The 144,179-nt window shown below is 45.5% G+C and overlaps 3 protein-coding genes and 1 non-coding gene across 4 annotated transcripts; all 4 read right to left on the bottom strand.

The window, feature by feature from the left end:
- Positions 1-22,832: 22,832 nt before the first annotated feature.
- Positions 22,833-29,292, bottom strand: cfap418 (cilia and flagella associated protein 418). The gene is made up of 6 exons (XM_056286335.1): positions 29,153-29,292; positions 28,727-28,829; positions 28,037-28,092; positions 27,415-27,480; positions 26,494-26,589; positions 22,833-23,850 (listed from the first exon to the last, which is right to left on the bottom strand). The coding sequence occupies exons 1-6, from the start codon at positions 29,290-29,292 to the stop codon at positions 23,694-23,696; spliced, it is 618 nt and encodes a 205-aa protein (XP_056142310.1). The 3' UTR covers positions 22,833-23,693.
- A 258-nt stretch (positions 29,293-29,550) lies between these two features.
- On the bottom strand, positions 29,551-29,636 carry trnas-aga (transfer RNA serine (anticodon AGA)). The gene has a single exon. It is a non-coding gene; the product is annotated as a tRNA-Ser (tRNA).
- Positions 29,637-33,796: 4,160 nt separating this feature from the next.
- On the bottom strand, positions 33,797-42,645 carry cd83 (CD83 molecule). Its single transcript, XM_056286333.1, has 5 exons — positions 42,524-42,645; positions 42,295-42,425; positions 35,851-36,079; positions 35,085-35,173; positions 33,797-34,650 (listed from the first exon to the last, which is right to left on the bottom strand). Exons 1-5 carry the CDS (start codon positions 42,564-42,566, stop codon positions 34,489-34,491), a joined length of 654 nt encoding a protein of 217 aa, XP_056142308.1. The 5' UTR covers positions 42,567-42,645; the 3' UTR covers positions 33,797-34,488.
- A 38,264-nt stretch (positions 42,646-80,909) lies between these two features.
- zgc:113232 (uncharacterized protein LOC541546 homolog) lies at positions 80,910-141,648 on the bottom strand. The gene is made up of 26 exons (XM_056286941.1): positions 141,628-141,648; positions 124,067-124,148; positions 123,046-123,111; positions 113,364-113,539; positions 112,740-112,859; positions 112,233-112,286; positions 111,848-111,901; positions 111,599-111,652; positions 111,020-111,073; positions 110,300-110,353; positions 103,364-103,417; positions 102,854-102,907; positions 101,827-101,880; positions 99,848-99,892; positions 96,136-96,189; positions 95,934-95,987; positions 95,195-95,248; positions 94,321-94,392; positions 94,043-94,078; positions 93,698-93,742; positions 93,525-93,557; positions 85,375-85,521; positions 84,689-84,865; positions 82,780-82,870; positions 82,282-82,359; positions 80,910-81,115 (listed from the first exon to the last, which is right to left on the bottom strand). The coding sequence occupies exons 1-26, from the start codon at positions 141,646-141,648 to the stop codon at positions 80,910-80,912; spliced, it is 1,989 nt and encodes a 662-aa protein (XP_056142916.1).
- Between the last annotated feature and the right edge of the window lie 2,531 nt (positions 141,649-144,179).

Here is a 144,179-nt window from a genome sequence, read left to right as displayed (position 1 = left end):
ACATTGCATCTTGTAATGCAGGAAATGAATAACCTTTAGTTTTCAAAACGAAACATGTGACCCCATTACAAAACACCCTTCTTTAAATAGCAGGAAAACCACAAAGGGATACAATCTAATTCTTTCTAAAATGTGACAGTTCTTAAAATTGTTATCAAATTAGAACTCAGTATTTCTGAAGCAAGTATTAAGTAACAAAATGTATAATTGTTGAATATGATAATAAAAAGTCAACATAAAAATATGGAATAAATGTTTTATTCAAAATGGGGGTGGCAACATGGACAAAATTAAAATGAATACTAATCACTTCACATTCATACAATTGTGTTTTCTCTCACGTTTTCCTATATTTCTCTACTATGTGTTACAGGAGCAGCATAGCAACAGTGTAGTTCCATTAAGATACAAAAACACCAGCTCCATTAGGAGCCACAGCAATTAAACACTCGCATGTGTGGTGGTGTTTATAATTCGAATACAGATTTCCCTGTTGCTTGAAATGCTGAGGCATTTGAATGAAGAATTCAGTGCAATCTACAGAACACCTGACATTTTAAAAATTACGCATCGATTTGGGCAAAAAAAATTTCAGATGAGCTCGACTGGGGAACATGCGATCACGTAAGTCAAAGTGATGGTACAAAAACTTCAACCAAGTTGTGAATATTCTCTGAACACTGCACTGTGACATTTTGAAAAAATAACCCATGGAGATCATGCAATATCCACGCTTCAGTCGCACTAAACACATGAACAGGCAGTCAACGGGTTTGGTGCCACAGGGCACAGCTGTCACCATCAGATTCAGTGTCCACTGTCTTACCCCACCATGAGCTTATTAACAGCAGGCCCAAGAAAACTGAACAGAGCCAAGAAGTGTAGGTATGTGAGACCTGTGAAATGTCTCATCAGTGTGTCGTTGTCTTTGACAGCACTCAAGCTCAAGAGAGGTGAATCTTTTCCTGGACCATTAGAAGAGTCCAGTTTGGCTTTTGCGAGTTGGTTCTTCTTGATAATGATACCAATTTTGTCACTCAATTCACAGTGTGTATACACAGTCTGAGTGCCATTGTTCTTAACTTCATTATCGGTTTGTGTGCCCTTGTCAACAAAACGAGGCTGATGGGAATAGGAGTGTTCAGCCCAAATTGCCTCCCCTCGTACACTGATGTTTTCATTAACAGTCTCTCCATTGTCACCATCATAGCAAACTCCATAATCCATGTCTCCAGGTTCTCCAGCTTTGACCGAGGAGTTGCCGCCTAGATCTGCATTCATCAACGAAACAGCATCATTGTCTTCAGATCTTTTGGACTGCGAGAAAGGATTGTCACGCCATGCTTGGGATTTTCTCTTCCTTGAAAATTTGCACACCTGAAAAAAAGTATATAAGCAAGTTGGAGAGTATTGCATTAACCAGACATGGCCACAAGCACTATAACAATACTACCCCAGGAATGCAAAAGGCAGTAACACAGTGTGTAACCGGGGTTCAAAAATGTTGCAATGTCATTATTATTATTTTACCATGGGTGAATCCTACTTTTGAGCACATTCCAATACATGAATACATGATAGGTAATTAGATTAACATTGTAATTAACATTGAAGCGGTTCGATCCATAATGAGGCCTGGAGACACGATGTCAGGTCAATCGGTGAGTTTTATTGCCCCTTTTTTATTACACCCACGACTCGCACTAGCTGCTCGCCGCGCAGACCAAAACATCAAAACGCCCACTTCCTCTCGACTCCCACTCAAAAACCACCCCCATTCGTTGCTAGGTTACCAAATCCTTATATGCTACATTGCCTCCCGTTAAAGAAAGCATTCGTCCCAGAATGTGACAGTTCTATGTAACAGCAACTTGAACTGATGGCCCTGGATCTTGAACACACCTGGCCCTTGGAACCTAGAAAGAGAGAAGGGGGGGGGGCAGGCACTCTTTTTTGTTCTGGAATTCTCTCTTTTCAGGAGCTCTTTTTTTTCTTTTCCTTTTTCAGTCTGTTTCGTCATTAGCTATGCTTGCACAACAGTAGCACTGAGCTGGGTGCTGCTGTCGCTTTGATCTTCTCAACTCAAAAGTCTTCTCCTTTTCCTCCTCCCAACTGGCCCCTGCTGACACTTCGTCCTCTTCATCCATTTCTGTCCACATAGGCTGTCTCCTCTCCATCTGAAGCTGCTGTCGCCCCTGCTTCGAAGTCTGGTTGGCTGTCGTCTGCCTTAGTATAGTGTCCTGAAGGTGTAGCACCTGGCTCAACTTCTCTCCCTCCTCTGTATGGAGTTAGACGGTCTTGGTGCACCACCACTTTCTCCCGCCAGCCATTTTTCTGTATCCAGTACACTACATCGGACAGAGCTTCCAGTATAGTGCAGGGTCCCTCCCACTGACTCACCAGTTTGGGGCATCTTCCTCTCTGGCGTGGGGGGCAGTATAGCCACACATGGTCACCTGGCTGGTACAGCTTCCCATGAGCACGGAGGGGGGGGGGGGGGTATCACACTGTTTCTTCTGTCTTTTGGATTCTCCTTGGATGTGGTGTCGAGCAAACTCGTGAACTCTCTCCATCCACTCCTGGATGCGCTGGACATACACGGGCCCTGCTTCACCCAGTTCTCCCGGAGGGTGCCCAAAAAGGAGCTCTGTTGGAGTGCGCAGTTCTTGGCCGAACATGATTGAAGCTGGAGTGCAACCGGTGCCTTGGTGCACTGCACTCTGATAAGCCATCATCAACAACTGTAAGTAGTCATCCCAGTCACGCTGGTGCTTTTGGACGAAGCGTGACAGTTGCACCAGGAGGGTGCGGTTGTACCGCTCAACCATCCCATCGCTTTGGGGGTGTAACGCCATTGTGCGTGTCTTCTTGATGTGTAGTAGGCGATACAACTCTTTGAAGACTTGACTCTCGAAATTTCGACCCTGGTCTCTGTGGATTTCGTCAGGCATACCAAACCTTGTGAAGAACCCGTCAACCAGGACTTCAGCCACTGTGGTTGCCTCTTAGTTTGGGATGGCATTGCTCTCCGGCCACTCGGAGAAGTAGTCCATGGCAACCAAGATATACCAGTTCCCCTTTTCTGAGAGAGGCAGGGGGCCGAGAATGTCGATGGCCACTCTTTCCAACTGGTCCCCCACGTGATATTGCTGCATCTCGGCCTGGGATGCCGCGGTGGGCCCTTCCTGGCGGCACAAGCATCACATCTCCGGCACCAGCTCTCTACATCACTGCGCAGCCTAACCCAGAAGAACATCTGTCTTACGTGGGCTGGGGTTTTGTTGACTCCAAAGTGTCCTGCAGTGGGTAGGTCGTGAGCTAGCCTGAGGGTCTTATGTCTGAGGACTTTTGGTGCTATCAGTTGCCACACCACCCTACCTCCACTGGAGGACTCCCATTTGCGGTACAGGACTCTTTCTTTCAGCTCCAGGCAGTCCCACATGGCCCACAAACTCTTCACCAGCTGGCTCCGTGCAACCACTTCACACCCGGCTGGTCGTCGTCCGTTGAGTTTCTACTCCAACATAGGTGCAATTTCGCTGTCAACAGCCTGCATCTGACCCAGGTCTTCCGACATTAACCTCTCCAACCCCTCTGGAAGTTCCTCCACAGTGCACAGTAAGTGGTGCTCTTCCTGTATCTCTTCCTGCAGGTCTTCCTGTTTCTTTTCCCATCACTCACAGTGTAGGCAGTGGGTCTCCAGACATGGGCAGCGGGAAAGGGCATCCGCATTTCCATGAAGCCTCCCCACTTTGTGCTGGATCTGGAAGTCGTATTGACTGAGCTGTTCCAGACACCTAGCGAGCTGGCTCTCCAGGCGTTTGAAGTTGGTCAACCACTGTAGGGAGGCATGGTCTGTCCTGATGGTGAATGCCTGGCCATACAGGTAAGGATGGAAATGCTCCGTAGCCTTCACCACTGGTAACAGCTCACGTCTCGTCACGCAGTAATTTCAATCTGGCTGGCTAAGGGTTTGGCTGTAGAATGCCACCACCCGCTCCTCTCCCCCTGTCACCTGTGAGAGTACTGCCCCCACCCTTTTGTCGCTGGCATCTGTATCCAGTATGAAGGGGCAGTCTGGTAAGGGGTAGGCTAGGACTGGGGAGGTGACCAGGGTCTACTTCAGAGCCACGAATGCCCGACTGCACTCTTCTGTCCACTGGAACGGTTTCACCGTATTTGCCTGGTGTAGGGGCTGGCAATGTCTGCATAACTCCTTACAAAATGTCTGTAATAGTTTGCCAAGGCCAAAATGCTCTTTAGCTGGGGGACATTCTCTGGCTGAGGCCACTCTGCCACAGCCTTGACTTTCTCTGGGTTGGTGGCTATTCCAGCGCCACTGACAATGTGACCTAGCAACAGTGTTTGGCGTTGGAAAAGCTGACACTTCTGGGGGTGGAGTTTCAGGTTTGCCTGCCACAGTCTTCCCAGAACATCTCTCAAGTTTGCAAGTTCCTGTTCAAAGGCGGAGGCATGGATCAGCAAATCATCCAAGTAGACCAGGCAGGCAGACTTAGGCAGGCCCTTGAGTATCGTCCCCATCAGCCTCTCAAAGGCCATTACTGTAAATTCCCAGAGCCCCTGTCCCAATGAGAAGGCTGTTTTCTGCCTTGATTCTTTGTCCAACTGTACCTGCCAGCACCCACTTCTCGGGTCAAGCGTAGAGAACCAACACGACCCTGCCAGGCTGTCCAGGGCATCATCTACGCGGGGTATGGGGTGTGCGTCCTTTATGGTGACCTCGTTGAGTCTGCGAAGGTCCACGCAGAACCGTGTCAATCCATCTTTCTTTGGGACAAGGATAGCTGGTGATGCCCATGGGCTCTTGGATGGGATAGCGATGCCAGCCTCTCTCATCCTCGGCAGCTCTTTTTCCGCTGCTGCTTTTCTGTGGATGGGCAGACGATATGGGGGTGGTGGATGGGCTGGGCTTTCCCCGTGTCGATGTGGTGCTGCACGACTGAAGTGCAGCCAATGTCATCGGGGCCTGTGGAGAAAAGATCCTTGAACTCCACCACTAACTGTTGCACAATTTCTCCCTGCGACATCGTAAGATGCTCCCCAGCACGTGTACACATTGCCTCTAGGACCTCTGGAATGGGGGTTTCGGTGTCCTCCACTGGGGGATCCAGCACTCCTATCTGGGGTGCCTGACCAGCATGAGAAGATCAGCTTCTAGATCCAGATGACTTTTTGTGGCCCGAAGGAAGTCCAGCCCCAGTATCAGGTCATCCTGAATGGGGGCTACTAGGCCCGCTGTTCTAACGCCATATCTCCTATCTGGAGTTTCAAAGTGAACATCTCCTGACAGTCAGCGACCTCTCCAGTAGCTGTGCGTAACACTCCAGGACTGGGCTTCACCTGGGTGCGTCAGGTCTCTCCCCCTTTGTCCAGCACACTTCCCCTAACAACAGTGACAGAAGCTCCTGTGTCAGTCAGCCCTCTACAGACTATGTCATTCACCTGGCAGTCTGTGTAGATGTGGCTAGTGCCTAGGGCCCCCGGCTCTCCATTCCTGTATTTGTATTCTTTTTCACCATGCTTATTCCTTGGTCATTGTCTCCACTCTCTTCTCTCATATTGTGATATTCAGCGCATATGTTCTCCATTTGTGTTGTTTGTCTGCCCCCATAGGGTGTTAGGCAGACTGGTTCTAGCTTGAGGTTGGTGGTATTGTCTTTGATGTTCTTCTGTGGGGTCTCCACTATTTCAGTTTGGACTAAGCACTGCCCCTTGTGCTTGGCCCTTAGTATTCCCCCTGGTCCTTTGTCGTGAAGTCTGCCCGTTCCTGAGATCTAGGTCCCTTCCTCTCATCACAGTTCCTGGTCAGATGTTCAGTGCTCCCACACACCCAGCAAACAAGTCTCTGTCTGCTCCTCCTAGTTCCCCCCGCCCCTTGTAGCTAGGACGTTTCCCACAGCGCGGACCAGGGCATAGAAGTCTTCCTCTTCGGCATGCATGGTTGGGGGTGTGGCTACCCCCCTCCCTGGGAGCAGTAACTGTGGCCCGTCATCACAGTACTGGGCGGCAGCGGCTCTGTTTCTCTGCATCACTGGTGTGGGGTTGTATTGAGGGGGTGTCATCATTTTCTGGTTCCATGTGAAATTTTCCCCCACTGACCGTTCACTGGTATTCTTATAGGATCCACAGAACCAGCTTGGCTGACTGGTTGGGTAACACTGGCCGTTTTCTATGTCAATTTCTCTTACTGTAGCTCTCTCGTGCATTTTTGGACGATTTGACCTTTCCAAAATTATTCGGACGCCAGGGTATGACGTCACTCCCTGTTGCGACGGTGCTCTGAAGCGAGTGGGCGAAGGGAGCGATAGCACAGCTGGAGCGATTGACGGAGCTAGCATTTCCCGATTCAGCCCAGTACACAGTTTCCACCTCCATAGCTGTTGTGAGTGCTTCTCTCATTGTCACAGGGCGTCTGAGTTTAACCTGAACTGTGCAGCGTGCGCCCGGGCCTGTACCTTAGCTTGTTGAAAAAACATCACAAAGAACAGTGCGTGCTTCAACGTCAAACTCACCTGCTCTTGACAATAACGTGCTGGAATTGGATCAGGGTAATCATCCGTCGGTCCCTTTCCTCCAACAAAATGCTTGGTACGGATGAACGTCATTTTATGCACTTTGTTAACGTTGAATTGCTCGTGTGGAGGGCCGCAAGCTCTGATCCAACGTAAACACTCCTCCAGCTGCTGCGTGGGTTTCGGAAAATTGAGAAACCGTACACCCACCGTATGCGGACTATCCGCGTATCTGGAGTCACTATTGCATTCCTCGTAGCAGCAATGTTTTATGTACACCATGGCACACTAGAAAGAAATAGGTGAAAACGGCAAAAAATTACGCAAAAAACGAGGAAAATCACAACAAAATAGCTCATGGACGCTGCCCCATTCAAACCAACCGTGTTAAAAATGTGCTCAGAGACAACGGGAAAGTATCTCTTTAAATTTGTTTCATGCCATAAGTGGGTTTTTCCCCCGTTTCGTTTCTTTATGTTAATTTAGAAACAAGTTTAGAACATTTAGAACAGAGTTTGTAAATAAACGTAATTATTTTCTTAAGTGGCGAGTGGCAAAGTTTTTTTTTTGTTTTTTGGAAGTGAGTCAAAGCCGACCCCGTGTTCACAGCCCGCGGCTTTCATCACGGAAAAGCCGACACAACTTCTGACCCTACAGATGGGACGGTGCGCGAGCTGCGTTATTTTTATTCCCACCCGCATTCCGAGAAGACCCGCCCATACTCTGCCCCTGATTGGCTAACCCTATCCCTAACCCTAACCTCAACCATCTTAGCCAACAGAGGCAACGAGTACTAGCCAATCAGAGGCAGAGTTAGCAGAATCCGGGTGGGAAAAAAAACGCTGCGCGCGAGCTCGTTTCTTGTTCGGCGCAGAACCAGTGACATCAGTACGCGATGATCACATGACTGAGAAGGCGACCTATTTAAAACGAATGACACTTATTGCACCATCACACAAGTTACGGCTCGCGCTACAATCCTACATAAGAGTCCCGGTCTACAGTACAGCTCCAAATCCCACCTTTTCTCCCCCGCTGTGGGTTGAGGCTGAGAAATGAATAATGCAAGTCTTTCAACGCGGATTTTTCTACACTGTGCATTGGCGTTGCTGGCGTCCGGACTTGGAGAGAATGCGGTTCTGAAAGGTAAGACAGTACCCGCTATTCATTAATGGCTAATTTCGTCCCGCGCGTTTTGGCCGTAATTGCGTAGCGACGGTCTGACTAACTAAAAAATGTATTTGAATGATTTTAGACATAGTAGTCCGGTAACCGCGGCCGCCGCAACCGGAACGCGAACCCGAGTCTCCCGCACCACGGGCGACTACGTTAACCAGTCGACTGTAGTAGTACTGCCCAGCCCTGCTCTTGGGGAGCTACGATCCTGCCGTTTTTCACTCCAACCCTACTTTAACATATTTGATTCTACTATTTACTTACTGACCAAGACCTTCCTTATTTGAATCAGATGTGTTAAATCAGGGTTGGAGTGAAAACCGGCAGGAAGGTAGCTCTCCAGGAGCAGGGTTGGGCAACACTGGACTAAAGGATCCGGCCCGTTAACCACGCCTAGCGAGTCTATTTATCCGTGCACGTTACTACACACACACACACACACACACACACACACAAGGTCAAAGTTATTAGCTCCCAAGGAACTATGGAACCGCTAAAATTCTGCCCAATGTTTGCATCATTCATACAACTTTGCGAAGTAAAACATTCATCAATGTTAAGGCCCCTATTTAGTACATTTTGGAATGTAAAATAACTCCTCAGGTTTGCTTTATACCAAATGTAGCGAAAATTGAGGTGGTCAAAATTATTAGCCCCTCCATGTGATTTTTTTTTCACTTTCAAACCACACCTTAGCAATCAATCAGCATTGAATTTTACTTAAGAGACTCCAATGAACAGAGCTAGTAGCACTTGAACACTTGATTGAGAGGGACTACTCTTAAATCCTTGGTAAGAAGTAATTTCATCATGCCAAAAAGGAAAGAAATCAGTCTGGAACTCAGAAAGAAGATAGTGGATGCTCATCTTAAGCGGGAAGTCTATACTGCCATTTCCAAGCATTTCGCAGTGTCTAGAACAGCTGTGCGTTGCATCGTTGCAAAGCACAAGGAGACCAATCTGTTAAAACAAACCCGGGCGAGGTCAAAAGTGCAAGACTTCAAAAACTAGGGGAGGAAATTAGTCATGTAGGGGACCTTAGTCAGAGATGTCAACAACAATCCCAGCATCTCTGCCAAGGTGATTGTTGCTGAACTGGCCTCTTCTGGACTTGATGTTTCAAAGAAGACTGTTGTGAGGGCTCTTCATCGTGATGGGCTTCAAGGTCACCCTCCAAGAAAAACTCCATTGCTCACACAGCAGCACATCAGAGCCAGACTGCAGTGTGCCCGTGAACATTTGAAACATGGGCATGAGTTTTGGAAGTCTGTCCTTTGGTCTGATGAGACTAAACTTGAGCTGTTTGGGCACATGGATATTGCTTTTGTTTGGCGAAGGAAGGGAGAGGCCTTCAACCCTAAAAACACAGTTGCCACAGTTAAACATGGTGGTGGGAGCATAATGCTGTGGGGCTGTTTTGCTGCTTCAGGCACAGGGAACCTTGTTCAGGTACATGGGATCATGAAGAAAGAAGATTATGTTGACATGTTGAAGGATAATGTAAAGAAATCTGCTGCCAGTCCAGCTTTAGGTCACTGCTGGGTCTTCCAGCAAGACAATGACCCGAAGCATACATCCAAGTTGGTCCAAAACTTTTTGAAGGACACCAACATCAAGGTCCTGGAGTGGCCCTCTCAAAGCCCAGATCTCAATCCTATTGAGAATCTGTGGCAGGAGCTCAAGGTTAATGTCCATGCTGGAAAACCAAACAATTTGGATGAGCTGGAACAATTCGCCATGGAGGAATGGGCTAAGATCCCTCAAGAGACATGTGCCAACCTAGTTAGGAACCACCATAAGAGGTTGTTGTCAGTTGGGAGTCAGAAAGGTTACACTATTGACTATTAATTGTCAGAGGGCTAACAATTTTGGCCTTGTCATTTTTGTTTTTTCTTGTTTCAATTCAGCGCATCAGTAAACTATCTTAATCAAGCTTAGTGGAGATTTTGTCTTTGTACTTTTGGAAGCAATTAAACTATAAACACTTTTGGTTTTGGTCGTTTCCATGGAAATGTTAAGGGTTTTGTTTAATTTCCTTAAGGGGGCTAATAATTTTTATCTTAACTGTATATATATATATATATATATATATATATGTGTGTGTGTGTGTATGTGTGTGTGTATGTATATATATATATATATATATATATATATACACTACCGTTCAAAAGTTTGGGATCACATTGAAATGTCCATATTTTTGAAGGAAAAGCACTGTACTTTTCAATGAAGATAACTTTAAACTAGTCTTAACTTTAAAGAAATACACTCTATACATTGCTAATGTGGTAAATGACTATTCTAGCTGCAAATGTCTGGTTTTTGGTGCAATATCTACATAGGTGTATAGAGGCCCATTTCAAGCAACTATCACTCCAGTGTTCTAATGGTACAATGTGTTTGCTCATTGGCTCAGAAGGCTAATTGATGATTAGAAAACCCTTGTGCAATCATGTTCACACATCTGAAAACAGTTTAGCTCGTTACAGAAGCTACAAAACTGACCTTCCTTTGAGCAGATTGAGTTTCTGGAGCATCACATTTGTGGGGTCAATTAAACGCTCAAAATGGCCAGAAAAAGAGAACTTTCATCTGAAACTCGACAGTCTATTCTTGTTCTTAGAAATGAAGGCTATTCCATGCGAGAAATTGCTAAGAAATTGAAGATTTCCTACACCGGTGTGTACTACTCCCTTCAGAGGACAGCACAAACAGGCTCTAACCAGAGTAGAAAAAGAAGTGGGAGGCCGCGTTGCACAACTGAGCAAGAAGATAAGTACATTAGAGTCTCTAGTTTGAGAAACAGACGCCTCACAGGTCCCCAACTGGCATCTTCATTAAATAGTACCCGCAAAACACCAGTGTCAACATCTACAGTGAAGAGGCGGCTGCGGGATTCTGGGCTTCAGGGCAGAGTGGCAAAGAAAAAGCCATATCTGAGACTGACCAATAAAAGAAAAAGATTAAGATGGGCAAAAGAACACAGACATTGGACAGAGGAAGACTGGAAAAAAGTGTTGTGGACGGATGAATCCAAGTTTGAGGTGTTTGGATCACAAAGAAGAACGTTTGTGAGACGCAGAACAAATGAAAAGATGCTGGAAGAATGCCTGACGCCATCTGTTAAGCATGGTGGAGGTAATGTGATGGTCTGGGGTTGCTTTGGTGCTGGTAAGGTGGGAGATTTGTACAGGGTAAAAGGGATTCTGAATAAGGAAGGCTATCACTCCATTTTGCAACGCCATGCCATACCCAGTGGACAGCGCTTGATTGGAGCCAATTTCATCCTACAACAGGACAATGACCCTAAACACACCTCCAAATTGTGCAAGAACTATTTAGAGCAGAAGCAGGCAGCTGGTATTCTATCGGTAATGGAGTGGCCAGCGCAGTCACCAGATCTGAACCCCATTGAGCTGTTGTGGGAGCAGCTTGACCGTATGGTACGCAAGAAGTGCCCATCCAACCAATCCAACTTGTGGGAGCTGCTTCTGGAAGCGTGGGGTGCAATTTCTCCAGATTACCTCAACAAATTAACAGCTAGAATGCCAAAGGTCTGCAATGCTGTAATTGCTGCAAATGGAGGATTCTTCGACGAAAGCAAAGTTTGATGTAAAGAAAATCTTATTTCAAATACAAATCATTATTTCTAACCTTGTCAATGTCTTGACTCTATTTTCTATTCATTTCACAACATATGGTGGTGAATAAGTGTGACTTTTCATGGAAAACACAAAATTGTTTGGGTGATCCCAAACTTTTGAACGGTAGTGTATATATATATATATATACACTACCGTTCAAAAGTTTGGGATCACCCAAACAATTTTGTGTTTTCCATGAAAAGTCACACTTATTCACCACCATATGTTGTGAAATGAATAGAAAATAGAGTCAAGACATTGACAAGGTTAGAAATAATGATTTGTATTTGAAATAAGATTTTCTTTACATCAAACTTTGCTTTCGTCGAAGAATCCTCCATTTGCAGCAATTACAGCATTGCAGACCTTTGGCATTCTAGCTGTTAATTTGTTGAGGTAATCTGGAGAAATTGCACCCCACGCTTCCAGAAGCAGCTCCCACAAGTTGGATTGGTTGGATGGGCACTTCTTGCGTACCATACGGTCAAGCTGCTCCCACAACAGCTCAATGGGGTTCAGATCTGGTGACTGCGCTGGCCACTCCATTACCGATAGAATACCAGCTGCCTGCTTCTGCTCTAAATAGTTCTTGCACAATTTGGAGGTGTGTTTAGGGTCATTGTCCTGTTGTAGGATGAAATTGGCTCCAATCAAGCGCTGTCCACTGGGTATGGCATGGCGTTGCAAAATGGAGTGATAGCCTTCCTTATTCAGAATCCCTTTTACCCTGTACAAATCTCCCACCTTACCAGCACCAAAGCAACCCCAGACCATCACATTACCTCCACCATGCTTAACAGATGGCGTCAGGCATTCTTCCAGCATCTTTTCATTTGTTCTGCGTCTCACAAACGTTCTTCTTTGTGATCCAAACACCTCAAACTTGGATTCATCCGTCCACAACACTTTTTTCCAGTCTTCCTCTGTCCAATGTCTGTGTTCTTTTGCCCATCTTAATCTTTTTCTTTTATTGGTCAGTCTCAGATATGGCTTTTTCTTTGCCACTCTGCCCTGAAGCCCAGAATCCCGCAGCCGCCTCTTCACTGTAGATGTTGACACTGGTGTTTTGCGGGTACTATTTAATGAAGATGCCAGTTGGGGACCTGTGAGGCGTCTGTTTCTCAAACTAGAGACTCTAATGTACTTATCTTCTTGCTCAGTTGTGCAACGCGGCCTCCCACTTCTTTTTCTACTCTGGTTAGAGCCTGTTTGTGCTGTCCTCTGAAGGGAGTAGTACACACCGGTGTAGGAAATCTTCAATTTCTTAGCAATTTCTCGCATGGAATAGCCTTCATTTCTAAGAACAAGAATAGACTGTCGAGTTTCAGGTGAAAGTTCTCTTTTTCTGGCCATTTTGAGCGTTTAATTGACCCCACAAATGTGATGCTCCAGAAACTCAATCTGCTCAAAGGAAGGTCAGTTTTGTAGCTTCTGTAACGAGCTAAACTGTTTTCAGATGTGTGAACATGATTGCACAAGGGTTTTCTAATCATCAATTAGCCTTCTGAGCCAATGAGCAAACACATTGTACCATTAGAACACTGGAGTGATAGTTGCTTGAAATGGGCCTCTATACACCTATGTAGATATTGCACCAAAAACCAGACATTTGCAGCTAGAATAGTCATTTACCACATTAGCAATGTATAGAGTGTATTTCTTTAAAGTTAAGACTAGTTTAAAGTTATCTTCATTGAAAAGTGCAGTGCTTTTCCTTCAAAAATATGGACATTTCAATGTGATCCCAAACTTTTGAACGGTAGTGTGTATATATATATATATATATATATATATATATATATATATATATATATATATATATATCGGAAATGTATAGGTCGGCCCTGTGATGGCCTGGTGGCCTGTCCAGGGTGTCTCCTCGCCTGCCGCCCAATGACTGCTGGGATAGGCTCCAGCATCCCCGCGGGCCTGAGAGCAGGATAAGCGGTTTGGATAATGGATGGATGGATGGCTGGATGGATGTGTAGCCTACATGTGTGTGCCGTGTATGTGTCGGATGGGTAAGTGCCCCCCCACTCCTCCTTACGCTGAATGGTTCCTGATTCACGCGGCATAAAGTGCTCAGCGGCGTGTTTTATGGTGTTAATTGGTTTGAATGGCGTCTCAGATGCGAGCTGATGTGGATTAGGGGACGGAGTAGCGTGGCTGGATTTCGGACCGATTACGTGTCCTTGCGGAGGAGCCGGACAGCAGGCACGCACGGGACGAGTGCCAATGAATGGAGATGGACAGCGCCGCGTTGAACAGAGTTCCGCTGAATCCGCGTTTTGCCGCACACCGCCGTTTAGGACCGCCGGCAGATGCCACCTAACGAATTCATCTTTTTAAGTTATTAATGAGATACAGTTGGGTTATCTCAATTCTTCTGGTCTCCAGGCTCTGGCATCCGGTTTACGCCGATCAGGTGTAATTAACCTTGCTGGAGAGCAGAACGGTGGATGGATACCAGGTTCTGCCCGGGTCCACGTGATCCCTTTTTAATCACGGATATTTATCATGAATATTAACGTTAACTGATTTAAAAACACACACACACACACACATATAGTATATGTATAGCGCTTTGAGTGGCTGTTGCAGCAAGAAAAGCGCTATATAAAATGCAACTTGATTGATTGAAAGTCACTTAAGGGGCTTAATGGAGAAATGGATACCCGCCCTTTTCTGATACTGTATATCTGTGTAGGTCTCTCGTCATTATGTACATTTTCAGTATCTTCACTTGTGTCTTTTAGGATAAACAGAGGCCCTAACGGGAGCAGCTGAAAGTAGTAGTAGTAGTAGTAGTAGTAGTAGAGGATAAACAGAGGCTCCTTAGTGTTTCCCTTACTTGATGACAGATATTAGCTAGTGAGCCTGACTGGTCAGAGAAGTCCAGTGTTTCTTCTGTGAATAGTGTGTGTGTGTGTGTATAAACTTCATAAATGTTAAAACATTCATATTGTATGTAAATATTTCTGCTCTGGATTTAATTGTGTACTTGATTAAGACATTGATGGCTGACGGGTGTGTCTATATAATCTCTTGAGTCAATAGGAATGCTATTTAAGATAACATTTTGTTTTGTGTACAGTTTCTTTAGACCTAGAAAGAGCCGGTGGGCTTGTATAATGCAATATATTATTGAATTAGGGGAGTCCCGGGGTGTGGGAATTGTTTTTCAGCCTCATTTTGCCTTTTTTTCTGTTCCTCACCTCACATGCACACCTCTATTTTACACTTCTTCAGACTACCTGCCATGATTTATGACAGGCTGGAGAGCAAATGATGAGCAGAGTACCTTCACCATCATCAAACTCTGCTGTCATCTCCATTATTCTTCCTCCATTATGTCCAAAGGTTCTCAGAAAAATTCATATGGTAGCCACTCAACCACAGCCAGACATGAAATTACACAGACGGGGGGACGAGAAAGACAGTCCAAGATCAAGAGAGTGAAAAGAGGGAGACAGGGGGGTCTGGGGGAATAAAGGAGATCAGAGAGGAGTGAATGAGAGAGAAACTGATGTTGATGGAGAAAAAGACGAGAGAGAGGATTGAGAGGAAAATCGAGCGAGAAAGAGAAATTGAGTTTGGTAGAGAGAGAGAGAGGCTGATTGCTTTGACATTTTCTGATGAAGAGCAAATTAAATGTTGATTTTTTTTAATAGATAAGGTTATAATAATGTTTTTCTCCATCTATTGCGAACCACACAGCCTAGGGGAAGTGTTGGTGCCATGCTCTATCCAGTGAAGGGAAGCACTCACCACGTCACAAGTGCCATGCTCCTCCATGAAGCTACACAGTCACAACTCCTAACCTTAGATATTTCAGCAGCATGCTTTACTCTTTGAGCTCATCATAATCTAGCACATAATACACACTGATCAGCCAAAACATTAAAACTACTGACAGGTAAATGTATAACATTGATTATCTCATTACAATGGCACCTGTCAATGGGTGGGATATATTAGGCAGCAAGTGAAGAGTCAGATCTTGAAGTTGATGTGTTGGAAGCAGGAAAAAATGGGCAAGTGTAAGGATTTGAGTGACTCTGACAAGGGCCAAATTGCAATTGCTAGATGACTGGGTGACTGCATCTCCAAAACGGCAGGTCTTGTGGGGTGGTCAGTACCTACCAAAAGTGGTCCAAGGAAGGACAACCGGTGAACCGGCGACAGGGTCATGAGCACCCAAGGCTCAATGATGCGTGTGGGGAGCAAAGGCTAGCCTGTCTTTTCCAGTCCCACAGAAGAGCTACTGTAGCTGAAATTTCTGAATAAGGTAATGTTGGCTATGATGGACAAGTGTCAGAACATACAATGCATCACAGCTTGTTGCATATGGGGCTGCATAGCCGCAGACCGGTCATAGTGCCCATAATGACAGCGCCACCACCGAAACCGCCTACAATGGGCACGTGAGCGTCAGAACTGGACCATGGAGCAATAGAAGGAGGTGGCCTTGTCCAATGAGTCACATTTTCTTTTACATCATGTGGATGGCTGGGTGTGTGTGCATTGTTTACCTGGGGAAGCAATGGCACCAGGATGCACTGTGGGAAGAAGGCAAGCCAGCAGAGGCAGTGTGATGCTCTGGGCAATGTTCTGCTGGGAAACCTTGGGTCCTGGCATTCATGTGGATGTTACTTAGACATGTACCTGCTACCTAAACATTTTTGCAGACCAAGTGCAATCCTTCATGGCAACGGTTTTCCCTGATGGCAGGGGTCTCTTTCAGCAGGATAATGTGCCCGGCCACACTGCAAAAAATTGTTCAGGAATGGTTTGAAGAACACGACAAAGACTTCAAGGTGTCAAGTCAATTTTATTTGTATAGCCCCAATATTACAAATTTGCTTCAGTGAGCGGCCTGTCCAGGGTCTCCCCGCCTGCCACCCAGTGACTGCTGGGATAGGCTTCAGCATCCTCGCGATCCTGAGAGCATGATAAGCGGTTGAGATAATGTAATGGAATGGAGCTTTGGTGTTGCCTTGGCCTCCAAATTCCCCATATCTCAATCTGATTGAGCATCTGTGGGATGTGCTGGAAAAACGAGTCCGATCCATGAAGGCCCCACCTCACAATTTACAGGATTTAAGAGCGTTGCTGCTAATGTTTTCGTGCCAGATACCACAGGACACCTTCAGAGGTCTTGCAGAGCCCATGTCTTGACGGTTCAGAGCTGGTTTTAATCAGGGATGTAACGAATCAGCACCAGGCCCTAATGCAAGATGGTCAAAGCGGGCCCTATAGTAATAGGTCGGATCACCATAACGCGCACCATCTCCTGTGATGTCCGATGGTGTGCTGTCGTTGATGCTACTGCAGCAGCAGGTGCAGTTTGCTCTTGCTCAGCTGAATTAGGCCTGCTTTCTACCTCCTCGTCTTTCTTTAAAAAAAGAAAAGAAAAAAAAAGACTATTTTTGGGAGCTTAGCCTTTTCCTTCTCTGCTGCTTCTTTTAATTTTCTTTTTTGAAACCCGCTTTTGTGTTTGTACTCCATGCTGCTTGCTGTAAGTTTAGTTAACGTTACTGGTCTAATTTAAACTAGCTGAAGGCTATCGTATAGTCTCGTCACATGATCGAATTGAGACTTGACATTGGGCAACAACAACATGCATGCAGTATTACCCAGCAATCATTGCATATTATGTGTAAAATTATAACAAGTATACCAAAATAAGAAGCACTCATTCATTTAATTTAATAGTTTTAGTTTATTTATCATGTTTTATAGTTTATAGATTGCTGCAGACTGGTTTTCATACCACTTCCTCAAACTTAATAGTGATAAAACTGAGGTCCTCCTAGTTGGCGTTAAATCTACTTTGGCCAAACCTGATAGTTGTTCTCTTACTATTGACAATTCTATAGTTCCCCCATCGCCTCAGGTTAAGAGTCTGGGTGTCATCCTGGACAACACATTATCTTTTGAAGCCCACATCAACAATGTTACTCGGTCTGCATACTTCCACCTAAGCAATATTAATCGCCTTCGGCCGTCACTTACACCTAAAAGCACAGCCATACTCACTCACACCCTGGTTACATCCCGTATTGACTACTGCAATTCTATCCTCTTTTGTTTTCCCCTCAAGTGTCTTCATAAGCTTCAATTGGTCCAGAATTCAGCTGCCCGTATCATTACCAGAACTCCTTCCATAGATAATATCACTCCTGTTCTTCAGCAACTCCATTGGCTCCCTGTTAAATATCGTATTGACTTCAAGAGCCTGCTCCTCACCTTTTAAGGCCCTTACTAACTTAGCTCCTTCATATCTTTCTGAACTCCTTCATATCCACACACCCTTCCGCACTCTCAGATCCTCTTCTGCTCTCCAACTCACTACACCATTGGCCCGCTTGACTACCATGGGGACTAGAGCCTTCTGTCATTCTGCCCCCCGCCTATGGAACTCTCTCCCACAAGGCATTTGCAACATTGACTCTCTTTCAACCTTCAAATCCCATCTCAAAACGTACCTTTTCAAACTGGCGTATTCAGTCTGATCCACGCTTCATTGAGTTTTGTGCAGATGTTGATTTTATACTTATCTGTTGTATTAACTTTTTATTGTCTACCCTGCTTTGTTTTGATTTTATGCTGTCTGATACAGTGCTGCTTGTTTTTTTACTGTGTTCTGTAAGGTGTCCTTGGCGCCCACAAATAAAATGTATTATTATTATTTATGTAAAAACCATAATGGAGAATGCCTTTTTGTGGGTGCATATGGCTCACTCCATGGGCCCAGTGTAGCTGCGCTGCCTGCCTTGGCCATATTTGGCCATGCAGGGCAGGCCTCAAATCATCGTGGGCCCCTATGCAGCTGCATATACCCTGCATATATGATAGTTACGCCCCTGGTTTTAATGTTTTGGCTGATCCGTGTATATGTGGACACGGTGGCTTAGGTGGGAGCACTGTCTCTTGGTGTAAATCCTCATCTGCTGTGTTTGGTGGTTTTCTCACAGTCTAAAGACATGCATGTTAGTCGATTTGGAGCAGGGGTGGGTAATCTTATCCAGAAAGGGCCGGTGTGAGTGAAGGTTTTTGTTCCAACCAAGCAATTACACACCTGATTCCACTAATCAACCAGTAGAGTCTTTGCTGAGGAACTTGATTAGGCGACACAGGTATGCAGTTGCTTGGTTGGAACAAAAACCTGCACCCACACCGGCCCTTTCTGGATAAGATTGCCCACCCCTGTGATCGACTGCTGACATTTCCATGGTGTCTCCACGCCTTTCACCCAATGCATGCTGGGATAGAGTTTTGCCACTCCAACCCCAAATTGGATTAAGCAGATGTAGAGAATGAATTAATATTAGACAGGAATTTCCTTATTTTGTTAGAGCTTAATCTCAGCAACAGTTTGAGTGCTCGTGGTGGGCCTTCAGTAGAACGCAGCACCACAAAAGTGTAACCACCTTGTTAAAGTTTCCACTCTTACAGTTTCTTGAGTATTTTCTCTTCCTCTGGACCGAACAGAATGATGCTGGCAGCCTGCAGCCAGGCTGTGTGAATCTGCTTCTTCATTTCTCCTCCTCATCAGCAGGCTTCTTTTCCATCATAGGGTCTTTCTGCTGTTTGAAAATTAGTCACTCCTAAGGCTCTCTCTCTCTCTCTCTCTCTCTCTCTCTCTCTCTCTCTCTCTCTCTCTCTCTCTCTCTCTCTCTCTCTCTCTCTCTCTCTCTCTCTCTCTCTCTCTCTCTCCACTGTTATCTGTCACTCTTTCTCTGTCTTTCAGTCAGTTTTTCCAGAGGACTCAGCATTCTGTTGGAGTCACAAAGTAGCTATATGAAAGTCATTTGCATCTCGACACGCATGCATGAAGAAACAAACATACCAGTGGCGAGCGGTGACCTTTGAAGCCGGGTATGCTACCTCGTCCCCACCCCGAGCACGCACGCACGAACGACCGCCCGCCCACTGCAACCCCCTCCCACCACTGCAAATGACACACACACACACACACACACACACACACAAATACCTCCAGACTGTGGAAAGCTGGGCGAAGTCTGACACATCGGTGGTTTCATCAATTAGCACCGCTACAAAGCTTGCGTCTTTGATTTCAGATTTTATTTGATTCAGCAGCACATTCCCCGCAGATTCCATCAGATCATTTTGGATGTGGCTTGACACGCCAGAAAAGAAACTGCATGTCTCCAAATGATGGGCTAGCCTCTCATCATATTCCCGGAGTAGGTTGACGAGCTCAGTATAATTACCACGATTGTCCGATCCTTCCCCCTCTGAGTGTCCCCGGAATGCCTGCTCCTGTGTTCCGAGGCACACAACGATGTCCACGAGTCTTTAACACGTCCCTGTTTCTTTTTTTTCCTTTTTTTTAACGCGCTCGTTATGTTGCTCTGTGGCCAATTCGCACGCCCTCATTCAACTGATGATCGATTCGTGTGTTGCCAAATGTCTGAAGTTTTACTAGACAATGCATGTGTGCTGGTGTTTTGTCATTGCTGTATGGAGATCGTCTAAATCGCCATAACCTGCCGTGGTCCAGACTGTGCGTTCTGTAGAAAAAAGGAGACATGGCCTACAGAATAGTTTGCTAACCTTTGGGCAGCCAGCTAGCCTTTTTCATATGTGGTAGCTTGAAAGTGACGGACGAAATTCTTCGTTGATTTTGTGATGTCAAGTTCGGGAGTTGGACGTCCTCCTGCATTAGTATTTTTCTCTTCAAAAGTCCTCTGAGAAAACAGGACAGAACGTAACGATTCTACAATATGCGAATTGTCGCTCATATTGACAAGTACTGAAACATATGGCGGTGAGCTAACTGAGCAAGACATCCGTCAATCCATTATCCGAACCGCTTACCGTGCTCTCAGGGTCGCGGGGATGCTGGAGCCTATCCCAGCAGTCACTGGGGAGACACCCTGGACAGGCCGCCAGGCCATCACAGGGCCCCGACAAATGCCAGTTCACAGTATTAGCTCGCTAGACAGCAGTGTTGCACGTGTCCTGATAAACTGGTTCACAGCCAGCGTTTCTGCCCACCAAACTCCCGCGCTCAGAGAGCGCATGCGCAGAGTAAACCGAACGCTTGGCAGTTTTGCCGTGGGCAGGACGGATGGGGCAGACTGCGGTAATGCGAGTCGGAAAACCAGACCGCAGTTGCCGTTTGAAAAGAAAACAATCGAAGAAACATTTAAATGACACGTTGTAATGCAACCGGTTATTTTCTTGCCCGGTGCGGGATTCGAAACGAGGTGTACTGCACCACAAGGCGACGTAACTAACCGCTCGGCTAAAGGGTCAGACCCGTTAGCTAGGGCTAACGTGTCTTATTACTAATTTGCACAAATAACGCTCATGTTACTTATTAAACATGTTCAATTCATTATTATACTGCTGAATGTAAATTCTCTCATCATTTTCAAATGCCTTGGGCATGCACCCCATTTATAGCTTAATATGACCACTCGCCACTGAAACACACATGTGTACACAAATACTTTCTCCTTTTTCCTCTCTTCACACACACACACGCACACACGCACACACACACGCACACACACACACACACACACACACACACACACACACACACACACACACACACACACACACACACACACACACAGGGAAACAAGTAAGCACTGTCTTAAACCTTCTTAAATGCTTCAGACCTCCTCGTTTTCACTAGAAAACTAGAAATTACAACGACAAACCAATACAGAACACAACCGCAGAGCCACTGTCACAGTTGGGTGTATTCTATAAAAGACATCCAACTGTTGCTTTTGTATCCACGAACAAATAAAATTATTTTCACCAATATGACAATTATGGACATGTCTGGTAGCCACGGGTGGATCCTGTTAGGAAATATCCCCCTTTTGAAAACTAAACTGAAGAATCAACCCATACTTATTTAGACATGCTACGCTGTGCAATGGTAAGTCTGAAGCTGTGGGCATGTCAGACCTGAGGATGGCTGTATGTGTATATTGTGTGTTATGGGTTAGTGGTGTATGTGCACAGAGAGGACTTAGGTATGACAGATATTTCTGTTTTTTTTTTTTTTTTACTGTTTTTCCTTATGCCTAAACTTAAGAAAGAGGTAATTGCCAGGGTTTTTCATCGAACTAATTTTTGATTAGTTATTTCCCTCTACTACTACTACTGCTACTTTTGGCCGCTCCCGTTAGAGGTCGCCACAGTGGATCATCCGTTTCCATTTCTTCCTGTCTTCTGCAACTTCCTCTGTCACACCAGCCACCTGCATGTCCTCCCTCACCGCATCCATAAACCTCCTCTTTGGCCTTCCTCTTTTCCTCTTCCCTGGCAGCTCCATATTCAGCAGCCGTCTCCCAATATACCCAGCATCTCTCCTCCACACATGTCCAAGCCATCTCAATCTTGCCTCTCTTGCTTTGTCTCCAAACCGTCCAATTTGAGCGGTCCCTCTAATATAATCGTTCGTAATCCTGTCCTTCTTCGTCACTCCCAGTGAAAATCTTAGCATCTTCAGCTCTGCCACCTCCAGCTGTGATGCAACTGGTCTCTTTTTCCTCAGTGTCGTGCAACTGCTGCCATGGGCCATGTGTTGCACATCGTGGTCTCTCACTTACTCATTCACTCATGGACGACCTGAGAGAGACGCCCAAAATGCCTCGGAATAATAATAATCTAACTAAAATGGATGGAGTCCATCTGTGTCCTTCAATTTTCTCGAAAACCGTTCCTCTGATTGGTTTCACACTTGGCGGGTGTGCCTGGACGGTTTCTTGCTTGTTATCAGGTTGACTTGCATGATGTAGCCTATAATATAGGCGATGTATGGCATGTGTGCTATGCACCTGCAATCCTATATCTTGTGGGGTATTGATTGTCATCTTATTTAGGCCTGTGGTGTTTCAATTCTGTTTTTGCAAGGTGTTGAACAAAAGTGTGATTTGTATGGTATTATGGTGTATTATCATAGTGATGTTGCCTCCAAGGATGTTCTGCTATACAGTGGGCGTTTGCGTCTGCGGGAAAAAAACATTAAAGACTGGACATTTAAGTACTTATGGTACTATGATTGCTGTATATTGAACATTGCATATTGTGCATGTAATTGTGTAGACTATAGAAGGCAGAGCAAACAAAGGCAGACGGTACAGAGGGGAAAGAAAAGGCATTGTGAGGCAGCCCTTTAACAGTGTAACATATGCCACCACTATAGCCCGGGATTACAAGTGGAGCTATTTTCAGATTTATCATAAACTGATTTTCTGTCGACAAGTGTTTTGAGTTTGTATTCAGTACAAAGGCAATTATTTCCTAAACCCCTCCACACCCTTCCCGTATCATCTTTTCAGATGCTCCTTCGATATGCTCTCAAGCCTCCTTCCTTCTGAATGTTGCATCCCGTCCTGTCTTTTTTTATGATCATCCAACCAATTGAAATTCCTTGTACGAGCAAACTTACTTGCCAAAAAATTAGACTTAACAAATATTCAGATTTTTAAACAAGACACTGCCTTTATTTCTCCTTGATACATAAATAAATAGACAGACAGACAGATAAATAGGTAAATAAGTGAATCAAGCATCCGCTGCTCATCATCTGTTCATTATTACATTTCCATTTTAGGCATGTCATCAACAAAGACTAATAATGCTGAAGTAGAACAGACAGAATTAGAGATGCACCGATTGATCGGACAGTGACCGGAACTGGCTGATTTTCAGCTTGATCAGCCATGACCGGTGACTGGCTGGTCAGTCTCAGATATATCCGATTCTGTGCCTGTCAAATTTACAAACGTGTCGCACGATGGTTCACATCGTGCACACAGCTGCACAGACAGTTAACACCACAGCCATACATACACACATACATACACACACACACACACACACATGCTAAAATCGTCATTTACTTTGGGAAAGTAAAACATGTTCGATAAAGCTGGATATACTGAAATTCATTTTCAGTTGGATTTTATTTGTACAAACAAGCTCTTTCCAGTGACCTGGAGCACTTTTTTATTTTGAGATTTGTTTGAGTGAGACTTAGAGAAGGTCCTGTAACCTGGTGCAGTTTTGGGGAAAATGTAAAAGTTATTTAATAGTCAATGTTTTATCATGAACATACAAGTGAAATTTCCATTAAATAAAAGTTACAAAAAATATTGTGTATGCTGTCAATTATAGTTGTTAGGAAATAAAAATCGGAATCGGCGGGTCAGAGTTAAAAAAAAAAAATCAAAATCGGAATGGGTCAAGAAAATTGAAATCGGTGCATTTCCAGACAGAACAAAACAGCATGATATGCATCAGCTCCAGGATCACCGACAATATAAGCGACTGTTGTGTGCCATCACTGGTGTTTACCACAGACCCATCTGAGCTGCAGCTGGTCCCTGAGGTCGACCAGTTCTCTAGCTGAGAACCAGCTGCACTGGCAGGCGTACGCCCGCGCCCCCTGCCTCCTCTTCAGCTTCGACCCCAGCTTCTGGCTGTCTGGCACATTGTTCCTGCAGAGAGTTAATAGTGAAAATGGAGCGAAAGAGAAAAAAACAGAGGGAGATGAGAGAGAGAGAGAGAACGAGAGAGAACTTGAGATGAAATGAGGTGATTATTGAGAAGGGTCTCACATGGACATGGAATGACTGTGTAAGCACCAAACACAAAGAGGGAATACAGGGAAGATACCAAACATTAATGGAGCTGTGCCTAATATGTGGAAAGGAGGCTCCAATACCACCAATAACACTGAACAGTTAACACATCTGAGAATATTATTTGGATACTGACACTGTTGTTTACACCCACTCCCATCCCCAACTTCTGCCTGCCCTGACTCTCCTCTAGGCAGATAGATATTCATCCTCAAGCAGGCAGGGTTAGATACTTTGACAGGTATTGCAGTATGGGAATCAAACCTGAGCCACCTATTAGACCAATGATCTCATTAACTATTAGTTTTATTTAGAATGGGTGTAGCTGTTTTAGTGTTTCACTAGCAAACACAAAGGCTTGTGAACTATGAAATATACAGTATGACAATCTGCAGTTATTTCATAATGTTTGTACCTCCCTGAATGATTCCTGTATCTGAGACAGCCGAAGACAGTGCAAACTAACAAATTGTAATTTGAACATTACATACAGAGGTTAATAAACAGACCAGAGGTAATCAATTACATAACAGGGGCTGAGTCCATTATCTCTGCCTTTCTGCAAATGCAGGTGACTGACATAGTGCTGATGTCAGTTGCTAACTGGGGTGCCGTCGATATATTTGAAGAATACATCACTATCACTGTCAATAGACTCTTATCGCTTAATTTATGTCCCACTGACATGGTGTGATCCCATTTCTGATGCTTCCAGCACACTGGAATGCACTGTTATTGAGATACCCCAGGCCTAATGCAACAAAACCCAGGCCTAATGCAACAAAACATCAGTGAGGAAAGTGCCCACTTGAAAAACCAAATGACAGACCAGCATGCACACATATGCATAGTGCATCTGCAAAGAGCATCCTGACTGGTGGTGCAGGGCTCAGTGTACCATATTGTCCAGGAAACGTGTGGTTTTTCACTAGAAAAAATATAAAGTTAGCACAAAAAGTAAGGACATTTGTGTTTGGTAGATTATTTCTTTGTTGTAACAATGCTTCTCAGCAATAAATCTTATATCAGGCACCCGATTGTCAGCACCTGGGGTACCAGAAGCTCAAAACAAGAGTGATTAGCAATAGCAAAATAAGCTGTTTGGCATTGGCAGAGAAGATTTGGCAGATTTTTTTCATGGGCACAACCAACATACTCAGCTCTGCTGCTCATCCCACAAATGCATGCTCCTTACAAATGTGGTCCCATTTAAAAGGGAAATAAACAGGCTTTCCAACGGTATAAGATTTATTGCCAAGAAGCATTGTTACAACAAAGAAATAATCTACCAAACACAAATTTCCTTACTTTTTGTGCTAAGTATATTTGAACTGACACAACAGAGTGTCAAATGTTTAGAAGGGCCCAGTCGCTACAAAACTCACTCAAAGCACATTTCTAAGTTTTGGATTCAGGGATAAAAAAAAACTGTTTGTTTTTCATTTCACTCTGGGAGAAGTTGATTTTTTAGGGGTAAAGCTATTTATTGTATTAGTCTAAGGAAAAACTGCGTGTTTCGGCAGATACTATTTGAGGGCACAATGAGGATGAAACGTGTGTGAAAGCTGTTTCATGGCTCCACACTGCCATCTTCTGGACGGCTTGATGGACGTACTTCGTAATCACAACTAAATGGTTTTTGGTTTTGTTGAGTGAATTTTATGTCCTACAAAAAAAAAAAAAAAAAACAGACATAAAGCTACTACCCCATAATTTCCTACTTCCCCTCCTAGGGGCAAGAATGCAGCCTGGGGTCCTTTGCTTTTTTCTTTTTTGTTTTGATGATGGTAGATGTTGTTTGTTTTTTCTACTTTGAAACATTTTTTTCTTGTATTTTTGTCTTTATGTGCAGCATTCCAGCAAGACAGATTATTTGCAAATTTGCTTGGCTGTTCATCAGCTTGAATTTGAGCACTTCTTAGTTCACAGTTTAAAACACTGGTCTTAAACAGTAGGCCAGACGAGTCATACTGTGAATTCGATGCTTGTTGCTTTCTAGCCAGGAACGACTGGGGCCTTTATGCCTACTGTTCGCCTGTAATCACTTTAAGGTGGCTGTATCTTATCACTCAGGAAGAGGTTTGTCTGGCTCACTCAGCAAACTGTCTTCCACCTCACATTTGGGGGTAAAGTAATCTAAACTTTACATTTAACTGCAGATATAATGAAGAGTGAGGCACAGTTCAAGGTAAGAGGTGTGACACTATAATGCTATAAATCTGTGATAACTCCACTGTATACTTCTGTACCTGTTCTTTTAGGTAAGAATGAATCTAGGCAAAGATGACACAGATAACAAAACTCAATATAATGCATGTCCTACTGGTACAAGGGTCCATGACAGGCTGTCCAGCACTGGTCAGGTAAAGACTGATGGGTGTGGTAGAAATGAATATCTACTTTCTTTAACGCCTCAAGCCCAGTTAACCACTTATTTACACACATATGTGCCCTTTGGCTCTATGCATCCTGGACATTCAACAGCTTCCAGTGGCTTACCGCAAAAACAGGTAATCACAGGATGAGTCCCACACGTAGTCATTGAACATCAACACACGGAAGTCACATGATGTACACCTCAGTTGGTCACATGACCTGCCAGCACAGATTTAGTGGGTTGATCATTATCAAGGTGTCTGTTCGTTCCATTGAATATAGATCAAGATATTTTAAAATAAGTTAAACTTATTGCCAGTTAGAAGAAGGCACTGACGGCTATTCAGTGATGTGTATAACAACGCATCAAAATAAACAAGATAAGCAAATTCAAATAGAAAGTTGGAATCTTAGCATGTCTGCAGACATCTACCAATTTCCAACACCCTCAGTAGATATCAGCTTGCTGTGACTCCTGCGTAATTTGTTCGTATCACTACCACTTAAAAACCTCTGCTCATATTTACTAGTGGTATTATGCTTCAGGAAAGCCAAAATATAACATGTTGCCCCATGAAACAGGTGAAATAAATGCAAAAGGAAAATGAATTTAAATCTTCTAGAATATACAACAGTATGTTTGAACTAAATTCTCAAATAAATAACACAAAAAAAGTGAAATATTTAAAACTTCTGAAATTGAATTAAAGGATTATCATATTTCATCTATATTTCTGAACTTGCATAATTTAAGACATTTAAATCTTACTTTTAGGACCAGTGGAGAACATGATTATTAATTCCTGTGTGCTTCTGTGTATGTGTTGTCTGTGTGCATGAAGAGAGTGATAGAAAAACAATGAGAGAGAGTGAGAACTGAACATACATGACCTAGGAGGCAAAATTCTGAAGGTTGTGGCTCCACAAAACAGTTGTCGCAAAATGTAGCGGACTGACGCTCACACCCAAGCTACTTTTGCTATTCTCAGTGAATGCAGAGACCTTACTAAGTGAGTCGGTTTAAAAAAAGAATAGTAGTCAAACCTCTGTGACATGGTTGTACCAATACCATTTGTGATGGAGGTTCCGCCAAGATAAACAGGACAGCATCTGTATGCCAAAAATAAACATTTAAACATAATTAGATATTAAAGTTCATTTCTGAACTTGAAATGTCAAATTTCCATATCTGTAATTATTGAAGAGAGCTTTTCCCAAATAATTGGTACTAACAATACCAAAATATGACACAAAGAAAGCTGAGTTTTTTCAAACATTGCTATGTAAAGATGAATGCAAGGCTTTCCTTATGCAAGTACTAAGCAGATTTCTGGAGTCAAAAAAAAACATTTATGTAAATAACTTCCATTAAGAAGTTTCAAGACAAAGGTTTTTTTATTTTTTAATTTGGACCACTCAAAAGCAGTGCAGCTGGTGCAATGAAATGCTTTACTTGCGTTTGTTCTTGAAAGTAAATGTAAAAAAAAGAATTCAAGAAAGGGAAAAAAAAATTTTAAAAACAAATTTCATATCTTATGTCAAACTGTAAAAATACTGAAACAAAATCTTGCATTTTATACTTTTTTTCAGCTTAACAAACATGAAAAAAGAGGTTTGAAATGGCAGAGCAGTGTGCGTTTTTGTCACTCAACTTGGACTGACTTACTTTCTCCCTCCTGACTGAGATAAAGGCTTTGTCTCTGCATTCGGTCCTCTAGGAGGCTGCACAGTACGCAAAGTAATGCAAAGGAAAATAGAGAGCAGGTTGTCACAATGTGGTAGAAAGAAATTCGATTCAACAGTGCAATACTCACTAGGCGAATACTTTATAACGGAGACCCACTACATGCTTATTTTCTATTAGCCTTTCTTTTTTGCACTCTGTGCAAAGATTATCATTTCCAAATATTTTTTTACTGTTTGCCAGACATGATCACACTAAACTGAAAGCCTTAACACCAGAGATGCATTTTGATGTGGGTTTTACCAACAATTAACACTAGGTTACTACAAATATTTTCTCTTGACTCTTCTTCTTTCGGTTTGTTCCCTCTTTTTCAGGGGTCGCCACAGCGGATTTTATAGTTTCCGTCAGTACCCTGTGAGGGCACAGCAAATATTTTCTCTTGACTATATAGCTCATTTCCCAGCGTATCATCAACAATGATTTTGTTCTTTAGGACTATCTTAAGTGCAGTTATCAAACCTGCAAACAAATTGCAGTTTACACCCGTGCAGGTCCACTTTATGTTTGAATGATGACATGTAGTTTGTGGCAGTGATGCATCTTCAGAGTGCTCCATCTGGTAATACTGTGTTGTGAGTCTGTAGCAGGTGGGGCGGTAGAAGCGTTTACCTTTGACTGAGTACAATCACTGTAGTCTTCATTCAACAACTCCTCGATGAGGGCGTCCATATCATCAGTGTCTCCTTCTGAGTGATGGACAGGTTTCGTGGCACTGAGTTAAACATAAAAACAGAAAAGACACAAAAGTCTTATCGTGTCTGTAGCCGGTTATTATTTTGGAATGAATCGCAAGATTATCATAATAGTTTAGCAGTCTCTGTCGCCTTGCACAGCAGCATTTCCCTCCACAACACAAGGGTGAGAGAGGGCCGAGAAGAAAAAAAGGTTGTCGTTTAGCAACGATTAGTAATAAAAATGACATTTTATGGGAGAGACAACATAAAGCCACCGTAGTAGCAAGCTGGCGTAACAAGCTATCCACCTCCCATCTGTCCTGCTAGCTAGCTAACTAGATAAGGTAGCGTTACTTAATACCTGTGTTGCTTCTCCCTATCATCTCCATTCCAACTACTTGCAGCCTTACTCAACTCCATCGAAACAAGAGGTCTGACGGAAACGTTGCGACAAAACTTTTCCTCAACTTCATCGAGCAGTTCGTCCAGGTCCTCGTCCATACTGTACTTATTCTCAACCGTCTTTGTTAGCGTTAGCTAGCGATGTTACTTTGCCCCCCAAACTAAGCGTGTTCGTTGCTAAGAAACAAGGGTGACTGGCAGCTTGTGTAATACGCTATTTTACAACGCCAACTAGTGGCGAAGGAAAGGAGCATGTAAGGATGTGAGCGAGCTGAGACGCTAAGTCATGAACATAAATATCTGTACTTTATTTTCTTAACCGCGAAGTTAAAAAGAAAACACATAAAGAGAAGCTACCGTTGTCGGCAGGATTCGAACCTGCGCGGGAGACCCCAATGGATTTCTAATCCATCGCCTTAACCACTCGGTACGGCCACGACAACTGCTGCCGTATATACATAGTTAGAGATTCCGTTTAAACGTATAACGTAAGGTTCTTGTTATCGAGGGTTAAAATAACCGTATTTATTGAATTTCAGTTTCCTGACGCCACGTTAGGCGGGCTCAAAACCATAAACAGCAGACGACGCTTTTTTGGGACTCGGTGAATGATTCTGTTGTTTTTGTTTTTCAAATGATTGTCAACGAACTTCTCACGAGATAGGGCTAGTATGGGAACCTATGCAAAATATCAATCGGATACGAGTTTTCTGGGGCTGTCCCATGGGCTTCTATTTAAATTCCATACATATTTGGACTTTTTCTTTTTTACCGTCATAGCCATATATCAGACTTTCGTTTCGGCTTTTGCGGTGAAAGCATAGCGACGAAGGGATTTCTTCAAACTTTCCACAGAACAGCAGCCGGCTCTGGGTAATATATGCAGTATTCACACCCGCTGATTTAGACAAATAGCCTCCAGCCTTCTATTTTTGTTTGTTATTCATACAAGTCAATCTTTCCCATTTCCTCTAATGTCCATATAAGAATTGTGATGACCTATTACGACAAATTATTGCAGTTTTTTTTACAATTACTACAAACCTCATTCTTAGCCTGTGTCCACTCACTCACATTTTAAAAAAAAGAAGATGTCGCCTCCCTTCATTGGCTCCCCGTTTATACTAGATCTAACTTTAAAGTGTGTTGTGTAGTTGGTTCAGTGTCAGACGTCAACACACGAAGCAGAGGAACGGGGGAGCGTGTACTTTACTTAGCACTTTTTTTTTTCATGGACACGTTTTACTTCTTCTTCCCCTTTACACATGCGTAACTCACAGTACCTGGAACATGGTAGTCCCACCTAGCGGTCTCCAAGGTAAATGACATTAACAGAACACAATGCATCACTATGTATTATATATGGACGCAACAAAGTGCTACTGTTAACCTATAAAATACTTAATGGGGGCTTGCCCCTCATATTTGTCAGATCTTATACAGCCTTAAGTACCTTCTCCTGCCCTGCGGTCTCAAAAGGCAGTCCTCCTTCTGTGTCTCTGGAGTTAAACAGGAGTCTGCTGCAGAGCCTTCTCTTACTCTCTTTGGAAGAGTCCCCCAGCCACCATCAGAGAATCTGACTCTGTAGACTCTTTCGAATCTAAACTGAGAACCCATCTGTTCTCACTAGCTTTCTACTAGTTGTCTTATTTCTTTGGTAGTTTGATTTCCTTCTGAGTTTTGTCAGAACTATCCTCTTTTGGGAGGGTCTCAGTCTCAATATATTTATAACTGTAGGTCTTGTAGGTCTTTACAATTTCATTACCCAGCACATTTGACACCTATTGCATGTTTGTCCGTCCTCTGTTGATCTTCCTGAGGTTTCTCCCTTATTCTTTTTTTTTTCCTTACAAGGTTTTTCTTGTGGGGTTTTTCCTCATTCAGGTCCAGGGTCCAAGGATAGAGGGTGTTGTATGTTGTTGTATATTGTACCAATTGTGAAGCCCCTCGGGACTACCTATTGATTTTGGCCTGTACAAATAAACTTGACTTGACCTGACATGTAGGTGAAGGGGACAGTGATGGAGGTGTGGGTTAGACTGAAGCTAGCAGGGTAGCAATACAACACCTCACCTCACCTCAGCCTCTCACATTTTATTGATTTCACTCTCAAATGGGATTACTTTTTTCTGTCCTGTGTTTTCTTGATCACAGCAGATAAGTTTGATTTTGACATATTTTGTGGTTTTCGTTTCCCTAGCCTCCTCATTTCAGCCAAAGCAAAGGGACAATTCAACAGAACAATACAATACAAACAACTTTAGCAATCCCGTCAGGGGAAATTTGTTTGGAGCAGCTTGTTGTACACAAAACACAGTAACATGCAAACAAAAAAATAAACAACAACTAATAACACTCCAGTGAGCTAAATGTGGAATAAAATATATAAGATCTATAAGTAATTAATAGTACTGATAGGCTAGATCAACTTGGTAAACACAACGAGCAAAGCGCTTTCTCGTTAAGACATTATTCTACTCCTTTTGTCTTTTCCTTTAGGTCTTACGTATTTATTGTCTTGTGATTGTAAGTGGTATTTTATAGGCCTACATTGTGGTCGTCGATCCACTAAAAAGTCTGCCCAGCTTTAGCTATCTAGTTGTTTATGGATTATTGATTTCCATCTTTTTTATTTTATCACACCGTATAGTTTTTCACGTACTTGCCATAAGGATTCATGACATCCTCCACACAATGCATTTGACCACAAAAATTAATAGTTATCCCTTCTATTAATTTTTTTTCATTTCTGTTTCATAGCATGTGAGACTTGACTCTGAAGGGTAGAATTGTGCTCAAATTCAGGTATTTAGTTTCGAAACAACACTTAGATTAAATCCAACCAGCAGATGATCACATGCACACACACACACACGCACACGCACACACACACACACACACACACACACACACACACACACACACACAGAGTTGTAAATCAATTGCTGAAGATCTTGCAGTCTGTCTCTGGCCCTTTCCCAAATGGCACCCTTAGCCTTGTGGTTCTCAAAGTCTGCACTTTGGTGTGATGTCGACCAGGTGTTGGATGAGTTCTACACTAGTCCTTCACAGTACACGGGTACAAAATCTAGAACTGGGGCACCCTCACAAGTCCACATAGGACCAGCACTCCATTTAATTAAAAGAAAAGAAAAAATGCTGTCTTTACTCATTTTTATTTACAATGTTACAACTTCATTTAGCAGACGCTTTTACCCAACGTGACATACATCTGTGAGTTAATACAACACAAGCAAGGATCTAGTCAGGAGGTGACAATGCAAGTAAGTGCCAAAAAACTAGGTTCAAGACTGATAGGACATAGGTGTCAACAGGCAGTGCACAAAGGTAATGCATAGGGTGCATAGAAGCGACCCCCCCCCCCTATTATTATTATTAATACCATCAGGTGTTCATGAAAGAGCTGGGTCTTTAGCTTCTTCTTAAAGATGGACAGGGACTCAGCGAATCAAATGGAGTTTGGTAACTTGCTCCACCACTGGGGAACTACAGACGAGAAGAGTCTGGCTAGTGGCTTTAGGGCTCCGTTGTGGCGGAAGAGCCAGGCGCCCTTCATTGGCAGAGCGTAGTGAGCGGGACCGAGTATAGCCCTGAATGAGGGAGTTTAGCATTTGCTCTTGTACTCTGGCTGCAGTGGTAGTTGTTAACTCTGCACACACCTATTTCAACTTTCTATGGCTGTTGAGTTCATTCGGTTGTGTATACATTATAAGTTCTGTAAGCTGGAACTCTTTGCAGTGATGCAGGAAGCTCAATAAAACCTGAACAACTCTATAACCGTGGTATGATCTGTTTCAACCCATATAGATGTCTCCAATATTTACATAACAAATCAACTTTATCCATTGACTTAATAATAGGATATTAACTTGTCGCCATGTTAACAGTGTTTACAAAAGAACTGGGAAGAGTTGATTATCTAGCCAAATGTGGAAATTACATCCATCACATTCAGCATCAACATTTGGAGTGGATAGAAATCAAGAACTATTGAAGGTGGTGAGTTTTTTGTTTTGAAGTAATAGAGGCTAAGAGATTTTATCAAAATGTCTTGCCAGGTAAAAGCCCACAGTGTAAAGACTCCTTTTCCAGGCTGTCTTATGCATCTAAGACAGAAAGGTATATACGCCAAGCAATTATCCCATAATACCATTGTGATTAAGGACTCATTGTCGGTGAAGGACACAGTGAGAGATGGGACACCCTTTGGCCTCGCTCTCCCAAGACCACAAGTGTACCATTCAGGATAGGGCCTCTTCCTCCCCGTTACTTTGTGTTTTCTCAGTATCATTCTCTCTTCATAAAAATGGTTTTGTCTCCATCGTAACCAAATTGACCTTCATGGGCACATTCATAGGTGGTTAATAACTAATCTTCGCCTCTCAACAAATGGCCATGCAGACTCTTCATGTGACCAAAAGGAAGAAAAAAAATCCACAACATCTTGTTTGCATTGATGTGCTGTCCCACAATGTTTCACAGCTGCTTGCTTCGTCATATAGCATGTTATGTTAGCTTATCTAGCACTATCTCATCATCTCATAGGCATTACCCCATCTCATAATTTGACATGTCTTTGGTGGATGCTGACATTTACATGCTTTAATGTGTTTCTTCAATGCCTTAACATGATTTTAACATCATAACATGTTAACACGTAACACATTGTGGACCATCAAAAACATGTAGACAGGTGGCGCCCTGGTAGCTTAGTTCATTGAGCACATACCACATGGGCTCAGGCCTTATTGCAGGGACCCGAGTCTGGCTCGAGACCTTTACAGCATGTCATCCCTCTGCTCGCTACTCCCCGTTTCCTGTCTCTCTCTACTGTACCATCGATTAAAAAAAAAGCCTTAGAATACTTTACGTGTTTTTCTTTTTTGGACAAAGGTGTGGAGTGGGTTTGTTGATGTCTCATGTTTTTCACCGCTCTGGCTTTCCATGATGGTGGGCCCTCTGGCATTTGTCGCTGTCTTTGATGCCCTCATACATAGACAGCATCAGGTGGGAGTCGATATGAATCTGCATTTTACCCCAGGAGAAAGGGGCAGCACAGATTCTCTCCCTCAAAGCAGCCATGTGATATGCGCTCCTTTTTTAATGGATTTGTCATCTGGGCAATCAGTTTTACCACCCCGGAGATACCGATGCATTTTCAGCTCAGAAAATGTAATACAGAGCATCTGCTACATATAATCCTCATGGGCTATGAGTGAAACACCTACTGGAAGCTTTATCCTAAGGCACAGGGTTCAGACGTCAGTTCAGAGTTCAAACACACACGTGTTTCATGGAGGCTGGAGAGCAACCGTTTTGCCCCAGTGTATAGATAAGCATCAGGTTCTTCTTTACAAGTGGTTTAAGTGATGCACCCGAAGAGGTTTCTTTTTTCATCAACCCATTTTTCTCATGTAGTTTTTTCGTCATAATGGCCTGAAGTGAAGAAACACAAGACAACAATGGTCATATTTCCACCTTCTCAGGTCAGCCTTAACTAAAATCTTCATATGTTGCTCTTGCTATGTTTCTCACAAATCCAATACTAAATGTAAATGCTGTATGGCAGTTGTAATGGTAATTGCGGTAACTGTTAGTTCTTGCACTCTGGACAGAAGATTGCTCCTTAAATTGGATGTATTTGGGATACAAGTAACCCTCTGTTCATCAGTCCATGACTGTCTTGAGATTCAAACCAGTGACCTGGTTGTCTTTTATTACCACTAGATTATGTTTTTCTCCCTTTGCTGTACATAGTGATGCAGTGATTGTGGTTTAATTGGGTGGTAGCCCATGTAAAGAAGGTGCTGGTGCTTGTCTTGTCTTAATGAGTTTATCTTGTAGTGATAACAGAATTCTGATGGACTTACATAGTTTATCATGAAGATCAAAAGTGCCACTGCCAGCAATCCTATGGCAAAAACCACTAATTTACTCACTGATTTACTGTCAGGACAACCTGCAAATGGAGAACAAATTTTAATTAATGTAATGGTTCATTTATTGAAGCTTCGCCAAAGCGTATTACATGCAAGGTGCTCTTCGGTGTGTGTTTTCCATGAGCTCCAACGTTTACCTTCCAGGCTGATACATGAATATATGATAATGACATACAGATTAGGTAGTGGTTAACATGGTGCATCTCATACAGATGCTGATGGTGCCTTGCATGTCATATAAACACTTTGACAAAACTGTCATTATATGATGCAGTGGGATGAGAATGGGCTCTTGTGCCTGCAATGCCACCTGAATCTGTGGTAAAATCTATACTGGTAAAATCTAGATGCATGAAGTAAATGTCTTCTTCCACCTTCAACAGTCTTTGTTGGGGTGCACTTGAGCAAGGCATGCATCACTTAATTTCTACAGTGGAGCTGCTCAGTGGCCAACAGCAGAGGGCTGTGGTTGGACAACTCTCAGTAGCCAATAGTAAAGGACTGTGGTTCTGGGCAGCTCCCAGATGTGACATAAATGAATTAGAAGAGACCGCTGAGGGTAAATAACTATATTTAAATGAGGCCAAAGATAAGTGACACAATTTCCACAAAAAGGGCAGTGATGTCATTGAACAAACCCAAGGGAACCAAAGCTACAAAAATGTAATGAATGAGAGAGGAGATTTTGGACTAGTACCTTCTACGGTGAGGTTGATCGATCCCTCCTGGTTCTGTTCACCCACGGGTGCAGCCAGCAAGCACATGTAGGTGCCACTGTCCTCAGAGGTCACGTTGGGCAAGAAGAGATCCATGGAGTCGCCCAACAGCTCAACGTGGCGCTTTGAATCCACATACAAATTTATGGTGCCGTTGGGCAGGTATCTCATCAGCAGGCCGTTTAGGTGAGAGGAAGAATCCTGAATGACCTAGGATATCAGCACAGTATAAACACGGGTGACGCATAGGCATCTGTACTTTATAGTTCAAAGTCCAATTTCACCTTTTATCATCTAGCCACCAACCTTGAAAGATTAAGTAGAGCTCAAGTTCATTTACAGCCAAATAAATTTGCACATACAAGGCATTTCTCTTGTTGGGATGCTGAACATAAAGTTAAGACATGAATAAGATATTTCCAAATTGAAAAAATATATATCTGATTTTTATGGGGAAGTATATATCTTATGAATAAATAAATAAACTAATCATAACAGTTGATATGATTACTGCCACCACTAGACCTATTTCTAATGTTGGCATACTGCTATTACCACTTCTATTAATACTATAGAAGAAGAAGGTTATGAATGATATATTGGTTTAGTTTTTAGTATAGATTAAAATGAATTAATTATTGCACTGCACCCATTCATTTCTTTTTTTTTCAGTTTTGAAAAAGCCATTTCCTGTCTTTATCCGGAAGAAACCTAGGCTGCTACGTATACTTAATAAATAAACTTTATTTATATAGCACTTTTCAAAACAAGGTTACAAAGTACTTCACAAAACAGGATAAAATTGTTTAAAATGACACAAAACCAGTAAAACCATTAAACGTTGAACTGTAGAAATTGCAGGAAAGTAGAGACGGACAATTTCTCTCATTGACTATACGAACACGTGTGTCTTTTATTTTTTTCTTACAAAACCAACAAACCGAGCAACATGGCGCTGTCCCAACCAATCATCGTCGTAGCTCACCCTGTCAACCCGGAAACACTTTCTTAAAGCGACCAGAACTGATATGGTGAATTATGTCCATAGAATCCGCTATATACGTCCCCTCAGAATCCACCATAATAGAAAAAGTCAGCGTGGAGGGGGGGGATGGCCCGGCGGCGACGGCTTCGCCGAACAGGTGTGGAGGCCAGGGTGCCCACAGGGGGGGCCTTGGGGACCCTGCGGCAGTGGGGGATGGAGGAACATTAGGGGCCTTGTTGGCGGGTGGGGGCAGGGTAAGAGGGCGCCCACGCTGTGGGGGCTGGGCAAGTCCAACAGGTCGGTCCAAATCCAGGTGAGCTGGTTTGAGGCAGTCCAATGAAATGCGCTCTGGCTTGTTGCCAACTTCCACAACAAAGTGATTGTTCCCGGTCTCCAGGACGCGGAATGGCCCGTCGTAGGGAGGCTGCAGGGGTCCATGGTGGGCGTCCTGGCGGATGACAACATATTCTGCAAACTGCAGGCTTGCGGGGATGTTAGAATGTGGGAGGCCGTGTTGCAAAGTGTGGACCAGTGCAAAAGCTCTGGCGTTTTCCAGGAGCGTGGTCCGTTGATGGGCTGCAGACCAGGGAGCCATGGTGTTGGGGACAAAATCCCCTGGGACCCGCAGCGGCTGTCCATAAACCAGTTCAGCAGACAAGGACTGGAGGTCCTCCTTAGGGATGGTCCTGATGCCTAGCATGACCCACAGGAGCCTGTCGACCCAGTTGCTATCCTTGAGGCTGGCCCAAAGAGCGGTCTTCATGGAGCGATGAAACCGCTCGCACAACCCGTTGGCCTGCGGGTGGTATGCGGTGGTGCAGTGGAGCGTCACCCCTATGGTATCTGCAACTGCATTCCAGAGCTCAGATGCAAACTGTGATCCCCGGTCCAAGGACAGGTCAGATGGGGTGCCGAACTGGGAGAACCAGGTCCCGATGAATGCCCAGGCTACGTTGGTGGATGTCGTCGATGACAGTGGGATGGCTTCTGGCCATCAAGGGGCCCTGTCCACCATGGTGAGGAGGTAAGTAAAACCCTGAGAGGGGGGCAGGGGGCCCACTAGGTCCACATTTAAATGGTCGAACCTCCTTTCAGGCACCGGGAACTGTGCCGTGGGCTCTGGTGTCACGGTGTACTTTAGAGTGCTGACACTCCTCGCAGGTGTCAGCCCAGTCTCTCATGTCTTTTTTGAACCCGTGCCAGATGAACTTGGCTGCCACTAGTCTTTGAGACGGCTTTGTGCAAGGGTGGGAGAGGCCGTGGACAGCGTTGAAAACATGGCGCCTCCAGCCAGTGGGAATGACGGGCCAGGGCTGACCCATGGAGACGTCAAACAGGAGTGTAGTGCCAGCGTCGTCAGAAACCACGTCCTCTAACTTTAGCCCTGTGACAACCATCCTGAAAGCCTGCACGTCTGGGTCAGCAGCCTGGTCAGCTGCCATTTGGGCATAGTCAAGACCCAAGTGGACGGCCCCCACAATGGCCCAGGAGAGGCAGTCAGTGACGAGGCTGGTTTTGCTAGCAACATGCTCTACGTCTGTGGTGAACTCCAAGATGTAGGAGAGCTGTCGTTGCTGGTGGATGGATCACGGCTCAGCCACCTTGGCCATGGTGAACGTCAGTGGTTTTGGTCCACAAACACCATGCACTGCCGGGCATTCAGCAGGGAACGGACGTGTCAAACGGTGAGGTAGAGAGCGAGGACCTCCCGATTGAAAGTGCTATACTTTTGTTCACTGGGGCGTAACTGTCAGCTGAAAAAAGCGACTGGCTGCCAATTGCCATTCACCCACTGCTCATGCGCTGCCCTGACTGCGTAGTCTGAAGGGTCTGTGGTAATGGCGATTGGAGTCTCGGGTGATGGGTGCGGCAGCATTGTTACGTCAGCCAGAGCAGTCTTAGCTTCCACAAACGCCTTGTCCCTCTTCGCGGACCAGTCCACAGTCTGTTTGGTGGCCTTGCCTTTCAGGGCCTCAAAGACTGGTCGCATGAGTTGAGCAGCTCAAGTGGTAAAAGTTCACCATGCCGAGGAACTCCTGTAGGGACTTGACTGTGAGCGGTCGGGGGAAGTTCACGACGGCGTCCACCTTTGACGGGAGGGGTACCGTCTTTGGTGACTCGGTATCTGAGAAAGTCGATGGTGGTAAGCCCAAACTGGCACTTGGCTGGACTGACGATAACCCCGTGCTGGCTGAGCCGCTCGAAAAGAGTCCGGAGGTGGGACAGATATTCCACTTTGGAGGTGCTGGCGACGAGGATGTCATCTAGATCAGCGTTTCTCAAACCTCTCCTGGAGGACCACTTGTCCTGCATGTTTTAGATCTCTCCCTGCTCCAACACAGCTGATTCAAATGATCAACTCGTTATGAGCTCCCGAATCTGCCTAATAACAAAACCAATCATTTATATCAGCTGTGTTTGGAGCAGGGAGAGATCTAAAACATGCAGGACAAGTGGTCCTCCAGGAGAGGTTTGAGAAACGCTGGTCTAGATAGACAAAAACGAAAGGCAAGTCCCGTAGCACCAAATCCATGAGGCGCTGGAATGTCTGCGTGGTGCTCTTGAGGCCGAACGGCATGCGCAGGAAATTGAACAGTCCAAATTCGGTGATCACCGCCATTTTGGGGACATCCAGTGGGTGGACGGGCACCTGATGGTATCCACAGACGAGGTACACTTTGGAAAAGATGACTTTTCCAGCCAGGTGGGTGGGAAAATCCTGGATGTGTGGGACTTGGTAGCGGTCCAGTGTCGTATTGTTGAGTCAGCGGTAATCATTGCACAGGCGCCACCTGCCGCCAGGCTTCGGGACGATGTGGAGCAGCGAATGATGCTGAGATGCTCCATATTCTCGAACTCATCCCTGGCGGCAGTGAGCTTGGCGGGGTCGAGGCGCCGAGCCCGAGCATAGACTGGTGGGCCAGTGGTGGCGATGTGGTGCTCCAGTCCGTGCTTGGTGGTGGAAGACGAGAAGGTGGGCTGCGTGAGGACTGGGAACTCAGCGAGAAGCCGGAGAAATTCGTCTGTGGCGGAGAGCATGCTAGACAGTCTGATGGAGTCCGCCCCGCTGAGAGTACACACATACGAACTGAAAGTGACAGCATCGATCAAGCGGCAGTTTTTGGTATCCGCCAGTAGCCCACAAGCGCATAGGAAATCCGCGCCGAGGAGGGGGACGGCAACTTTTGCCGTGACAAGGTCCCAACTGAACCGTTGTCCTACGAAACACAGCTCCGCGTACCTAGTGTCATAAGTGCGGATGGGGCTGACATTTGCGGCTTCCATGGGGGGGGGCACATCCGCAAGACAGGATGTCTACTCTCTATGCGGGCAGGACGCTCCTCTGCGCGCCCGTGTCGCACAGGAACCGTCGTCCAGAAAAGGTGTGTTTGATGAAGAGCAGCCTGCCAGTTCGGCCGACGCACATGGCCACTACTGAGCGCCGGCCCCGGCGTTTCCCGCCGCGCTGAGACTGCATGGAGATCTGCACCGCTTGGCCTTGGGTCCAAAATTTGCGTGGTAAAAACACCGGCCGTGGTCCTGCCGCCGTTGAGGCGCTGCTGCTGCGTCGGCGACTGTTGTCTTCTGGCAGTGATGAAAATGTTTGGGCAGGAAAAAACGCGTCCGCGCAGTGCTGTTGACCAGCCAGGAAAGTTTTATCAGCCTCCTCGGCCAGAGCACGACAGTCAGTGATGGCGGTGTTGGCTAAAGCAGCCCGTACCTGAGAAGACAGCTGTCGCAGAAACAATTGGATGAAGAGGAAGTCGGGCTTGTGCTCTCCCAGGAGATCCAGCATGCTGTCCATAAATTCAGACGACTTACTGTCACCGAGACATTGTAGAAAGAAGAGCAGGCTGGCCCGCCCAGCGTCAGACAGATGGCTTCCTTCACCCCTCTTTCAAACCATCTATCTTCTCTGTCCAACACATTTTGGAAAGAGAAGATAGATGGTTTGAAAGAGGGGTGAAGGAAGCCATGTGCGAAACTGGAAAAACCATCCCTCAACTGAAGAGGAGGTCTGCGACACCACCTATCTCCCACTTACAATGCCGTCCTTTCATCTCTACTCCGGAGACTCAAGAAGCCTAGCCTCCAAGAACAATAGTCGGTCACTAACGGCTCCAACGACTCTCATGACCACTGAACAATGAAGTCGAAACTAACACCCCCAACGACCGTCGCTTCTAAACAAATGCAAATCAATAGCTCCGATAACGACGGGCGCGGCCAAACATCGGTACACAAAAGAGCCACTCATATCTATGGCTCTGTTAGCGACGGGTGTTGGTAAACACCGGGACACAAAGAGCCATGGACATCTATAGCTCTGACAACGACTCCTAGAGGATAAATTCTGAGTCTCATCACCAGCCAGTCAGACTAGCTTGGTCTAGTCAGAAAGGCACGAACCGAGGAAGCCTCTTGGATGAGAGGCGAAACGTCTTCACGGATATATACCAAGTCCAGTTGCACTTGATTCAACTCCTTTGGACACGTCACACTCCTTCTCCCCTCTTACAGTCACTTACATCCTATCTTGTCTTCTAGCTCCCCCTACTGTCCTCAACTGCGTCAACTCAAGACGTCACAATTATGTCCATAGAGTCCGCTACAGAACAAAAGTCTTCACCAAACTGAAAAGCTTCACTGAAAAACACACTTCGAAACTTACAACTGACCGTCACATTATTCACAGCTGTTGTCGGCCACAGCCACGCCGTACACATCACCATTAAACCCGACTCACAGGTCATCTCTCTCTCCATAGACCCAACCCATGGCCTAGCGACAGTGTACCACCCCCTCGAAATCGCAAAACATCTCCCCCAAATAACACTTACCCCCCCCCCCACCCGTGAATCTGAACACGCTACACTATCTTCACGTCACAAATCACATTATACATAAATTATATATTGTAACGTGCATGGATAAGAAGACACGCTGGCCGCCGGCTCGCGTGTCTGACCCTTTAGTCGAGCGGTTAACGATGCCTCCTGCGGTGCGGGCTATACGGGTTTGCTTCCCGGCCACAGCAGCTCCTGTGGTTGCGTTGTCCCCCGAATTCGCTACAATATGTTTCATCCATTTCAAATGCGGTTTGTTTTGTTATTTTCTTCTGCTCTACCCGAAGCAGAAGGATTCTGTCGAACAAGACACGAAGATGTACCTTGTTTGTTTCAGACTGCCAGTAAAAGAAAAAAAAATCTAATGCATTTACTTCTAGGCATGCTGAAACTTTTCTTCCGTGAAGACACTAACTTTCCTGAATCGATTCTGTGACCGTAAACAAACAAGCATTACCGTTCAACAAATCAAACTTGAACCTCGACCCGTTAGTGTCATGCGGACCGAGAAGCCTCTATTGACTTTTCGGTACGGCTGTCACATTTTGTAAAGGTCGCAGATTTTTGCATAACACTAGCAGGAGGCGCCTTACCTTGTACCACCTCACATGACGATACCGGATCCCTGCCTTGTGTGGAGCGGTGCACCTCAGGATACCGTCCCCGCCGCATTCGGACCTGGTCCCCTCAAGGGATCTGGGCGAGCACCATATTTCGCAGACACCTGATGATTACAATCCGCTGTCAGTCGGATACGTCGCTCTTTCGGACCAAACAAGCGTCAACTTCACATGTTAGACTTAAAAGCCTAAGGATACTTACATAGTACAAACAGCAGGGACGGGCGCAGCAGATTAGTGAGCATTATTTGAGGTAAAGTACACAACAACAAAAAGCGGAAAAAAACCCCCCGAGGAAAACGGTCGAAGGGTTCGAGTGGACGTGATTTCCAAAACGGACAGACAGAAAATCAAACCGACAAGGACACAGGCACCGTCTGAGCCCAAGAGTTTTTATAGCACGCCTGTTTCGTTTCCTCTCGGAACGAGGTTTTTTTTTTTACGTAGCGGCTGGGGCTTCCCGCTGCCCCGCCCGGCGTTGATTAACAGACGCCCTGGGTATTTCGACCTTGAAGGCGTATGAGTCCTGAATAGAGGGCGAAATCGGAAGAGCTAAACTTCGACATGTACTTTGAAGAGATGGCATTTATTATCATCTGCATGATATATCTAGGTGAGTACACGCAGCCATCTATCGGTCCGCAGTCACCAAAACCGACAGCTCCCTGACAATTACATCATCACATCACTATTGATAGTCATACACATCCAAAGGAGTTGAATCAAGCGCAACTGAACTTGGTATATATCCGTATGTATCCTATATATCCGGATATATACCAAGTCCAGTTGCACTTGATTCAACTCCTTTGGATAACCATTACCTGGATGAATGAGAACATTCACAGACATGATAGTCATAAACTTTATTTGCATTCATACAGTCGTGAACAATAGCCGAGATATTGTCTTAGTTAACAGACAGGCGATAGAGTGCGGACAGCTGGTCTTTATCGCACCCGCTAAATCACTATCTGCCAGCGGCGTCTGATTGTTTTGCTACCATATATCAAACAACAAATCAAGTGTTACTGTTAGCCGGTGTTTTTCCATTTATACTTGAACCTGGTTTCAAGTCATGACTAAAAGCTTCTGTCGTGGGTGGCCGTGCGATGTAGAGAAATAACTATGATAATAATGTAGTTTGTCATGGACTTTTCCATAGCCCAACATCCGCTCTGGTGTCGCGGTTTGACTTTAGAGCGCTGACACTCCGCGCAGGTGTCAGCCCGATGTCTCATGTCTTTTTTGAGTCCATGTCAGACGAACTTGGCTGTCACTAGTCTTTGAGATGGCTTTCTGCAAGGGTGGGAGAGGCCATGGACAGCGTCGAAAACACGACGCCCCCAGTCAGTGGGAATGATGTCCCACACACAGGAGTGTGGTGCCAGCGTCGTCAAAAACCACGTCCTCTAACTGCAGCCCTGTGACAGCCGTCCTGAAAGCCTGTGTCGTGTATCTACAGGATAACTGAATTATACAACGATCAAGGTGTATCTTGGTCTTCTTCTTTTATTTGCTAGACCGTAGTAACATGACAAAACGACTGCGTTAAGCAGACACGAAAACACATGAGTGATCCTCTTGCTCTGTCTTCTTCCAAGGGCGCACACCAGAGTGGCGCGCGTACATTTATACAACATACACAACCAATAGACATCGAGGGTCGGAGGTCAAACATAAAATACATATTACTGCAAATAAAAACATTTGCTTTCGTGTGTATCTCCATACACTACACTACTCCCCTGAAATCTGAACCCTGTACATTCACAGTACAACAACATTTCATTTCCTTTTCTTTTTTTTCTTTCTTTTTCTTTTTTTTTTACATCTTTTCAACATTAAATTGCTACAACAACAACTGGGTTCTCACAGATTTAATCTATCAGGTGGCTTCACATGCCGCTGTGGCCTCTGGCCACCCTCTGCAACTGAGGAGGGAGCAGTCTCACTGGATCCTTGCTGCACAACCCTCTCAGTGGATTCTGGAACGTTTACAGGCATTGTTACACATGCATGTGATACATTTGGAACAAGCCTCAGATCATCATCGGATTCATCTGACACATTACAGTTCTCAATCTCAGTATTGATCATTTGATTGACATGTCTCTTGTACACCTTTCCATACACTTTCACAAGATACGTGACAGGAACAAGTGCCTTTACAATGCACCCAGGCACCCATTTAACACCTTCCCCTCCCCTGTGATTTCGGACCAACACCTTCTGTTTTGGCAGGAAGTGTCTGACTTTTGCCAACTTATCTGCTTGCTTGGACTGTTGACTGTCCTGTCTCTGTTGCATGGACTCTGCAAAATTAGATTTGGTGAGAGACAACCTGGTTTTGAATTGACGTCTGAGAAACAATTCTGCAGGTGTTTTCCCTGTAGTACACTGTGGTGTACTCCTATGACAGAATAGGAAATTGCATACGCAGTGCTGCAATGTCATATTGCTACTCTTTCCCTTTTCAAGAGCTGTTTTCAGGTTCTGCACCAAACGCTCTGCAGCCCCATTAGAAGCTGGGTGGTAAGGAGAACTCTTACCCCATTGTTTTTCAGGAATGTTTCAAACTCAGCAGATACAAATTGTGGTCCATTATCAGACACAAGTTCGTCTGTAAGACCCCAAGTGGCAAAGTATCCCTTCAAAACTTCTATGGTCTTTTCAGATGTAGTGCTACTCATCAAAGCTACTTCTGGCCAACGTGAATAGCTATCAGTGACCACTAGGAAGCTGAACTTTCCCTTCTGAGCATAATCTATGTGTATCCTCTGCCAAGGACGGTTAGGCCAGCTCCAATTGTGAACAGGAGCTGTGGCAGGTTGGTGTCTGTTTAACTGGCATGTCTGGCAACTGTTTACCAGTGACTCTGTCAGAATCAAGGTTGGGCCACCAAAAGTGACTACGGGCTAATGCCTTCATCTTTACCATTCTCTGGTGATTTTCATGCAATTCACGTAACATCTGTGGTCTTAACACCTCTGGTATGATTACCCGGAAACCCCCACATCACATAGTCAGATTCAACAATCAGTTCAGTGTTTCTTATGAAGTATGGCCTTAACTCATCTTTATTCAAATGCTTTGGCCAACCATTCAATGTGAAGTGCTTCACTCTCTGTAGTACTGCATCAGTCTTTGTCTGTTTTGCAATCTCTTGTGAGGACACTGGCACTTTATCCAAGAATGAGACCCTAAACACAGAACTATAATCTGAGTCTGCCTCTTGAGTCTGTAGTGGTAAACGCGATAATGCATCCACATTTGCATGTTGTAAGGATGGCTTGTAACGTATGTCATACTGGTATGCTGCTAAAATTAATGACCACCTCTGCAGCCTAGCTGCTGCCAATGTAGGCACTCCAGTCTTGGGCCCTAGTGTCTTTAGGAGTGGTTTGTGGTCTGTAAGCAGAGTAAACTTTTGTCCATACAGATAGTCATTAAACTTGGTCACCCCAAAGATGATACTAAGTGCTTCTTTCTCTATCTGAGAATAGTTGACTTCTGTTTTAGTGAGTGTCTTAGACACGTAGGCTATAGGTTTCTCACTGTTGTCTGGAAACTGATGTGAATTCACGACACCTATGATGTAAGGCAAAGCATCACATGCCAAAATTACAGGCAGTTTAGGATCATAATGTGTAAGCACCGGTGCGGCTACAAGCTGTGCTTTAGTACGCTCAAATGCCTCTCGACATTTTCTTGTCCAATCCCACTCTTTATCTTTATGGAGGAGCTCAGTCATAGGCTTAATCTTGCTGGACAGGTTTGGTATAAATTTGCCAAAGTAATTGAGCATGGCTAAGTACAACCTCAATTCTGTCACATTTTTTGGCACAGGAGCTTTGTTAATAGCCTCCGTTTTCTCTTTAATTGGGCGCACACCCTCAGCATCAATTACATGCCAGAGGTAGGCCACACTGTTGTGAAAGAAGGCACATTTCTCTTTGTTAAGCCTAAGCCCATGTTCTTCCAGTCTCTGTAACACTTGTTTAAAATTGCGCAGATGTGCGGTGGTATTTGTTCCTGTTATCAAAATATCGTCTAAGTAGCATACCATGCCATCAAGCCCTTGTAATACTTCATCCATAGTGCGCTGGAAAATAGCGGGCGCGCTAGCGACCCCATATGGCAAGCGGTTGCATACATAGAGACCTCTGTGTGTATTGATGGTGGGAAACGGCTTACTTTTCTCATCCATGTCGAGCTGAGTGTAGGCCTGCGTCAAGTCAAGTTTAGTCAAATGCTTTCCACCTGCTAAAGTGGATAAAAAAATCCTGCGGTTCTGAAAGTGGGTACTGATCTACATCAAGCCACTGATTTACCGTCACGTTATAATCTCTGCAAATGCGCACTGATGCATCTTTTTTCGGAATGCACACTAGCGGCGCAGCCCATTCACTATGCTGCACAGGAGAGATAATTCCCTCTTGTTTGAGTTCAATTAACTTTTTATCCACGGCTTCACGCAGTGCATGAGGCACTGGCCTCGCTTTGCAAAATTTTGGTATAACATCCGGTGATGCACGCAAGGATGCAGTGACGCCTTTCGCACGGCCTAGCTCTGCGTGGAAAACTGCTCTGTGCTCTGAGCACACTTGCTCCACTGGGTCAGATGCGGCAACGCGATTCACTTTTAGCCAATCTAAGTTGAGCACTCGAATCCAATCACGCCCCATCAGCGCCGGTGCTTTACCACGGGCCACTAGCAAGGGCAGCTGTAAATGCTGCTTCCCACATTGCACATTCACTAGGATTTTACCCAACAAAGCTAACGGTTGGTCTGTGTATGTTCTCAATGTAATGTCACATGAATGCAATTTCGACCCTTTCAGTTTCGATTTGTACAGGCTCTCTGAGATAACCGACATTGCTGCCCCGGTATCTACCTCCATGTACATCCTGACACCATTGCATTTTACCATCACCTTGTAAGGTTTCACATACTCACACTTAGTCTTACTGAACACAGTCTCATATCAGTTCGCTGTTCAGAATCAGTCGCTGAGTCCGGTTCGCAAGTTGTGTCTGTCTGGTCCACAAAGTTCACCTCTGGGCCGCCTTTGGTCTGAGGCGGGCGGGCAGACGAATGTCCAGCAGACCGCATCCCTTGGTCCCTACCGGCGTCGGTGCGCTTGTTCCGACAGGCTCGCTCCAGATGTCCGTTCTTTCCACATCCGCAACACTGGAAGTCTTTGAAGCGGAGCTCCCCGGTCCGTGTCCTTTGCCGAGGCACCTGTAGCAGTCCTGGTGGCTGTCGCTGACCTCCCTCTGGTTCGGCGAAGTCCTGGGCTCTCGGTGTCTCTGCACTCCGACATGATCGCTCGCATATCCACAGATGACTGTCCCTTCTGCATGCTTTCTAATAGAGAATTCGTGCATTCGAAATTGTTCGTTAATTCCACCATCTTTTGCCATGTTAATCCCTCGCCACTGGCGGCATTCAGTAACTTTCGACGCAGCTCTTTGTTAGATGTCCCACACACGAGCTGATCTCGGAGCTGCTTCTCGAGGCTCGCGCCAAAATTGTACGTAGAAGCTAATCCTTTCAAGCTAGCAATGTAATCAGCAAACGTCTCTCCAGACTGTTGTCGACGGCTTCTAAAAGCAAATCTTTCCGCCAATACGTTCTTCTTTGGCGTGTAAAAATCCCGCAACGTCTGTAGCAAGGTTGCAAAAGCAACTTCACTGAACCTTTTCGGTGATATTGTGGTGGACACGTATTGGGGACAGAATTCAACCCAGGAACTAAGGGTTAAGTCATGGTTGCCCTGGCAGGTTAACGCAGGGTTAAGTTATGGTTGTCCAGCCAGTTTTCTGGTTATTCTTGCCACCTCCGCTCAGTCGAGCTGTGGTTTGGTTGTCTCTCTGATTTACCGTGGATTAAAGAAAGTTGCCTACACGGCTAAAGTGTGAACCTACGGTCTTCTCCGTTCCTTCGGCTCTACACTGGTGACCCCGACGTCGGTTTTCGGATAAGTTTTCTGAAACCACACACATTATGGCTACGAACGCCGTTGCAATTAAACTGCCGGAGTTTTGGGAGTCTTCCGCGGCTACATGGTTCGCGCAGGCTGAGGCACAGTTCGCGCTCAGAGACATAACAGCAGATGAGACCAGGTACTACTACGTAGTGGCAGCGCTGGGGTGCGCTACGGCTTCCAGGATAAGCGGTTTCATAACCAACCCACCGGCCGATGGTAAATACGCCGCACTTAAACATCTCCTCCTTGAAACTTTTGAACTGTCAACAACGGAGAGAGCACGTCGCCTCTTCGCAATTCAGGGCTTGGGAGATGGCAAACCATCGGAGCTAATGAGCAGGATGTTAAACCTACTGGGTCAAGAAAAGCCATGTTTCCTGTTTATGGAGCTGTTTCTGCGCAACATGCCGCCCCACGTCCAGACTGCGCTCGCTAACTCCACCATCACTGATCCCCGTGAGCTGGCAAAGGAGGCTGACCGATTCTTCGTCGCTACGCAACGTTCCTCCATGCCGGGGTGCTGGCTCCTACCTTCACTGGCCCCCCGCCGACATCGCGGGCGTGGCCCGACGGTGGCGCCACAGCATCAGACCGCTACAAAGCCCTCTGGACTCTGTATGTACCACGCTCGATTTGGTGCGAAAGCTAAACGGTGCCGTTCCCCCTGCAACTACAGGCCGACGGGAAACGAGAGGGCCAACACTCAGTAGTGGCCATGAGTGTTGGCGATACGAGCAGGCTACTCTTCATCCTCGACACCATCTCCGGTCGGCGATTTCTTTGTGACACGGGCGCACAGAGAAGCGTGCTCCCTGCTACTGACGTCGACATCATGGGCGGGGAGCGGGGCCCCCAGTTGGCGACGGCTGACGGCAGCCCTATCCACACCTACGGCGTGCGGTCTGTAGAACTGTGTTTTGGTGGACAACGTTTCACGTGGGAGTTCGTCATGGCCAATGTAACGCTTCCCCTCCTCGGAGCTGATTTTTTGTGCGCTTACGGTTTGCTAGTGGACATTCAGAACAGCCGTCTGGTCGATGCCTTAACCTTCTCCTCCTTCGCATGTACGCGGAGGGAAGCGGCCTATGCAGGTCTAGCCAACTCTCTCTCAGAGGCAGACAAGTTCAACCGCCTCCTCGCTGAGTTCCCTGACCTCACCCAGCCTACCTTCTCTGCACCCACCGCTAAGCATGGGGTGGAGCATCACATTGCTACGAAGGGGCCCCCGGTCTACGCCAGAGCCAGGCGTCTCGACCCCGCCAAACTCGCCATTGCCAAGTCTGAGTTCGAGCACCTGGAACGCATGGGGATCATCCGCCGCTCTGACAGCCCGTGGGCGTCCCCACTCCACATCGTCGCTAAGCCTGATGGAGGTTGGCGCCCATGCGGGGACTACCGCCGACTAAATGACGCCACCACGCCCGACCGCTATCCTGTCCCGCATATCCAGGACTTTTCTGCAAACCTGTCTGGCAAATGCGTCTTCTCAAAAGTCGACCTGGTCCGTGGTTATCATCAAGTTCCCGTGCACCCCTCAGACATCCCCAAGACAGCGGTGACTACCCCATTCGGCCTATTTGAATTCCTACGAATGCCATTTGGACTCAAAAACGCGGCCCAGTCCTTTCAGCGGCTGATGGATTCAGTGCTCCGTGGCCTTCCTTTCATCTTTGTCTATTTGGACGACATACTCATCGCCAGCGCCTCCGAGGAAGAACACCTGTCCCATCTTCATGCCCTCTTCACACGCCTCAGCCAGCATGGGCTGATCGTCAACCCGGCGAAGTGCCGGTTCGGGCTGACAGCCATTGATTTCCTCGGGCACCGCATCACTGGGGACGGGGCAGTCCCCCTGCCCTCAAAGGTGGAAGCGGTGGCGGCCTTTCCGCGCCCCCAAACAGCTCGTGCGCTCAGGGAGTTCATCGGGATGGTGACATTCTACCACCGCTTCATTCCCCGAGCCGCCTTTATCATCCGGCCACTGTACGAGGCGCTGAAAGGCATGTCCCCCAACCAGGCGGTCGACTGGACAGCAGAGCGGGACCGTGCGTTCACCGAGACTAAAGCTGCGCTCTCCCAGGCTACCCTGCTAGCGCATCCTTCACCTACAGCGCCTATTTCCATAACCACGGATGCATCGGACTATGCTGTTGGTGCGGTTCACGAACAGTGGGTGGGGGGGGCTTGGCAGCCTTTGGCCTTTTTCAGTCGCCAGCTTACACCCCGAGAGCGCAAGTATAGTACTTTTGACAGGGAACTCCTCGGTCTCTGGCTCGCCGTCCGGCATTTCCGTTTCCTGCTAGAGGGCCGCGAGTTTACTGCGTACGTGGACCACAAGCCCCTCACGTTTGCCATGTCCAAGACGGCCGAGCCATGGTCCGCTCGCCAGCAGCGACAACTCTCCTACATTTCGGAATTCACTACCGACATCCAGCACGTCGCTGGTAAGTCTAACCAGGTAGCTGACTGCCTCTCTAGGGCAGTGATTGGAGCGGTCCACCTAGGCCTTGACTATGCACAGCTGGCCGCTGACCAGGCCACGGACCCGAGCATCCTCCGTCTCCGGGCCTCCGACACGGGGCTCCGCCTGCAGGACGTTCCTTTCAGCGACACAGGTGTCACCCTCCTGTGTGACGTCTCCACAGGACAGCCCAGGCCCATCGTCCCGCACAGCTGGAGACGCCCCGAAGGAAGACCTACAAGCCTCCTCTGCGGAGCTGGTGTACGGCACGCCGCTGCGAGTCCCAGGCGATTTCATGCCCAATGCAACGCGTCCCTGGTCAGCTGTGGACCAACGAGCCTCCTTGCTGGATGGGGTCAGAGCTTTCACACCCGTCCCTACCGCCCAACACGGCGCGCCGGTGTCCCAGGTGCCCCCAGGTCTGCAGTCAGCGGACTACGTGTTCATCCGTCACGACGCACACCGCCCCCCTCTGCAACCCCCTTATGACGGCCCCTTCCGCGTCCTGGAACGGGGAACTAAGCACCTGGTGGTGGATTTTGGGGGCACGGCCGAGCATGTTTCAGTGGACCGAGTTAAACCCGCACACCTGGACTTGACACAGCCGTTGGAGTTAGCCCAACCTCCTCGTCGCGGTCGTCCCCCGGCTCCGCCTCCTCCCCCCGTGGAGGCCCGAGCTGCCTCTTCTGCTCCTCAGGCCGACCTCCACAGGCCCGCGTCAATGCCTCCCAGAGACACTCCGGCCCCTGTTATCCGGAGCCGCCGCGGACGGCCTGTCGTCCCCCCACGCCTGCCTGACTTCGATTACTAGGGCGAATTCTGGGGGGGCTCATGTGGTGGACACGTATTGGGGACAGAATTCAACCCAGGAACTAAGGGTTAAGTCATGGTTGCCCTGGCAGGTTAACGCAGGGTTAAGTTATGGTTGTCCAGCCAGTTTTCTGGTTATTTTTGCCACCTCCGCTCATTCGAGCTGTGGTTTGGTTGTCTCTCTGATTTACCGTGGATTAAAGAAAGTTGCCTACACGGCTAAAGTGTGAACCTACGGTCTTCTCCGTTCCTTCGGCTCTACAATATCAAGTCCTTTAGCAAGGCAAAATTCTTCGGTCCAACCACGGACAAAAATACGGCTCTTCTCCTATCTTGCTCAATTTTGTTAGCAGATAAGAATTGCATAAGCTTTTTTTTTCTTCCTTAATTTATTTCTCTATTTTCCCATTTTTCTCCCAATTTAGTGGCCAATTGCTCCCTATTTTAGTTCAAACACCCACCCTCGTACTGCATGCGTTCGCCAACTGCATCTCTCTGGCCGGCAGTCTCGAAGGATTCGCCTCCCCACTTTCGTGACAAGGCGACTCCAGGCCGAACCGCTGCTTTTCCCCCCACACACAGAGACGCATTCATGTGACGAACACAAGCCGACTCCGCCACTCTCCCGAAGACAGCGTTGCCAATTATTGCTACTTCATCGAGTCCGGCCATAGTCGGATCTGACGAGACCGGGGCACGAACCCCAGTCCCCAGTGGGCAACTGCATCGACACAAAGCCGATGCTTAGACCGCTACACCACCGCGGACCCTGCGTAAGCCTTTCTTCATAACTGTCGAAGGTTTGTGCCGTTTCGTCGAACTGCAGTCCTATATCTGTACTATACAGTGCCATCACGTACGTTAGCTGATAAGCTGCTAGCATCGTTCAAAAATGACCGGTCAAGACGGGAGCAACCCGTTGCACATAAAAATAAAGAGGAAAATCCCATCCTCTTCGCCAAACCTGTCGTGTATCTACAGGATAACTGAATTATACAACGATCAAGGTGTATCTTGGTCTTCCTCTTTTATTTGCTAGACCGTAGTAACATTACAAAACGACTGCGTTAAGCACGCACGAAAACACATGAGTGATCCTCTTGCTCTGTCTTCTTCCAAGGGCGCACACCAGAGTGGCGCGCGTACATTTATACAACATACACAACCAATAGACATCGAGGGTCAGAGGTCAAACGTAAAATACATATTACTGCAAATAAAAACATTTGCTTTCGTGTGTATCTCCATACACTACAGCCTGCATGTCTGGGTCAGCAGCCTGGTCAGCTTCCATTTTGGCATAGTCAAGACCCAAGTGGACGGCCCCCGCAATGGCCCAGGAGAGGCAGTCAATGACGGGTTGGTTTTGCCAGCAACCTGCTCTATGTCCGTGGTGAACTCTCGAGATGTAGGAGAGCTATCACTGCTGGCAGGCGGACCTAGGCACAGCCACCATGGCCATGGCAAATGTCAGTGGTTTGTGGTCCACAAACACCGTGAACTGGTGGACCTCCAGCAGTGAATGGAAGTGTCGAACGGCAAGGGTGAGGAGCTCCCGATCGAAGGTGCTGTACATCTGTTCGCTGGGGTATAACTGTTGGCTGAAGAAAGCGAGCAGCTGCAAAGCACCATTCACCCACTGCTTGTGCACTGCACTGACTGCATAATCCGAAGCGTCCATGGTAATGGTGATCAGAGCCTTGTGTGACAGGTGCGCCAACATTGTTGCGTCTGCCAGAGCAGTCTTGGTGTCCACAAATGCCTTTTCCCTCTCTGCAGACCAGTCCACAGTGTGTTTGGTGGCCTTGCCTTTCAGGGCCACATACAGGGGTCACGAGCAGCTTGGGGGATATAGTAGTGGTAAAAGTTCATCATGCCGAGGAACTCCTGCAGGGACTTGACTGTGAGCGGTCATGGGAAGTTCACAACGGTGTCCACCTTTGATGGGAGGGGTACTGCCCCATCTTTAGTGATTCAGTGTCTAAGGAAGTTGATGGTGGTTAGCCTGAACTGGCACTTGACTGGGTTGACAATCAGCCCATGCTGGCTGAGCCTCTAAAAGAATTTCTGGAGGTGAGACAGGTATTACGTTTTGGAGATGGTGGTGATAAGGACGTCATAGATGCAAGTGAAAGGCAGGTCCCATAGAACCGAATCCATGAGGCGCTGGAATGGCTGTGCAATGTTCTTGAGGTCAAACAGCATGAGCAGGAACTAGAACAGTCCAAATGGGGTGATCACCGCCATTTTGTTGACATCCAGCGGGTGGACGGGCACCTGATGGTATCCACGGACGAGGTCCACTTTTCCAGCTGGGCAGAAAAGTCCTGGGTGTGTGGGTCAGGGTAGCGGTCCAGTGTTGTTGCATTGTTTAGTTGGCAGTAATTGATACATGGGTGCCACCCACTGCCAAGCTTCAGAACGATGTGGAGGAGTGAAGCCCATGAGCTGTTGGAGTGGCGAATCATGCCGAGGTGCTCCATATTCTCAAACTCTTCCCTGGCAGCGTGAGCTTGGTTGGGTTGAGGACCAGTGGGCCATGGGTGGCGATGTGGTGCTCCACTCCATGCTTGGCGGTGGATGATGAGAAGGTGGGCTGCGTGAGGACCAGGAACTCGGCGAGAAGCCGGAGAAATTCGTCTGTGGCGGATAGCATGCTAGACCGTCTGATGGAGTCCGCTCCACTGAGAATGCACGCATATGAACAGAAAGTGACGGCGTCGATCAAGCGGCGGTTTTTGATATCCACCAGCAATCCATAGGCGCATAGGAAATCCACACCGAGGAGGGGGACGGCCACTTTAGCTGTGACAAATTCCCAACTTAACCGTTCTCAGCCGAAACACAGCGCCACGTACCTAGTGCCTTAAGTGCGGGTGGGGCTGCTGTTAGCGACCCCCATGGGGGGAGGGAGGGCATATCCGCAGGACAGGAATGTCTACTCTTGACGCGGGCAGGATGGTCCTCTGCATGCCTGTGTCACATAGAAACCGCAGTTCGAAGATGGAGTCTTCAGTGAATAGCAGCCTACCAGTTCGGCCAACGCACATGGCTCCTACTGATGACCGTTTCCCGCCATGCTGGCCTTGGGTCTGTACTTCACGTTGTATAAACACAGGCCAGGGTCCCACCGCTGTTGAGAAGCTGCTGCTGTCGAGGTGACTGTTGTGTCTCCTGGCAGTGGTGAAAATGCTTGGGCAGGAAAAAACGTGGCGGCACAGTGCTGTTGACCACCCGGGAAATTTATCAGCCCCGTCAGCCAGAGCATAGCAGTCAGTGATGGCGGTGTTGGCCAAAGTAGCCCGTACCTAAGAAGGCAGCTGTCGTAGAAACGGTAGGATAAAGAGGAAGTCAGGCTTGTGCTCTCCCAGGAGAGCCAGCATCCTGTCCATGAGTTCAGGCGGCTTACTGTCACTGAGGCCTTGTAGAGATAAGAGCCGGCTGCCCCACTCAGCATCATAAAGTTCAAAAGTTTTCAACAAGTGAGCATGGAGTGTCTCGTATTTATTATCCTGCTGCGGAGAATTCTTGAAGAGTCACACTACTCTGGTTGCTGTTGAACTCCCCAGGGCCGACACACAATAGCATTTTGTCGCATCCGCGGTGATTTCACGCAACGCGAATTGCGCTTCCATCTGGGTGAACCAAGTCAAGGCTGACGACTCCCAGAACTCCGGCAGTTTGAGAGAAACTGCATTAGTCATCATGTTTGCGAAGAGCTGCCTCTGGAAACATCCAGCAGACAAACGTCGGGCCAGTGTGGAAGCTGGGAGAAAACATATAGACGAACAACTTCTCTCTTCGACTACACGAACGAGCGTATCGTTTATTTTTACTTTTTTAACCCTGCCTCAACAATATGGGCTTCCGTTACCATGGCTACACCCGGAGCCCTTAAAGTGAGCATGTCAACTTAATACAAACAACAAGCTATGGTGAATTATGTCCATAAGTCCACTACAGTGCACTCTTAAATATTTTACTCCCCCTCGGTGAGTTTAAAAAAGCACTGCCGTGGCAAGTTGTGTGTTAATCATTCCATTAAAAATGATCCTCCAGTTTATAGATCACTTCGGGTTTGTGGTCTTGCAGCTATGTGTCGTATTCCTTTGTTTCATTCCAGCAGGCAGGATGAATGGTCATGTGGGGGAGAAGAGAATGGGTTATTCTTGCTGTGATGGCTACCAGCTTGAGACTGATGTCAACCTGCACTGCGATCAGACTTGGATCACTGGACTAATGGTAAACAAGAAATCATTCATATACAAATTGCTTTACCTCAAGTTGCTATATCTATATCAATATAGATGTTGGGAAAAAAACTTTTGATACATAGCAGTACAAGCTTGTTTCATGCGTCGCGCACTCATCAGATGCCAACTAACTTGTACTGCTATTAAACGTTTTTTTCCTACATCTATATCGATGTTCCGCTCCTCATTTGTTGAGCACTTTCATCAACACCACTGACGGTTTCTGAAAAAAAAACGCTATATATATACGTATATATATATATATAGATGTAGGAAAAGATCACGTGTTTTGGGTTTTTTGAATGTCGCACCTCTCCCTTCCCCATTGGACGTTGCGCACGTGATGTGCATGACGAGGCAGTAAATGGTATGTCCTTTCCCGAGTAGCTTTATTGACAGCTGATTATTGCTTATGGCATGAAACAGGCTTGTACTGTCTCATAAAGAATTTACTTGACTCACTGGATTTTATATATATATAATCCAGTGAGTCAAGTAAATTTTCTATGAGACAGTACAAGCCTGTTTCATGCTATAAGCAATCATTAACGGGATTATTTTTGCTCCTTATTTGTTGAGCACTATCCCTACCGTTGAGTGTTTCTTTTAACAAAGGCATATATATATATATATATATATATATATATATATATATATATATATATATATATATATATATATCATCAGTTCCCTGGAGATGCCAGGGAAGAGGAAAAGAAGAAGGCCAAAGAGGTTTATGGATGTGGTGAGAGAGGACATGCAGGTGGCTGGAGTGACAGAGGAAGATGCAGAGGACAGGAAGAGATGGAAACAGATGATCCGCTGTGGCGACCCCTAATGGGAAGAGCTGAACGTAGTAGTAGTAATATTGTGTGTGTAAAGGCGGCACGGTGGCGCAGTGGTTAGCGTAGTCGTCGCACAGTAAGAAGGTCCTGGTTTCAAGCCCCGGGGTAGTCCAACCTTGGGGGTTGTCCTTGGTCGTCCTCTGTGTGGGATTTGCATGTTCTCCCTGTGTCTGCATGGGTATCCTCCGGGTGCTGCGGTTTCCTCCCACAGTCCAAAGGCATGGAGGTCAGGTGAATCGGCCATACTAAATTGTCCCTAGGTGTGAATGTGTGTTGACCCTGTGACGGACTGGCGGCCTCTCCAGGGTGTCTCCCCGCTTGCTGCCCAGTGACTGCTGGGATAGGCTCCAGCATCCCTGCGACCCTGAGAGCAAGTTAAGTGGTTTGGATAATGGAATGGATGGATATATATGCACAGCTTACAAATATGGAATTGTGACATTAACTAAATATCATTAGTGAATATTTTCAAAAATTCAGAATAACTTGTTTGTAAAGGTGGTATATTTCAAAGAAAGTCTTAAGATGCCTTCTGTGCCATAAAACAACTGTGATTTAATCATCAATTGTATGTTTTTGCTCTTAATAGTTTGTTACACCAATGTAATTTTTTGAGATGAACAAAACAAAATGTAATCTATAATGTGGATGTTTGTGATATTTCTTTCATGCAGACTTTTGCCATTTTCAACGAGATCCCAGAGCTGTGTCTACTTCCATGCAAAGAAGTATTCTCAGGAAAAATCCTTTTAGACACATGTGAAAATGTCTCTCTGATCGTCGTCTGCCCCAGCGTATGTCACCCAGTTCTCTATACTGGACTTCGTACTAATTTTATTCTGGACCGATTTGAGACTATTTCTGTTTATGTTGGTACAGTGCCACATCACAATCACTCTTGGATTTCCAGTTGATATCACTGGTTATTTAGATTTCTATCTGAGAAGGCTGGTTTTACTGGCCATAATATGAATATGACAGTTTTAGTACCCAGAGTTTTTTACTTGTGCTCAAAGAAGTCTTGCAGATTTAGTGCTGAAAAATATAAGAAAGGGTTGGCAAAACTAGAACTTGACTTTTAGGGGCATCCAGGTAGTGTAGCAGTCTACTCCATTGCCTACCAACACAGGGATCATCGGTTTGAATACCCTGTTACCTCCAGCTTGGTCAGGCATCCCTACAGACACAATTGGCCGTGTCTGCGGGTGGGAAGCCGGATGTGGGTATGTGTCCTGGTCGCTGCACTAGCACCTCCTCTGGTCAGTCGGGGTGCTTGTTCAGGGGGGAGGAGGAACTGGGGTGAATAGCATGATCCTCCTACGCCATACGTCCCCCATGTGAAACTCCTCACTGTCAGGTGAAAAGAAGCGGCTGGCAACTCCACATGTATTGGAGGAGATGTGGTAGTCTGCAGCCCTCCCCGGCTCAGCAGAGGGGGTGGAGCAGCAAATGGGATGGCTCGGAAGAGTGGGGGTAATTGGCTGGTTACAATTGGGGAGAAAAAGGGGGCAAATTCCACAAAAAAAACAAAAAAACCCAGAGCTCGACTTTTAGCAAACAAAAGGAAAGGGCATAAAGATCATTGTAGAAAGCTTTTACCACATTGAGTCCTGATGTAGAGCAAATGGTCTGTGAAAGTAATTCAATACTTTGATGCAATAGTGTCTTTTTTATTACCTTCCTATTTTATATGATTTATTTTATTTTACCTTTATATGGTGTATTTACCTTTTTATATTTTTAAATCCTTATTTCTCTAATATTGACTTTGTTGTCAAGAGCATCCGCAAGTAAAGCATTTCACTGCACCACTGTTTGCAACTGTTGAATAAGACAAACCTGAAACTTGGAGGTCTAGCCGGATGTGCTGTTCCGCCTCCGATCAAATCAATTTGCACGAGACAAGCCATCAGTCAGAAAGGTGGGCCAACCTGACTTTGAGGTGCTTTACTGTGGCAGCTTAAATTTCCCAGCCCTTTTTTCTGACGTTATTTGTTTACATCCCTCCACTCACCTGGTCACTTAGACCAGGGGTTCCCAAACTTTTCCATGCCAAGGCCCCCCAAATAGCATTAGCTTCTGGCCGGGGCCCCCCTTTTTGCAAGATGTCTTTAAAAACCCATTGACAATTCTACGCCAAATGTTAAAAAGAAGGGGAAAAAAACTCCTGAATATATTTCCTTACTTTTGTTAATGCAGTAATAATGACATTTATACTTCAAATTTTGATCCTTCCATTATATTGAATATTTCTGTTTTCCATTATAAGCATTTTTTGTTATAGAATATACTTGATCATAATATACATAATTCAATTTATTTTTCAAATTTTTTTTTTTAGCATTTTCCTTCATCTTCCCTCCAATTTGCTGAGGCCCCCTTGGCGTCCCCTGGTGGCCCCCACTTTGAAAACCACCGACTTAGACTAAAGCAATGAACCACGTAAAGGTGTTGTTGTGCACACTGTTTGAGCTGTGTCTAACTTTGCCTCATCTGTAGGTGGCAAATGGAGTTCAGGTGGAGGAGGAGAGAACCTCCTTCTATGGTGATGTTTGCACTGACCACGTCTCCTCTCTGCCAACTGCATTGAACAAGGCTGAATCCGTTATCCAAGGGTGGCACGGTATGCATTGTCCGGTTGATTTCTAATGCTTCCCTTTCAAAACTGCCTTGCCTAACAACTTCTTAAGTTTTAAAGTGCAGAGTGCTTCGCATACACTACACATTAACAGACCAAAAAAAATAAAAAACAAAAAACAAAAAATACAGCCCTGTAAAGGGCCAAAAACAAACAACTATGGGTGAAGTAAGCATAACGAATGGACACTCAATCTACACCATATTGATTAAAATCAATTAGTTGAAAAAAGGTACAGAGTCTGTGTTACGGCCCTAGTGCTGCGTGTCTAATTTTCCCTCTCCAGTTAATGCTCCGCCTCCTGTGGAATGGCTGATTGAGCCCAGGTCACCCCAATTGCTCATCAGCTGGGTCACCTGGGCTCCAAGGTGTAATGATTGCTCATCATTACACCTTGGAGAGAGACACCCAACAGTGCCAGTGGGCCATTGTTGGCAGCCAAAGCTTGAGAGAGAGACGGCCAGTGGGCCATTGTTGTCAATCCGGAGAGCGAGCTCTTGTCTTAATATCCATTGCTCCTTGTGAAGGAGCGTGAAGCTTGTAATTGCTCTTGTTTGTTTGTTTGTTTAGCTAAGCCTGGTTAAGAGCCAGCATCTTTAGTTGCCCTTTTGTTCTGTATTTTTGATTGAAGGTTATTTTTTTGTAAATAAATCTACTCTTTTTTGCACTTGGTTCTGCCTCTCACCTTTCTTATTCCCCCGGGACACTTTTATTTCCTTTGTTACTTCCCCTCATCCCCTAGACCTTTAACGGGGAACGTAACAATGTCCCACCGGCCGTCTCTCTCTCTCAAGCTTTGGCTGCCAACAATGGCCCACTGCAGGGTGTCTCTCTCCAAGGTGTATACCCAGCTGATGAGCAGTTGGGGTGACCTGGGCTCAATCAGCAGTTCCACAGGAGGCGGGGCATTGCCTGGAGAGGGAAAATTAGACATGCGACACTGGGGCCGTAACACCCCCTCCCATAAAAACAAACCCTAGGTTTGTATACTAGAGGGTAATTGTACATAACACACGGCACTGGGGCTGTAACAGTCTGCTAAATCATTTTCTACGGGCTGGTTCTTCTTAAATTTGGGGGCGCCAATTGCAGAGGCATGATTGCCTTTTGTGTTTAATCTAGCCCAGAGTCAAATGACCTTATTTCCCCCGTTTATCTGATACTGTGCTTCTATAACCATCGAATTAAACATTTTGTTGATTATGTACACAAATTATAGCAGCACAGCCTTACTTCTGTAGCGCTATCTATCCCTTTTAACTGTCAAGGACAATGCTCCTGAGTTCTCTATACAACTCGGTGTCCAATAAACTATTGAAGTATGCTAACTTCACTTCTTATGTGTTTAAAGTATGTTCTAAAGGCTCTAAATGTCTTACAGTGTCATCTGGTAACTCCAACTAAAAAGGTTGACTACCCCTTTAAGGAGCTTAAATATGGCACATGACCCCTTTAAGGCAATCTAACATGGTCTAGACACCTCAATGTGTCACAGAGTAATTTATATTAAAACGGTGGACTAGCCCTTTAAGGTTCTAAAATATGGTGTATTAGCCCTTTAAGGTTGTAAAAATATGGTGGACGGCCCCTTTAAGGCTAACTCAACATGTCACTTACCATAGCCTAGACACCACAGGAATAAACACACATGAATAATCCACACTCACACAGGTACATAGAATTATATATGCAAATGTATTATGAGTAATAATAGAATGAATGAAAGTAATAAGCCTCAATGGCTAACAAGCATCTGCATTCATATACACACAAATGAATCAGACCAACACATTAACATACAGCTCAACAACCCTATAACTAAGCCGGTAATAAAAATAAAAGAAAGTCAACCCCCAGTTGCAGGCCTGTTTCTTTATCGGGTACGTTGGGGCCCTAAGCCCTCTTCACTCCCCTTGGGAGCCTGCACATCCAGCTTGTACTCACAAAGAATGAATGCTCCTCTTCGTCTCGCGCTTCCCGCCACAGCGCAGCAGCAAACGTCAGGCAGGCAGCCCTCCTAGCTAACTAGCTAGTTAGCCGTTAATTTACTCAGAGTCAGACTTAGGAGTTTCCGCTTGGCTGCAGGGTAACAGTGGCTGGTGTGGCGATGTGTTACAGTAACCTCCGAGTGGCATGCCCTTTTCACGACAGGCAATTTCTGCTCGGGAATCACCAGGAGAGCCCTAATATAAATTTCCCAAGCATGCTAAAGTCATTGGCCCCTAGTAATTACAGTAGCGCTCTGACAATAGTCCTTTGTAAATACAGGGTATACTGTGATTTTTAGTTCCACTGTTAATGAGGGGTTGATGGTCACAATAGTGAGCATTACAATTAGACTATTTTAATCAAAATCCAATAACTAAGAATAATCTTTGCTCCCCATGGTTAAACTGGGTATTGAATAGATGCACTCATATGTATGCAGTCTCTTGTACATGATTACTCGCAGACTGGGGGAAATTCTAACTTTTCTTTTTCTGTCTCTTCCTTGAAGGTTGGGTGATCTTCCTGTCTGCTCTATTTGCTGTGATGTATGTGTGCAAGTGGGAGGAGTTTTAAGTACCACATCCACACATGTGATCGCTCAGGTTAAACAACACTTCATATGGAAGAAAGTTGAATAATTTCATGTGTTCATGATTATGGAGAGAAATGTTTCATCTCTCATCCAAGTGACCTCTTCAGTCTCCATTGACTGCAGGAATCCAATACAGAGGCATTATGACCAAAGCCGATTGGTTTCATATGCAAATTGCCGTGACCAATAACTACTAGAGTTAGAATGGCAATGGGTACTGTTAACAGGGGATTGGGGAATAATTGCAATCACAGAATTGTAAAATGATGATAGATGTACACTTACCCCCTCCCCTCGGTTCAGGGATGGTCATTCCCTCTTCACATAGATGGCCTCTTTTACAATGGAAGTCTATAGATGGAATGTTCAAACCATGCCCTTATAAGTTACATACTTCATTCAAACTTCAAACTTCATCTATCAGTTATCTTGACCGCTTATCCTGCTCTCAGGGTCGCGGGGGTGCTGGAGCCTATTCTAGCAGTCATTGGGCGGCAGGCGGGGAGACACCCTGGACAGGCCACCAGGCCATCACAGGGCTGACACACACACACACACACACACACACACACACACACACACACACACACACACACACACACACACACACACACACACACACACACACAATTCATTTCTAGGGACAATTTAGTACGGCCAATTCACTTGACTTACATGTCTTTGGACTGTGGGAGGAAACCGGAGCCCCCGGAGGAAACCACCGCAGACACAGGGAGAACATGCAAACTCCACACAGGACGACCCGGGATGGCCCACCAAGGTTGGACTACCCCGGGGCTCGAACCCAGGACCTTCTTGCTGTGAGGCGACCACACTAACCACTGTGCCACCATGCCACCCAAACTTCATTCAAACAAGTTGTATTTCATAACCTCTAAACTTTTCTTTTTGGGAAATCACAATTTTTCATACAAATTTCAGAAAATGGGAGAGTATTTTCTTACAACCCCAGGCTCTACAGGGTGCAACTAAAAAGGGGGACACATCAAAACCATTCAATAAACCAAGATGATTTATTACAAAGTAAAGAATAAATTCAATACAATGAAGTATGGATGTGTGTGTCAGTAAATCAGTGGTGTAAGGTAGTGCATGTGTGGGTGTATTTGCTGATCTTGTGTGTTGTCAAATGTAAAACCAAACAGGCCCAGGTGTATCCTCTCTGGTCTAATGAGCCATCTCTCAACCTGAAATACAATAAAGTTGAACAGAACAATCCAGAACCAATCCACTGGGGGAAGTGGTTCGGCACAATTGCCCCTGGCTAGAGTGGGCGATGTCATCAGAAATGGAGATATTTCAAGTATTTCAACAACATGGCACCCAGCAGGCGGCTTTTAGCGCTCACCAGCAGCTTTCAACTAGCCCACACAGTTTCCCCAGAAACTGCACTGTTCCAGTAATACTTGATGTTTGACCACTGTTACCTATCACAAATAAAATGAAATTAATCAGGAAGGGGGGGGGGTACGTGGTCCTTCTACTTCAGTGGGCCAAGGGGCAGAATACCCTTTTATTCCTTGCTACCTCCAAGGAATTTAACAATAAACCAGTAACAAAAGAAAATGTTTTCAGGTTACGAAGTGTTGAAATGATAGGAATTACATAAAGTGTCCAGACACAAACATCATAATTTATGTAATTTATTGTATGAATGAAATTCTTTTAAAAAAAATATGTTTTTTCAATATACTTTAATAAAACAAAATTGTTACAATAACTCAGTTGCCTTATTTTGAATGCCATGTTTAGGCTTTAGGATTCGATTTTTTTATTTTATCAACATTAGAAATCACTAGACATAAATGTTACTTAAAACAAAGAGGGAGTATCAGAAATGTTTGTGAAGCATGTGAATGTCCGTGTGTGACTGTTGTGTGGTTGTGCGTGCATGTACATGCTTTTTCTTTGCATTTTTGGTGTGCATGAAGTTTCTTTTGTGTACAGGTAGAAGTGTTATTGAATGTTGTGATTACCAATATTATCAAGGCACTTCACTTTAACACTTTGAGATATTATTGGCCTGGATATATCAACATTGGATCTTGCCTCAACTCCTCTGGCCACTGCTAATCTACAAAATCCAAATCACCATCGTGGAGCGCTTCGAAAGGAAGATCAGCCAGTTCCTTCGCAGGTGGCCAGGTCTGCTGTGAAGCCTAAGCAGCTTCGCTCTTTACGGGCATAACACCAAGGCAGAGCTTCCTCTCAGCAGTCTGCCAGAGGAGTTCCAAGCTCCAAGCTGATCCAGGAGGAGGTATGCACCAAGGTGGAGGAAGCTTGTTACAGCAAATGTGTGAGTATGTGCAATATGGGGCCTGGACCAAGAGGAAGCATACAGCCAGCTGAAAAACCACCTGGGCAGAAGTCTTGAAGGCGGAATCACACCAGTTTAAGTTTTTGGTCCAGTCAGTGTATGATGTCCTCCCGAGCCCTTCCAACCTGTTCAGCTGGGGCCTGGCAGACTCATCTGCTTGCCAACTCTGCCAGAAAAGGGGATCCTTGGAGCATATCCTGAGCTGCTGTCCAAAGGCCTTGGGAGAGGGGCGGTATCGTTGACGCCATGACCAAGTTCTATGGGATGTAGCAAACACCATCTGCACTGGGATCAGCTACAGTAAGCAGCAACACCCAACAAAACACACCATCGCCTTTGTTTGAACAGGGGAAAAGCCCCAGCCAAAGGCCCAGGGTGGGGTGCTTGCAACAGCAAGGGACTGGCAGTTCCTGGTTGACCTAGGGAGACAAATGAGGTGCCCGGACACCATCGCAGCTTCCACACTCAGGCCAGACATGGTCCTGCTGCCCATGGCAACCAAGCACGTGGTTTTGCTAGAGTTAACTTTTCCCAGGGAAGATCAGATGGAGGAGACAAAAGAAAGGAAGAGAGCCAGGTATGCTGATCTGGTAGCTGAGTGTCAGAGGAATGGGTGGAAGGCCCACTGTGAGCCAGTTGAAGTGGGCTGCAGGGGCTTTGCAGGCCAATCTCTACACCAGGTGCTGGGACTCATGGGGATTTGTGGGCTGCAAAGAAGAAGAGCCATTAGGAACATCTTGGAAGCTGCTGAAAAGGCTTCCCATTGGCTCTAGGTGAAGAAGGGTGATGCGTGACGTAATGTGCTACCTGCAAAACAAGTCGGGGCTTGATCACCCCCGGCTGGGTCGCTCGGGTGAGGGTGTCTGATGTTAAGCCCTGAAACACCTGATGATGTGTCCAGGTTGCACCACGTGGTGTATCAAAGAACTATAAAAATAAATGTAAAATGTAAATAAGAAATATTTGTAACTACACGTTTGTTTGTTTTTTTTAAACCACATTAGCAGTATAAAACCACTTCACATTTAAACACTGAAATGTATGCCATTTCAACAGTGCCCTGGCCCCTAAAAGCTTTTCAAAACAAAACCCAGTCCCATGGGTTGTAATGTTTTCTACTCCTCCATTGGCTGCTGTGCATTATAAGTACCTATCCCATTGGTTGTTATAGTTTGAATGTTTCTCCATCTTATTGGTTGCTGTCCAACCGAAATTAGGGGTGTGACGCTGGGCAACATAAACTGTATGATTCTTTGTTGAACCACATTAGCAGCTGATGAGTGCGAGACGCATGAAACAGGCCTGTTCGTGCGTCTCGCACTCATCAGCTGCTAATGTTTTTTTCACAATGACCAAATGCGCCGGCTTAAGGTCATTGCATTTTTTGCATGTTCATTTCTGAAGCTACTCATATGGGCATTAAACCTAATTTTAAAAGGGCCCTCTGTTAATCCCACATAAGTGTCACCGATGCCTGGTAGATGACTCCCTCTGTCTGGCATTTTCCTTCAAGAGGACACGATGCCTTAACACGACATTTGCAGTTGGAGGTGTTTGGTTGTGGTGAGGGGGTCTGTGCCTTGGCCATGATACTTGTGTTGTGAGATGAAATAACCTGCTGAACATTTGGCATGCAGCTGTAGCTCATAAATGTATTTATTATTAATAAGTAAATAAATTTAAACTTTTGAATGAGTGCCCCAGACCATCTATTGCAAAACATTTTTCAAAAGGAACACAGTCAAAATTAGCTATTTCTTCTTCTTTTGGCTTGTTCCCTGTTTTTCAGGGTGTCACCACAGCATATTTTATAGTTTCCATCGGTATCACGTGAGGGCACAGCACCAATGGTGGCCATTGTTAACCCAGGCCTCAACTAATCCAGTATTGTCTTGTCAATCTGCATACTGATTTGACAAAATTTTACGTTGGATGCCCTTCCTGACACAACCACTAACTTTATGGACTGGGGCACAGGTAAAGCCCTGGATGCCATCCTAGTATTCATGGACTTGTGCCCATGCCTGTTGCCACAAAGAAATAATGTATGAATAATATATATAAATAAAATTATCATTTATAATCTGAAGTTTGTGTTTCCTTGGGTTCTCTGTCTTACACTTAGTATGAAGATCTAAAACAATTAAGCTGTGACAAATATGTAAAAATAGAGGGAATTGGGGGCAAATATTTTTTGCAGCATTGTACATTAATTCAGTAAGTCTTTCTTTTAAGTTAGTCTTGAAGTCAATTAGGTTCTCTACGCTGTTAAAATTATTTTTGTGTGGAGTGACAAAAGTCCTTACTTTTATTCATAGAGCACTAACCATAACTCAGGATCTCACTCACCTCCTTAACCCATTCTTCACATTGCTTCCATCTGGTCGCAGGTACAAGTCCCTCGCTTGGAAACAGGCATGCTTTCATATGTTCCTTCTGCCTGTGAACTTCTAAGATTTTCTAAGTTCTGTAAGTGGTTATATTACTTTCTGACAGGCAGACCTCAGACAGTGAGAGCAGGTACCAGCTACTCATCTACCATAGTTCTCAACACAGGAGCACTGCGGGGTTGTTGCCTTAGTCCCTTACTCTACAGTCTCATCAGTGTTGCCAAATATAATAACAGCATAGTGAAATTCACAGATGACACTACAGTAATTTGACTGATAAATTACAACGATGAAGATGCCTATAGGAAGAACGTGAGGGAACTAGCCATATGATGTCAAGATAATCTCTCCCTAAATGTTGAGAAAACAAACGAGATAATTGTTGATTATAGGAAGTCAAAAAAGGTTCAGACACCAGTTTACATCAGTGGTGTCCCTGTTGAAATTGCGAATAACTTTTTAGGCATTCAGATCTGACTCCCTCTCCTGGTCATTAAACACAATTTGCATCATTAAGAAGGCACAACAGAGACTACACTTAATGAAATGTCTTGAAATTTTCAGAATATCCACAAAAAACCTGGTCAATTTCTATCACACTACCATAGAGAATCCTTACTGGTAGCATACTGGTGTGGTTTGGCATCCTGACTGAACAGGACCAAAAACAACTGAGAAGGATAGTAAAAACAGCCTCAGAAATCTTAGGAGCAGCACTGCCGCAGCTTCAGGATATTTACACAACCCATTATAGAAGGAGGGCCCTTAGTATCATGGAGAACCCTAGCCACTCAGCACATGGGCTGTTCTCAATTCTTCCCTCAGGATGCTTGCAGAGCATCAGAGCATGGACCAGCCACCTCAAAGACAGTTTTTACCCCCAGGCGGTCAGAATAATGAACAGTAGGCGCCTTACATAACTTTGGTGAGAGAGCTAGGGCATATGTATTTCATTGCATTTGAAGGTACATGGTACTTTTTATATGTATATGACAATAAGGTGAAACTTGAACTTGAACTTCTATGTCATGTGGTATGTATATATGTATTTACATGTATTTATCTTCATATCTTTTCAGTCCACCATTTCCCCCCAAACCTGTCTGATAATGGAGTGCCCCAAAGAACTACAGTCAGCCCACTTTCATTTCTATTCCAGTCAAGAGGAGTGACTTACAGAAGGTCCTGAAAAAGATCATAACACTAAACATTGTAAGCGGAGTGCTATTTAAAGCCAAGGTCAAGATCAGGTCCCATGTCAACTAGAACATCAATAAAACAACCAAAATCATACCATGAGGTGACACCCTGAAACCCTGTAAGTGCAGAACTACTTCACCCATCATTAGCTCTGTGCTTGCGCTCACATCTTGGGGCTGTGGAATCTCTTTGCCAGGCCCTGCTCTCTGCGCATCATTGGTGCACTGAGCTTGTTCCTTCTGCCATTTAAGTTCTAAACTCACTGAACCTCTAAACCCTTGTATCAATGTATCGTTGTCTCCCTGTCCTGTATGTGAGGCTCTGCAGAAAAGGTGAAAACAAATATCCTCTTGTGAGGGCAATAAAGTTTCTAATTCCTTTCATCCATCCAGCCATCCATCCATTATCCAAACCGCTTATACTGCTCTCAGGGTCGCTGGAGCCTATCCCAGCAGTCATTGGGCAGCAGGCAAGGAGACACCCTGGACAGGCCACCAGGCCAAAAACACACACACACACACACACACACACACACACACACACACACACACACACACACACACACACAGCAAATCCACACAGACACAGGGAGAACATGCAAACTCCACACAGAGGACAACCCGGGGCGATCCCCAACGTTGGACTACACTGAGGCTCAAACCCAGGACCTTCTTGCTGTGAGGCAACTGCGCTAACCACTGTGCCACTGTGCAGCCTAATTCATTTCATCAAATTATTATTTTTTTGTGAGGTGATTGGGTATAGTTCAATAACTAAAGGGCAATCTTTATGGTACCACTTGTGTGGTGTTCCCGACACAGAATATTAACCAGTGTGGGTTGGTTGGTTTTGAATGTGCACATTCAAATGTGATTGGTGCTGAATGAGGTGGAGGTCAGCTATTGGTTGTTCCTGAAGAGTATATAAGGCAGAATCGCCACCAAGGCGTTCTCTTGGTACTCCGCGCTACTCGGGATAGCTAGGTTGTTACAGCGTAAGAATAAATATACTACGTTACTGTCATAAGTCTGCCGTGTGCACTTTCCAGTTATCTACTTAAACAGTTTTAGAACAGTATTAGTGTTTCATACACGACAGTTTGGCGACGAGGATGGGATGTTTAAGTTGGAAGTGACAGAGTTAGCATGTCAAGCAGCTCCAGCGAGGCAGAAGTAAACGACGAACAACCCGTGAGACGTTCGGTGAGTGAAAGGACCGTCGAACATTCGGTAAGCCAGAAGATTTCCACTTCGAGGAAAGTGAGGAAAGTTTTGATAGTTATCGCCAGCGCTTAGAGCAGTACTTCGCAGCAAATGGATTGGACACTCGAGATGAGAAAACCAAAGCGGTATTTCTTACGGTGGTAGGAAAAAGGGCGCATAGCTTGCTGATGGATTTGTGTGCGCCAGATAAGCCATCGGGTAAAACATATGAAGTGCTGGTGGGAATGCTAGAAAAGCACTACATCCCGAAAACCAACTTTATTGCCGAGAGATGCAAGTTTCACGGAAGAAACCAAAAGGAAAACGAAACAATAAGTGAGCATTGCAAGTTTGAGAAAGTTAGCAGCCACATGCAAATTTGGAACATTTTTAGATGAAGCACTGCGTGATAGGTTTGTCTGTGGAGTTAAGAGCAGTGAGCTAAGAGATCGGTTACTCAATGCGGCTCACACAACAGACTTAACGTTACAGCTCGCAGTTGAAATGGCGCTTTCTTTTGAGGTAACAAAAGGCAACAGTGCGCAACAGTTTGCACAGAAAGGCTATAAAGCTAATGTTGTAGAAAAGAAGGCTAACCTAAAGCATAGAGAGGCTACGGTAAAGTCTACAGCTAATGGAAAGCCCTGCTATCGCTGCAATGGAAAAGGCCACAGACCGGATGAATGCAGGTTCAAGGACGCAGAGTGTCACCAGTGCAAGAAAAAGGGACACATCGCACAAGCATGCCGTTCACCTAAAGAAGGAAGCTATGGCAAGGCATCGAAAGGGACCAGGCATTTGTAATGTTGCAACGCTCTCAAGCACGGGACATGTACAAATTCCAGCGCTATCAAGCAGCAGGGAAGACTCAGCACGTCCTCAGCACGTGGACCAGAGCAACGCTCACAGTCTTCGGGCAGATGGAGATCCTATCCAGCCTCAGCTCTGCAGTGCCAGAGACGACTGCTGTGTGCCGACAAGGTGCATGGTGGATGCTGTACAGAACATTGACACTGGTCAGACATTGGACAGTGGAGGGGCCGAACTTTTTTCAATGGACACGGGTAAAGGTGACATTGTGAAACCTTACTATGTGTATGTCAGTGTAAATGGTACAAGGGTGAAAATGGAGGTAGACACTGGCGCAGCCGTGTCAGTGATATCTGAAACCCTACTTAAACGCAGGTTTAAAGATGTGAAACTTAGTCTGTAATGTCCGTAGATGCCTTGTCTTACTGACATAAGAATAATTCAAGAACGAGCCGACTTCGTAGGTTCTTAACTGTGTAGCTTTTACTAGCGTTCATCCGACATACAACCTTCATAACATGCGCGTCTCACTTCCTGTATACGTCACACGCACTGCACGTACACCCGTGAGTAGGTCAAGTTAAACACGTGACCTTTCATTCATTACATCTCCCCCTCTAAAATTATTTTCTAAACATTTCTCTGAACATTTACTGCCAACAATTTTAACCTGTATATCACCCCCCTTTTCACAAAGAAATAAAAAATCTCCCACAGTACACAAGTCCATACGCCTCACAAATCCAGCCGGATTGCTGGCTTGCTCACCCTGCCAGAGCGAGTAACATATGGTGTGGAAGTTGGCATTTCTGCTGCTCGGGACTCATCCATGTTTCCACTCTCCCCTGGAGTGACATGGTCAGGATCCCTGCTGACAAAGGTGAGTGTTTTAGGTGTGGCCAACAGGTGGCGCCTGTTCCTTCTGTAATGTTCACCTTGAGCTGTCTCCACTATGTAGGATCTGGGAGTGGAGCTCTGACTGTGAACAACTGCTGGCATTGTCCATGTTTTCTGTCCATCAAGTTTGGTGAGTACTGCGTCACCCGAGTTCAGTGGGCGCAGTGTCCGCACGCCGTTCCTGCGGTCGTAGTAGAAAGCCTGCCTCGATTTGGCTGCGGCGTCAGCGGTTTTGATCAGTTCCTCTTTAGGCCAGGCCGGTTTCAGGTTATGCTGCAATGTGGGTAAGGTGGTTCTGAGTCTCCTACCCATGAGCAATTCCGCTGGACTGGCTCCAGTGGAAGAAGAGGGTGTAGCTCTGTATGTCAACAGGGCGAGGAGAGGGTCTTCCTGCCTTAATATGCTTTTGGCTATCTGAACAGCCCTCTCTGCCTGTCCATTACTCTGGGGGGTAGTGTGGGCTTGAAGTCACCTGGATGAAATCATAATCCTCACTGAACCTCCTCATCTCTTCTGAAACTAGCTGTGGCCCATTATCGCTAACTACAATTTCAGGGATACCAAAACGTGCAAATGTAGCCTTCAGCCTAGCTACAACCTGACTGCTAGTAGTTGTTGGTAGATTTAGGATCTCCAAAAACCTGGAATAATAGTCAGACACTATCAAGTAGTTTTGCTTTTTGTACTCACACAGGTCTATGCCAACTTTCTGCCATGGTCTGGATGGGAGCTCACTTGACATTAAAGGCTCTTTTCTCTGTGTGTTCTTGTGTTCTCTGCAGAATTGACATTGCTGTATCTTTGTTGTAATGTGCTCTGTCATTTTGGGCCACCACACTGACTGGCTAGCTCTCTCTCTGCACTTAACTATCCCCTGGTGCCCGTCGTGTATTCTGTCTAAGATCACCTCCCTCATCTCTGTGGGAATGACGATACGACTGCCTCTGATGACTAAACCATCTACCGCAGATAACTCCCCTCTCACCTGATAAAAGTCTCTGACTGTCTCCGGCACTTTATCGACATACTCAGGCCAGCCGTGTCTGATGAAGCACAACACTGTCTGGAGCTGCAGATCCCCATCCGTGCTCTGTTTTATCTCCTGCATCCTTTGAGGTGTGGCAGGCACCTGGCACACGATGGCATCAATGTGCGCTGCAACATCATCATGAGAAGCACCATCTCCGTAGCGCTGCTCTGGGCCTCTGGAGAGTGCATCAGCCACAGCTAAAGTTTTGCCTGGTGCGTATTCAGCCACTGCATTGAAACGCATCAGCCTCATTAACAGTCTCTGGCACCTAATGGGCACATTATCCAAGTCTTTGCTGTTCATGAGAGGCACTAGTGGTTTATGATCGGTGACAAGTCTGAAATTGTCAAGCCCAAACAAGTACTTCTCGAACCTTTCACATGCCCAGACGCTGGCTAAGCACTCTTTCTCGATCTGTGCGTACCTTGTCTCTGCGTCACTCAGCCGTCGGGAGCAGTAGGCCACGGGCTTCCAGTGTTCCCCGTGCTGCTGGAGCAGAACGCCTCCCAGCCCGTAGCTGCTGGCATCTGCTGACACCACCGTAGCCTTAGTGACGTCATAAAAGGTGAGTACCGGGGCGGTGGCGAGTGCTGCTTTAAGGTCTTGGAATGCTGTGTTCTGTGCAGGTCCCCACAGCCACTCTGTCGTTGCTTTAAGCAGTCCATAAAGCGGCTGACCTACAGTGGACAGCTCTGGGACGTATTTTGCCAAATAGTTCACCATCCCGAGGAACCTCTTGAGTTCCGTCACGTTCTGGGGCTGAGGAAAGTTCTCTATTCCGGCCACTTTGTCCGGGTCAGGTCTGATGCCTGCCTCGTCGATGATGTGACCAAGGAAGCGGACTTGTTTCTGTTTGAACTTGCATTTCGCTTGGTTCAGTTTGAGACCTGCTGTTTCAATGACCCCCAGCGCCTCTGCTAGGCGCCGGTCATGGATTTCCTCATTCTCTCCATGTATAAGGATGTCATCCATGTACATCTCTGTGCCCTCTAGCCTGGTCAGAGTTTCCGCCATCTTTCTCTGGAAAATCTCTGGAGCACTTGTTATACCAAATGGAAGGCGGCAGAAAGCATACCTCCCAAATGGGGTGATGAAAGTGGTGAGCCCCCTGCTGTCTTCATGCAAGGGGATCTGGTAAAACCCACTTGCTGCATCCAACGTTGTGAAGAACTTTGACCCTGCGAGCCTTGGCATTATTTCCTCCATAGTGGGCAGCACGTATTTCTCACGTTTCTCCGCTCGATTCAGCCTCCTGAGGTCAGCGCAGCAGCGAACCTCTTTCTTGTTCGGTTTCAGCACCGGCACCATAGCGGCGCACCATTCTGTGGGCTGAGCCACTTTTTCAATAATGCCCTCATTTTCCATGCGCTGCAGTTCTTTCTTAACCAGTGGTACAAGTGGCAGTGGTATCCGTCTGGCTGTATGCAACGCGTATGGCTGGGCACCCTCCACCAGAGCTATTTTCACTGGGTCTGTTTTCAGCAGTCCACTTGAACCGAAAACTCCACTGACCTCATTCATCCGCTTCACTAGACCCATCTCCACTGCCTCTGGACGACTCAGCAGACAGCTGCCTCTCCCCTTGATCACATACACTGGAAAGGAGTATTGTTTCTCCTTGTAGTTGGTTGTGGCTTGAAACTGTCCTATGCAGCTGATGTTTCCACCTGGGCTTATGAAGCATGTGTCAGGAGGTCCCAGTTTTATGTTTGGCTTCAGCTTTTTAAATGTCCCTTGGTTGATAACAGTAGCGTCAGCCCCCGTGTCAATTTTAAAGGTTATTGGTACATCACTTATTGTTAAACTAACAGTCCAATCTTCCTGACTGCTCTCTTTGCCAACTTCTCCCAGAAAGTACAGCTGTTTAACCTCTTCAGTGACTTCTCTCACCGCTTTAGAGTGACATACACGCTCCCAATGTCCCTTTTTATGACACTTGTTGCACTTACTGTTCGTTGCAGGACACTTCCGCTCATCGGTGTGCTGCGTCTTGCCGCACCTCCCGCATTTATCTACTTTGTTGGTTGCAGGTCTGCTGCCACCATGACGCTGTCCGCCCTTTTTGTTTTGGCGTCCGTCCCGCCGTCGGACAACATTGACGTTAGCCAGCTGAGCCTCTGGTTGGTTAGCTTGGAGGCTGAGCTGCTTTGTTATTGCCTCCGCCTGGCGCACTTGTTCAATGACTTTCACCAGAGTAAGGTCCGCTGTGAGCTGGAACTGACGGGAGAGCACCTTATCTTTTATGCCCACTACCAGACGATCTCTGATATGTTCATCCCTCTTGTCCCCAAACTCACAGTGTTCAGACAGCTCATACAATGTCCGGATGTACATCTCCGCTGTCTCTCCTGGCTGCTGGCTACGTTGATAGAAGCACGCCCTCTCATGTATGATGTTACGGCGGGGAATAAAGTAGTCGTCGAACCTTTTCAGTACGATATCATAGTCCACTTTATCACCCTCCGCCGCGAAGTCAAACGAGCTGAATATCTTTTCAGCCTCGCTGCCCATTGCATAAATCAGCGAACTCACTTGAATCTCCCCGTCGTCTTTATCCAGCTTTGTCGCGAGCCTGAAGCGCGAAAACCGTTGTTTCCACTCCGGCCATTCAACGGGGCAGTCAAACTTGAATTCACTCGGCGGATTAAACTTCGGCATGACCGCTCGTGTTCCGATACACAGACTATTCTGACACCATGTAATGTCCGTAGATGCCTTGTCTTACTGACATAAGAATAATTCAAGAACGAGCCGACTTCGTAGGTTCTTAACTGTGTAGCTTTTACTAGCGTTCATCCGACATACAACCTTCATAACATGCGCGTCTCACTTCCTGTATACGTCACACGCACTGCACGTACACCCGTGAGTAGGTCAAGTTAAACACGTGACCTTTCATTCATTACATAGTCCTGCAAATTGTGTGCTGAAAACCTACAGTGAGGAATCATTGCCATTGATAGGAAAATTCGCAGCAAAGGTGAAATGCAAGGAACGCTCAGAAAAGCTAGAACTACTAGTCGTGAAAGGAAGAGGTCCTGCATTAATGGGCAGAGACTGGAAAAGTCAATTAAAGCTAGACTGGTCAAGAGTCAACAGAGTGGCTCCTGATACAGTGGATGATGTGTGTGCCAGACATGCATCAGTGTTCAAACCTGAGCTAGGCAAGTTAAAAGGTATTGAAGCCAGACTACATGTAGTTCCAGATGCAGTGCCCAAGTTCTGTAAGCCTAGAAACGTGCCTTATGCATTAAGAGAAGCTGTAGAGAGAGAACTGGCAAAATTGGAAGCTGAAGGTGTCATCTCACCCATTAATTACAGTGAGTGAGCAGCTCCAATAGTTTGTGTGCCTAAAAAGGATGATAGTGTGAGAATATGTGGAGACTACAAGGTCACCATCAATCCATGGTTGAATGTGGAACAGTATCCACTACCCAAAACCCAAGATTTATTTGCTAAACTAGCAGGAGGTCAGCAGTTTACCAAATTAGACTTGTCGCAGGCTTATCAGCAAGTTCTGTTAGAGGACAATTCAAGACATTACCAAACTATCAACACACACAGAGGGTTGTATCACTACAATAGGTTACCCTACGGTGTTGCTAACACCCCTGCTATTTTTCAAAAGATTATGGATCAAGTTCTTCAGGGCATGGAAGGGGTCATCTGTTATTTAGATGACATCTTAATTACTGGAAAAGATACAGAAAGGCACCTGACTAACTTGGAAGAGGTGCTTAGTAGACTTGAAACTTACAATCTCAGGGTTAAAAGAGAGAAGTGTGCATTCATGCAGAACAGCGTTTCATACTTAGGGCATGTCATTGATGCCAGGGGCATACATCCAATGAAGGAAAAGACAGATGCTATTCAGAGGGCTCCAGTTCCGAAAAATGTAACTGAACTCAGGTCATTCTTAGCTCTGTTAAACTACTATGGGAAGTTTATCCCTAATCTATCTACTCTGATTCATCCAATGACAGCGTTGCTGCATAAAGATGCAACCTGGGAATGGTCAGAGAAATGTCAAAGTGCATTTGATAGTGCAAAGAAGTCTCTTCAGTCAGATAAATTGTTAGTACATTTTGATGCATAGATACATGTCATACTAGCATGTGATGCTTCTCCTTATGGAGTTGGTGCTGTAATTAGCCACAAAATGAAAGATGGAAGTGAGAGACCTATCGCATTTGCATCCAGAATGTTAACTAAAACAGAACAGAATTACTCTCAACTGGAAAAAGAGGCACTGGGTCTTGTTTTTGGAGTTATGAAATTCCATGAGTATCTTTATGGAAGGAAATTCTTGTTATTGACAGACCACAAGCCACTGTTGAAAATTCTGGGGCCTAAAACAGGTGTGCCAACACTGGCCGCCGCTAGATTACAAAGGTGGGCTCTAATTTTGGCAGTGTATACATACGAAATCCAGTACAAGAAGTCAGAGCAGCATAGCAATGCTGATGCTTTATCAAGATTACCTGTGAAGCCTGATGTAGATGTGGTGTCAAACCCAATTTAGAGAGTGTCTTACCTGGAAGACTTACCTCTTACTGCTAGAGAAATAGCCAAAGAAACAGACAGAGATCCTGTGTTAAGAGTGGTTAAACAGTTGGTGTTAACTGGATGGCCTAAACATGTACAGGATGAGTCACTGAAGCCTTATTTTCAGAGAAAATTAGAGCTTAGCATTAAGGATGATTGTTTATTATGGGGTTACCGTGTGGTATTGCCTGATAAACTAAGAGACAGGCTATTGTCGGAATTACATGAGCACCACTGGGGAATAGTTAAAATGAAGTCCCTCGCCAGAAGTTTATTCTGGTGGCCTACATTAGATGACAGTATTGAACGTGAAGTGAATCAGTGTACTACACTGCTCAAAAAACTAAAGGAACACATAAGCAATGCAATGTAGCTCCAAGTCAATCACACTTTTGAGATATCAACCTGTCCAGTTAGGAAGCAACACTGATTTGTGAATCAATTTCACCTGTTGGTAAATTGTCTAATTTCCACCAGGTGGAAATTAGACAATTTGCAAGACAACCCCTATAAAAGGAATGGATTTGCAGGTGGTGGCCACAGACCATTTGCCTGTCCTCATCTTTTCTGGCCGATCTTTGTTTAGTTTTTCATTTTGCTAGTGCCCTCACCACTAGAGGTGGCATGAGGCGGTATCTGCAACCTACAGAAGTTGCTCAGGTAGTGCAGCTCATCCAGGATGGCACATCAATGCGTGCTGTGGCAAGAAGATTTGATGTGTCTCCCAGCACAGTGTCCAGAGCATGGAGGAGGTACCAGGAGACGTGGAGGGGGCTGCAGGAGGACAACAACCCCGCAGCAGGACCGCTATCTGGTCCTTTGTGCAAGGAGGAACAGGAGGAGCACTGCCGGAGCCCTACAAAACGACCTTAAACAGGCCACTAATGTGCAGGTTTCTGCTCAAACAGTGAGAAACAGAATGCATGAGGATGGTATGAGTGCCCGACGTCCACAATTGGGGCCTCTGCTCACAGCCCAACACCGTGCAGCCCGATTGACCTTTGCCAGAGAACATCTTGGTTGGCAGATTCGCCATTGGCGCCCTGTGCGCTTCACAGATGAGAGCAGGTTCACACTGAACACATGTGACAGACGTGAGAGAGTCTGGAGACGCTGTGGAGAACGTTCTGCTGCCTGCAACATCCTCCAGCATGACCGGTTTGGCGGTGGGTCAGTGATGGTCAGGGGAGGCATATCCTTGGAGGGCCGCACAGACCTCTACGTGCTAGCCAGAGGTACCATGACTGCCATTAGGTACCGGGATGAGATCCTCAGACCATATGCTGGTGCAGTGGGCCCTGGGTTCCTGCTCATGCATGACAATGCTCGTCCTCATGTGGCCAGAGGGTGTCAGCAGTTCCTGTATGTCGAGGGCATTGATGCTATGGACTGGCCTGCACGTTCCCCAGACCTGAATCCAATCGAGCACCTCTGGGACATCATGTCTCGTACCATCCGCCAACGCGATGTCGCACCACAGACTGTCCAGGAGTTGACCGATGCCCTGATCCAGGTCTGGGAGGAGATCCCTCAGGAGACCATCCGTCGTCTCATCAGGAGCATGCCCAGACGTTGTAGGGAGTGCATACAGGCACGTGGAGGCCACACACACTACTGAGCCTCATTTTGAATCGTCTTGAAGAATTTCCACAGAAGCTGGATCAGCCTATGTTCTCATTTTCCACTTTGATTTTGAGTATGATTCTGATTCCAGACCTTAATGGGCTAATGATTTTGATTTTCATTGATCATTCTTAGGTTATTTTGCTCTAAACACATTCCTCTGTCTAATAAATAAAGATTTTCAGCTGAAATATTTCATTCATCGAGGTCTATATTGTGTTTTTAGGTGTTCTCTTTATTTTTTTGAGCAGTATATTTGTCAGCAGCAGCGTAGTATGCCTGCTACCGCACCGATACATATATGGAAATGGTCTTCGAGTCCATGGGAAAGAGTACATCTTGATTTTGCTGAGGACCACAAGCAGATGTTTTTAGTAGTGATGGATGCCTATGCTAGATGGCCAGAGATGGTTCCCATGACCACTACTACTTCATCTAAGACAATTGAAGCAATGAGAAATTTATTTGCAGCTTATGGGTTGCCTAAAGAGGTTGTAACTGATAACGGACCTCAGTTCGTATCGCAAGAGTTTGAGTCATTTTTGACTAAAAATGGAGTAAAACACATCAAGTCACCTGTATACCATCCTGCAAGTAATGGTTTAGCTGAAAGATTGGTCCAAAAGCTTAAGAAATCCCTTGCAAAGAATAGAGCCATTGGTGGTATGACGCTTGAGCACTGTGTAGCAAATTTTCTGATTGGGTACAGAAACACACCCCATACTAAGACAGGAAAGACCCCAGCTGAGCTATTTCTGAGAAGACAGGTGCGAACCAGGTTGTGTCTTATCAAACCAAAGTTCTCTCAGAGAATGCAGACCGAGTCTGAACCAAATCTTTCTCGTGTTAGGTCTTTTAAGGTTGGTCAACACGTGTTGGTAAAAAATTACAGGGGAGGGGAGAAATGGTTGAATGGAGTTATAAGTGAAGTGTTGGGTCCTGTCACATACAGTGTTGAAGTAAATGGAAATTGTGTGAAAAGACATGTGAACCAGATGTTGGGTGTCAAGGGAAATCCAAATCAGACTCAAATGGACTCTTGTGCTAGAGCTTCTTGGGAGATTGATGATTTCAATGCAGACACTGATGTGTCAGAACATCCTGAACCATAGGTTGTGGAAGAACGACCTGTAGAACCACCACCGCCAGTTGTGGAAAGGAACACTCGTCCTGTGAGAGACAGACGTCCTCCTGATAGACTGAACTTGTGACTGACATGCAGATTGGTTATTGAAAAAAAAAGAGAAAAGAAATCTGTAATGTAATGTATGGTTACTGTTGAAGAAATACTGTACATGGTTATGAGCTTAAGAGCAAAAAGGATATGTTAGAATCCTAGAAAAAAAAAAGAAGTTTGAATTTACAGGGGAGGAGCTGTGGTGTTCCCAACACAGAATATTAACCAGTGTGGGTTGGTTGGTTTTGAATGTGCACATTCAAATGTGATTGGTGCTGAATGAGGTGGAGGTCAGCTATTGGTTGTTCCTGAAGAGTATATAAGACAGAATCGCCACCAGGGTGTTCTCTTGGCACTCCGCTCTACTCGGGATAGCTAGGTTGTTACAGCGTAAGAATAAATATACTACGTTACTGTCATAAGTCTGCCGTGTGCACTTTCCAGTTATCTACTTAAACAGTTTTAGAACAGTATTAGTGTTTCATACACGACAACTTGTTCCTTGTTTGTGTTGCTCTGTTCTGTTATGCAGAGCCACAATTGCAACCCACAAAATGTACTTGAACACAGCTGAGTCTTGTTCAGGGTAGAATCAGTCTGCTTTTGAACTCAAGCATAAATGAGTCTTGACCTAGGAAAAATTGTCATTTGGTCTATTTGACTGTTTGAGTTGCTACTTTTTATTATGCAGCACCATACTCAAGAAATTGACGCATGCTTATTCTATTTTACAAAGTGCTGCTACAGTGAGTTTTCCCTGGTTAAAATAGTTGCACTTGTGGATGGAATGTCAGTCTGTTTAATTGGGGGGCTTTGCCTCCACCCAATTAGCCTTTTACTGTTTAATTAGTTTTTGGCTATTTTATGTTTCTACAACATTTGAAATGTGAGATTTATGTTCATAGCAAATATCTTGCTATGACATACTTACTAACAGTACTATAAATACAGGAACAAGTTCTGTTACCCATTCATATATGTTAGCATTCTCAGTCTTCCTAAATATGTGTATTTGTATGGACAAACACAGTTAATAACTTCAATTGTTGAATCCAAAGGTACAAATGTGAACGGGGCCTAAGAAAGGATGTGAAACTCTGCATTGTGATCAAAATTCTAAACCTTTCAAACACATTGAATGGTCATAAGTAAACTGAAGACTCATAAAAAATGGTAAGAGACAATTTATCTTAAACATTCTTCAGAACACAGTACACATATTTTAGATAGTTTACAAAAATATTTACACAGTTTTTATTTTCATTTTGTAATGATTTTAGAACCAGAAAAAAAAACTGAATTGTATGATTGTCCTTTTGTCTCTTTCTTAAATTTTATATATTAAACTAAAATGAGACATTATACACAACACCGAAAGGTGTAGAGAACAGTGAAATACAGTTTGGTCTTGCAGAAGTAAAAACGAACACATTTAAAGTTCACTTGAAGCCTTTACTGGCACAGATGGAGAGTCACATTTTTACTGGCTTCATATCTTTACAGTCCACCATTTCCCCCCAAACCTGTCTGATAATGGAGGGCCCCAAGGAACTATAGTCAGCCCACTGTCATTTCTATTCCAGTCAACAAGAGAAGTGACTCAGAGAAGGCCTTGAAAGAGATCATAACACTAAACATTGTAAGCAGAGTGCTATTTAGAGCCAAGGTCAAGAACAGTTCCCATGTCAACTAGGGCATTAATAAAATGGCCCAAATCATACCATGAGGTGACACCCTGAAACCCTGTAAGCACAGAACATCCCTGCTTCACACACCATCAGCTCTGTGCTTGGGCTTACATCTTGGGGCTGTAGAGTCTCTTTACCAGGCCCTGCTCTTTGCGCATCACTGGCGCATGGATGCTACAATCTCGGGCCTCGCAGAATCCGGGCACTCCTGCGATTCCTGCCATGCCTGGTGGACCCACAGGACCAGGGAACCCACGAGAACCGCGAGGACCCTCCATGCCATTCTTGGGTTCTCCTGGGAGACCTGGCAAACCTGGGGAGAGAAAGTTAAGATCATAACTTGAAAGTATGAACCTGTAGTAAAGTATCAGAAATTACTTTCCCTGCGTAGGAACACCATGGGTTCAACCTTGCACCCGGTGCCAAGTGCAACGCAAGCATCTTTGCTAGTTTCAGACCGACACAGTTGTCATTGTCCCATCCAGCACCTACACTATTTAAATAGCAAATGTACTTGCGCCCATGGGCGCAAGTACATAAAAGTTGGTTTTAAAATGAGGTGTAGGCAGGTGCATTTGTTGTACAGGTACATTGCTATTTTGAGGCTGCGGAAAGTGATTGTGTGATTGACCAACTAAAACCTTGTCTTAAGTCAATGGCACAGTATTATACTGTTATTTTAAGGCTTCAGTATTAAGATAGTAACATGTGCCTATATAGGAGGGTGCACAACATGCCTACTTCTTAGAAAATCTGCTATTATAATAGCAATCCGCCAAGGTGCAAGCACACCTGGCTTTTAAAGGGAATGGGAGATGACACTGATTGGTTTATTTCATGTTACACCCAAAACACACCTATGATTAATTAAGAGACTAAGTACAACCCCTTTGAACCATGCGCCTTACTTTGCGCTCAGATTATCTGCCAAATATCAAAACTGGATTTGGACACACTCTTAATGCACTTGTGCCATGCACTTTACACTGTGCACTTAGATTGTTGAAATACAGCCTCGTCTATCTAAACCTGTTTTATTTTGCCAGAGCAGAGCACTTTACAATACCTAAATAAAGATGAAACGTTCAAAGCAGCACACACTGCTGTCAACTCCTTTTTTTAGTGAATCTGCCAATCACTGCAGGCTTTGTATTCTAGCAACCTGACAGTGCAGACAGTAATGACAGTGGGAATGAAGATGAACAAACTACCAGCATTACAGTAGGTCGTAGGTGTTTGGTTTTTCAAGAGAGGCCATTATCAGTTTTATGACGTGGGAATGTCTGGTAATTATTTGAGCGATGCTCTTAAGTATTGTCTCTGCTTATCGACAAAAGAAAATATTTCACAAAGCCATGCCTCACACAAACAATTAGTTCTGCATGTTTACACTGAAAGCTGCCAAGTATAACCACAGACATGCCAGTGGCCCCCTGGCAGCTTCACTGGAGAAGTATAATGGACAGCTGAACATCACACCTGTGGGGCCTTGGAGTCCATCATGTCCGGGCAGGCCTGTACCAGGATCCCCCCTAGCTCCTTTGGGGCCCTTTTGACCTGATGAGGAAATCACAAAGAACTAGTGGCTAGCACTACGTAGGTTAGCTGTCACCAACAAAGATTTCTGCTTAAGGGTAACTTTTTTTTAAAGCCACAAACAATCAGGTGTGTTTTTGAGACAAATTTCTGAGCTTCTAAAATTATCAACTGAAACCCAGTGCCTTGTTGGGAGTTACTGTGCCACGGTAACGACTAATCCTACTAAAAGCATTTGTCTCAATAAATCCATAAAGAAAGTATTGCAAACAACATATACATATTAAAAAAATCCACAGGATTATAGGGGAGCCTGTACTGACTCCTGGACCTGTGAGGGCCTTTTCTGAAGAGGTGAAAACAACAAAAGAATTGCTGACCGTCACTAGATGTCAGCTGTTCCTGAGTTGTCAGTTTCTGTCATTAAGGGGCTGGACGTACCTCTCTCACCCTCGGCACCCTTCTGACCTTCCATCCCCCTGTCTCCCTGCATCCCCCTGGCTCCCTTGGCACCAGTCTTGCCCGCTTTGCCCTGACAGATGGAAGCAGAGGAAGACAGAAAAAGAACGAAACAAAAACTAGTTGGTTTTGTCCCATCTGAGCATCTTCCACCTTTATGTATCTTTTCAATATACAAGCTTAGATTTTTCAAACCTTGATTTACACTAGAACGACCAAGACGGTCATTATGACCCTTTAGGATTTTCAAAGTTTAATAACTTTGTGGTGGGAAAAAAAGATAACAGACATGCCTCCTAAAATTGCATATTTGTATTTAAAATGAGTTTTAGATCAATTGCACACACACAAAAGTTATGATAAGATCTACCTAAAACGACCATGAGCGGTCAAAATGACGTCTTGTAATTTGCGCATGATCGTGCGCGTCATGTCACCATTTATGACGTATTTGATCACATCATTTCCTTCGTGAACTTCAGTGCGCTGTGCTAGAAAAAAAACTAGCGTTCTCCAGTGCATAGTAATAGTCTAAATTTGTTTTTTGATTATTGCCAACATATGTGGTTACAGATGCCGTTTCAGATGCACCATGACTACCACCGATGCATTGCAGTATTTTATATGTGTTGGACAGCAGCCATTTTAAATTGTTTAAAAAATTATTAAAAGTTGTCAAAATGTTAATTTTGGTGTCAGTTTCTTAACAGACATACTAACATATGTAATGTAGTATTATCTCAATTGGGTATTTATCTTGACAGAATATAGAGTTTAAAAACCGTGGCGGTCAAAATGACCGCCCACAGTCATTCTGGTAGTTTTTAAGTTCTGGTTGTTGTTTGGGACCTGTTTCAATATTTATTTTCAGTTTTTTTTATTATTATTTTTTACATTTCACCTTTTATAAGCCTTGTTACATTTGTTAGATCAGCAATATGTGTTTTCCTTTTTATTTTTCAGGTAATATTTTCACTTTTTCAATTTTGCTATTCATGTTCGACCATGTCTCTCTGAAGTTTAAATTGTTTAAAAAGAGTATTAAAGTTGTTAAAATGTTAATTTTGGTCTCAGTAGTTTCTTTAAACACTAACATATGTAATGCATTAATATCTCAAATGGGTATTTATCTTGACCGCCCACGTTCATTTTAGGTAGGAGTGAAAGCCCAGTTGTCTAGTGTTTATCCAGGCAAGGGTTGCTGTTTCTCTGCAGCTCCCTGCTTCACAGTGAAAACACTGTCACACATCTGCTGTTATAGTGTTTGGTAAAAATGAAAATGAGCTTACTCTTGACGCAATACATCAGGCCTTAATAACACATGGTTAAAATCAGTAGTCTTGAAAACCATACCAGTCTTGCCAGCTGTTCATGTTAATCTTTCTTGGCAAACAGGGACTGACTCCCATCTCAATGAAAACATATTCAAGAAGGTAGGCTCATCCAAACAGCAGACAGTACAATTCCAGTTGTAGAGATTGATCTGTTGGGCCTATGTAATTGAGATGGGACGCTAGTGAATTGCAAACGACAATGATGACAGAGGCAAATTCATGACTCTTACAATGTGAAGTAATTTCCATGACAACCAGTGGGACATGCCCATGATACTGATTTCTCATTAACACTATTCACCAATGTCATCACTGTTGTAGGCAATCCTGCTGATTTGCATTTCAACTACACACCTCGCCTGTATGGATTTTAAAGCTTTGATTCAACCATCTAATTATTGGACAGATCCACCTTTTTGAATCATATGAAAGATCAACAAAATTATCTAGCTTGGATTGTCTGGCTTGCAAGTTCAGAAAATCAGTTCTTCAGGCTAATGTCACTTCCAAATTCTTAAGAGACTCATGATTTCAGTTCTGGTAGCCTGGTGACTCACAGGTTTGCCTGGTGATCCAGGCAACCCTCTGGCTCCTGGGGGTCCGATAAGGGTTCGGTTATTAATGGGGCAACCCTGGGAACACTTGGCCCTGATGGAGGAAGCATACTGAGAGATCTGGGCCGTCACAACGCCTCTGCAGAGCTGCAGAACCTGCTCATCAGTCAGACCTGGTCCCTGCAGATGGAAGAGTCGAGCATTTAATCAATTTACACCCCCACATTGAAAAATATCACCTTAACAAGTAGTTTGTTCATTTATTTATTATTTAACATGTATTCATTTTATTTGTTTCATTCATTCAAATAAAATAACATTCATTGTCCATGCTGGCTTAGTCCAACTCAAGACCTTTTCAGTTTGAGGCAATAGTGCCAGTTTCTAAGCCACCATGGCATCCTTAACAGGTAATATAATCTTGTACTAAGATCTAAAATGTTATTTTGTTGAAAACATGAAGAAAAAAAATGTGAATTATATGGTTAGATTTGTTTAAAATGCATTTATGATAAAATGTTTTCAGGGTAAATCTGAGATAGGATGTGGGAGTTTATTTGTACATCACTATGTCTACCTAGGTAAGCCTTGCCCAGCTTTCACCATCCATATGGAGGTGTGCTGGAGACCAATTGTTCTATTAAACTGACAATCGATCAACTATTACTCGATCAGAGACTATTACTCACAGGGGCACCTGGACCTCCCTTTTGTCCCACTTGTCCTTTGACACCTAGGTCTCCAATTGGACCAGGCATTCCTCTGGGCCCTGGGATACCGGGGGGCCCTACAGGGCCAGGAATGCCCACACGACCAATAGAACCTTTGGGTCCTTGCTGTCAGGAGAGAGGGACAAGAGGATTAAATGTTGGGAAAAGGAGATAATACAGGAAGAATTGATTGACAGGGGAAAAACTTAGAGAACAAGAAATTACGGGACTGAAGAAATGCGGGTGAGACATCGGGGTGGTAAGCGGGAGACAAGTCTGTATAATTCAGTTCAACCTTCTCAATGTCATATTGCACTAACCTGTAACTAGTTGTCACATATTTTCCGTTTCTTTATAGAATTCGAAAAACCCTGCCTTCACCATCAGACAATTTGCAAAGGCTATCTGGCAAACATCCCTAACCTATACACCAGGCACGGCTCCAGGATTTCAGTTTTGGGTGGGCCAGGCCAATTATGGATGGACCTGGAACTCCCTAGGGGGGTCCGGGGGCATGCTCCCCCGGAAGAAAAAATTTCAATATTGACAATTTAAATGCATCAATTTGGTGCATTTTGAGACCAAAATCGAGCTAGATAGAATAACAAATGTAATCACAAAAACCCCACATAATTCATGCAACATTGACAAAATGAGCCAAAATGTTAAAAATGACTCAGTGCAAAATATACGTATATTGATTGAACAGCAGCAGTACCGTCACTTGCCAACGTTGAAAGCCAGTGAGTGACCATTTTGAACTATAATTCTATCACTGACCGACCAATAGAGGGCGCAACAGGTCTGTGACCAAGCAACCACAGCCCAATCAAAGGCCCTGTCCCAATACCCACCCTACGCGCTACCTAGAGTGGTGCAGTTTGGTACTACAGCGTTGCGTAGGGCATGCAAAGTCCCCTTTGGGAAGGAGGTTTAAATGAATTGAATTGGGACGCCTGAGTAACGCGAGCAGAGCAGCGAGCCAGTATTCAGAACTCGCTCATAACGTTATCTGTCATGTAAAGACATGCTACTAGAGTTCATTATCAATCACTATCAATCACAGTCTACAAATCTCTATGATCACAAGACAATGGGCTATGCTAGATGATTTCATTAACACCGAGTTTTTTTCTCGATTTCATAAAGGCACATAGAGAAGATGCATTAAAAATGTATTGTCGTCACAGAGTAGGCATCCTGTAGTAATGAACATCGGCCTTTCTTTTTTACATGGCTCAGCCTCAGACCATCTAGCAACAAAGTCGGCTGCATTGCAAAGGCATTTCATGGTATGGCAGTTGTGTGGCAGGAATGAGGAAAAACACAGGAGACCAAGGCGAGTTTGATGTTTATTCCTCAACTCCAAAAACCAACTGCAGCAGGAACAACCCTGCACCGGCGAGTCCGGGAACGTAAACCACGCCCCCAGCTCACATTCCTGCTGGGTGAGAGGCATAGCCCCTAGTGTCCGCCACACAGCCCCCCGCCCCCCCCCCCGAACACCCAGAAGGGACTGCCGGAAAGAAAATTAGTGTCTCACTGGAGGCTTAAGCAGCCTGCCATACCGGCTGCGCCGTCCCTCAGCCGAAACAGTAGGTGAAACACAGTCCAAAGCCGGCTGAGAAGCAGAACGCTGAACCCGTGAAGACACTGCCGGGGTCCTGGAAGGAGGACGACCCCGACGGGGAACCTGGGCCGGAAACACAACTTCGCCTGCCACCCTGTGCGCCGGTTTAAGCCTGTCAAGCGTGACACGCTCCCTACGCCCACCCATATCTAGCACAAAACCCTTAGGACCCGTCTCAAGAACCCGAAATGGGCCATCGTATGGGGGTTGGAGGGGTGAGCGGTGAGCATCATGCCGTACAAAAACAAAACGAGCCGACATGAGCTCCGCAGGCACGAACGACCGCGGAAAACAGTGGTGAACGGGGCCTGGAACCCGAGTGCTGTCGGACAAAAAAGGATAAACGGCCGGACGGGGTCGAGGAGCGGAACTCCCAGGCAAAAATTCCCCAGGGACGCGGAGCGGCTGACCGAGCACCAGCTCAGCGGGTGACGCGTCGAGGTTCTCCTTAGGAGCCGAACGCAACCCGAGCATAATCCAAGGTAAACGCTCCACCCAGTTACCATCCGGGAGCGCAGCGCCGCCTTGAGCGACCGGTGAAAACGTTCACACAACCCGTTAGCCTGAGGGTGATACCTGTCTGAGGTGATATCTGACGGAGTGCAGAAACGGGCGACCCAGGAGGAAAGAAAAGCGCGTGCAACATCCGAGGATTTTGTGGAGGATAGAGGGACAGCCTCTGGCCACCTGGTGGTCCGATCTACCATCGTGAGCAGGTGCGTAAAACCCTGTGAAGAAGGTAGAGGGCCCACCAGGTCCACATGCACGTGGTCGAAACGTCTGGCCGGGATCGGAAACGGTTCGAGGGGCGATTTAGTGTGCTGGTGGACCTTAGCGCGCTGGCACGCTACACATGCAGCTGCCCACCCCTTGACGTCCTTGCGGAGGCCAGGCCAGACGAACTTGGAACCGACCAACTTCACCGACGCCCGAACTCCAGGGTGCGAGAGGGAGTGAATCGAATCGAAAACTCGACGGCGCCAGGCCAGTGGAACAACGGGGCGGGGACGGTCGGTGGAGACATCGCAGAGGAGGGCAGGACTGCCTTCCAGCATCACAGCGTCCTCTAGCTTGAGACCGGTACGCGTTGACCTAAGGGCAAGGACGTCCGGGTAACTGGGCTGGTCGGCAGCCATAGCGGAGAAATCCACACCGAAGTGCACAGGACACACAAGCACACGCGACAGACAATCAGCAACAGGGTTGGACTTCCCGGCCACATGCTGAATGTCCATTGTGAACTCGGAGATCACCGCTAGGTGGCGCTGTTGACGAGCAGACCACGGCTCAGTCACCTTGGACATGGCAAAAGTCAGCGGCTTATGATCCACATAAGCCGTGAATGGGCGACCCTCCAGAAGGAAGCGGAAATGCCGGGTTGCAAGGTGCAGTGCCAGCAACTCCCGGTCAAAAACGCTGTACTTGCGCTCGCTATCTCGCAGTTTGCAGCTAAAAAATGCGAGTGGCTGCCACGCATTCGCCACACGCTGTTCAACCACAGCCCCCACGGCTATGTCAGACGCATCGGTTGTTAAAGCTATGGACGCCGTGGGTGTGGGATGGGCGAGGAGGGCAGCGTTAGCCAGGGCGCACTTAGCTCCGTCAAAGGCCTGGACCTGTTCGGGAGTCCAGTCGACAGGGTCGTTACCCTTCTTAAGCCGCAGGGCTTCGTAAAGTGGCTGAAGGAGGTGGGCAGCGCGAGGGAGGAAACGGTTATAGAAATTCACCATGCCCAAGAATTCCTGCAATGCCATAACAGAGACTGGGCGGGGAAATTCCGCCACCGCTTGCACCTTAGAAGGCAACGGGACCGCGCCTTGCGGCGAAATGCGGTGACCCAAGAAGTCAATCACCGGCAGTCCAAACGGACACTTGGCCGGGTTGACGATCAGGCCGTGTTCGTCCAGACGACGGAAAACCTGTTTCAGGTGCGCCAGGTGCTCTTCATCTGACGGACTGGCCACTAGTATGTCGTCGAGATAAACGAACACGAAAGCAAGGTCACGCAACACCGAGTCCATCGGCCTCTGAAAGGTTTGCGCTGCCCCCTTCAAGCCAAAAGGCATCCGCACGAACTCAAAAAGCCCAAACGGGGTGATCACTGCGGTCTTGGGCACGTCCTCTGCGCGCACGGGAACCTGATGATAGCCGCGCACCAGGTCCACCTTAGAGAAAATAGTGGTACCTGCCAGGCGTATGGAAAAGTCCTGTATGTGTGGGATGGGATAGCGGTCATTGGCGGTGACGTTGTTCAGACGGCGAAAATCGCCGCAAGGCCGCCACGACCCATCCGCCTTGGGCACCATGTGAAGCGGCGAGGCCCACGGGCTGTTGGAACGCCTCACTATACCCAGACGCTCCATGATGGCGAACTCCTCCTTAGCTATAGCCAATTTTACCGCGTCGAGGCGCCGCGCGCGCGCAAAAACTGGCGGTCCCAGAGTGGGAATGAAATGTTCTACCCCGTGTTTAGTAACCGCGGTGGAAAAGGCAGGCGTAGTCACCGATGGAAAATCCGCCAGCAAACGCTGAAAAACATCCCCTAATGCCAAAAAGTTAGCGTGTGTTAACGGCCCGGCTCCCCCTGTCTCGCACGGAACAGTGGCGAAAGACACAGCATCAATTAAACGGCGGTTTGCAACATCAACCAGCAGACCATTAGCACACAGAAAATCCGCGTCGATAATAGGAACAGTAATGGCGGCCACTACAAAGTCCCACTCAAAATGGCGCCCGTGGAAGCAAACAGTCACCAACCTTGTGCCAAACGTCGCAATGGACGAACCGTTAGCTGCACTTAACTGTGGGCCGCCGCCTTCGGCCGACCTGTCTGTCTTAGCAGGAGGGAGGAGGCTCTTTTGCGAGCCTGAGTCCACCAGAAACCGTCTTCCTGACATCGTGTCCTTAATGAAGAGCAGCTCAGTACGTCCGCCAGCGCCCAGAGCTGCTACTGAGCGCTGGCCCTGGAGTTTCCCGCCGCCTCAAACGTGCACGGAGGGACGCAGCGCCTCGCCTTGCCGCCGAACCGCTGTTGGAAGAAACAGAGGCCTCTCCCGCGCCGTCTCCGGGCAGTCACTTCAGCCACCACTGCCGGGTCCGCGTCCTCCGACGTCGGCTGCAGAGGCTCCGATGCCACACTCTGCACAGAGAACCGTCTGGTAGCCAGCAGGACCCAATCGGCCTCCTCAGCCAAACCTCGGCAGTCACCAGCGGCCAGACACGGGGAGTTAGCCAAAGCCGCGCGCACAGGAGACGGGAGCTGGCGCAGGAAAACGTGCGGGAAAAGGAGCCCACCTTCGTCTGAGCCATCAGATGTCTCACCAGATTCATTAATTCTTGGTTAGCATGGGAAAATATCTGAAGAGCTCTAATGCAATGCATCTAATTGGAGAGTGGAAAATAACTCCAAGGTATATTTACATTTTATTTAATTTCTTTAAAGAACAGAGGATTCTGACTGAGAAAGTTTTAATCCTTTTTTATACTAAGCGCCTAATTTATTCAATATATATAAATTATATCTGTACACCCTAGTGGCTGGAACAGTCATAACGTATCCTAAATGGGCTTAGACCTAGCCATGCTAGCCCTAACTCAAGGAGTAGGGTCAGGCTGAGCCCATTACCAAAGTTGGCTAACGAGAGAAATAGGTAGAGCGCTTCCATTTTGGGGGTGGGGATATTTTCCCCCTTTTTCTCCTGAATTGTACTTGGCCAATTACCCCATTCTTCCAAGCCGTCCCAGCCGCTGCTCCACGCCCTCTGCTGATCCGGGGAGGGCTGCAGCCTACCACATGCATCCTCCGATACATGTGGAGTCACCTGCCGCTTCTTTTCATCTGACAGTGAGGAGTTTCACCAGGAGGACGTAGCATGTGGGAGGATCACGCTATTTCCCCCAGTCCCCCTTGAACAGACGCCCCAACTGACCAGAGGAGGCGTGAGTGTACCGACCAGGAAACATACCCACATCCGATTTCCCACCTGCAGACAGCCAATTGTGTCTGTAGGGACACCCGACCAAGCCGGAGGTAACACGGGGATTTTGAACCGACAATCCCCATGTTGGTAGGCAAGACCGCCACATCACCCGGACGCCCGAGCTCTTCCATTTTTAAGAAACTAATCACTATTCTGGTGGTTGGGACTTCCGGTGCTTGCACTCCTCCAAAACAGCATAGAATCGCTAAGTCTTTATATGTAGCACATGAGTAACATGTTGATGATCTGGAGAAGTTTCCTCACAAAACTCCATGAAAAGTGTAGACGTTTGTCAACCTTGCAGTTTTGTCTATAAAGACAAGCAATACAAACACAATATATTTAGTGGTATCATAATGTAACCCTGGTTAAATATATCAGGCTTTAAAAATGCAGAGAATAAATAATGTCATATTATTAGGGAAATAAATTCATTTAAGAGAGAGGGTTAAGATCATATAAATAGTTTTAAAAAGTCATTTCATAGAGTTTCATAATATTGAATAGTAATGTGTGTTTTACTATTTACAAGGTTTAGGCTCATACGTCATACGTTCATAGTTGAACATAGTTTATTTGAATTACACATGGTCCAGCACGTGTTGTTAAATTTAACAACCTAACCTGATTTAATCCAAATGTCATTCATTCTTTTCCTTTAATGTAATTCCTGTATCCTGTATTATTAACCAATCTGATAGTGTATTCAGAGGAAAAGGGGTGGGGCTTGCGCCCCCAATACTTGGTTTCGTGGGTGACAGAGGCAGACAGCAGCTGGACACGACAGAGTGAACCTGTCATTTTTGACATTGATCGTGAACTTTGTATGCAGACCGTCTGGGGATTGACGACCAGTTAATTTCATCGTGTGTTTGTGTATATTGTTTCTACTAAAGGTAACTATGCAATTTATATCCTGTATTATTTGCTATGACTACTCGTTATAGTTAAGAAATGTATGTTTTAGCTAATCGCTAGCCGCGATTAGCCTAGCATAGCAACGTTAGCTGTGTGTGTTGCTTTTGTATGTTGGCTGCCTGAGACCAGTTGTTACTAGCTCAAACCGGGATAGTGTCGGGACTTGGCAGCTTAGCTCTCTATTTTATTCAAAAGGAGTCGGGACAAGGTGAACGGTGAGCAGGGAAGACCTCCATGGACAACACTGATACGTCCTCCCGGCTGCCGTGCTACCTTGGACTGCCCTGCTGTTTCCTCGACATGGCATTCGTTCTCTCTCATCATCTGGTGCTCGCTGCGCGAGCGGTTACCCTGATTCCCACCATCGTTGCCCCTCTCCCCTGGCGCTGGGACTCGTGAGTACAACCCTCTATTCCTGCACGTGCATTTTGTTTATACTTGGCAGTGACCAAGCGAAGTGGCCATCACAGTTTGTAGGCCGCACCGCTCCCAAGCTACATTTCAGGCCTGCAACGTACCCGTGACAGTCTGGGTAAAAGTTCGACTGTGTCGCTGCATCATGTGAGTGTGTGGGCCCACTTTATTATTTTGTGTTGTTGAAAGTTGGTAACAGAGTCTAATTGGAGACTCCGCTTTATTATTTTTCGAGGTTTTGAACCTACATGGCTTAAAGCCATACATTGTGTTTACATACAAATCCTACTATTGTGATTTCATATCTATATTATCATTGTCTACAATTCCTCATTTCATTTCATATTGCTTGTTAAATAAATATCTATATTTTGGTACATTTTAAGTTAAAGGTGTTGTGTCACATATTTAGAAAATAGACTATTCATATAATTCATAAGGTAAACAGGAAGTCTTAATTCACGTTACTTCTTTTTAGTCACGGAGGCACCGCCAATATTTACAGTTTATTTACAGCATTAGCACATTTTGGTAACCAGTTGATAAGGTAAGAGCGCCATTTATTTAGATCATAACCCAGGGCCCGCCCATACTAGTAACAGACTGCAGATTTTATTTAGATAAATATGGGATGGGTGTTACAATAATTCACCAACGTAGTAGATATAGAAGGAGTTACAGGCTGATCAGAACTAGCGATGCAATGGCTGCTAAGTTAACTCCCTACAGACAGTCATCATTGAAAAAAATTACTTTTAGCATCACCATTTGGCAAACAGGCAAGGACACTGCGATTCCAGTCAAAACGCTTAATATGTACATATTCTTTGCAAATCTTTGATATTGCTGACAGAGTGAGTCAAACACGCCTTGAAGAGAGTGTGATTATTATTTTTTGTTATAGCTATCAATGTTAAAAATGTTCCTGTGTTGCAAGGGGGATTGAAATCTGTAACACAATGGGCATGAAGAGCAAAGACTCAACTTGACTAACATGGGTTCAATCCTGGCTCACGATATGTATCGCATTTTGTAAGATATTTACTGTACCAAAAACCATTGAAATGTCTTTACTATAGGTATCTTCAATTAATAGCCTTAACATGTATTAACCTACAACTCTCTTGAGAACTTTATCAGGAGTGTGTGGGTGTGTGCATGTGGGTGTGTTTATGACATCATGCTACCTGTCCTTTGTCTCCTCTGCCGCCCACACTTCCCTATAAGAGAATCAGCAAGAAAGATAAAAATACCAATGAGTGGAAATCCTTGTAGGTGTCAAAGGAGGAAGTAGACTAAATGAAAATTACGGCGTAAAGATGATAGTATCAGTCCCTCTAGTCAAACAAATAATGATCACCTTTTCTCCTTTCACCCCCTTGATACCAATTTTCCCTGCCGCACCCTAAGGAAAAGAAAAAAACAGCATGTGAACAGTGGGAGGAGGATGTCCCCCCTGTAAGTAAAGGTACGAGGCAGACACTAAAATAAAACCACCAAACTAATGCTGACAGCTGATAAGTCACATGAGCTCACAAGGTCGATTGGGGGTATGACTCTGTTCTGATGACAGCCGATGACTTTGTTTTTTACCTTTATCTGACCGTCTGTGTAAGTGTCTTCTACAGGGTCATGGTTCAGGGCTATGAGAAGAACCTGAAACACTGATTTATAGTTTTTAAACTGATAGTCACTCAGAGCGTACCTTTTCACCATCAGGTCCCGTTTCACCTTTAGCCCCCTGTAATAAAAAAGGCAGAGCTTAATCAATTGAATTTATTGACCATCAATTATACTTCCAAGTAAAAATACAGTGTACCTGGCAAGTTCAGACACTTTTAAGGGCCAACTCTAATTCTAACAGGAATACTGCATCCTATTTGTCTTTACTTAAGAGAAAGTGAAAGGGGCAGGGTGACAGAGACAGGGTATGTTATAGGTTGATAATGCTATTGTAGTTGTTGCATTATTTCAGATACACACAGGCTGGCCCTGCAGGCCCTTAGGTCCTGGTTTCCCTGGTATACCAGCGTCTCCTTGCTCTCCTTGCAGTCCCTGTTACAGACAGACAACAAGCAAACAGGTACCAAAGTCAGTCACAAGCTGACCCCCCCCCCCCCCCACACACACAAACTTATTACAAAAACACAGGGTGATTTCAAAAGTACCAAGGCATTAATGGACATTTCTTTCAGAAATATTTTGCAGACGCTGGATATTAATTTTTTTTCTACTAGAGTCAGGTGCAACTTAAGATATCACATGAGATTTCACAGGAGTATTTGGGGAACCATCACAAGTTTGTCATAGATCACGTATAATCAGAATGTTATTACTCTTTTTTTTTCCAGGGTCTTCCCCTTCAGTTCCTCTTTTTAACTTCACTGTTTTGTTTTTTTCCAGGGTCTTCCCCTTTAGTTCCTCTTAACGTCACTGTTTTTTTTCTTCCAGGGTCTTCCCCTTTAGTTCCTCTTTTTAATGCCACTGTAGTTTTCCCATCCATGCAAAATACTACTTTAAAAAAATAACGCATATTTAGCGCATACCCTAAATGCGCAGTGGGAAGAAATGTGATAAATTTGTGGTTTTTCACACTAACATGCAATTGCTTTGTGAATCTGTACAGTGACAAATAAGTTTATTGTTGGGTTATTTGAGAGGGTGTCTGTCTATCATCATCCTTCCATCCATCACAAACTCTATGGCACCACATACATTTCACATGTGGCATTTACATTTTTCAGCCTCCATATAAAAAGGAATAGCAAATGAACACGTGGAGTTTTGGCATTTTGCTCAAAAGCACTTTGACAAAATACATGGTAAGACCTCCAGGTCACCTCAGCCAACCACTCACCACGGCGCCAACTCTTCCTTGGGGTCCTCTCACGCCACGGTCCCCTTTGCTACCCTGTAGGAGAGAAGAGTGGACATTTTCCACCGTGTACCTCATTACATTTCAGTGTAACAGAGATGATCACAGCACTCTAGTATCTCATTATATTTGATGCGTAAATCCAGAGTAGATATACTAGTTGAAAGAAAAACTGTAGGTTTGCCAGTGTGCTGAGTTCTAACATACTGATGAAGGCAACAGTCGAAACATTTGTGGTTTTTTTTAATGCTCTGCAAATGAAAAAAAAAAAAAAAAACCCCATTTATGATTGCAGAATAAGTTTTGTAAACCAACTTGCAAACCTACAGCCTGTTTTTCTGACCCCATTGCATTCCAAGACAGGTTTTCAATTAAATACAAACAAGATCCAAATGAAGAGATGGGTTCCAGAATTGTGTTGCCATTTGGAGAAAATGCATCATTCGCTGAAGTTCATCATTTAATTGCTCAATATTTTAGAGGATCTAGTCTGTAAAAGCTCCCCATTTAGTAAACTCAGGAACCAAGCTACCCATTATCCTAAAAAAACATTATCTGGTTTATTTAATTAAAAAAAATTTTTTTTTGTAAAATGAGCTGTCATAATCTTATCTCCTTTTGGACCCAAACTTCACGACTTAAACCTTGGGAATCTGTAAAGGTCAGTAAAGACTGTGTTGCGATGATGTCAGAGGTGAAAGGTAAAAAACAGTGCGGTAACCTTGACACCAAATGATCCAGGTTCTCCTATCAGCCCTGGGACTCCGATAGGACCCTTTAACAACAGACAGAGAGAAAGAGAGAGGGATTATATTTCCGGCGTAATTATAGGTGGCTACCCTCTATGGACACTGTGGGTCGACTGATCCATTGCCAATTCATCTTCAACAAAACACATGACTTTTAATCATTTAATCACCCACATCTTCTCCAGGTTCCCCATCGTTGCCTGGCAACCCATCTTGACCTTTGACACCCTGCAAGAGAGAGAGAAAGAGAGAGAGGGGTGATCAACTTGGGAGACACACTGCAAACTTTGCCGTACTAGAGTGAAGAGGGTGAATTTCAAATCAAAGTCATATCGAAGGTTATTTGTCAAAAGCACAGGCACAGTATAGCACAATAGCAATAGTTGCTGGCAATGAAACATTTTGTCTATGAGTTTAATAAAATAAAATAATACAAAATAAAATGAAATATGCCACTCTGACGGCCGAGCGGAATAAACCGCCGTTCTTGCAATCCGCTCGTCATGTGGCTGGGAGGTTCGTATCCCAGACTCGCCGTAACTGGTCACGGCCAGAGCGTCCACGGCGTAGGGCATTCATTAGGCCACCCTTACCCAAGGGATAGTCGGTGTAGTGTTCGGGGACTCGTCGTTCTCCAGCGACCCCTCTGGCCCATCTGGGCGCCTGCAGCCAAGCAACCGAACGCATTCTCCCTACGTCTCCTTCGCGGCCTGAAGGTAATGCAATCCATGCGAGGCTTCAGCGTGTAAAATAGCGAGCGCAGCCTGCACGAGTTTTAAGTAAACTGTTGTTACGACGATCTCCTTCCCGTGTAAACGTGAGCCAGGGGAGTTATTTGACAAGAGTTCCGGCCATATGCTCTTGGGTTAATCGGGTGGGATAAGGGGAAAAACTAGAAATTAATTTATATTAAAAAAAAAGAGTAATACAAAATAAAATAAAACTGCATCTGCAAACATAAAATAAAGGTAAGGATATTTAGAAAGTCAATGCACAAGAGATTTATTTTAATACTCTTTTTATTATCTATGATACACTTTGTTTTGGTTTTACTTTTATGAGTTTTGCATTGACACCAGTATTTATTTAGAGCAAATGAGGAGCGGGGCCTGTTGTAATACCACAGGATATTACCAACATGTATTAAGGTTTACTAGGGGATTTAACCCAAAGTGACAATTAGCTTGTCAACCTGCACAAATGGATAATATTTTCCTCAAAATTTCCAGCAATCCTCTGAAGTCATCAAATTATATTATAAAGGGATGACTGAAACCAAATTGCTTTTGCGGTTCACCACAACCAGAAAAAAACGGTAATAAAAGCCATAAAAGCAAAATGTGAATAAATGCAACCATTGATTATTTCTCTGTCCTTACTTTATGCTGCCACACAGCTGGTTTCACTTCCTCTTCAAAACCCAAAATACTTTGAGCAAGGGAACTTTTCTGCAATTTTTTTCAAGAAATTTACTTATACTACAGAGTAAAACTGACATTTTGGTCAACACTTGTTGATGCAAGGGCTGTTTGTTTAATCCTGGAACTCACCCAACCTGTGACGCTGTCAAAAGTCCCGAGGTCTACTTTCAGTTTCACTTACTGGGACTTTCCAAGGAAGAAAAACAAAAAATGGATGCGAGACAGTTGATTTGTTGTTTCCCAGGGCACTTTCAGTTTTGTTCTGTCTAGATAAAGTGCTATATAAATGTAATCCATTATTATTATAGTGAGACAATGACTTGATTTGCTTACTTTTGACTTAATTAACTCAGTCTTCACACTAAACTCAGCTCTAGCCAGCAATACTTGTAGTCTGTGTCACACTGAGCAATTAGAGTGTGACAGACCACACAAACTAGGAACAACACTCCTATTGTTACACTTTTAGTTTTATTCTGACTTCATAGTGAGACATTCAGGCAATTAATGGGCCAAAACGTTTAATCAGTGACTCCTGGACCACTGCCACTGTTTTGACAGGGTTTTCTGAAACGAAAGTTTCCAGGGTTCATTTCTGTGCTGAAAGTTTCAGAATGTCTCAGCTGTTAGGGCTTGTCAAAAGCTCCCATTTGTTAGGGTTTGTGGAAGACCCCAAGCGCACGACACCAGACAGAGATGGGGTTAGCCGAAAACTGGCGTACTTTATTCCTTACGCGTACAAATAGTCAGACATAGGAAGGCAATGAGCGACAAGGAAAAAAAACGGAAAGTTCAATCCAAACGGGAACACGGCAGGATACTTCCACGGGGAAACTTTGCAAGGGAAAAACATGAACCAAGGGCTGGGATGAGTTCGTAGAGAAAAGGACCGTGAGAGGAGAGTGGCCGCTACTGCGGGTGCGGGGAGGTTACAACACGAACTGACAACGGGCACGTGGGAGGCCACCAAATTTAAGCCCAGCCCTGATGACTAAGCCCGGCCCTGACGAGCTGATGGCTGCCGGCGTGGGGTGGGCGGGCCACGGCGCGGGGTGAGCGAGCCATAACACCATTCCTTACTTTCTGATATAGGCTATTTGCAACACAGATTGTATCTTTCGATCATGAAATACAAGTGAGAGATGAGAAAGTGGCTGAACCAGCCTTTGCTGACACAGGCTGTCCAGACTTAAAAGACCGGTCTTAATGATAGGTCTTGGCTGCCGTCTTGAGCCTATTCACACCGGGAGACAAGGGACACAGATTGAGGGATTCAAACGTGTACCCCTTTTCCACCAAGGCAGTTCAAGAGTTGGTTCGGAGCCAATGTCTAATCTGAAACCAGTTCTTTGCATTTCGATAAGCAAAGAACCAGCTCTCGGCCAGGAAAACTGGTTCCAGAGCGGCACTGACTCTTAGTACCTGGCTGCAGCATTCAAAATGGGGGGGGGGGGGGTCAACGTCGAACGTTTAATCTCACCCATCCCTAAAGCTATTTAAATCCACCGAATGTACTGCATGTCCTGTCTGTTCTGTTTATCCCAGAGCTTTAATCCCATTGGCTGTTAGCAGAGCTGGTCTCTGATTTCAGTCTCTTGACTCATTAAGGCCATTCACGTATGGTGTTTTTCTGAGCAAGTGAGTCAAGGAGCAGCAGGTGTTTAGGGGATGCTACACCTGTGTTTCCACCAAGCTATTTTTATGCAAAATTTTAATGTCCAAAAAAGCCTATCTGTACTGAAATGCGTTGTTTCATGCATCACCGAACAGTCTTTACACACACCTGCGGTGAAAAATTTATGTCAACGATGCAAATTCATTAAAGAGATGAGTAAATGGTGCGTTTTGGTTTCTTCAGCTGCACGTTATTATACCCCCTTCTCAAAGTTTTCCCTGAATGTTTTAATGACACTCCTGCATACAAAGGAGATTGTTTCATTGCTTGAAAACAGCTAATGGAAGTACGCAGGATTTTTAATTTTTCAATTTATCAAAAATCTGCTTAAAATTCACCTGACATTGAGACAGAAACACAGCTACCAATGGCCACTGATACTTTCTTTAATTGAGAATAATAGCCTATCAAATTGTGGTTCATACATATTATCATTATGTAAATCTTGTCCACTTGCTTTGTGTGTAGACAAGCACATGCCCTGTACACTGTAGAGATTCATCTTATAAATACACGTGTCTGTCCAGTTATGCTCCAAGACAAATCTGACAATTATTCAGAGGCACACGAATACTGAGCCTAATGCTGAGTCTATAGTTATAAGTGTATGAATCATTGTGAACATTTCTTAAATTGAGCCTTGATTAAAGCTCTTTGTGATTCATGTATGTGATTACGTCAATCTTGTTCCACTGTTTTGTATGTGGACAAGAATATACACTGGTATGCACTTGTCTGTCATAAAGTATTCAGATGAATTAGGTGAGTCTAACACTGAGCACTTTTGTACCTTGAGCCCGGTGACTCCTCTGCCACCTGGTTCTCCTGGATAACCCTGAGGAAAAGGAACAGTTTAATCCAGATCCATCAATAATTCAGTCAAGCTCTATTTATATATCACATTTCATCCAGGTAATAAGATGTAAGAGGACACCTGCTCAGGGGGCACCTTGCTCTTGTGACTTCCTGAGCGTTACTGTACTTCTTGAGAAGACAGATTGCTCAAGATCAAGGCTTCATTGTCATCTCATACAGATGTACAACAGAAGCAAAATAAAATTCCTTCTTGTCCATGCAGATTAAAAACAGATCAATGAATGATCTAATAAATAATCTAAAATCAGAGAGTACTATTACAGTCTAAAATGACATATAATGCATACACCCACACACATAAATACACGCCATAAGAATAGAGGCCACATCCATCCATCCATCCATCCATTATCTGAACCGCTTATCCTGCTCTCAGGGTCGCGGGGATGCTGGAGCCTATCCCAGCAGTCATTGGGCGGCAGTCGGGGAGACACCCTGGACAGGCCGCCAGACCATCACAGAGGCCACACAACAATGCAAAATACAATTGTGGAGTGCAATTGAATGACCAATTAGGTGATATATTAGATGAGTCTACAGGTCCCAGAGTTCATAATCCTAACAACCTAGGTCAAGATTCTGTTGGAGAGTCTACTGGTGTTGGCCGGTACATGGTGCACCGGTACCATTTTCCAGATGGTAGCCTGTGACTGAGGTGGGGGGAATCCTTAATTATGCTATGTGTCCTTTTCTTGCAGTGATTGTGATAGATGTCTGAAATTGGGTGGGGTTAAAGATGAACCAGTGATGCACTGGGCATGTTTAATTATGCATTGTAATGCTTTGTGGTCTGAAGCACTGCAGTTCCCATGCCACACTGTTATGCAACTTGTGAGGACACTTTCCACAGTGCATTTGTAGAAGCTCTTAAGAATCCCTGGTGACATATTAAGAGAGAGGCGTTTGAGAAAGGGTTGCTCTAGCTGGACACATACATATCAAACTAGAGCAGCCCTCACTGAACTGGATGGGAGGACTGTGACACCACCTATTTGCCATTTACAGAGCTGTCATAACATCACTACCTCAGCAGCTCTCATCCCCTAATCACTCCCATGGAAGAGAGCTGTCACCTTAAAGAGTTACGTCACGTTCAGAAGGCGCCCAAAGCAAGGTGTCCTCTGAGCAGGTTTCCTCATCTATGTCCTCACTGAACAAGAGGAGTGGCTTTGGCACAGGAATAAATGCCAGGATTTCCTTACCGGAAATCAGAACTGATGAAACTATTCGAATGGAAGGCAAAATCTCCCAACTCCACAGTGGCGAGCCCATTTGAGCGTTTTGTATTTTTTACATCAGAATACAAATCCGCATTAAGTTTTAAATTTATCAGTTATTTGACTTGCCAGATTTTGTCACTGATTGTCACAGTGACAATTACTCATTACACAACATTTAAGAGAACTAATATATAAAGTACAAAGAGATGAAATCAAAAGTGAAATAATTTGGATATGAAGTTGGCGTTCTGTCTATCTGAATGCTGGATGCATTGCACTTAAGGTTTTATTCCAGTCAGAGTAAATGTACTCATCTGGAAGATTTACTTAAATCAAAGTTAAATGAAATCTGCATAAACAGAAATACTCAAGAACAGAGTGGCTCATGAAAAAACACTTCTCTTGCTCTCAAGTACTGACTATTTTTTCAAAAACCTTCTCAAACACGGAAACTCTTGGGGTTATACTTCATTACATCCCTTGACAAATAGAGGAGATAGCTAATAAAAACACAATTTGTGGTATTAAAAGGGGCATACAGCATTTTTACCTCAGATCCAAAGTTACCTCTCAACCTCTGAGCACCACATGGAGTGAATGAATAAAGAGACTGAAGGTGGACAGATGAAAGTAATGATGGGTGAGAGATAACGGAACATAAAGTGTATCTTACAGTATATCCCCTCTCCCCAACGTCCCCGGAGAAGCCTGGTGCTCCAGTTTGACCCTATGGAGAGGAGAGAGAAGATTCCCCATGTTAAAACTATGGGCTCCAACACAGGACTATTATGTTAAGTCCACAAAGTGACATTTAAGAGGAAAAATGCTATTGATGTTGTCTTATATCATAGAACTAACACCGCCCGGGACTGCTACCTTATCAATACCTGATTATTGTGATTTCGACAGTGAAATCGATAGTGATAATTCAAATTCCTAGTTGGTTATCTTACATCAGCAATTCTGAAAGTTTCTTTGTTTTACATGTCCTTCAATTTTTATGAAATAATAAAATTTTTAGCATTCTTCATTTAAACCAATGGGTTGCCGAAATTCCTTATCAGCTAATGCGACTTTTGGCTAGAGCGCTTTGATTTCAATGAGGCTAACTTTGCTAATATGCAACATTTTTTTTAAAAACAACACCAAGACTAGTGGCTTTTTAAATAGCGTGACAGGTTACTAGCTAACAAAAATGGTTAAAAAAAAACCCCAAAAAACATCAAATGTCTCTAATATTTGAATGAATGTTTATTTGAATAAGGCTTTGAATGAAGTTGAAGTTCAAATTGAGGATGAGATAAACTTTGCTGATTGGAAATGCAAGGCATTACTAGTAGTCCTGTAGGAATCAACTGATAGGATGTACACATACAGGAACAACAAGAGCTACTGGACTTTAGCGTCCTCATTGAGACAATGTATCAATTGTGGGAACTTCAGACTTATAGGTCGATCAGTTGAAAGGAATTTAATTATCAAAATTTGTAGCATAATTAGCACATTTCCAGTACCACATTGAAAAGGGGTTGATTCCATGAGTCCTCACATTTTTGTTATGTATCTAAGGAAAACAATTGCTCCTCCATTGCACATGTGACATATGCCCCATACAGAGCAACAGGTAAGGCAGCAGCATTAAATCCTGCAGATATGAAAGTATTCTGAGAAGTGTCATTCATTAAGGATTGTCTTGATACCTTATCTCCGTCACGTCCCTGAGGGCCCTGTTTGCCCTGCATGCCAAGGAATCCCTGGGGGGGGGGCAGATTAAATGGAAAAAACATTAAGGTAAAGATTCCATCTGGGAGCAAATCTGAACACAATTAACAAAGTAACCAGAGAAAAAGGAATGGAAAATACTTCTTAAATGTCTGTCAGGAGCGATGGCAGCCATACTGGCCTTACCAGGTCTTTCTTTTTATGTATGAGGGAGAGCACGATATGGCTGCATTCATATTAGCTTGCAAGATAAAGCTAATATGCTGGAATAATTTTACAGAAAAATCTTAAAGTGGCATTTGAGGAGACGGTGATGTCAGGATTGATCTCTCCATATCTTTATCTATCCTGATGGCAAAACTACCTGTTTTGGTGACATCTCTGCTCTTACAGTCTGAACACAAGTCTTAACCTTCAGGGTCATGTTGAATCAATGGTGAAAATCGGTCATATGTATGTGTGATTTTGTAGTGCCTTCCATTAGTTACCTTGATGCCTTTACCTCCTTTGGACCCCGGGCCCCCAGCCTCACCAAGCCGACCCTTAGATAGATAACAATACATGTTGTTTATTGAGCCAATATTGTGCATCACATTAAAACAGAATCAAATTATAGGATAAAAAGTAAGACATGAACTGAAAACAGGCTTACACCAAAATAAGACAAAATGATGCAACAAGTTTTATAAAGTAAAAAAAAGCAACATCAACTGATGTAACAAGTTTTAAAGAGATTTAAAAGGTACAGCAGAATTTTCAGATCCAAATACATAGTCTTGTGTTCAGAGCTGACTTAAAATGACTACAAAATTGCACATGGAACCAGTATAAAGGCCTACTGCTAATACGACCACTAACACCACTGCGACGTCCAGCTACACTAGCTGCTTCTGCTAGTACTACTATGGCTGCTGCTGTTGCTGATAGCAATTTCCTAAAAACAACCCAAACTAAACAATAAATTCAAATATATCAAACAAGAACATTCGATAAACTAGATAAGAATAGAAAAAACACATTATAATAGTCATAAAAACATCAGAATAAAATATATCAGTTTGAGGAACGGATTTAGAAGATGATGATGTTTCTGCTAGCATAAACTTCCTAGGCAGGTTGATCCAAAGCCGGCGGGCCCTGATGACAGAAGTACAATCCCTTTATGAAAGCTCAGCCGTTGGAACAGAAACAAGTGCCCTGGGGGCATCCAGGTGGCGTGGCGGTCTATTCCATTGCCTACCAACACGGGGATCGCTGGATCGAATCCCTGTGTTACCTCCGGCTTGGTCGGGCGTCCCTACAGACACAATTGGCCATGTCTGCAGGTGGGAAGCCGGATGTGGGTATGTGTCTTGGTCGCTGCACTAGCGCCTCCTCTGGTCGGTCGGGACACCTGTTCGGGGGGGACTGGAGAGAATAACGTGATCCTCCCAAACACTACGTCCCCCTGCCAAAAACTCTTCACTGTCAGGTGAAAAGAAGCAGCTGGCAACTCCACATGTATCAGAGGAGGCATGTGGTAGTCTGTAGCCCTCCCTGGATTGGCAGAGGGGGTGGGTGGAGCAGTGACTGAGACAGTTCGGAAAATAGGGTAATTGGCCAAGTACAACTGGGGCAAAAAAAGGGGAAAATTTTAAAGAAAATAAAATAAGAAGAAACAATTAGCACTTAAGTCCTCATGACACATTAACAATGGAGCCATTGTAGGTTAATTTTTTTTGTATGTGTGTTTGTTCGATGTATGGCTGGTGAATGCCAATTTCCAGCCACTTTTATTGTTCAACCAGTCAACAAGTTGTTTAGAAAAGAACTGAACCTCCAAATCATGGATGGTTGGTTGGTTGGTTACAAGCCCAAGTGGCAATTAAGCTACAAGCATTTGACTTTGACTGGTGTTTTTTATTCCACACTGCTCGAAATACGACTAACATCTCCACTACCTAACCACTTACACAGAAACACCTTAACACAAGCTTTTACAATCACTGTTTGGAGGCAAAATTCAACAAATATTTCATTTTGTGTTTCAGCATTTCCTGTCCTTTCAGCACCTGCTCATATATAATAAATAAAAATATCTGTCACTGTCAGTCAGTCTACTGTTATGCATTTCAGGAATGAAGAAATTAACTATTTTGTCTTTGCTGTTGTGTATTAGAATTATGCAGTATTTTGTAAAAGGATTCTAAAATTTAATAATTTTAAAAAGATTTTGTACAGGGCCCTGTGGTGGTGACACTCCTACATACACATCAACATGGAAGACGTCCAATGAGGTGAAGAGCAAAATCAAAACAGTTAAATTACAGTAACATTTCTTTATTTTGAGCATAAAACCCTTTCATGAGAAAAGAAAGACCAAAGAGCGTAATCATTTCCCAAAATTATGTTCAGGAAGCCAAAGAGAGCTGTAGGCAGAAGAAACGACCTTTGTAAAGGCTATCAGGGAACACAAACCTGTAAAAATCAGAATCAGAATACTTTATTAATCTCCGAGGGGATACTGGGTTCTACTACAGACACTCATGCTGTAGCAAGAAAAAAAACCTAAAAACTAGCAAGATACAAGATAACAAGAAAATAGAAATAAATAAAAATAAAAGATAAAATAAGAAATAGAAATAAGAACAAAATACTATATCAACAAGCATGGTGCACATAACACCCTATCTATACTGCACTACCGCAGCACAAAACAACAACACAAACAAAACCCAACCAGGTAAAACAAGTTGAAGGGCCAGTCCAACGACCATTAACTCTGAGTGTCTGGCAGTCTGAGGGAGGAATTGTAAAGTTTGATAGCCACAGGCAGGAATGACCTCCTGTGGTGCTCTGTCGTGCCTTTTGGCAGAATGAGTCTATTACTAAAAGTACCCCTGTGCCCAACCAGCACATCATGGAGTGGGTGGGAGACATTGTCCATGAAAAAGATTCTCATCAGGCTATACAGACGTGCTCAGATTTGTTGGTACCCTTACAGCTCATTTAAATAATGCTTAATTCCTCCTGAAAAGTGATGAAATTATAAGCTATTTGTCATGTATGCATGCCTTTGGTATGTCATATAATAAAGCAAAGAACATGTGAAAAGAGATGAATTATTGCTTATTCTACTAAGATATTCTAAAATGGCCTGGACAAATTTGTTGGCCTTAGAAAAAATAATGAATAATTGGATTATAGTGATATTTCAAACTAATCAGTTTCTTTAATTAGCATCACACTTGTCTCCAATCTTGTAAGCCACCATTCAGCCTATTTAAATGGACAAAAGTAGTCACTGTGCTGTTTGTGTGTATCACACTGAACATGGACCAGAGAAAGCAAAGGAGAGAGTTGTCTGAGGAGATCAGAAAGAAAATAATAGATAAAAATGGTAAAGGTAAAGGCTATAAGACCATCTCCAAGCAGTTTGATGTTCCTGTGACAACAGTTGCAAATATCATTAAGACGTTTAAGCTCCATGGAAGTGTAGCCAACCTCCCTGGGTGCAGCCGCAAAAGGAAAATCGACCCCAGATTGAATAGAAGGATAGTGCGAATGGTAGAAAAAGAACCAAGAATATCTTAAAAAAGAGATACAAGCTGAACTCCAATGTGAAGGTATGTCAGTTTCTGATCGCACCATCCGTTGCTTTTTGAGCCAAAGTGGGCTCCATGGAACAAGACCAAGGAGGACTTCACTTTTGCAAGAAAAACATGAAAAAAGTCAGACTGGAATTTGCTAAAATGCATATTGACAAGCCACAATCCTTCTGGGAGAATGTCCTTTGGACAGATGAGTCAAAACTGGAGCTTTTTGACAAGTTACATCAGCTCTATGTTCACAGATTTTAAAAAAATGAAGCTTTCAAAGTGAAGAACACCATACCTACAGTGAAACATGGAGGAGGCTTGGCTGCTTTGGTGCGCCTGGCACAGGGTGCCTTGAATCTGTTCAGGGCACAATGAAATCTCAAGACTATCAAAGCATTCTGGAGCAAAATGTACTGCCCGGTGTCTGAAAGTTCTGTCTCAATCGCAGGTCATGGGTCCTCCAACACAATGATGACCCAAAACACACAGCTAAAGGCACCCAAGAATGGATAAGAACAAAACATTGGAGTATACTGAAGTGGCCGTCTATGACTCCTGATCTGAATCCTATTGAACATCTATGAAAAGAGCTGAAACTTGCAGTCTGGAGAAAGCACCCATCAAACTTGAGACCGCTGCAGCAGTTTGCTCAGGAAGAGTGGGCCAAAATACCTGTTAACAGCTGCAGAAGTCTCACTGAGAGCTACAGAAATGTTTGATTGCAGTGACTGCCTAAAGGTTGTACACCAAAATATTAGGTTAAGGGTCCCATCATTTTTGTCCATGCCACTTTCATTTGTTTTATTATTTACAATATTATGTTGAATAAAAAAAAATCAAAAACAAAGTCTGATTTCTGTTAAATATGGAATAAACAATGGTGGATGCCAATTACTTTTGTCAGTTTCAAGTTATTTCAGAGAAAATTGGGCATTCTTTGTTTTTTTTGTGGAGGGGTACCAACAAATTTGACCATGTCTGCCCACATGGAGAGATCCAGCACCTGTGTGCTGGATCTCTCCATGCAGGCTGCGACGTCATCACCAAGTCACAGCAAAACTGCCATGATTCAGTGGTCTTTCAATTTCAATGACGAAGTGAGATTGTGGTTGATCAACAGAACTTTCAAACTTTCATACGAAAGGAGAAAATGAAAATGTATGTATATTTACATACATAATGGAAGGATTTAAGTTGTAAATGGGGGGGGGCATTTTGTGTCTTTCTCAACCAATCATAATGGAAAATATATGCCTTTTTTTATTCAATGTTTACCGGCATAAACAGTTACAAAACAAAAAACAAACAAACAAGAAAAAGTTGTTGTCTACTGTTCTGAGTTGTATTAAGAGATCTGTCAATCAATGTGGGAGTGACAGCAGGCTCCAGTCCTGTGTTTTGTACTTTGGTAGCCAGGCAACCCTTTTATTAACTTTTTGAATTAAGGGTTGTACCTGTAAACCATCAAGGTAGATTAAATACAAATGCTTATAAAATGATAGAAATATACTGCTCAAAAAAATAAAGGGAACACCTAAAAACACAATATAGACCTCGATGAATGAAATATTTCAGCTGAAAATCTTTATTTATTAGACAGAGGAATGTGTTTAGAGCAAAATAACCTAAGAATGATCAATGGAAATCAAAATCATTAGCCCATTAAGGTCTGGATTCAGAATCATACTCAAAATCAAAGTGGAAAATGAGAACATAGGCTGATCCAATTTCTGTGGAAATTCTTCAAGACGATTCAAAATGAGGCTCAGTAGTGTGTGTGGCCTCCACGTGCCTGTATGCACTCCCTACAACGTCTGGGCATGCTCCCGATGAGATGACGGATGGTCTCCTGAGGGATCTCCTCCCAGACCTGGATCAGGGCATCGGTCAACTCCTGGACAGTCTGTGGTGCGACATCGTGTTGGCGGATGGTACGAGACATGATGTCCCAGAGGTGCTCGATTGGATTCAGGTCTGGGGAACGTGCAGGCCAGTCCATAGCATCAATGCCCTCGACATACAGGAACTGCTGACACACTCTGGCCACATGAGGACGAGCATTGTCATGCATGAGCAGGAACCCAGGGCCCACTGCACCAGCATATGGTCTGACAATGGGTCTGAGGATCTCATCCCGGTACCTAATGGCAGTCATGGTACCTCTGGCTAGCACGTAGAGGTCTGTGCGGCCCTCCAAGGATATGCCTCCCCAGACCATCACTGACCCACCGCCAAACCGGTCATGCTGGAGGATGTTGCAGGCAGCAGAACGTTCTCCACAGCGTCTCCAGACTCTCTCACGTCTGTCACATGTGTTCAGTGTGAACCTGCCCTCATCTGTGAAGAGCACTGGGCGCCAATGGCGAATCTGCCAACCAAGATGTTCTCTGGCATAGGTCAATCGGGCTGCACGGTGTTGGGCTGTGAGCACAGGCCCCAATTGTGGACGTCGGGCCCTCATACCATCCTCATGCATTCTGTTTCTCACTGTTTGAGCAGAAACCTGCACATTAGTGGCCTGTTGAAGGTCGTTTTGTAGGGCTCCGGCAGTGCTCCTCCTGTTCCTCCTTGCACAAAGGACCAAATAGCGGTCCTGCTGCGGGTTTGTTGTCCTCCTGCGGCCCCCTCCACGTCTCCTGGTGTACTGGCCTGTCTCCTGGTACCTCCTCCATGCTCTGGACACTGTGCTGGGAGACGCATCAAATCTTCTTGCCACAGCACGCATTGATGTGCCATCCTGGATGAGCTGCACTACCTGAGCAACTTCTGTAGGTTGCAGATACCGCCTCATGCCACCTCTAGTGGTGAGGGCACTAGCAAAATGAAAAACTAACCAAAGATCGGCCAGAAAAGATGAGGACAGGCAAATGGTCTGTGGCCACCACCTGCAAATCCATTCCTTTTATAGGGGTTGTCTTGCAAATTGTCTAATTTCCACCAGGTGGAAATTAGACAATTTACCAAAAGGTGAAATTGATTCACAAATCAGTGTTGCTTCCTAACTGGACAGGTTGATATCTCAAAAGTGTGATTGACTTGGAGCTACATTGCATTGCTTATGTGTTCCCTTTATTTTTTTGAGCAGTGTATATCCATCCATCCATCCATTATCTAAACTGCTCATCCTGCTCTCAGGGTTGCAGGGATGCGGGAGCCTATTCCAGCAGTCATTGGGTGGATCATAAATCACATCAATTATAATTATAATTGATTTGATAAATACAAAGACAATTTGATTAAAGCTGACTTGCTAAAATGCAGACAGACAGACAGACAGAGATAGATAGATAGATAGATAGATAGATAGATAGATAGATAGATAGATAGATAGATAGATAGATAGATAGATAGATAGATAGATAGATAGATAGATAGATAGATAGATAGATAGATAGATAGATAGACAGACAGACAGACAGACAGATAGATACTTCATTGATCAAGAGGGAAATTAAAGCATTGTTACAGCTCGCATAATCCAAAAGCACACAGAATGTCAAAAATACGCACAATAGCAAGAATATAAAGCAAAAAAAACAACTATAAAGAATATACAAAAAGGTTGAAGAGGTGCCCATAAAGCAATAAAAATTCATCAAGATTTGTCGAGGTGCTGATTTTCTGTGTGCACATTTCAACTGTCACCAAACAAATGTGTTGAGTAAACGTTGTCACTATGGACCATTGGTTATTTGACATAAGCATTTTCATCCAATTCAACTTAATTGTGTAATTAATTCTATAGTATCTATACATCCCTTGTAGTTTCAGGGACACCTTGTTTAAGTGAAGCTGTCATTACCGTGGCAACTGAGAGGACTGAAAAAGCATGACAGGTTTACTTACAGTTTCCCCAGAAGATCCAACACCTCCACGAGGTCCCTCCATACCAACGTCCCCCTGTTAACAGACAATATACCACTTTATTTTAACAACACACAACACATATGGACTAGTGGCTTACATGATTTTAACAAGGAGAGAGCTCTTAAGTATTATTATATTTACATTATCATTGTAACATGATATTTTATATTCCAAACCTGTAAAAAAACTGTTTTGTTCAGAGGTCTTCATTTGGAAAACACCGCTGATTACAAAATGTCTTTATGCATGCTCAATTATCCAGGTAAGAAAATCAGAAAAAGTTCATCTGGACACAACGCTTATTGGGAGAAACGTTTCATCACTCATCTAAGTGACCTCTTCAGTCTCAACTGAGTGCAGTGATGAAACGTTTCTCTCACAATAAACGTGTCCAGATGAACTGATTCAACTTTCTGTGACTGATGATTACATCTTCTGGTATGTCTCTATTTTGACAGCAAAGGGCTCATAATCATTTTTTTCCAAAGTGTCACTTTGTTCCAAAAGCAGAACATCTCATTCTGAAGAGAAAGTCTTTGTAAAGCAGTAAGAGAAAATGAGCATCTCACATGAGTGTTGTCTATCTGGCATCTCCCTATCTATTAGACAAATTATTACTTATTGAACGGTTACCAACCTCGCATCTATCTGATGGTGGTGTGGTGGCATTGGTGTGGATGGTAGTGAGAAGATACTTACCTTCAGACCTAGTTCTCCAACCTCGCCAGGTTCTCCATGAACCCCAGGCTCTCCCTGTCAGAAACAGAAAGAAAGATGTTATGGTTGTTTTGATTGGTTCGATTGATTGGTTGACTGATTGATTGATAAAACGCTTGTTTAGTGGTGACATTTTTTGTTCTCTTGAATGATTGACTGATTGATTTTGGCAAATTTATCACTGAGGTTATGATTACCTCTTTCATGGTAGATGACATTTTCACACTTAAAAGTCATAGGATATGCACAAAGATAAATACGTTAAGCCCCATGACTTCACCATGTGGGATAGTACTAACAGTCCCAATGTTGTATTCTGTAAATTGTGTAAACACATCTGGCTTCCCACCCACAAACATAGCCAATTGTGTTTGTAGGGATGCTTGACCAAGCCGGAGGTAACACGGAGATTTGAACCAGCGACCCCCGTGTTGGTAGGCAACAGAATAGACCACTACGCTACCCAGATGCCCAGAAGTCCTGTCTTGATAAACAGTGTACAGACCCTCTGCCTAGGACTCGGTATACCTCGTATAGGCTCACTCTCATTCTCTGACTCACCATGGCCCCGGAGAAACCAGAAGCACCCTCCTCCCCATCATGACCAGAATCACCCTGTAAAAGAAGAAAACGGGCAATGTCGAAAATAAGTAAATAAATAAATAATGGCACATTAGAAAAAAGACAGATAGACTGATAGATAGACGCGTGCACACATATACATACACACACACACACACACACACACACACACACACACACACACACACACACAGAAATATTATTGATGTCTTGGTATGAAATACTCACCACTGGTCCTGTCTCGCCTCCTCTTCCTGGAGCCCCTTTGAATCCTTTGTAACCCTGAAATCAAGACACAGAAATGCCAGTTCCATGTCTCACATCATCTCTACTAATAACACCCACATCCTGTTCAATAGCAGACCAATCATCCTGTACCCATGTATCTCAGCCTGACATGCGTGCCTGGAACAGCCAATATTGTGGGGTGGTGCCATTATTTCACTACGATACTTTCACCCAAAAGATTATTTCATATGAGATAATCATGGCTAAACTGTGCCACACTTTGCATTGCCAATTTCACAGGAAAGCTTTAAGCACGTGTGCTATCATAAAAACTTTTATCACCGGTTATTAATAAATAAAAGGTCCCAGTGTGTTTGAAAGTCACCTCTCTGCCTTGTGGTCCGGGTAAGCCAGTCTTGCCCTGTAGCCCTCTGGATCCCTGACACGACAGGAGACGAAGTTGGTTAGATACATCCAAAAATTAAAAATTCTGTTGACTGTACAGTTGATTTGTATGGTTCACCTATATGTTATAGATATTTTCTTTCTGGTTAAATAAAAGAAAAACACTTCAGTTCTCAATGGTAATGAGCTTTGGAGCAGGATTATAGCATTCAGAAAAAGTCTACATCCAATCATTAGGTGATATGTATAATCTAATGTCTATATGTTGAGTGAAATTCAAAGTCCACTGTCAATATGTAGAGTGATATATATGATCTACTGTCTAATATATTGTTTGTACTGTTTCTAAGTATCGTGCAACGAAAGTGCCCGTTGTCCTTGCACAGTGTTAAAATGTACTGTAAGAGTGTGTGGGTTGTTGGTGGGTCTCTACACCAACATCACTGGGGAAAAAAAAAATCTCCTGTAATTTTTTTCAGCTAACTACCTTGGGCCCAGCGAATCCAGCGAAGCCAGGCTGTCCAGGCTCACAGTCACACTCTGTGGGCCCCTCAGCCCCCAATGTCAAATCGACCCCTGATTCTTCAGAGGAGTCCACATAGGGCCACTGCGACACAATAACACAACAAAACGGTTATAGAGCAATGCCATAAAAGATACACAGTAAAACAATAACACAATAACAGGATACTAAAAGACAAGGCACTAACACAATAATACAGCAAAGCAATGAAACAAAAGCGTAATACTACAATAACGTAAAGTCAAGTTTTTATCTCTGATCATGTGTCTTTGACTCACTTGATGGCTGTAGTCATGACTGATTGGTTTTTTTAATCACCCTCAGTATTCTCAACTTGTTTTATGTTTAATTATCTGCTGCTTCAATGATCCAGTGGTCCCATGGAGATCATTTCAATTTAATCTGATATGGTTTGGTTTGAGCTAGTCTAGCGTGTGTGTGTGTGTGTGTGTGTGTGTGTGTGTGTGTGTGTTTCCAACCCCTCTTAAGCAGCTTTAGCCATCTTAACTAGTTAAATGTGCATCTTTACTTCAGTTGCTGTTTAACTGAATTGGCCTGAAGAGGTAGAAAGGCCATCCCTCCTTGTACCTGGGTGGTCATGGTGGCATCCTCTTTAGCGTACGGGGACTCAGTGGTTGTTGCGTAGGGGTATGAGTCTTCTGTGATCATTGTGACCTGGGTAGGGGCCGGTGCATAGGGGTCATAGTCCTCTGGCTCAGGCTGATGCTCGTGGTCGTAGCCATGCGTGGGTTCTGGGGGGTACTCTGTAGGGGAGAAGAGGAGAAGGATGGATGGATGGTTAGATGGATGGATGGATGGATGGATGGAGAGACAGACAGACAGACAGAGAGAGACAGAGAGAGTGAGAGAGAGATATTAAAAGACAAAGACGGTGTGTAGGAGATAAATGTGATAATCTAATATAACTTTACACTGTTTATAACCCAACCGATTCTTAGTGCAGGTCCCAAGCCTGGGTAAATGGGGATGGTTGCCTCAGGGAGGGCAACAGGCGTAAAACCTTTGCCAAATCAAATATTTGGCTCATAAATCTGATTTCCATACCGGATCTGTCGAGGCCCAGGTTACCAACGGCCACCACCGGTACTGTTGGCCAGCAGGGTGCCGGTGGAAAATATGCTACTGTTGGGCGAAGGAAAAGGAGAGGGGGAAGACATGTGCAGAGGCAGCAGGAGAGGAGGAAGGATGAGAGTGTGGAGGTGAGAGTCAGATCTGGTGAGACAGGACATGCAGGTGGCTGGTGTGACAGAGGAAGATGCAGAGGACAGGAAGAGATGAAAACGGATGATCCCCTGTGGCGACCCCTAACAGGAGCAGCGAAAGGTAGTAGTAGTAGTAGTAGTAGTAATAGTAGACTATTTATAACCCAAGCAGAAGTTGGTGAGATTTATCTTTCCCCAATTATATAATTTGCCAAAAGATGGAACGATGTGTAATGCAGGAAATAATTCCCATACACACATTGAATGTGTGTACGGGAATAATTTCATGCAAGGATTGAATTGTTTCTTTCTATCATTTTTATCCTTTATATTATTACCTTTACATTTGTATTTAACCTATTTCTTATATTTCTATTCTTTACATATTATTTACCCCGTGACCCTGAGCAGGATAAGCGGTTTGGATAATGGATGGATGGGTGGACATATTATGTGCTTTCTTTTGCTTTGAAATCTAGTTGTTGAGCATGACCCAAAATAAGTATTTTATTGCTCTTTAGGCTGCATTGTGCATAACTGTTGCAAATGACTAATAAAATTTAAAGTTGAAGTTAAACTATTTTAACCAGTGATCAGTTCTACAACTAAGAAATATATATAAGGGACCACTCTCCCCACCTTCTCTAACTGCCATCAAAATACCATTGAACAAGGTCATTAACAATCAACTACTTGAGTGGAGCTGCTGTGGGGGCTGCTCATAGTATCAACAGGTATGCATCATGGTATCAGTGGGTACGCGTTATAGATGTACACAATAGTCAAGTCAAGTCAATGTTATCTGTATAGCCCAATATCACAAATTACAAATTTGCCTCAGTGGGCTTTACAGCAACACAACATCCTGTCCTTAGACCATTCTCATCAGATAAGGACCAACTTCCTAAAAAAAAAAAAAAAAAAAAGAAACCTTTAACAGGGTAACAATAATAATGAAATCCAAGCATCGTAAAAACATAAGCATCATAGGTCGGTTTGAGGGGGTTTTGAAAATTCAGTTGTGACTTAACTTGACGAGTTCTGTAAATAGAAAACTTTTGAGATGACTTTCTCTCTCTCGTTTTAACACCCCCCCAATACGCACGCATGCACGCACACACACACGAACAAGTGGGAACGCACGCATGCTCTCCCTCTCTCGCTCTCCCTTTCTCTCTCTCTCACACACACACACACACACACACACACACACACACACACACACACACACACACACACACACACACACACACAGAGCGAACTCTAAATAGATCTATATCTGGGAATCTATAAAGAAAGTTTGATTGAGAACTCATGAATTATTGCACCGACAGCATCTATTAGCTATAGTGTAGAGGAGCTCAAGCAGGAGTCGTGACAACTTTCTCTTTCGGCTACACAACGTGCACCATTTATTCCTTCCACCATTACAACAACAACAAAAAAACCCGTGCAGCGGAAGTGTGTCACTGTAAACCCAAACCGAGGAAACAGCAGCTGTAAACTAACGTTCCTACTAGCTCAATAAGGGGAATTATGTAGCCCCATAACCACTACACGCGTCCCCCCAGAATTCGCCTTAATAGGAAAAGTCAGTGTGGCGAGGGGGGCGGATCTCTCTGCCCCAACGGCTCTGCTGAACAGGAGCTGGGGGCTGGTTAACCGCAGGCAAAGCAGCAGAGTCCTCACAGCTGGACCGGGGAAAGGGAGGGGCTGGGGAAACAGGGAGCGGCTCGCCGGGGGAGGGGGGCAGAGCAGGGGGGCGCCCCCGCCGTGGGGGCAGGGCAGGACCAACGGGGCGGTCTAAGTCCAGGTGAGCAGGCTTGAGGCGGTCCACAGAAACCCGCTCCAGCCTGCTGCCAACCTCCACCACAAAGTGCTTATCTCCAGTGTCCCGTACCCAAAATGGGCCATCGTAGGGTGGCTGCAGGGGACCGCGGTGCGCGTCGTGACGGATGAAAACATACTCCGCCGACCGCAGCTCCGTGGGGACATAGGACTGAGAGCCGCCATGCTGAGAAGTGGGGACCGGTGCAAAAGCCCTGGCTTCCTCCTGCAGCGCAGTCCGTTGGCATCTGGCGGACCAGGGAGCTGTGGCGGTGGGAAGGAAATCCCCCGGGACTCGAAGTGGCTGTCCGTAGACCAGTTCGGCGGATGAGGACTGGAGGTCCTCCTTGGGAGCCGTCCTGAGCCCAAGCATGACCCAAGGCAGTTTGTCGACCCAGCGGTCGTCCTTGAGGGTAGCCCGCAATGCGGCCTTCATTGAGCGATGGAACCTCTTGACCAATCCATTCACCTGGGGGTGATGTGTTGTGGTGCGATGGAGCCTCACCCCTAAACCCGCGGCGATCTCCTCCCAGAGCGCTGATGTGAATTGCAGCCCTCTGTCCGAGGAGAGGTCAGATGGGGTGCCAAAGCGGGCGACCCAGGTTCCGATGAACGCTCGGGCAACCTCAGGCGCTGTCGTGGACGAAAGGCAAGCGGCTGCCACGCACCGCTCACCCACTGCTCGTAAACCGCGCCGACAGCGTAGTCTGAAGCATCCGTCATGATGGCAATGGGCGCTCCAGACACAGGGTGTGCCAGCATCTCCGCGTCAGCCAGGGCGGCCTTCACATCCTTAAAAGCCGTGTCCCTCTCTGCAGACCAGTCCACAGCGTGTTTGGGGGCTGTGCCCTTCAGAGCCTCACATAGGGGGCGGAGGAGATCGGCAGCCCGGGGGATAAACCGGTGGTAGAAGGACACCATGCCAATGAACTCCCGGAGGGACTGGGCCGTGTGTGGGTGTGGAAAGTCTGCGACGGCCTCCACCTTAGATGGAAGGGGGGCCGCCCCGTCCTTGGTGACCCGGTGGCCCAGGAAGTCGATGGTGCTCAGACCAAACTGGCATTTGGCCAGGTTAACTATCAACCCGTGCAGGCTGAGTCTCTCAAAAAGGGCTCTGAGGTGGGACAAGTGCTCGGACACGGAGGTGCTAGCGACCAGGATTTCATCCAGGTACACAAAGAGGAAAGGCAGGTCCCGCAACACTGAGTCCATGAGGCGTTGGAAGGACTGCGCGGCGTTCTTAAGCCCAAACAGCATGCGCAGGAACTCGAACGGTCCGAACGGAGTTGTCACAGCCATTTTGGGGACATCAGCGGGATGGACGGGTACCTGGTGGTATCCACGGACGAGGTCCACCTTGGAAAAGATCACTTTCCCAGCCAGGTGGGAGGAGAAATCTTGGATGTGAGGGACCGGGTAGCGGTCCGGTGTTGTTGTGTCATTGAGCCGACGGTAGTCACCACATGGACGCCACCCACCGCCAGGCTTAGGCACTATGTGGAGGGGTGAAGCCCACGGGCTGCTGGAGCGATGGATGATGCCGAGGTGCTCCATGTTCTTAAACTCCGCCTTGGCGACAGAGAGCTTGGTCGGGTCGAGGCGTCGAGCTCGGGCGTGCACATGTTACAACACTTTGATTATACTTGGCTGCACTGAGCAACTCGTATGTGTGTCATTCTTTATAAGATAGCCTACTGAAACAGGTACGACACTCCTCTGCGCCTCAGTGTCGCATAGGAAACGTCGCCCCGAGATGGAGTCTCGCAGGAAAAGTAGCCTGTTGTCCTCCACGCCGACGCCCATGGCCACTAGTGAGCGCCGGCCTTGGCGTTTCCCGACGAGCTGAAATTGCACGGGGAGGTGCACTTTTTCGCCTTGGCCCCGAACTTTGCATGGTAAAGGTACAGGCCGGGCTCCTGTCGCCGACTGGGGGTTGCCGCGGCGACCACCATGGAGCACCAGGTGGTGGCGTGTGGGGGTGGGCAGGGGTGAGCGCGGACGCGCAGTGCTGCTGTTGGCTGGCCAGGAAGAACTTGTCAGCTTCTTCAGCTAGCTTGCGGCAATCGGTAATGCTGGTGTTAGCCAAAGCGGTCCTCACCTGAGCAGGCAGTTGTCGCAGAAACAGTTGTACAAAGAGGAAATCAGGTGTGTGCGCCGGTCCCAGTGGATTCAGCATTTTGTACATGAGCTCGGATGGCTTGCTGTCACCCTAGCCTTGCAGAGAAAAGAGACTGTGGGCCCTCTCGGCGTCGGACAGTTCAAAAATCTTCAATAGGTGATCTTTGAGCCCCTTGTATTTGTCTGCCGCCGGAGGATTTGCAAGGAGACTCACCACTCTCGTTGCAGTCGAACATCCGAGCGCCGATACCACGTAGTAGTATTTAGTAGCATCGTCTGTTATTTTGCGGATAGCAAACTGCGCTTCCGCCTGGGCGAACCATGTCGTTGCCGATGACTCCCAGAACTCTGGCAATTTGAGAGAAACCGCGTTGATATCGTCAACCATGTTCGTTCGAAAGATTGTCTCTGATAACTACCAAGAGACAAACGTCGGGGTCACCAGTGTAGAGGAGCTCAAGCAGGAGTCGTGACAACTTTCTCTTTCGGCTACACAACGTGCACCATTTATTCCTTCCACCATTAGAACAACAAAAAAAAAACCCGCGCAGCGGAAGTGTGTCACTGTAAACCTGAACCGAGGAAACAGCAGCTGTAAACTAACGTTCCTACTAGCTCAATAAGGGGAATTATGTAGCCCCATAACCACTACAATAGCAACAACACGACATAACTTTTTTTTTTTTGGAAATTTACTTCCAAACCAACTCAGGGTTGGTAAAATGGAGACGTTAGAGCCAATAAAAATAAATTTACTCTTTGGCCAAAGATAAACGACAATCCCGCTAGGTTTAGCACATCAACTTGTTTTTTTGAATTGGGTACATTCTGTCTAGCGGCCAACCTACAGGACGCCGTACAGTCCTCTCCAAGTGACTTACTGTTTACGTCCCACACTTCCCTCCCAGAACTTCCACTTGCGCCTACGGTGGCAGCCCACAGTACTGTTCCGCCCACTGGCATCATCTGCCATTAACCCTCTCACCGGGAGTTTTCCCCATATAGGCTCTTATTAGACACCAGGCTCTCATCCACGCGATGCATCTAATAGTAGAAAAAACAACAACTGAATATCTGGTGCAAACATCTGCAATTTGTGTCCTATTTTCTGTACTCCCGTTGGTTTTAACTCTGCTTTGACGCAAAACAATTTTGGCCTCTTGAATGTGAGATCTGTTGGTAATAAGTCCTTTATCATTAATGATTTTATTGTTTCTAACCATCTGGTCTTTTCAATGATTACTGAGACATGGCTGTCCCCAGGGGACCCGCTCCCCCTGACTGAGGCTAAGCCCCCTGATTTTGCATATTTTCATATTCCCAGGCCCTGAGGAAGAGGGGGTGGCCTAGCTGGGTTTTTTTTTTGGATTTTTTATAATTCTTAAGTGCCATCCTGTTAATTTTAGCAATTTTATCTCCTTTGAGGTTCTATGTTTTTTAAATCATTGGCCCTACCCCTTTACTCTGCATCTTAATTTATAGGCCCCCTAATTCAGTTAGTTTTATTTCTGAGTTTTCCTACCTTCTATCTAGTCATGCCAAAATATGGCAGGGTGCTTATTCTTGGTGATTTTAATATTCATGTCTGCTGTCCTTCCCATTCCCAGACTTCCCATTTTTTGGATCTTATAAACTCTATTAACCTCATTCAATCTGTTAAAGGGGCCACACATTCCAAAGGTCACATTTTAGACCTTGTACTCTCATCTGGTTTCTCTTTTGAGTGTCTTAATCTGGTAGATATGCTTGTAACTGACCATAAAGCTGTTGTTTTCAAAGTTCAACTACAGCTCGCTATTCCTGGTCGCTATCCTAAAACACACTCTCGCATTCTCAACGCTGATTCTGCAATTAAATTCTGTAATACTTTTAATTCATGAGCACAGTGGCCCAGTGGTTAGCACTGTCACCTCACAGCAAGAAGGTCCTAGGGTCGAACCCCGTGGTTGTCCAACCTTGGGGGGTTATCCCAGGCCGTCCTCTGTGTGGAGTTTGCACGTTCTCCCCGTGTCTGTGCGGTTTCCCTCACCGTCAAAAGAAACATGCATGTTAGGGTTTATACTTCTGTCTGTGCTCCTGACCAAGGCAATGGGAAAAGAACTGGAGTTGGTCCCCAGGCGCAGCATGAAGGTGACAGCCCACTGTCCTAGCTACACAGATCACAGCAAGGATGGGTTAATTTGCAGTAACTGAATTTCCAAAGGGGATTAATAAAGGAAATTTAAACCCTCTTTATCCCCCCTCAATCCAGATGCACTGTTAAATTCATTCAATGATCAGTGCCTAGCCATCCTCGACCAAATTGCACCATTTAAAACCAGGAAACAAAAATCAAATGATCTCCCCTGGCTGAATGATCACACTCGTACCCTTAGAAGACTCCGCAGAAAATCCGAACGGCAATGAAAGGTCAGCAAGTCCGAATTAACACATAACACTTTTAAAAACCAAATGTTAACTTACCAGAAGGCAATTAAGGATTAGAGATCAGTGTACTTCTCTGAACTGATATCTAGAAATAACCACAATTCTATAGCTCTCTTTAGGGTATTTGATTATGTTATTAATGGTCCCTCCACTTCTTTTTTTGAACCTGATGTTGAGCTGTCCAAAAATTTTCTCGCTCATTTTATAAATAAGGTGGAGAATACCAGGTCCCAAATCTAGCCTGGCCCTTGCATTCTTTCCATTCCCCATGTAAATTCTGCCTCTTTTACCCAGTTTCAACCAATTACAATTTCAGCCTCCAATATGAACTCCTCCTCTTGTACCTTAGACATCATTACCACTAAGCTGCTCAAGGAGGTATTTTCAACTGTTAGCCCTGCTATTCTGCAAATTCTTAATAATTCTCTGGCCTCTCGTTCTTTTCCAGATAGTTTTAAGCATGCCATTGTTTACCCATTGCTGAAGAAACCTAATTTAGATCCCCTGTCCTTAAGTATCTACAGACCAATCTCCAAATTGTCTTTTTTATTTAAGGTTCTAGAGAGGGTAATTTCATCTCAACTGATTTCTTTTATGAACATGTAGTATTTTTATTAGTTTCCAGTCTGGTTTTAGAGTACTTCATAGTACCAAGATAGCTCTAGTTCAAGTTACTAATGATATACTGCTCACTGCAGACAGCTGTAACTGCTCGATTTTAGTTATTTTAGACTTAAGTGCTGCCTTTTACACAGTCCATCACAGTATCCTCTTACATCGCTCAGAGAATTGGGCTGACATCAAGGGCTCAGCTCTTGGTTTATTATGCTCTTACCTCTCCAACAGAACCTTTTCTGTTGTTGTGGGTAACTCTTACCTCAATGGCTCGGTTTGAGCTGTGGTGCCCCTCAAGGCTCAGTTCTTGGCCCCCTTCAGTTTTCTATATACATGCTGCCCCTTGGCCAGGTCATTCAAAATCATGACGTGTTTTACCATTTTTATGCTGATGACACTCAATTATACATGTCACTAAAACCCACAGATCCTAGTGCCCTAACAAATCTCACAACTTGCCTCTCTAACATTAAATCCTTGAGGTCTAAAATTTTTCTTAAATTTAATGATGATAAGTCTGAGGTCATTCCATTCGGTCCCCCAAATTCCATCAGCCCATTTGATACTAATCTTGGTGGTCTGTCAGGTAGTCTTAAATAGGCTGCTAGGAATCTTGGACTAATATCCGATGCTAACCTCAGTTTTGATAAACAAATCAAACATGTTGTTCAGTCATGCTTTTTCCAGCTCAAGGTAATCTCTAAAATTAGATCATGTTTATCAATTGCCGATCTGCAAAAAGTTGTGCATGCTTTTATCTATTCTTGGGACTATGGCAATGCAGTTTATTCAGGTATTATCAAGGGCTCCCTCCATCTGCAGGTAGTACAAAACGCTGCTGCTTGGCTCATTACTGAGACAAAAAAGCATGATCACATCACTAATGTGCTTGCCTCCCTACACTGGCTCCCTGTTATATTTCATATTGATTTTAAAATTCTATTGCTCACTTTTAAGGCCTTAAACGATCTTGCTCCTACTTACATTTCCAATTTATTGACTTGGTATATAAGCCCTCTCGAACATTACGATCCACAGATGGAGCCCTGCTGGTTATTCCCAGGTCTCAGTTTGTCACAAAGGGTGATCAGAGTTTTGCTGTTAGAGCCCCCACACTTTGGAACTCTCTTCCTATTCAACTAAAACAAAACAAGTCTCTAGCTTCTTTTAAATCTCTTCTTAAAAGTTTTCTTTCTATGAGAGCTTTTACAATTGTTTGATATTTGTTTTTATTTATTTATACTACTTTTATCTTTAGTTTTACATATTTTTGTAACTTTTTTGATCAATAAATTGCTTTCTTCCCTTTTGCTCTTATTTTAAGATAAGATAAGATAAGATAAGATAAGATAAGATAAGATAAAATAAGATAAGATAAGATAAGATAAGATAAGATAAGGTAAGACTTTATTGTCATTGTGCACACACAAAGAAATTTCATTCCGTGACTGTCAGACCAGCAACACCAGACAAGGTAAATTATTAAAAAAAAAAAAAAACAAGCTTAAAAACAAGAACAAACAACATTTACTATAAACAAGCGAGGTAGTAAAAATAAGTGCGGTAGCAAAAATGATAATGAGAAAATAAAAGATAGCAGCGGCTTTTAAAGCTCAAAATAGCACATGGGATTATTGCACATAGTTGTCCATTTTGCAGCGGCTTTATTTATTATTAATTTATTTATGGCTTTATTTGTTAGTGCTTTTTTATTTTACTCTCTTACAATGTTTTTTTGTGTCAATTAACAATTCTATCCTGTTCTGTGAAGCACTTTGTAACCTTGTTTAGAAATGGGCTATAATATAATAAAGTTTATCATTATCATTGTTATTATTATTATTATTATTATTAGTATTACTACTACTTGATATCATTCACCACATGCTTGAGAAAGATACGTCAACATGTTTGAAACCTTTCTATTTCATTTTACCTTTCAAAAGGTAACTAATGAACAAAATGCAGATTCAGCTGAAAAGGCTATCTATCCCAAGATACCTGTGCAACAAGGGCTGAAATCGATAGAATATTTGTCAAAAATCATCCGTGCCATTTACCTGGGTGCGGGTAGACTGAGTTGTCATAGTGGTCAACCAGAGAACCTTCATAGGTGTGTTCCTCACCTAGGAAAGAGACAATTAGACCGGTTGTCCTGATGCACGCTCAATAATCCAAGTAAGGAAATCCCAGAATGTTGAATCAGTTCATCTGGACACAGCGTTTATATTGAGAAACTTTTCATCATTCACCTAAGTGACTTCATCAAAGGTTGGGGATACCTGTGGATTAAGGTTGAGGATACCTGCAGTCAGTTGAGACTGATGAAGTCACTTAGATGAGTGATGAAATGTTTCTCCCACTAAATATTGGGTCCAGATGTACTGATTAGACTTTCTGGGAATTAGACCAGTTCAATAATAGGGCACCGCAGGCTTGTTGGCACGAGAGGTCTCAGGTTAAAATCGCTTTATCAATTAGCAAATTGATATAGGGATTTTGAATGCAAAACTACACAGCAAAGTCATCTAATTGCACCACCCCACGGCTGTGACCTACCGTCCCTGACACTATGCTGCCACATATTGGTAAGGGTTCGACTTGATGGTATCTCCTGCATATATCACCAAGGCACTGAGGTTCATTCTATCTATTTAATCTAACAGAGACCATGCACAATTAAAAAAAACAAAACAAAACAAAACAGAATTAGCTACAAACTAATTTGTATCTGCAGCCCCCCTGCAAAGGTTACAGTTACACAAAACACAAGAAGGCACAACAAGAAGAACAATATAGCACAACAGAAAATACTTCCAGCATGTTTTCAGAAATAGTAAAAACCGTACATGGTACTTTGCTCAGCTACAAAAGGTAGTAAATCTCTGCTCTTGGCTTATTAAACCCATTACATGCCGCGCGTAGGTGCACCATGTTGGTTTTTTCCCTTTCTTAAAATAATTGGACTTGTGCTGAAGAGCACTTATTACACACATTTCATTAAAAAAAAGGTACTACTTGAAAAAATATACATGGGGTTCTCTTGCAAGCGCTAAGCTCTGTGCTAACAGTTGTTCCCACCTGAGTGATAGCTGGAGTAGTACTCCTCCTGAGCGTGGGAGTGGAGCGCGTACAGACCAAGCACCATCAGCCGCCAGAGCACCTGGAAGAAACACACAACAAAACACTTAAAAGAGAAAAAAATAAATGCCAGTTTATAAAAGACAAAAATGACACTTGTTGTGCACAGGGTTGTGTGTTCCCAACAGAGCTAATATAACGTAACCTCAACCTGACCCTAACTTTAACCTAACCTTAACGATAGCTAACCTGAACCTAACTGATAGCTAACCCACGCTAACACAACCTAATCTCACAACTGTATTTTTCCCCGAGTCACAAAGGCACGACAGCACAACATGATCGGTCAGTTGCAGTGATGGTCCTGGAGCAACATTAATCATGATATCGTTGGAACAAAACCATCCTGGCGATATCAGCTACACCAGGAGAGTGCCAGGAAAAGATCTCGGCTGCTAATTTGATATACTTGACCAACCGCTTTGTTAACCAGCTAGCATTTATATGTCTCATTTTATTCCAGATATTTAGGTTGTTGAAATTGTGTGAAGTTCCTGGTGATCACAGGGTTTCAAGAGCCTAGGTGGTCCAATGCCAAGGTATTGTATTTAGAAATCACGTCAGGACACAGCGCTGTCGCTCGACACAACCGCTACGTTGCATTCTTTATTTAGACTGACACAGCATCACAGGCAGACCCGATCAAACAACCCAGAGCCCGCAGGCATCACCAATCGATCCCAGCACAATAGAACAGCACCAAATCAAATGCAGCACTGTCGATGTGTGCAGACATAACATTCCCCCCCCCCCCCGGCAGGATTTCAGACATGAAAGGTTGACACAAAGTCCTCTAGGTGGCCAGGGCGTAAATGTGTGTGAACAGGTCGCGGGGTGGCCTGAGGCTGGGCAGGCCGAGGTGGGGAGGGAGAAGGCAGGGGAAGCTGAGGCCCAGGAATGTCTGGGGCCCGTGTAGGAGCTGCATGAAGCCCCGGGGCGTCTCGCATGCCGAGGGAATGGCTAAGGTTGTGTCACCAGCTGTGTGTGGCGGAGCTGACACCTTCCGTAGACGACTGGAGTGCCACCGAGTGCCATCGCTGAGGAGGTAAGTGGCTGGGCCCAGCTGACGGGTGACTTGGAGAGGAGAGGACCAGTATGAAGCCATTTTATTGTCCCTGTGGGGCCTGCGGACCCTGACCCAGTCTGACACATTGATGTCTGGCACCCTGGTTCGTTTTGACTGGTCAAACCGTTGCTTCATCCGCGTCAGCTAACGAGTGACTGAGGCTCTGACCCCAGAGGGAGGTGCCTGGGGTGTGGAGGGGCGGAGCCTGTCAAGGGGCATGCACAGTTCCCGGCCTAGCATGAGAGAGGCTGGGGAGACGCCTGTGGTCGAGTGCTGTGTGGCCCGATAGTGCAGCAGAGTGTGACGGATGGCCTGCATGAAAGAGCACCCTTGGGCCATGTGTGCTCTGAGGCCGTTCTTCAGTGACTGGTGAAAACGTTCAACGCCGCCATTGGCCTGGGAGTGGTAGTACACAGTGCGTATATGACGGATGCCCTTGCTTTCGAGATAAGCAGTGAACTCAGCAGAGACCAGCTGAGGGCCGTTGTCAGTGGTGATGGTCTTTGGGAGGCCCCAGCGAGAGAAAAGAGAGTCCAGGAAGTTGATGATGATCTGTGAGGTCACAGTGCCGGAAGTGGTGAGTTCAGGCCATTTTGAGTGTAGATCGTAGGCGACCACCTTGAAGCGTTGGTGGTGGGGAACTCCATGTATCTCACCACAAATGTCCAACTGCAGGTGTTCTCAGGGCTGAGAGGGCCAGGCGAGAGGTTGCAGGGGTGGGGGAGCCTGGTGGCCAGTCTTGCCACTCACAAGGCAGGCAGAACAGTCCTTCACCAGAGCCTCAATATCTCTGTCTATCCCCGGCCACCACACCAGGTCTCGGCAGCGCTGTTTCAGTTTCACAATTCCCAGGTGGCCTTCATGCGCCATATTCAAAACACGTGCACGGAGAGCAGCTGGGACCACTGTGCAAAACCCACGTGCCACGCAGGTGTCGTTCCAGCAGGAGAGCTCCTGTCTGACTCGGGCGAACGCAGCCAGCTCCTCTGGGACCTTGTGAGGCCAGCCGTTCTGGATGTAGGTGCGGAGCTGGGAGAGGACAGGGTCCTGTTCGGAGGCTGCCCTCAACTTCTGCAGAGAGACAGTGGCCTGAAGGGGTGTGTGTAGCATTTGGACAATGTCCTTTTCCACACAGTCAGTGTCCGTCTGTGGAGCTGGGGTGGAGACAGAGCGAGAGAGCAGGTCGGCGACAACATTGTCTCTGCCTGGGGTGAACTGCAGGCTGAAGTTGTACTGGTGGAGGCGGTCAGACCAGCGGTGCAACCTCAGGGGTTTGTGGCCTGTCCCAGATGTGGACAGCAGCGCTGTCAGGGCCTGGTGATCTGTCCTGAGGGTGAAGGAGCGGCCATAGAGGTAGAGGTGCCACCTTTCACAAGCCCAGATACAGGCTAACGCCTCACGCTCACCCACGGAGTACCGCTGCTCGGTCAGGTTGAGGGCACGGAAGGCGAAGGCGATGGGCTTCTCCACACCGTTCTGGGTTTGAGACAGCACAGCCCCTATCGCTGTGGCTGATGCGTCACAGGTCACAAAGGTGGAGCTGGAGATGTCGAAGTGAGCCAACACTGGTGGTGAAGTCAGTTGAGTCTTGAGATCACGCACAGCGTCACTGCATGCCTTTGACCACACCCATGGCTCGTCCTTACGCAGCAGCTGGCGCAGGGGGGCTGTGGTCGCAGAGTACTGGGGAAGAAACCTCAGGTAGTAACTTGTCATACCCAGGAAGGAGGCGTCCTGGGCGGCCGAGCTGGGCTCAGGGATGGCCTGAATGGCGTCCACGTTGGATTGTAGTGGAGTTACACCGCTCGCTGACAGCCGGAACCCGACGAACTCGATGGCTGGCACAGAGAGGACACATTTCTCAGCATTGAGAGTTAGCTTGTGCTTGGACAGGGCTGCGAAGACCATGTTGAGGCGCTTGTCGTGGATTTCACTGGTGGGCCCGTGTACCACTATATCGTCCAGATAAATGGCCACGCCCATTATGCCAGCCAGCACGGAGACCATGATTTTCTGGAAGCAGCTAGGGGCGGAGCTGAGACCGAAAGGCATCCTGGTGTAGCGAAACACTCCTGCATGTGTCACAAAGGCTGTGACGTTTCGGCTGCTGGGGTGGAGGGGCACCTGTAAGTACCCCTGTCTGAGGTCGAGCTTGGAGAACACCTCAGAGCCATAGAACTGAGCAGTGAGTTCTTCTGAGGTGGGCAGTGGATACTTATCAGGGACCACTGCCTTATTTACTGCACGTAGATCGATGCAGACACGCAGGCCCCCGACTTCTTCTTAGCCACCACGAGGTTTGAGACCCAAGGTGACGCGTCCACCGGTTCAATGATGCCAGCTTCCAGCAGTTGTTGCAACTCGGCAGAGACCCCATCACGGAGAGCCAACGGGATGCGGCGCAGTGGTTGGATGACAGATTTCACAGCAGGGTTGAGGAGAGGTTGATGGGCGAAGGCGGAGAGGCAGCCCAGCCCCATAAACAGCGATGGCCATTTCTGCTGCCAAGGTGTGGCAACAGTCAGGATTGCTGCCCCCCTTGTGTCTAAGAGGGAGAACCCCAGAGCGGAGAACAGGTCCAGGCTCATCAGGTTGGCCCCATGGCGTGCCACATGAAAAACTGCATTGGGCACCAGCTTGGTTCCATTGCGGACAGTCACTTGGAGAGAGCCAACCAGATCGATTTTGGAGTCACCATACCCACAGAGGACAGCTGAGGGTGTGGACAGTGGCAATGAACCGAAAAATTGACTGTAGGTATCAACATTCAGGAGAGACACACCTGCACCGGTGTCCAACAGCAGGGGGATGCACACATCATTAATGTTGACTGTGCATGATTTGAATGACACTGGCTCAGAGCTCACCTTGTGAATGACGGCGGTTGAAGACTGGGGGGTGTGGCCCTCTGACCCAGCCGGGGAAAATCGACAGACGTTGGCAAAGTGATTGTGCTTACCGCAGCTACGGCATGTCTGGCCACGGGCAGGGCAGTTCTGAGCCCTTGAAACATATGAGACCGAGACCCACAGTTACCACAGGACTGTTGAGGGCGGGGCCGAGAACGCCGTCGTTGCAGTTGCAAGACGTCCCCAGTGGAGTCGGCGACCGCCTCGCTCTGGCTGGGTTGCGTCCCGAGGGGCAGCCGTGAGTAGAGGGAGGAGTCGTTGGCAGCTTGACTGGAGGTGGCCACTTGCTGTGTATTTAGCACAGCAGCACACTCAGCTGCTCCCTCAACCTGTAGTGCGATGGTAATTGCGCTGGACAGCAGCAGATCGTCTTTTTCCAGCAGGAGAGTCTCACGCACCTTTGCGTTGTTGGTGTGTTCGATTAGCTGGTCGCGAACCATCTCGTCCCGAAGCGCGCCAAACTTGCATGAGCTAGCTAGCCCTCGCAAATTAGCTACATACTGCTGCACAGACTCACCAGGCAGTTGGTGTCGCTGACGGAATAGAAATCGCCGAAAGAGGGCACTCTGTGGAGCAGCGAAATGGGTGCTCATAAGTCCCACAGCTTCGTCAAAGTTTGTGACGTTCCCCAGAGTCCCGAGCACACGATGACCCTCTGCTCCCAAGCAGTGTAGCAAAAGAGCCGTCTTCATAGCCTGGCTCACGTCGTCGAGCCCTGAGGCGATGATGTAATTTTCAAAACTATGTAGCCAGTGAGTCCATGGTACCGGAGGCTCGCCAGGTAATGCCAGGAAGGGGGCAGGTGGTGGGAGAGAGATATCAGCCATCCTCGTCGCCAATATTGTATTTAGAAATCAGGTCAGGACACAGCGCTGTCGCTCGACACAACCGCTACGTTGCATTCTTTATTTAGACTGACACAGCATCACAGGCAGACCCGATCAAACAACCCAGAGCCTGCAGGCATCACCAATCGATCCCAGCACAATAGAACAGCACCAAATCAAATGCAGCACTGTCGATGTGTGCAGATGTAACCAGGTTAAAATTAATGTTTTTATTTTATTTTGTTTGAGTATGAAATATCACCAAATCCTGTCTGTGTGCTGTTATTTGTGTTTACTACATTTTATTTTATGTCATTATTTACTTTTATGTATGTTTTACAACGACCGTCATATACGTGTACTGTCGCTTTAAGAGAGAGGTCTTGTGGGTACACGGAAGAGGGAACGCGGGAGAGGCCATTTTTGTTTTGTGGGAGGAGTCTCAAGCAGCAATCGAGCCGAGCCACACGTGTTTCTTACCGTAGGACAGTTTTGCTGGTTGAGGAGAACGTAACCTTGAGTATCCCTGTAAGAAGATACTGCAAGCTGTGGGATAAAATACTTGTTTATCCTTTCTTACATCGGAGTCCCGTGGACGGTTTCTCCTTCTAACGCACACGAGTGAAGTCCGGGCAGTGGTTGAACTTCGACCCCCACGTCCGTAAGAAACACCGCTCCCGCTGGAGGACTGGACGTTTGTCGAAGGGTTTGAAACCAAAATAAATGGCAAGGTGGGCCAAATAGAGTCCTGTGTGTCCCCCCTCCTTCCTTGATCATGATGATGATGATGATGAGAGACTGAGGGCCCCCCACAACACCTGGGGCCCCACCCAACTAGAACACAACGCAGAGCTAATGATGAGAGTGACGGGCGTGCAGCAGGCTGACCAGCAAAGAACAGCATAGGACTGCCCCGGTTACATTGGTGCCGTGACCCTCCTGGATCCTGAGAGTGACATCAGTTGCTCGCCGCGGGAGGCTGCTGTCGTCATCAAGCCCCAGACGTCCTCAGGTATTTCTACAGACTGTACACTCATGTTACAGTGGACTGGAGTTGAGCTGTGTGGGCACTGGACAGTCATAGCTGTGGTTACCATGGACTGGGCTTGTGAACAGGACATTTGTATATACTGAAGGAGGAAAAACACACGAAAAAAAAAAGGAAAAAAGGTTAATGTTGATGTGATTGAAGGACTCGTGTGAATAATCTATTGATCTAAACTACTGGATATGTGCATATGTGATTAATCTATTGGTGAATTTGTTGATTGTGTGTGATTGTTTCAATCTCTTAGTGATTTCTAGATTCAATTATTTAAATGAATTGAGCTTTTCACTTTTTTATTTTATTTTTTATTTTATCTGAGTGTTAGAGGTAGGAACATGGCAGAGGGTGGTTCGTACGTAGGTGGGGGTAACATTGCTGATCAGGATCTTTTGGATCGCCAGTGTGCTATGGAGAGGGGGTACCAGTTAGATGTGGGTGGGGGTTTACGGCTAGGTGTAGGTAGGAGTTTCGGGCAGCTCTTAGAGGGCGGGGAACCAGACACCAGAGCACCAGGACCTAGAGACCCGACCACATTTGGCACTCCTCAGTTCACCTCCACACGCTACGTAGAACGGGCCAGGCCAGGTATCAGCGAAGGGGCTGTGCTAGGTAACAGCGAGCAGCCAGTGGGTGAGTTAGCCATGCTCATTACTCGGTTAGCAGAGAAGATAGGAGAGTCAATCACTGCTAAGCTGCAGGAAACACAAATGCTTAGAAACACACACACAGACAGTGCTAGGTCTGCTGAACAGCGTTTGGAGACAGCTCCTAGTGTTAGAGTAGTAATGCAGACAGACGCTAGGGAGCCTCCTATTTTCAGGGGCAATAGCTCTGATAAGTTTAAAGTTCATGAGTTGGAGAGCCTTATGACTTTGTATTTGAGGAAGCGAGCCATTCCAGTTAGTGAGCAGTCACATGAGATTCTAGCTAAGCTTATGGGGAAAGCAGGGGACGTGGTGAGGATAAAGCTGCGCAACACATCTGTCGACCACATAGCGAACCCCCACATTATTTTTGATGTACTGAAGCAACACTTAAGTGACCTCACATACTCGAGCATGCCCCTGGCGGACTTTTACAGTACGCTGCCCAAGCCAGGTGAGGACGCTATGGAGTATTGGATTAGGCTTAATAAAACAGTGGAGGTGGCTGACGAATGCTTGAAGTGGCAGGGCCGTAGTATTGAAGAGCCAAGCCACGAGGTAAGCATGATGTTTATCAAACACTGTCCAGATCAGTCTCTTGCCAATGTTTTTAAGTTCAAGTCCGCAGGGAAATGGTCTGCTAGCGAGATCCAGGAGAGGCTTGATGAGCACATGCTGGAGAGGAAGTCCCGTGTTGCTGCAGGTGGACAACGTGAAGCAGGCGCGGTAGAGCGTAGGTTCCATTCACAGGTTCATGTCCCTGTAGTCGACATGGCTCCCGACTTGAACACGACTGTGCCGGTGGTGCCATCTCCCGTCCCGGCTCATGCGTCATCTCCTATACCATTTTGTGCAAGGTCTCCTACACCGTCTCCCGCACCGTCTCCCGCACCTGTCTCTGGCGGTGATGACTATATGAGGAGTTTGGTGAGCTTGCTAGACCGTTTGGTCACAATGCAGACTCAGGTTCCAGTTAGCGCTGCAATCCGGACACCGACGCTGACTCAACCGCCAGCTAACGCCGCAGGGCGGGTGCCAGACGCACCACAGAGGTTGTGCAGGGTTTGTAAGTCTCCGGATCACTCCACATTTTCCCACTGCAGCCGGGAGAACCGATGTATAAACTGTTTGTCTCCTGGTCATTGGAAGAGGGACTGTCCTCACCCTCAGCCGCCCAACCAGCTCCGTTCTCAGCCTGGTGGAAGAGCTGGTCGTCAGTCTCGTCCGTTAAACTACTAAACCCACACCTAGAGAGGGATGGTGTGGGTAATGTAGATGTATCCCTCACTGATGTCTCCGACCTGGCTCACTTGTATGAAGACAAGTGTGCCAAAGCACCTCAGGGTTCGCGTATGGTCATTCAGGCGACACAGAGGATTCAGGCTTTCAGTGACTTGTTCTATGCTCCTGTTCTTGTCAACCAGAGTGTGCAGCTTAATGGCATGTTGGATACTGGCTCTATGTCATGCAGTATCAGTGAAAATGCAGTAGAGAAGCTCCGCTCTGGGGGTGTTTTACCTGAGAAGCAGCAGCCTGAAGAGAACATTGTCTTGATTGGCTGCGGTGGTCTGGAGACTAGGCCTGATGGTTTTTATGACCTCAACATGCAGCTTTATGGTGTTTCCTTTGTCATACCCACTCTGGTCGTGCCCGGTCAGCATGATGATCTGATAGTCGGCACAAACGTCATTAAACATGTGGCCCATGTACTCAAGAGTGGTACTGAGTACTGGGACATCGCGTCCAGACAGGAACATCCGTCTAGTCCTGACGTTGAACAGTTCTTGTCCATGTTCACGAATGTAGAGCGCTGGAGGGGTGGTGCAGTTCCTGAGAAGATAGGTACTGTTAAGCTCACCCAGGCCGCGACACTCTTACCGAGGCACGAGCACTTAGTCTGGGGCAGACTTCCTGCTAAGGTGCCTATGTCAGCTGGAAGCACTGTTGTTGTGGAGCCGACAGACTCCAAGGCCATGCCACGCAGTGTCCTCGTAGGTCGACTTGTCACACCGCTCTGGGGTGATAGGTGGGTACCCATGACTGTTGTCAATCCATCTGACAAAGCCATCACGCTGAAAAGGAACTGCAAGTTGGCTGATTTGTTTCCATGCTTGGCGATTGAGGACTTTAATGTTTTCCAGGGACTGCAATCAGTTGCAGGGAGGCATGAGTCCAACGCCACAGATAGTGCCTGTCCCCCTGTCCAGCCGGCTAGGAGTTTGTCAGAGCTCGGACTCAGTGACATTGACCTCAGCTCCTGTCAGGTTAGTGAGGCATGCAAGTCCCAGCTCACTCAGCTGCTCACCGAGTACCATGACATCTTCTCCAGGGACTCTCTGGACTGTGGCGAGGTCACAGGATACACACATCGCATCCATCTGGTGGGTAAGCGCCCCTTTCGCTTGCCCTACAGGAGGGTTCCCCCAGCCCACTATCAGAAGTTGAGACAGGTTCTCACTGATATGGAGGAGAAAGGGATTATCCGGAAGTCCTCGAGCGCATACGCTTCACCGCTGGTTATGGTATGGAAGAAGGATGGCGGGCTTCGGATCTGCACTGATTTCAGATGGCTGAATGCTCGGACCTTGAAAGACGCTCATCCCTTGCCACACCAGTCGGACTGTCTTGCCGCGCTGGGTGGTAACTGCCTCTTTAGTACGATGGACCTCACCTCTGGCTTCTTCAACATCCCAATGCATGAAGATGACAAGAAGTACACTGCTTTCACGACTCCCCTTGGGTTGCATGAATACAATCGCATGCCACAGGGCCTTTGTAATAGCCCTGCAGCCTTCATGAGAATGATGATTGGGATCTTTGGGGATCTGAAATTCACGAAGCTTTTGTGCTATCTTGATGATCTTCTTGTCTTCGCGCCGTCAGAGGTTGAGGCTCTGTCGAGGCTCCGCAACTGTGTTTCAGAGGTTGAGGGAGAACAACTTGAACCTGGCTCCGAAGAAGTGTCATCTGCTGCAGAAGCAGGTGCGGTTTTTGGGCCACGTGGTTGATGGCGGAGGTGTGTCTGTCGATCCCTCCAAAGTAGAGGTCATCTCCAACATGACAGTGCAGGATCTCATGGAAGGTGATGGGTGCATGCCTTCTGTTCGTAGGATCAAATCTTTCCTTGGTATGGTATTTTACTACCAGCATTTCCTCCCGAACTGCTCCTCCGTGGCTAAGCCCCTGTTCGCCCTTACAGCTGGACAAAAGAGGAGGGGGAGGTCAGCTAAGGATAAGAAGCCCCATGGCAGCTTCCGTAAGCTTACCTCCGCAGACTGGACGGTGGAATGTGGGGAAGCATTTGATCTGTTGAAGACGATGTTACTGGAGTGTGTGGTGCTTGCCCATCCAGACTTTGAGGTGCCTTTCATTTTGTCGGTCGATGCGTCTTTGGACGGACTCGGCGCGGTGCTGTCTCAAGTGCCCTGAGGAGAGTCCAAGGCCAGACCTGTTGGTTTTGCAAGCAAGTCCCTCAGTGCCTCACAGCGGAAGTATCCAGCTCATAGACTGGAGTTCATGGCGCTGAAGTGGAGTGTTTGTGAAAAGTTCAGCCACTGGCTGAAGGGTCAAAGCTTCACCGTTTGGACAGATAATAATCCGCTGACTTATCTCCTAACGAAGCCGAAGCTTGACGCGTGTGAGATCCGCTGGGTGTCTAAGTTGGCGTCTTACACTTTCGATCTCAAACACCTGCCAGGGAAGAAAAACGTGGTGGCGGATGCCTTGAGTCGCGACCCTTTTTCCAAGCCCGTCAGTCAGAGGCTACTTAGGGAGCCCTACCCGGCCCTTGTTCAGGAAGCCGACGGGGTTGAGGGGGACTCTGTGCAGGATGTTTTCAGACTCAGTTGCCAGTCCCAAACAGTGAGTAGTGCGCGATCTGGGTTTGCTTGTGATGCAGCTGAGGTCAGGGCTTTTTGTCAAGCCAAATGTGACTGGCCTGATGCATCAGTATTCACAGCACTCAGTTTGGTCCAGCACGTTCAGCATCTGTCGGGTGGTCAGGATACACTGCCAATGTTATCCACCGAGGAGCTCAGGTTGAGTCAGGAGCAGGACCCCTGCATCTCCAAGGTGTTGCCCTTTGTCGCTGTTCGGAAGCGGCCATCGAGACGTGAGAGGCATGGTGCTGACCAGAAGGTCCTCAGGCTGCTGAAACAGTGGGAGAAGTTGGAAGTCAATGATGGTGTCTTGTACAGGGTGACAAAGGACCCAGTGTCCAAGCAGAGGAGGTCTCAGTATGTTTTACCTCTGAGTCTGAAAGACAAGGCACTGTCTGGCATCCACGATCACGCTGGTCATCAGGGCCAGGACCGTACTCTCTCTCTTGCAAGGCAGCGTTTTTATTGGCCTGACATGGAGAGGGATATCAGCGCATATGTCAGATGCTGTCGGAGATGTGTGTTTGGGAAGACCCCAGAGCCAGCTGCTTGCGCGCCCCTGGAGAGCATTAAAACCTCCGCACCGATGCAGCTTGTGTGTATGGATTTCTGGTCCGCTGAGGACAGTAAGCAGCGGTCGGTCGATGTCCTAGTGGTTACTGACCACTTCACTAAGCTTGCTCACGCGTTCCCCTGCGCCAATCAAACAGCGAAGCAGGTCGCCAAGAAACTCTGGGATCATGTATTCTGTGTTTACGGGTTACCGGAGAGAATACATTCTGACCAGGGCACAAACTTTGAGAGCAACCTGATTGCAGAGCTTCTCAGGTTGGCGGGTGTAGCGAAGTCCCACACGACGGCCTACCATCCTATGGGTAATGGCGGGACAGAGCGGTTTAATCGCAAGATGGGGAATATGCTCCGTTCCCTTCCGCTTCAGCAGAAGCAACAGTGGCCTCAGCAGATCCATTCTCTCACGCTCGCGTACAATGCCACTGTTCACGAGACCACGGGTTACGCGCCTTTCTTCCTGATGTATGGGCGTGTCCCAAGACTGCCGGTGGATGTTATGTTCAGGCAGGTTTTGCATGACCCTCACGTTGTTGATTATGACTCTTATGCTCAGTCTCTGCTTTCCTGTCTAAGGAGTGCAATGGAGATCGCTCAGAAGCACTCCACGGCTGAGCAGCAGCATCAGGCGCGACAGTACAACAGACATGCCAAGGGCACTGTCCTGTCTGTCGGGGATCGTGTTTTGGTTGCGAACCAGAGTGAGCGAGGGAAGAGAAAGTTGGCTGACAAATGGGAGAACGGAGTGTACACGGTTGTCGGTGTCAACCCCAATATCCACGTCTACAAGATTCAGGATCCAGAGGGGCACACCAGGGTGGTGCACAGGAACCGTTTGTTGGAGGTCAACTTCTTGCCCCTACCTGAGTTAGATCAGGGTGAGGAGTCCAGTACAACCAGTCAGTTGTTTGACTGCGCAGAGTCCGATGAGGAGGACAGTGCAGATGTCCTGATGGTCTCAGGGGATGCAGTGGGGCTAGCAGTCTCATCACTTGGAGACTCGCCTAGATCTGAGTGGGCAGAAGCGGAAGAGTTCATTCCGTCTAGTCTGGTAGTCAGTCCTGTGGGGGCCACTGCTCAGTCTCCACCCAACACACACGCACCACACAACACACATGCACCACACATAGAGGCATCACACTCACTCGATGTAGGTGTTATATCTCACACTGATTCGCACACAGAGGCACCACCCTCACTCGATACAGATGTTGCAGCTTGCACTGTCTCACGCACACAAGTAGAGAGCGATGGTCGGGTTAGGACACGCACAGGGAGGGTGGTGAGGTCAGTGAACAGGTTAATAGAATCTATGGCTCAGATGCCATTTCTACGGAGTGTGAGGGTTTGAACTTTGATGGAGGTTGGAGTCATTCAAACTAGTTTAATGTGAGTTATTAGGTGTCTATCAGACAGGGTTGTTTTGGGCCAAGTGCATGGTGTGGCGTATCAGGCGTCACATTGATCTAAGGGAATTCTGAGACTTGATCAACCTCATTATTTTCTGGACCTCGTAACCGAGGTAGCTCCTAAGTTGACTGGAGGACTAGGTCCTTCTTTTCACTTGTGCCAGTAGTCAGTGATGGGCTTTTCCTTTCCTCTTTCTCTTTTTATCCTGCTGTCAGGATGTTGGTGAATTTCAGGGGGGTGAATGTAACCAGGTTAAAATTAATGTTTTTATTTTATTTTGTTTGAGTATGAAATATCACCAAATCCTGTCTGTGTGCTGTTATTTGTGTTTACTACATTTTATTTTATGTCATTATTTACTTTTATGTATGTTTTACAACGACCGTCATATACGTGTACTGTCGCTTTAAGAGAGATGTCTTGTGGGTACATGGAAGAGGGAACGCGGGAGAGGCCATTTTTGTTTTGTGGGAGGAGTCTCAAGCAGCAATCGAGCCGAGCCACACGTGTTTCTTACCGTAGGACAGTTTTGCTGGTTGAGGAGAACGTAACCTTGAGTATCCCTGTAAGAAGATACTGCAAGCTGTGGGATAAAATACTTGTTTATCCTTTCTTGCATCGGAGTCCCGTGGACGGTTTCTCCTTCTAACGCACACGAGTGAAGTCCGGGCAGTGGTTGAACTTCGACCCCCACGTCCGTAAGAAACACCGCTCCCGCTGGAGGACTGGACGTTTGTCGAAGGGTTTGAAACCAAAATAAATGGCAAGGTGGGCCAAATAGAGTCCTGTGTGTCCCCCCTCCTTCCTTGATCATGATGATGATGATGATGAGAGACTGAGGGCCCCCCACAACACCTGGGGCCCCACCCAACTAGAACCCAACGCAGAGCTAATGATGAGAGTGACGGGCGTGCAGCAGGCTGACCAGCAAAGAACAGCATAGGACTGCCCCCGTTACACAGACATAACACAAGGACCATGTTGACCCCATTGTCTGTCCCTTTTTTTATTGAATATCTAATAAAAGATCGAGAATCAAGTCTGCAAAGTGAAGGAAATTACACCCCTTTCACTGTCTCTAAGTTTTTAAAGACTGCAGAAATTTACAGAAAATGCAGTTTCCCAGGCCTGTCTTTCCATGACATCAAAACACAGATGAGCACCTAATTCAAAAAGTTCCCTCTCCTATAAATGGAAAACGACTCATAACACCTAGCCTATTTACTCAGATGCAGCACACATTTCTAATGAAATAAGGACCTCTGACACATTTTTACGATGGGGTGTCCAAAGCTTCATTCTCAAAATATAGCATCATTAAATGACTAATTCATTGTTAAGACGTTCTAGGACTAAGGTCACTGACAGACATTATATTCTAGACCTCAATCTAAATGATCGAGTTTCAAATATTTTATCTATTTTTTTTAATTTCCCCCTCTTTTTCTCCTAAATTGTACCCGGCCAATTATCCCACTCTTCCGCGCCATCCCAGTCACTGCTCCACCCCCTCTGCCGATCCGGGGAGGGCTGCAGACTACCACATGTCTCCTCTGATACATATGGAGTCACCAGCTGCTTCTTTTCACCTGACAGTGAGGAGTTTCACCAGGGAGACGTAGCATGTGAAAGGATCACGCTCTTCCCTCAGTTCCCCCTCCCCCCTGAACCGGCACCCCGACTGACCAGAGGAGGCGCTAGTGCAGCTACCAGGACACATACCCACATCCGGCTTCCCACACGTAGACACGGCCAATTGTATCTGTAGGGGCGCTCGACCAAGCCGGCGGTAACATGGGGATTTGAACCGGCGATCCCCGTGTTGGTAGGCAACGGAATAGACCGCTACACTACTCGGACGCCCCATGAGTTTCAAATATTTCACCGTGGTGCAGCATGCTATGCGGCAGTCACAGACAGACCATGATACAATGGTCCCCTGGGCACACACATCCTAAAAGCCCCCTTCTCACACAGGTAGTCAAAGCCAACAGCACAGTGAATAAGAATTCACCTGTACCTCAACAGGATATACAGCACAGGCACACTGAATTAAAGCCAGCAGCACTAACAAAATACATCTCACTCAATCACAAATGTGAGCTCAGTTGAAGCTATCTTTAGTAACAAAGAATTAGCCTAAAAAAAAGTGCCAGCAGGCTGTTCTTAATATGATTGACTAAGTCTTTCAACTCCGCTGTGAGAAATGAGAAGTTAATAATGGCGACTTAACACAGAGGCTATGGCTTAGGGGCCCCCTGACTTGTTGATGTTGATGTTTCTACCATGGGAATGAAAATGCTCCAAATGTGGAGATCATTTTGTAAATCCCGTGCTTACCCTAAAAACTGTCAGCCACTTCTGTCTATTATGACTCTTTTTTTCTTTTTTTTTTATTGAGGGGACATGTTGTTAAATGGCTGTAAAACAGGAAGTCTGTCAGTGTCAGGGAATTTGAAGCCCTGTGATAATGCTAATTGCAGCGGTGTTTGACCTCTCCAAATAAATCCCAGGACCTGTCCCAGGATGTCCATTCAAAATGTAACTCCCTAGCGTCAAACAAGAAAACATGGTTGTACCTGAGGTTTAGCCATTAGACTGTTAGCCATATCTGCCTGTTAACAAAGCTAACTCTGGTTCTTCAAACTTGCAGGATCCCGCCTGCTCCACATTTGGCTGCTATGGTGAAGACGAAAACTCACTTTTCCCCCCCGTGGAAAAGTCCTACCCAACAGTAACCATTATAAAGGATAACTAGAAAAGTGTTCATGATGTTGATATCAAGGGCGCTTTTTTTGCATATTCAGTACTGTAGCTTTAAAAAGAAGCTGAAATGTTATAGCTTTCAAAAATTAGTCGGTGTTCCTGGGTGAAATTACATATTTGCATTTTGATTTGCATATTTTTACATGTCTTTTAATATCCATCCATCCATTATCCAAACCGCTTATCCTACTCTCAGGGTCACACACACACACACACACACACACACACACACACACACACACACACACACACACACACACACACACACACCTAGGGACAATTTAGTACAGCCAATTCACCTGACCAACATGTCTTTGGATTGTGGGAGGAAACCCACGTAGACACGGGGAGAATGTCTTTAATATGTTAAACAAAATAAAGACAAGAACATTAATTTGCTAGTGTGTCCAGCAAATATGCAGACATGTAACCACTATGTTATTTCACTGAGATGCCCTCAGTAGAGCTATTGATTAAATATCAAGTGGTTAAACTAAACACTCAGGACCGATTCTCATTAAGCCTTTATGAAGACTCTGTGGAGTCTTTGAGCGCAGAGGAATGGCTGCCGGCGACAGGTAAACTCAAACCGTCATGGTCTCAGTGCCACAAAAGGTGGTCACCTTATTACAGGCCGGCTGTTCCAGGGCTTGTCTGTCATGGAGACGCTCGGGGTTGTCCACTTCTGCAAGAGTTTAGTCGAGACTACGTGATATCTGGGTGAGAGAGGGGTCTCAGAGAAGACTCTTTGTCAGAAAGAAACCGCAGAGCCATCATCTCAGCCGTTCTCAGGTTCCTCTCACATTCCAGGACTATCTCAAAGACACTGAAGACTTTTGCTCACAAACTGCAATACCTGCCCAACAGAGCAAGCCTTACAGCTGAGTAAATAGTTTCTAACATTTTTTTTTCAAAACGCGGAAAAAAACAAACCAACAGGTGAGGTGATTTCACACTTCAAACGCAGATAAAAAAAACAAAACTGTGGAATGACCTGCCCTAATTGGTCACTAAAGACCTTGAAACCAGGGGAAGACACAAAAAGTGAAGCTACTTCCATATTTGCTGATTATTTCAGTTCAAGTGAAGAGAAAAAGGGTTCCACAAGTCATTTCAGGATTAAATCCCATGTCAAGACTGACTTTTCTTGTAGTGGAGCCTCCTTTTTTGTCTGCCCACTGGGAGTGATGCAGGGGCACTTCTCTCAAAAATAGGAAGAATGGTGGATATTGCTGAGTTGTTTTTTTTTTCTTCAATTTTTCAGTTGGGCTTTGAGTTGTGTTTGCACCGTCAAGAAAAAATGTATCTCGATATAGGTTGGAGAGAAATCTTGTGTGGAATATAAGCACAAGGGCCTTCCTATGAAACATTTCTCAGACATCAGAGGTTGTAGTGTCATGGTGTCCAAATGTAATCCACTCTCCCTACAGTTGGTGTACATATTAAGGCAGGATGCACAGGTGTAGCTGCATTGAGCTGGTTTGCATTACCTGCCTTCTGTTAATCTAAAATGTTGCCCTCAACTCAGCAGGGATGCATGTAATCACAGTGGGCTATAGCCTAACAGGTGACTCTGTACCATGAATCCTGTGTAGCAGCGGGCCGGGGTGGGCGGAGTCTTTTCCAGTGTGAACGAGTGGGTCACGTTGCCCTGCAGGGCCCCTGGGCCAGTGAGGTGAGGCACTCGTCTTATCCCATTAACTTCAACTAGTATTGCTTTCCAGAAATAAGCCAGAAACAGCACGGAGAAAAAAGATTTTCATTTCACTCATAAATGTTTTATCTATTTAAGAACTTGACACGTACTAAAAGATCATGTTGCTTATACGCTGACCATTGGTCTTCCTGAGCAAAGCTCTTCAGGAAGGTCTTGTTGCCTCAGAAGATAAAAATAAATAAATAAATGATTCCCAAACAAGCCATAACCACAGAAAATATTTTTTGTGTGTGAAATGTATAAAACACACACACACACACACACACACACACACACACTGCATAGATTCTCATTGTGCAAGAAAACAGGGGTTACATTCTCAGTTATCTCTAAGTTTCAAAGAAAAAATAAATGATTTTCTTCTTGACAAAACAAGCACCCCAAGTGTCCTGCTACAATTGAGACTGAAGCAAGCTAAATAAGGAAGTCAGCTAAATAGCTTTTAAGATTTGCCACACACAAACTCAGCTGCAATCTATTTATTCTGACTTAACGGTGCCTAAATAAATGATGGTTTTCATTCAATGTCCTATGATACAACTCAACCTTGATTCACTCCTGGACCCTTCTCTCCATTTTACAGCTGGCTGAATAAAAAATAACTGGCCCCCAAATCCCCCTGCGAGGCCCTGGGGTGTTAAGCCAGCTCCCGCTGCCCCCTCTTACCTGGACTGTGGGGGCTCCCATGGTGAGGTGAGGTGTTGGGTCGGTGTTAAGTCCACTCAGGTTACAACCAAAAGGAGTGCAGGACGCTCTCCCAGTCGCAGAGACGGACCTGGTTTTACTTTTTCTCCGAGCCAATCTTCTTACAGCATTCTCAGTCTGTTCTTGTCTCTGGTCCCCGTTCTCTTGCTCCTTCCTCTGTCTGTCTTTCTCCCCAGGATCCCTCAGGTTCCAAGGCTCCTCTCCTCCCTCCCTCCTCCTCAAAAGGGTGAGAAATACCTAACGGTGTGCCCTGAACTCCATATCAGCAGCAGATGACATGGAGATTCAGCAGGGTGTATGTGTGTGTGCTTGTTTTTCTATCCTAATAGGGACATTTGGTCTCCATTGGGATAGAAAAAAAATTAGAAACCACCTACCTTTATGGGTCCCCATGAGGAAAAGGGTCTATTTTAGGGTTAGGGCTTGGTTTTGGGGTTACGGTTAGAATAAGGATTAGGTTAAGGGCTAGGGAATGAATGTAGTCAATGAGGAGTCCCCACAAGTATAGGGATACAAGTGTGTGTGTGTGTGTGTGTGTGTGTGTGTGTGTGTGTGTGTGTGTGTGTGTGTGTGTGTGTGTGTGTGTGTGTGTGTGTGTGTGTGTGTGTTTTACATGGATCCAAGACCAACTGAGTTTTATCCTTTCTATCAAGGCACCTGTTTTTTAAGTATTTTTTCCCCCCATAGGATATTGTTTTTATGTAGGGGTTCTCTTGCAGTTTGTAGTGTATCATTGCTTTTTATGGCCCTTGTGAAAATTATCCGACAGGGGTAAATGAAGATTGGTGTACTAAGCTGACTTTAACCGCACTAAATTGAGTCAAACTGAGCCAAACTGTTAAGAGACAGTGGAAACAAATGAAGTGGGAATTGATAAGGAACTAATCAAATGAAAACGAGGGACAGCGGTGTGTATTCGTGTCCCCTGTAAAACCTCAAGCATCCATTTTGTTTGCAGCCCATGACTGAATTTCCTTAGAGACGAAATATAACAGACATTTTTCATAAACAGAGAAACACGGACATTGTTTTGGATATTTTCATCAGGAAAGTCTGTTGACTTCTGACTTGTCAACCACAAATAAATCAATATCTGTTTTGACTATTTGTCCCCATCCATGTTCAAATACTATCAACCTCTTTTAACAACTGATTTCAATATGCCAAGCCTGGGTTTACATTAAAGATATGACTTGGAACTTGCATGGTCACTAAATATTATATTTCACTTAATATCTATACAATGGTGACTTGGAGAGCCACCAAGCCTGATGTTTAACACTGGCTGAAAATAACTTGAAGCACAAATCTCCATCATTCCATTAATCTATCCATTACATACTCCAATTCTGACATTGAGGCACAAGGCCAGATGTTGCCCTGGGAAGGCTGATGGTCCTTAATGCACAAGTTTCTGTGGGATTGTGCAAACTATTTGGATAGAAATTAAATTTCTCTCAAAAACGAGGTCTCCAGTTTGAAATTTCTCATACCAAATGATTGCTAGTTTCAACTTACAGCAAATGGCTCATCATCAAGGGAGGGAGACGGTCCTGTCTCCCTTCCCTTTCACCCCCTACACCACAGACTTCAACTACCACACACATTCCTGCCATCTTCAGAAGTTCTCTGATGACTCTGCTATAATCGAATGCATCAGTAAGGGCGAGGAGGCTGAGTGCAGGGCTGTGGAGGGAAACTTTGTCACATGGTGTGAGTGGAACCATTTGTAGCTCAACATGACTAAGACAAAGGAGCTGGTTGTTGATCTGAGGAGGGACATGACACCAGTGACCTCTGTTTCCATCCAGGGGGTCAGCGTGGACACTGTGGAATACTACAAGTACCTGGGGGTGTATATAGACAATAAACTGGAGTGGGCTAAGAACACTGACGCCCTCTACAAGAAGGGACAGAGCTCTCTACTTTTTGAGGAGGCTGAGGTCCTTCAAAATCTGCCAGGCAATGCTCAGGATGTGGTATGATTCTGTGGTGGCAGTGCTCCCCTGTTTGCTGTTGTGTGTTGGGGCAGCAGGTTGAGGGTAGCGGACGCAAACAGGTTCAATAAACTCATCCGCAAGAATGGTGATGCTGTCAGGGTGGAGCTGGATTCTCTGGCGGCGGTTTCTGAGAGGAGGATGCTGTTGAAGTTATGTACCATCATGGACAATGTCTCCCACCCACTCCATGACATGCTGGTCGGGCACAGGAGTACTTTCAGTAACAAACTCATTCTGCCGAAATGCACTACAGAGCACCACAGGAGGTCATTCCTGCCTGTGGCAATCAAACTTTACAACCTCTCCCTCAGAGTGTCAGACACTCTGAGTCAATAGTCATTAGACTGGCCCTTCCACTTATTTTACCCTGTCGGGTGTTTGTTTGTGCTGTTTGTTTCATGCTGCAGTAATACAGTATAGATATGGTGTTATATGCTGCAGCATGGTGCACGCGTCTATATATTTCATTAATTTTTCTATTTCTTATTCTATCTTCTATTTCTATTTATTTCT

Source organism: Lampris incognitus, chromosome 9 (genome assembly GCF_029633865.1).
Source record: "Lampris incognitus isolate fLamInc1 chromosome 9, fLamInc1.hap2, whole genome shotgun sequence".
NCBI classification, from domain to species: Eukaryota; Metazoa; Chordata; class Actinopteri; order Lampriformes; family Lampridae; genus Lampris; species Lampris incognitus.
Note: the sequence above shows the minus strand (reverse complement) of the source record. Positions and strands in the feature narration are given on the sequence as shown.

Bases quoted from the DNA above. Each gene is read 5' to 3' on its own strand.
- cd83 (XM_056286333.1), bottom strand. From the start codon at position 42,566: ATGCTCACTAATCTGCTGCGCCCGTCCCTGCTGTTTGTACTAT. The intron at 35,174-35,850 runs GTACTAGTCCAA...CTCCATTTGCAG, and splicing joins GATCAACCTCACCGTAGAAG to GTTGTCCTGACAGTAAATCA. The intron at 34,651-35,084 runs GTAAGTCCATCA...TCTTCACTTCAG, and splicing joins TGATCTTCATGATAAACTAT to GCCATTATGACGAAAAAACT.
- cfap418 (XM_056286335.1), bottom strand. From the start codon at position 29,292: ATGGACGAGGACCTGGACGAACTGCTCGATGAAGTTGAGGAAAAGTTT. The intron at 28,830-29,152 runs GTATTAAGTAAC...TGTTTAACTCAG, and splicing joins GATAGGGAGAAGCAACACAG to TGCCACGAAACCTGTCCATC. The intron at 26,590-27,414 runs GTTTGACTACTA...CTGTGCTGGCAG, and splicing joins GGTACAACCATGTCACAGAG to GTCATGTGACCAACTGAGGT.
- zgc:113232 (XM_056286941.1), bottom strand. From the start codon at position 141,648: ATGGGAGCCCCCACAGTCCAG. The intron at 111,074-111,598 runs GTGAGTCAGAGA...TGTTTCTGACAG, and splicing joins CTGGTTTCTCCGGGGCCATG to GGAGAGCCTGGGGTTCATGG. The intron at 93,558-93,697 runs GTGATCATTATT...ATTCTCTTATAG, and splicing joins AGGGGGTGAAAGGAGAAAAG to GGAAGTGTGGGCGGCAGAGG.